This window comes from Platalea leucorodia, assembly GCF_965183815.1.
Source record: "Platalea leucorodia genome assembly, chromosome: 6".
Classification (NCBI taxonomy): Eukaryota; Metazoa; Chordata; class Aves; order Pelecaniformes; family Threskiornithidae; genus Platalea; species Platalea leucorodia.
Genome location: NC_138828.1, coordinates 6968392 through 7093144, shown reverse-complemented (window position 1 = coordinate 7093144; position 124753 = coordinate 6968392). Strand labels below are relative to the sequence as shown.

General features: G+C 40.5%; 4 protein-coding genes across 11 annotated transcripts; 3 read left to right on the top strand and 1 right to left on the bottom strand.

Annotated features, from left to right (window-relative positions):
- Positions 1 to 16324: 16324 nt before the first annotated feature.
- On the top strand, positions 16325 to 78709 carry TRPC3 (transient receptor potential cation channel subfamily C member 3; the record flags this gene model as incomplete). Of its 7 annotated transcripts, XM_082316119.1 has the most annotated exons (14): positions 33093 to 33172; positions 33918 to 34282; positions 43348 to 44119; positions 55219 to 55404; positions 62535 to 62699; positions 65518 to 65734; positions 67437 to 67670; positions 69051 to 69315; positions 71405 to 71600; positions 73392 to 73601; positions 75875 to 75958; positions 77009 to 77084; positions 78108 to 78143; positions 78567 to 78656. In XM_082316119.1, the coding sequence occupies exons 2-13, from the start codon at positions 34056 to 34058 to the stop codon at positions 78116 to 78118; spliced, it is 2643 nt and encodes an 880-aa protein (XP_082172245.1). In that variant the 5' UTR covers positions 33093 to 33172; positions 33918 to 34055. The 7 variants fall into 7 exon arrangements, with proteins under 7 accessions (XP_082172247.1, XP_082172249.1, XP_082172246.1 ...); XM_082316121.1 differs by lacking the exons at positions 33093 to 33172; positions 33918 to 34282; positions 78108 to 78143 and adding exons at positions 16325 to 16565; positions 16713 to 16906 and having other exon boundaries at positions 78567 to 78709; XM_082316118.1 differs by lacking the exon at positions 78108 to 78143 and having other exon boundaries at positions 78567 to 78709.
- Positions 78710 to 79760: 1051 nt separating this feature from the next.
- BBS7 (Bardet-Biedl syndrome 7) lies at positions 79761 to 100598 on the top strand. Its single transcript, XM_082316125.1, has 19 exons — positions 79761 to 79821; positions 80145 to 80210; positions 80886 to 80948; positions 81799 to 81974; positions 82599 to 82785; positions 83488 to 83560; positions 84499 to 84615; positions 85997 to 86127; positions 86892 to 86976; positions 88678 to 88780; positions 89345 to 89537; positions 91043 to 91117; positions 92161 to 92226; positions 94359 to 94498; positions 95571 to 95735; positions 96858 to 96967; positions 97075 to 97178; positions 98709 to 98832; positions 99860 to 100598. Exons 1-19 carry the CDS (start codon positions 79786 to 79788, stop codon positions 99994 to 99996), a joined length of 2151 nt encoding a protein of 716 aa, XP_082172251.1. The 5' UTR covers positions 79761 to 79785; the 3' UTR covers positions 99997 to 100598.
- A 733-nt stretch (positions 100599 to 101331) lies between these two features.
- On the top strand, positions 101332 to 107812 carry CCNA2 (cyclin A2; the record flags this gene model as incomplete). Its single annotated transcript, XM_082316583.1, has 7 exons — positions 101332 to 101866; positions 102915 to 103030; positions 103389 to 103612; positions 104191 to 104395; positions 105250 to 105363; positions 105883 to 106016; positions 106468 to 107812. The coding sequence occupies 7 exons, from the start codon at positions 101332 to 101334 to the stop codon at positions 106520 to 106522; spliced, it is 1383 nt and encodes a 460-aa protein (XP_082172709.1). The 3' UTR covers positions 106523 to 107812.
- A 2260-nt stretch (positions 107813 to 110072) lies between these two features.
- EXOSC9 (exosome component 9) lies at positions 110073 to 115520 on the bottom strand. 2 transcript variants are annotated; one of them, XM_082315522.1, is made up of 12 exons: positions 115436 to 115520; positions 115174 to 115268; positions 114459 to 114578; positions 114244 to 114346; positions 113656 to 113793; positions 113106 to 113188; positions 112644 to 112776; positions 112112 to 112200; positions 111766 to 111912; positions 111203 to 111393; positions 110798 to 110876; positions 110073 to 110259 (listed from the first exon to the last, which is right to left on the bottom strand). In XM_082315522.1, exons 1-12 carry the CDS (start codon positions 115499 to 115501, stop codon positions 110178 to 110180), a joined length of 1326 nt encoding a protein of 441 aa, XP_082171648.1. In that variant the 5' UTR covers positions 115502 to 115520; the 3' UTR covers positions 110073 to 110177. The 2 variants fall into 2 exon arrangements, with proteins under 2 accessions (XP_082171648.1, XP_082171649.1); XM_082315523.1 differs by lacking the exons at positions 115174 to 115268; positions 115436 to 115520 and adding an exon at positions 114656 to 114802.
- Between the last annotated feature and the right edge of the window lie 9233 nt (positions 115521 to 124753).

Here is a 124753-nt window from a genome sequence, read left to right as displayed (position 1 = left end):
ATGGTGCCTGAAGGCTTTAATGAGGACCATGCAGCTAGATCACATGAAGAAATTTTGTCTCAAAACTAGCACTAGAGCTTGGGGAAGGAGGACCTTTGCCTGGTGTAAGAGATGGAAAGAAAAGCTTTAATGCTGATACAGGCCTGGCTAGAAAATTGAAATATGGAGTTAATGCGAGGAAAAATATTTACCCCTCTATGACTTTGAACCTATTGGTTTCATAAAGGGTACTAATATTTACCTTCTCTGTAAAAGAAACCTGCAATTTCTTCTCAAGAAAATATTTTTATGTCTGAAAAGGCCAAACTAGATTTATTTTTAAACTGTATCACTTACAGGGCAGAATGTGTCCCAGAACAACCAAAATAAGGCAGAGGGAGAAATCATTTCTGTTCTTAGTGTAATACCACAATTTAAAGTTACCAGGATTTAAATAGATCTTATAGAAACCTTATCACAATTCCAGTGGTGGCAAGGAAATGCAGAGGCTTTGAGTCTACTTGTGCAACAGATAAAATTAACAAGTTATTCCATGCAGTATTTTTAAATAAAGGCTAGCTTAAGTCCAACATGCCACTGTGTGTATATCAAAAATTAGTACATGTGGGTATTTATAGCATGAAATCTAACAGCATCCTTCACTTTGCCTTATGATAGCCAGCAGCATTGCAGTTTTAAATGTCTTTGGTCCTTTCCTTGCTAATGCAGCAATAATAACTATTTTCAAAACTGATAACAAAGAGTAATTTTAGCAATTAGTGGCAACAGTTTTATATCATTTTTAGATTTGTATATGTTCAGTTTTCAGATACCTCTTTTTTTACACCTGAGAGTTATTTTGTCAGCATCATCTGGCTCCGTCTAAACAAATTTGGTCTTTGCAGGCTCTCACCAAAGTGTGGGACCTCACACATGGACAACTGCAGTGGGTTACTCTGTCGAAGCCTGGAGCTGTGGAAAGCCCTGGGTGCCGGGCTTTTCTTTTTTAGGTGGGCACTTGGTGTTATGCTGAAGTTTTTGACCCGGTGAGCGCAGTTCCTTGGAGGCAGGGGTGTCGCATGGGTGTGATGGGGAGCGGAGCTGGTGGTTGCCGTGGGTTAGCGCTGACATGAGGTTTGTGGATTCTCACAGCACTCCTGCCTGATTGCCTGCTGCTTTTTTGAAGATTGCATTTTTTGGGATGTTTGTCTGTGTTGCTGATTTCCATCACCAGTTTCATTCCTTCCATTGCCTCCCGTGACCTTCTGGGGGAGTGTCCACAAATTAACTCCTGATATTTTCCTCCAGCTTTCTTTTCCTTCTCTCTCTTCTTAAAGGAGTTTTCCCTTCATTTTCTTCCCAATAACTAATGATGCTGGATTGCTTCTTTCAGCTCTTCCTGCTGCATGCTGTTGCCAGACAATAAAATATATTTGACATTTGAAATTTATTTGTAGAAATTACTTTTAAAAGGTTACACAAATAATTAAAGCTTCAAAATATGTTATCAACATAAACAAAACCACTCAGGTAACAAGACAGAGGAGTTGATTAATTGCCTTTTCCTTCTGTAATCCAGTCGATGATTCAGATCTGAAGGACCAAGAAAGCGTCTCCTGACACATGAAGCCATTCTTGAGGTGGCTTGAGCTTAACAGATGAAATATAATGCACTGTAATATGATTCTATACCTTAAAGGTAGAGTAACATAATGACTGTCATATCTAGATTCACATTTCGGGGCCGGGGGAAGCTAAGTCAGGGAGTTCTTCCAGTCTTGTCCACTCTCTAACATATGGGAGGTTCGTTTGCTTTTTGGGGGAAGCCGGCAGCTTCTGATGGCGTTATGTACATGCACACAGCACGAACAGCCCCAGCTTGAATGTTGTCCCTGGGGTATAACTTCTCAAGCTTGCCCAGATTTTTCTCGTGGTCTAGAAAACAGAGAATCATTCGTGCTTAATTCTTTGCAGCGTATGATGTTGCATCTTTAGTTATCAACGTGGGAATTGAAAAGAGATTTTATAAGTGTTGTCTCATCATATAACTTTCAAGTTAAGGAAAATTATAACCCCATCCTTTATGCTTTAACTTATTTTACATCAGGTGGCATTCCCATTTGCTTCAGAATGTTTTTTTTATGCCTAAAACTCCAAGTCTTTCTTTGTAAGGGAAGAGGAGTCAAAGCATCATCTTTAAATTATTTATACCTCCTCTGTTTGCAGTGGAAGACGCTTCTCTGAACATTGCTCTAAAAGCCCCCAAGTCTTTTAACTCATACATCTTATCTTTGGTTGATGCCAACCAAGGGTCAAAGTCAAGTTATGTTGAGGCTGCCAGAATTTATTTATACAGAACCAGAAGATGCTGGGTACATGACACTATTTAACAAAAGCAAAAACATGACTGGGAACATTCATACTCATTTCTCAGACTTACACCATTTACCTTGGGGCAGCTGGGTACTTCTGGCATTTTCCAGGGGAGCGGAGCAGTCGCTGCTCCAGCTGACATTACCTGGATATTCACGGGCACAACTACTCTAAGAATCAGGCTTGGGCACACTGGTGCTCCTCCTTCAGTAATACTGCAGAAAGCCTCCCTTACCAACAGCTATTTTCTTCTTGCAATTAAGCCAGCAACTTCTTACTAAACTGCCATATGCGATCGCTTAAGTAGCAATGATCTTGTTTCTCTCTCAGCCCACTGATCCCGGCGACATCCTTTCGCAGTGATCCGGGACCCCCTCCCCAAGCAGTGTGAGAGCAGGCAGGGACCCAGCCCCAGATGTGATTGCAGAGCCTCGAGCCTTCCCTTCCTTCTGCTGCTCCTGTCCTTGCCCTGTCTCCCATCACCACGCTCCATCTGCGTCCCCCAAAGCAACCAGACTCCTGCAACAGCCCCCCCGCCAGCCCCAGTATTCACCAGTTAGAAGCTGATTCACTGGCATCGGTTACTTTATGAGACAATTCACTTAATCGGGAAACCGTAAAAAGCCCCTTCATAGTCTTTATCAGACTGAAAAGTCCTTGTCAGGCAATCCTCTTGCAGAGAGCTCTAACAATATCGTGGGGGAATTGTTTTCCTGGTGCTGTGTTCAGTATTGCAGGGGGCTGCAGAGTGCAGACACAGGCGTCTTGCACCTTAGGCTGGGCTCTGGCTCGTGTGGACCAAGAGCAGCGCAGTAACCAACCTGGAATTTAAAATATTTCCCTCGTTCTCCCAGCTCTGAGAAAACGATCACAAATAAATAGAAAAAAAGCATGTTACGACCACTCTGTATATTACGAAAATAAATTCTGTCTTCAGCTGTGCTTTAGTGAGTCCTTTTAAGTTTCTGGAGCTGTGAGTATGTAAATGGAAGTACTGGTTGGCTTACACTTTCTCTAAATAACATCAGTGTTTACTATAAGAGTTTATTCTAGATTACATTAAAAACAAACACTGAGCTTAGACATAAATAAATATAAATACTCTTTATGCAAAATAATTGTGACAGTGCAAAAACTCACTGTAACATAAGCCAACAGCCAGCAGCTAGTGGGTCAGAAAGACCCACATCCTTTAGCTTAGTGGCAAAATCTTAAATTCTTTGATTCTTTTCATCTGAGGATAAAATCACAGACACTCAGTTCAGAAAACAAACAAATATTAGTAATTTGTATTAAGTACATAATTTGCCAGAGCTGGAAGTTACTTGTTATCAATTACAGAATTAATTTATTCCATACTTGACCTTTTGGTACTCGCAGTGTCTTTTTTACTTCCAAAGCATATTTATCCAAGGAGCTTCATTGAAGGTTGTCTGTCTTTCAGTGGAAGTTGTCCATCTCATGGTGTACCCAAAAACTGATTCCCAAACAGGTTCCTCCTGAGCTGGAAGAAATCCTCCTTGCTCTGAGAGCAGTTTATTGGTGTCTGGATCTGTGCACCCAGATCTTATCCAAATCTAGGAAAAATGTAGAAGGATCAAGCTATTCTTTATTAAATCCCTAAATAAAATCTAAAGGAAAATATAATTTACCCTACATAAAGGGTATGCTGTCATATTGCTCTAAATTAAAAAATATAGTTTTCACTTCGATCAGCGGTCAGAATGGTATATGAGAATTACTAACAAAACATGTTAGTTTTTATTTTAGTTTCTTCAAACAAAAATTTTTATAAACCTTTTCCTTCTGATGTGATTAATGAGTGTGATTGTAAACCAACATCGATAATAAAATCTGCATTTCATAACAGGTGCTGTTTAGCCAAATTCACAGGAAAGATCTCATGCATCTCATTCAGACCTCTTGCATACAGATTATCCTGTGAGGAAACAGGCATCAAACCACATAAAATGAACGCTGATTTCAGCAAGCTCAGGGTTTAGCTTGTAGAAGCCAAAAGCTTTTACTGAAAACTTGTTAACATTCATCTATCAACACTGTTTTCAGACAGCACTAAAAATCCTATTTCCGTGAAAAATTGTTGCTTTTAATTTCAGGAAATGACAGGTGAAAACAAGCAAACAGGTATGGATCCCATGACATCCCATCACTGTATCTTGGCAATTACTAAAATATACTTGAGTGTCTTTATGTTGCACCTGCATTCGTTTTTTCACAAAATCCTTCACTTACTGTTTTAAAAACCCATCTTTCTCACCTGTCCCCCACATCACTCCCTAGACACGTGCACATGAAGCTTAATTGTGTTACCGCTTCCTTTTTCAGTATGGACTTTTTTTTGTATGGATTATAACTTCCTTACCATTAAGGAAATTGTTGCTATTAAGGAAGTTATTGCTGTTATTACGGTCCCAGAGATTTCCTTTAGCCTGCTGTGTTTTTCTACGATCTGTTCACTGAACCTGTTAAAAACCTGTGCCTGGCTTTGGGTGCGTATTTGGAAGCCCCTAAAGACCTCGGGCAGCCTCCCTGCTCTCTGAGGTGGCCTCAGTGCCACCACGTGCACCACAGGTAACAGCAACATCCAGCGCCATAGAGCTACATCTTGACCCTTTCTCTCCGTTTTCTTTCTGTCTAGTTGTGTTATTGATTTATATTGCATTTTATTGAGTGTCTATAGGCCTATAAATAATTGTCTGTTTGGTAACTACAAGCAGTTATGTCCATTCCTTCAGTGTTCACATCTTACAGCTCTACAGTGTCACTTTATTAACAACACATTGCATTTTGTGGTGTTCTGCTGGTAATAAATGTCATCAGATGGTAGGTTAGCTTTAGCTTTCGTTATTAAATTTCCCTTATTTTTAGTTATTCCTGCTCTCAAAAGAAGTGCATTGTACTGAAACGCACTATTAGAAGACTTTTTGTGCTGGATGTATAGGCAAATTGTATAAGCTTTTTGTCTGAGCAATCTAAAACCTATTTTGAACACACAATAGGAAGTATTTACCAAGTAAAGTTTCTTTTTTAAACTGGAGACCCCATTCCTGGCCCTACTAGTTATCTAGAAGAATGAACTGGCACACAGCAAGTGGGTGTAACATTCTGTTGCCAGAGAAAGAGGTGAAAGCACAGTCTTTTTGGTGCTTCATGACTATTTTTAACTTTAATTTCCTTCGTAATTATTTCCTTTCCAGGATTCATAGATCTGCAGTAGCCTGTTATATAAATCTCATCTATCCCATGTTTACAAATAATTCTGGCTTAGATTCTGTGTTCTTTGCACTTTGGAAATTCCCACAGACTTGAATTTTGGGTGTATAAAGACATATGCAGTATATCACCCCATGTTTAATACTAGCTCTGTACAATAAGCCTTTTGTAATGACAAATACCCACCTACATTTCTTTTAACCTCCTCTAGCGTTTTTGTCAGAGAAGCTACTTTTCACTTGCTTTCTCAATGACTGCTGTGTAGTAGGATAATACCAAGACTTTGTGGGGGTTTGTTCCTTTCATTACTTGTTCGTTTTTTGGTTTTAAAAAAAAAAAAAGGTGGGGGAATCCAACAGTGAATTCTTCATGCACAAATATAACATGGATTTTAAGGGGTGATATAATTGTGCAGCTGAGGGAATAATCACGTTTAAATGCAGTTTTTAGGAAAATGATTTAAAGGCGAGAGAAGAGATAAAGAGGGAAAAATCAAACATATACTGGAAGGAGAAAAAAGGTATCTATGTAAAGGCAATAATTGTGGCACAGAAAACTAGACCAAAGGCCCTCACAATTGTGCCTATGGAGAACCATTTAACACAGGAGACAGTGGATAGTCAGCTGTGCAACAAATCATTGTGCAATGCAACTTACCCATGTTCAGTGCTTGAAATGCTTGTGCTGTATGTGACCAAGGGTTTTGGAAGTTGCCTAGGAGATCCTCTGACACATTATACATCTATAATGATGTCATCTGTTTCCAATCTTTTGGATATAGTGGCTTGTGGACTATTACTACAAGACCACCGAGGTGACCACACTCATCTAGCACAGTGCCTGCTCCTATGAGTGGGTCAAGCAACTGCTATATAGGCATTTTCCAGGTCTTCTGAGAGTCTTCCAGGATAAATGGGAAAAATAAAGGTGAAGCATTGACAAAGCTGTAAGGACAGTGTCTTAATTCACTGTGGATACCTCCACATGTAAAGGTTATAAGGCTTGGTCCTGTTCTTGGTGAAATTCCTGAAAGCTTTGACCATGAGATCCATGGAGGCAGGGTGCATGCCCTTAATATTCCCTAGAGACCCAGATGAAATATTGCTGACACATTCGCAGTGTCATCATCACAGATCCCACTTAGCCTGGGTAGTGCACAAAGCAGTACAAATAAATATATTGTTATTGGTAATAAAATATTATGATTAAAATTGGACAGTGGTAACAGCAATAATTTGAGTGTCATTGCTACTAGGCAGATCACAACCTTGGAGACATACGATTTTCATGACTTTACCTAATAAATACTTCACAAATTGTATTTACAAGCAGTAAGAAATTTATAAAGAAGCAATTTATCACATTTGCATTTGTTAAACTACACAGCTTCCCTGCTTGTATTCCGACTATACTATTCTGCTGTTTGCCACTGTGTAAGACTGAGTTAGTTTTTGTCTTCGAACAATCAGCTCTCTTCATTTTTTCTTTCTCGTGTAGCTGGAAGATGATAGCTCAACATTTTCTGTTTGCACACTGTGTCCTCTCCATCTACCTGAAGGTCCTAAAGCATCCTTGAAAACAGTTTACACCAACAAGTATCATTGAACTAAGGGTGAAAGTTATTTAAACTGTTGGTGTTAAAAAGACAAAACTGGTAACCATTTCTGTGCTGTTTCAAAAGCTGTTATCTCAAATGCTGGATGCTGCTTATGTCAGTGGTGAAAATGGCTTTACCCCTGTTATGACAGCAGGTTTCAGCTCGGGGTGAAGGGGAACCTCTCTGACCACAAGCTCATTCCCTAGCGCTGGAAGGACATAAAACAACCTCCAACTGAAAACCCACTGAAATTATTTGAAAGAGCAAAAGACAGCACAGTTGATCTGCTTGAACTGGGATCTCTCCAGCAGTTCCAACATTTCCCACATTTCCCGGTGTCAGCCTGACGGGGCAGAGGCAGGGCGTGGGTGCCGGTTCGGGGGAGATAGGGAAGCGCTGCCTATCTTCTGGCAGAAGGAGCCGCACAATTTCCCGTTCAGCCTGCGGTTAGTCTGCTTCCCAGGCTCAACACATGCATAGGAAAGGACTTTTTTATAGACTTACTCCCTTCTCTCCTCCCTGTGATGGCCAGAAAGCTTTCTTTTAAGCAAGGAAAGAGTCAGTAACACTTTGGGAAGTGTTACTCTATCTCTAAATGCCTTTTCAGAAAATGTTTGTGCTTTTTTCCAAGCAGTGTGCAGAACATTTTCTGAACCCGGTACAGCAGCGAGCCAGATAGTTTGTAAAGGCCGGTGTGTGTGTCTGTGAGTTGTTTTCTTTCACCTGTGTTTAGGTGTTCCTCTTCAGAAATATTTGTGAGTTCTCATGAACGCATCTACCTGGCCATGGGTAAGAGTAAATCATATTATTCTTTCCAGAGAGATTTTCTTTGTGCTTTAGACAACACTGCATTGTGGCAAATGTGACAGCAACGTGACAAACATTAACACATTTTCCCAAAGGTGCCCAATAGTTATCTAAAGAAATGCAAACTTTTACTATTTTGCGAGTGAAGAAAACAAACCTAGGCTTTTCAGACATGTGCCAACAAATACTGGATTTGCCATGAGTCAAAAAATGGTAGAAAACTGTTCAAAAGTCTACAGATACATTTCCTAATTGCTGTATGTTTCTTTCGTGAGTTTCTAAAGCAAACTTCCCTTAGAGATGCTACCAGAAGACAAGATGTGACATGAGGTTTTAGGGGACACTGGAGGTTTTAGATTTTTGCTTTGAATCATGTTTACAGAGTTTACATTTTATTATTATTATTAAATTTACTTTTACGAGGGTCGGGGAAGGAGAGAAACTGAAAATCAAACTTATTATGGAAACTGTTTTCAGTATTAATTGTGCAATATAAACAACTCTGCTTTTACCAGATTTTACAAGCATGACTTGAAATTCTTGAGAAACTGGGCTTCTGCTAAATTGACAGTATTCCTTTGACTTTGACCATAACAGTCATTGCTTTTGCAGACTTAGCAAAAAGAACTGCTTACTTTAGCTCTAGCACTTCCACAAAAAAGCAAACCTGCTCTCTTTTGGCCTCCCGCATTGTAGATGCCACCTTGTATTTCAATCTAGAACGAACATCTTCATCAGTCCAGAGTCAGCTCTTGCTGGCAGGGAGCAGCCCTGTCGCAGCTCTAGATCAAATGGTGTCCCCTAGATGTACTTCTCTTTGTCACTGTCATCGGCAGATGCATCTTCTGAAAGCACATAGCCCCACAGCGATGTGGCTGACTGCTGAGCAGGGTGCATCATTCAAGCACCAAGATGGTTTTTGACTGGCCAGGCTCCTAGAGTTGCCACTGTTTTTAATCAGCTCTTTTAATACTTTATATTGATTCCAGATCTAATCCAAAGCCCACTGAAATGAATGAGGATAGGCTCTGACAGGGCTCTAACGACAATGACAGAAGTGATGGATTTGGTATAACTATCTGCAATCACATAATCCTCCTGAAGGCTGATGTATTTTTTAATATTTGTTCTCCATTTTCTTCATGATTCCTTCTTTGCCACCTGCTACTGCATCTCTCACCAACCCCTCCCCAGCTCCAGAGCCCTGGGCATCTGTGATCATACACAAGGTTCTCTATGGAGGAGGTTGATGCTGACGGACTGGAAAGAGGCAGGGAGAGCAGGGATGAGGAGAAAGCGCACACCGGCAGAGTAGTGAGCTTCTGACAGGGTGACCTGGCAGCTCCTGCTCCCCTTCCCGGGACTTCTAAGCGGATGCACCTCCTGCAGAACCGAAGGAGAAGATGAGAAGAGTGATGATGGGGGCAAGGAGCTTGGAAAGGGCTGGGAAGCTGCATCCTGGACGTTTGCCAGCTGCGTTGTTGATCTGTCTTCTGAACAAACAATCCCAGCCTGGGACCTTGACGCAGCCTTGCGGTGGTATGAACAGTCTTCCTGCTCTCAAGACACACTTGCCTCAATCTGGGCCTGTCTGGGACTTAGAGGTGACGTCTGCTCTGCCTGCAGGTGCACGTGGTGAAAGCTTCCAGCTCTGATCTACCACTCATAACCGAGGATCTCACCATGAGTGGTAGGCTCACCTCTGAGCAAAAACCCCATGTTCCTTCCCAGAAAGGCTGTGCCTGGTACACAGTTGGGATGAGGTGAGAGCACACACACACGCGTGCTGCAGCCCTTGATCTCACAGTTGAGACCTAATCACCAGGAGCAGATGAGCATCCAGCTTCTTACCTACTTCTGCGGTCATCTCTGATGGTCAACTCTGCCTCAGCCCAGCCCTGCCACTGTGGTATGGGGAGAGCAGGAGGCACCCACGCTTTCACACAGGGCAGAAAACCACATGGGGTGGAAGATTTCTTTAAAACATGGCTCCTGTGTTTTACAGCAATAATTAGTTCTTTGGGTGTTTCTTCCTAGATAGCCTAGGAAAGACAGTTATCTGGGAGTTGAAATTAAGAAGCATCATGTTTACTTTTGAGTATGAGGAGGTAATAAAAGCTGCTAACATGTAGGTAACAGCAAAACTCAGTACACTCAGAAGAGCTGCTGTTGGGCCTTTGGGGGGTGTTTGTTTGGGGGGGTGCTTTGTTTACATTTTAGACTCAGGCAACAGAGTCCATTCTTGTGTGCACTGTTCTCTTTTTCTCACCTGAGCTGCGGTGCTGTGTCTTTTAAATTCAGAAAGCGGAAAGCTCCAGCAAGTACTTCAGAAGATTATCCTATATTCTTTTACATGTATTCTGTGCTGGACCTGTTAAAAAGTATCTGCAATTCTCTGAGCTGTAAAAAGTTCTTCCTCAGCCCTCCTGGCTCAGCTCCAGTAACGAAGTGACTACCACGACCTTCGCTTCAGCTTACAACTTCCTGATGACCTTGTAACAACTTTGTCAATGCCTCACTCTTGCCCAGTTCCCGTAAAAGACATGCAATATTGAATTAAACGTGCTGCTTTTTCCTTTGCATGTGCAAAATATTTTGCATAATTTCATTGACTGTTTCAGTAAGAGCTTTCATAATGAATCCCAGTATTGGTAGACCTACATTGCCTCAAACGTCAGCTTTATGCTTTTCAAGCATTTAAGACACTGCTTCTGTAGAGTCTCTGGCTTTATCCAGGCTGATAAGGAGTCTTTATAGCAACCATTATTGATTCCCGTCTGCCGAAGGTAGCACCGGCAGCAGCATTAGGCGACCGTCAGACGATCTTTGCAGCAGCTCTCTCCTATTTGTCAGCAGCAGCTATCTGCAGGCAGTTGTAGCCCCACAATTCAGCCGGGGAACAGACTACACGAGCTCTCCTCACCCACTCTAGTGCAAAATCAGCCAAATTACTTCACACAGCCGTGGCAGCAGTTCGAATTAGATGGGCTGACTTCTGCGATGCTGTTGATGAGGAGCACTCCAGTGATTTGTTCCACTAGCTGAACTGCCGGTAATTTCTGGCAGAGCATTAACAAGCAGCTGTGGATAGCTATGTCTTAAGCTGCCACCACCTTTCCAGCAATGATTGTCAGATCACAGCTTTAGTATAGGAAACGGTTAAATTACTGTTGGGATTTAAACCCCGGTATCATCTACTTGGGAGTACATGATATCATCGTAGCGTACCAGCGTTTTCCAGAGCCTTCTCTACATACGTGTTCCTAATGGTGGGTATTTTAAAGGACAAAAGTTTTGCGCAAATACCCTCACTAGTAGAGGACTCAATTTCGCTAATATTATTAATAGGACTTATTGTAGACTCAGATGTAAATCATAATGTTTAAATTGAAGAATGACACTGCAATCCTTGTACACATAATCCCTATCACCATAAATTTCTTCTGCAAAATTGTGTGACTCTGTTTCTCAGTAGGTACAAGCAGAACTGGCCAAAGTTAATTTTTTGCATAATAACTGAAAATTTGTGATAAACTCACATTATATTTAGCAGCATCAGTAGGTAGGCAGATCAGCTGACACTTTTGTGCTTCCAAACAGCATGTGGCCCTTAGATACTATTATCTGGAAATGAGCTCTCCCGCCTGAGTACTTATACACCACAGTCTAGACTTGACAGGAACGCACCGCAGAAAGCATATGGTTTAACTAGCAGTATTTGGTTTCCGTTCCATTTTACTGGTCTGTAAATCCTTCTCATAGCTCCTGCCTTTCGCAGGATCATATGCACCAGCAGCCCACGAAGCACAGCGGCCAGCACAGGCGCAGACGTTTGCAGGGACTCGGAGCTCAGCTTGCGACGGTGGACAACAGCAGCGCGGGTGCTAGGGAGATGGGCTTTCTTCTAGCGTGAACTCACGGCTTTGGGGTGTATGGCTAGCTCCAGGAAAGCTTTTTATCGTCACTTCAGGAGTGGCATATCTTATTTATTATAGTTTTACCTACTACAGATCTTTAGTAGTTTTTCTTCTATCTGTAGCTGTACTTTTTTTCCTTCTAACCTGGCCTGCTCTTTCTGACTGTACCTTGTAGGTTTATCTTATTTCCTCTGCAGCCTACAAAAGAGAAAAGCACATGCAGAGGAGTCCCTCCTTTGCTGTACCTCAGAACTTGTGAATTTGCTGACCTTTTTAAAAATTGATCTGTTAGTTATTGCAAGTTCAGAACAAATAAAAACTAAAGTGACAAAAGAAGAAAAAAAATTTTCCACTTTTGTAAACTTCTGATAAGTTAATTACCAGTTTAAATTTAAAATCAGAAAGAAGGAGGGCAAATCATCTGTTGTTTTTATTGAACTACGTACAAAGACTGAATTTTATTATGATACAAAAGGAAAGAATTTGTCATCATTAACTGTAATGTTTTCGGGAAGGAGGTTAGATAGGAGACTTAGCATCATTAGAGGTTTTTATCTAAAGATTTCCTGCCTCAAGTAATTGTTCTGAAGAAGTAAACACAGAGAGATTATGTCATTAAGTCTCTTTAATGAAGTTCTGTGGTATGTGTTGTTTTGTAGGCTCATTTGAAGAATTTTAACAAAATCTCGAGTTTTTTAGTTATTTACTTATTTTGCAGATGCTTTGCAAAACTGTGACCAAACAATATGTTTGTGTTCACTGTATTGCTATTAGCTTAGTTCTTTGAAATCAAGTGAGGCGGCTGGTTATGTGACCCCTTTTCATATTTACCAGCAGCAGTCTCAGGAAACTAACACGGACACAGCAAACGTAGTTACAAATATGTTTTGTTTTTTTATTTTGTAACCTTCATTTCTAAGCATAAGCCTCTGGTCAACTGCTAGACATATCTGTACGCTGCTATACTGTGTAGTCTATATAAAGTACTTGTAACGGATCACCTACTCAAATACTATCAGTATCCATTGTTTAGTTATTCTAAATACTCTTCCCGGTCTCTGTTCTTTAACATTATTCCCGTTGGAAGCCACCCATCTTCCATTATGCAGGAAGCAGAATTCAAACAAAAGAAAGTGTGTTTATTTTAGGTAAATGTGCACACAGACACATTTGCGCACACACCTGCACAGGTGAGCGCTACTTTGAAGACTAACAGCAGCACCTATATTAAGCATATCCAACAGTTCTTATCAGAAAAGTCCATTTTCAACTGTTTATAATTCTATTAAATTTGAACTGCTAACATAGCCTGCATGTAAGGTTAATGGGGTTCTTCGCTGTGAGAATTTCATTTTGCTGTTTCTCAGAGTGGAACAGGGAAAATGTTGCTGTTTGGTATTAAAAAAAAATTTAAAATATCTTCTTTGGAAAGTCCTAGTTGTGTCCCCATCCTGTGGCCTAAGGGTTTAAATTTCTCTGGATTTAGTCTTTGTGTCATAGATGGGCCTTCTGCTTTCCATACAGAAACTGAGCTAAATTTCACTGAGTTTTAAGGTTCCACACGGGCTGTTGCTAAGGATACATTACAAGCTGGAAGGGTTACACACTGTCACCACAGAGAACCCGAACGTCCTCCATCTGCCTCCAAGGCTGCCCGTGGCAGATGTGCACACCTCTGCCAGCCCTGCTGCACCCCCTCGCTTCAAACCTTGCAGCAGCTAAGGCGGGGTCCCAGAAAGCACCCCAATTTACAACCCAGGCTCTTCCCTGCTTCGTGGGGTAAAAAACAGCGTAAGGCTGTCTGATGAAAAAATGGATCACGGTATATGCATACAGAGGGACTGAACTGAAGCTGGGCTGATACCTTTAGAGCTTCATTTGGCAGTTCCTAACTTAGCAGTCTGCACTTGTTCTTCTGAGTCCACATTGTGCACATAGCCATGCTTTGAGCAATTTATTCTTTCTGGCTCCCCATTGCTTGAAATGCTGAAGTAGAATAACAGAGAGTGGTTCCTTCAACATTTGGAATATGTGTATTTTCAACTTTTATGGGAGACTATAAAGAAATTTCAGTAGGTACTCTTCCTGTCAGCAAATCTAACAAACAGTACTTTTATCTGTCTTTTTACTTGGTAGTACAACACTCTAATTTTAGATGCAATTTTAAAGACTTTTCCCAAAGAGATTTCTCCTCAGGTCCCTTAGTAAGATGTTTCTTTAAAGGAATCTCGTAAGTACTTTTTATCTGTTCTTGTATGGCAGGCATGGTCTATTAGAAAATAATTTTAAACATATTTTTCAGAATGGAGCTGAATTCTAGCAGCTATTGGTAGTGCAAGTAATACTCTGTCACCAATGGATCATCTGATTATAGAATTTGGGATGTTCACAACTGGAGAAAATCATAAACACCAGAAGGCACGCATTGCTGATGTCCTTAAAACCTGTCTGCCCCAACAAACTGCACTCCGAAAAGCTCTCCGACTAAAAGACGAGACCATTTGACAAAGTTCTTTCTGTACACGCAGAGGCTCATTCTGCTGAGGAGGCAGTCCCTCGCAAGGCAGACTAAGTAACATGAGAATTTCGTGATCATTATCTGTATTTCCTGCTGTGTTCTTTGTTTTTGTGGGATTAATACTTTGCAGTATTATCTGACAATTTACCTTTCTCAGCTTCCGCTGCACACTGCGTGATCTGAGTACCTTGCAGGATCTTTCAGTCTGCATTTTCTGGTCTGGTTTTCACTACATGTTTGCTTTTGGCATGTTTAACCTCCAGTCAATAAATTAAATGTACTTTGTTTCCTACCTTTTGTGTAGGACCTGATCCTCTAACAAAGTTTTGACCCTTCTTAATTTGCGGAGCAGTGTAAGACTTGCCTTTACTGAATTTATTATGATATTACTTCTCACCCGTAACTCTCAGCAGGGTTTAGAAGCATGGAAAGTGAAGGGAAATAATCTACCATTTGCTTTCTCATTGCATTCTCACAATGGAATTGCTGGTAGGGAATCTGTAATGCCAATGATTTTTCAAATGCTTCCATCTTCTTCAAAATTTTCATTGAATGCTTTTTGTTTTCCAAGCTTACATATGCAGAAAACTGAGTAAAATTTGGTGAAGGACATAAAACTATGACAATTTTTGTAACTTGGGAAAATAGCTGTTTTCCAGTATGCTATTCGCATGAAAATAAAACCTTGCTAAACTTTTTTTAAAAAAAAGAATGCATCCTCTTTCTGTGAATCAGCACAAAGAACATTATTTTTCTCCTAGAAACTTATACATGCCTTAGGGGAATAACACAGAGAATGACTTTCTTAACCATTTTTCAGCAGATTCTGCAAGAAATATGAGGGGTCAGACACCACAATACAGAGAAACTGATGCCTTCGGAGGCTCCTGGTCTCACTGCTCCAGTAGCAGCAATGGTGTCGAAGCCCAGAGTGAAGCCTGAATCCACAGCACCCAAATGGGTGCTGGTGTGGCAGCGGGACGCAGCGACCGCTCCCTCTGCCATTTGCACTCCGGCTGCCAAGGACCTGTGTAGCGCCTGCACCGCTCCGTTAGCAAGGACATCACGGAAGAGACTGGAGTGAGGCTGGCAAAAGAAACTGTATAGCAAAGGCTTCATCGTTCCTCCCTTCTGAAGACTCTCTGTTCCGATTTGCCTGCTTCTTTGTTCCCAAAGGCACATTAGAGAAGAGGGAGCATTTGTCCTGTGTCTGTTTCTTTCTGAATAATGAGCAATCCTTCCTATTATCTGATTAGTGCTTGCTACTGTCCAAATTAATTAAAAAAAAAAAAAGAGGAAAATAATTATTTCAGTATTCTACGGTGTTGAATACCTCAGACAACACAGCTGCTTGACTTTATGGTTTGGGACAACTGCTCTTGACCATTGCATCTATGGGCATGTGGAAGACAGTAATGGTGGTTCTGAGCAAGTATATTCTCAAGATAAAACCCACTGCTTGTGCAGTTTCTTGGGATTAGGTTTGCAGGAGCCAAAGTACGACAGGTCCCTGTTCTCTGAGGTAAGACTCCTTTGGAAAAATACAATACGCTGTTTGAGGTGTTTTGTTAATAGCATCCAAGCATGCAGGTAGGACGTAGCTCTCCACCCACAAAGCAAAAATACATGAACGATTAATAAAAGGTCTCAAATTCAGGGGATTATTCTGCCTGTGACTTAAGCCTGAGGAGGATCATTATCACCAGCCAGCAGAGGATCTATAAATAACCCATGGAGCTGAGTTTAAAGCATTAGTTTAGCCTCTCAGTGGAAATTCAGTGCATTGTCTAAGTGTGGTTAGAGGCAAATATTATCTTAAAGCAACTTATTGTTTTACTTCACAGTGGCAAGGAAATAAGCATTTCTTATTATCAGGACAACTGACATTATTTCAGCCCATCACTAAGACTTGTGGCAGAACAGGAAGAATGAATGAGGCAAAGCTGCAATTCCCCAGCAAGCACTTTTTCTCAGAAATGGGGAGGACTATAACTTCAGAAGACTAACGTTAAGGTGCCATGGCTGCACTCAAACTAGGTCAGACTAGGTCAGAATGACTGAAGTGACTTCTTGGCTTGATCTTGGACCTGCCCCATCGCTACGGGCTTGCCTGGCAATCCGCTAGACTGTGGCTGACCTGGTGAGTGTTACCAGAGCTGCCCTGCCGTGCTGGGGGACTGCACCCAAGTCGGCGAGGTCACTGCCCCTGCTTGTTTTGTCATCACTCTGTAGTTTCTGGCTCACTTTCCCTTCCTGCTGCTCCCAATTACCTCTTAATATTCACTAGAGATAGGTCAGGAGAACAGGACTGGAAGAATTACAGACCAGCCAATGGTGCTTTGATAATGGAACAAATTATAGAGGACTCACTTTGTATTCATCCAGAGGACAATAAGGGGATAAAATCAACCAACATGGACTCGACGAATACAAGGCAAGTCCAGCTCTTCTATTTTATAGATGGAACACCCAGCCTAATAGGTAAGGGTTAACCCGTAAGTATGGTATAACTTCACTTTAATTAAGACTGTTGACCTAGGTTTACTATATCAAGATGTGAGTGGTATTCTCACATGAAAACTAAGAAACACTGGACAAAATGATGTTGTTATTAGGTAAGCATTGAAAGCTCGTATTCAAAATAGTTTCAAAGTTGGCTCTTGACTATGTCAGACCTGGATGTGGGCTTATTTAATGTTTTAATTAACAGCCTAAATGATAGGCATAGGGAATGCTTTTATGTAACACTCTTTCCAAACGGAAAACAGCAATTGTTCTAGGAGGTATCAACAGCAGTATAGCATGTAAAAGTGAGGTACTCTGTTGTACTTGGAACTTGATATGGCCTAAATTGGAACATAATGCTTCCTTATTTGAGTACCAATCTCAGCGTCGAAAAGGATTAGGATAAATTAGAGAGGTGAGCAAGTGGTGAGAGGGTTAGAAAATAAGGCCTTTGAAGAATAGTTGAGAAAATTGATTTTTTCTGCATGGGAAAGTGAAGATGTGGAGAAAGATAGGTGACCTCAAATGTGTAAAACATTGCCATAAAAGCATGGTGACCAACTGTTATTCTCCATGACATCAAGAACGGAAAAAGAATTTATCTACTTTCTTTATGGCAAAGGAAAAAACCATCTTAAATATTAGGAATAACTTTCTGACTACATTTGAGCACTAGAAGAGATTATTTACAGAATTTGTGGAATCTACATTGCTGGACATGCCTAAGAACAGGCTATACAAACATCTGTGAGAGTTACTGGACTTGATCCCAGAGAATGGAATTGATGGCTGTGATTTTACCTAGTCCTGCCTTTCTATGGTTTCCGAGACCCCTATTGTAGCTAAGCAGATCTTCATTTAAATGTGGTATCCTATAATCAACCCCTGCTACACTATATTATTACCTTAAATTGGTCATTGAGTAGTTTCCTAGGTAAGAAAGTTCAATGCATAATTTATAAGTTATTTTGTACACTAGTAATGGATGTATATTAATATGCATTTTCCACAATCTAAGAAACTCTCAACACATTTGGCCAACCTGTTGACCTCACTGTCTAAAAAGACAGGAGAGAAAATACATTTAAAAAGCAGCCAGCACTAAGTGGAGTGAACTGTACACATTCAGTATTTCATAATCTGAAACACCAGTTGTATTTACTGTTATTGCAATCACAATACAAAAATGTATTCCCAGAAGCGTTCCCTGGAATAGAGCAGTGGCTGTTAATACAGCAGCAAGATGGCCAATCCAAATTCATGGCAAAAGGAGCTGGGCAATGACCCAAATATATTTTCCCGAGCTGTGAATCAATGAGAAATGAACATTTTGGTTGCTTGAGATCAGCTCTCATACAGAACATTTTATTTTCCTTATCCCCAGCCTGTGCCGATTTTAAATGTATGTCAAAGTTATTTCTTATCCTTGAAAATGAATGAAAATAATTTAATTTCTCATGCAGAGATAAAGATGTATGCATATTTTATATCAACTAATATTTTTTGCTTTTTGCCAGTGCTTTACTTAAAAGCTCATAAAACTAATGATTTTGTTCTAATAAAAAGGAAAGCCCTTGAGACCTCATATTCCCTGTCTGCACAGAACTGCACAGATGAGGGCAAGCTTCTCATAAATCCCTGCAACCTGAAAGCTGTAGTAAACCTTAGGTTTAACTATGTTCTGGGAGACGGGAGGTGTTTGCAGGCATATGCAGCATCAAGGGATGTAACTCTGTTTACCTACATGCTCCAAAGAAACACATTCAGAGAGCAGAAGGCATCGGGCCAGGCAATTTGAGAAACAACCTCTTCGTGCAACTGTCTTGGCTTATTACCCACAATCTTCTTTGTTATCTCCACTTTCATCATCAGGGTTTGCAGAAATGACTTAAGTTTGTGCCAAAGATGTCATCAGTGTGAAAAGCTACTACTTTGCTCATCATTTTCCACCTCTCCCAAAATCTTGCATGTCCTGTGACAGGAAAGTTGTTATTTGTGACAGCTTATGCCTTCTCACTGTCTCCTCTGGCTGCTGTAAAGAGAAGAAGTGATCATATTCTCTTTACAGCTGCCAGATATGCCTGCTGTTGAAAGCAATTTCAAGCCTTTTTTGCCACGGAGCAGATGATCTGGCCCTAAACTTGTTATGAACTTAGATTTCGCTTAACGTTTTGAGTAGTGGGTACACTATAGCAATTATTTCTGTTCTTTAAGCTCTTTGAAAAAATAAAGCACTCTGTAAGCATTAAACATCTGTATGTTTGGCAACATGACCATTCCCAAGCGAATACCTGCACAGTGTTGAAAGGCCTAAAATGAAAACACTTTCAAGAAGCACAAAATTCAGATATAGTCAGGTCTCTTTTTTGTACTATGCTCAGGGGCCTGCAAGTGCTTGTCTTGCTAAGCAATGCCCACTCATCAGGTTCATGTCACTCCTTGCAAGTGAAGCTCTTTGGCCGAGCGTGGTATTACCAGGATGGAGGAAGCTAAACCCTGCGAGCTTTGAATAAAAAGGAGAAGCAGCTTTGTACTTGGGACGTGGTAAGAAGCTAGGTAAAAGGTGAAAAATGGAATCCAAAATGATCTTTTGTGCAAAAAAAAAGAAAAGCGGGAAAGGAAAAAAAAGTAAGGAATTCAGTTTCTGAAATGAAAGCATGAGAAAGTCACTGTTGATTTCAGTAATTCCATATTTAACAGAGCATTTTACTTTGAAGTCAGTCATCAGCAAATGCAGGTGTGATTCCTTTTCAGTATGCATGTCCTACAGTGGGCAAGTACATAGGGACTAGTTTTGTGCAGAAACAGATTTTTAATAGGCATTAAAACAGATTTCCTGCTCCAGATTTCTCCAGACAAGACTCAAACATAACTCTTGAGCACCTGAAGTGAGATTAAATCTTGTCCATCATAAATTATGGTCTCACAATTAAGCAAAGCTGTGTTTTGTTATCCCTATAAAATCTTGTTTATCTTAAGTAAACACGGAGGACAGAAGCACTTTCTTAATAAAAAATGGCATTTTGAAGCTAAAATCATTGTAGTGGCTCCATATGCTGTGATGTTCAGATGAAATCTGAATCAGGGCATTTTTTTTCTGCCCATCTAAATGCCATCCAGCTACATTATCTGTGCAGCTCTGAACAGCAACGGAATGGTCACTGGGAGTCTAGACTGAGGTTTTTAAATGCCCAGAAAAAAAAGGTGTTTGAAAATGTTTTTAGCTTGCAAATATATTGTATAATTTAATATTATAAAGAAGCCACATACTGGAACAAAAAAAACCTAACCACCCAACATGTGAGTGGTCTGATGGAAATAATTGCCACTTTACAACTGGTGTTTCAGATTTGAAGTACTGAATGTGTACAGTTCACTCCACTTAGTGCTGGCTGCTTTTTAAAGAGCATTCAAGTCTTTCGGAGAGCTTATAAAATAGTATGAAGCCTGTCCTGGTTTCAGCTGGGATAGAGTTAACTTTCGTCTTGGTAGCCGGTATGGGGGCTGTGTTTTGGGTTTAGGATGAGAACAATGTCGATGATACACTGATGCTTTGGTTCTTGCTAAGTAGTGCTAAGCTGTCTCTAAATAGGTGCTAAGTGGTGCTCACAGTGGTCAAGGACTTTTCAACTGCCCATGCTCTGCCGGGTGCACAAGAAGCTGGGAGGGGGCACAGCCAGGACAGCTGGCCCAGACTGGCCCAAGGGCTATTCCATACCATATGACATCATGCTCAGTATATATAAGCTGGGGGAAGAAGAAGGAAGGAGGGGGACATTGGGCATGATGGCGTTTGTCTTCCCAAGTAACCATTACGCGTGATGGAGCCCTGCTTTCCTGGCGATGGCTGAACACCTGCCTGCCGATGGGAAGTAGTGAATGAATTCCTTGTTCTGTTTTGTTTGCGTGCACGGTTTTTGCTTTGCCTATTTAACTGTTCTAATTTATTTTACTTCAATTATTAAACTGTTCTTATCTCAACCCACGAGTTTTCTCCCTTTTACCCTTCTGATTCTCTCCCCCATCCCACTGGTGGGGAGTGAGCGAGCGGCTGCGTGGTGCTGAGTTGCTGGCTGGGGTTAAACCACGACAAAGCCAGAAACTGGTCATTGGAAGCTTGCTTTTATTACCAGACTTAACTAGAAATGGCCAACACCTTTCTGGATCTTTCACTATTAAAAAAAAATAATTTGGTGCATTCCATCCTGGAACTTGCCATAATGCTGTTAAGCTTTCGTTTATCTGAAGCTGACAGATACCCTGCTCAGATGCAAACGTTGAACCAGATGCCATCAGCATTTTCCTGACTTTTCTGTCAGAATATGGTAATCTCATATACCACCTCTAGGATATATGTTTCTTTTTCATCTTCTTCCTCACGTCCTCTACCTATGTTTTTCTTGCTTCTTTCTCCCAAGGAAGTGTCCAAGTCTAATAGGAGCCAGAGCAAATCTTACAGTAACCCTTCTGACATCTAAAAATGCACTTCCAGCCATAGATTCCAGTACAGCTGATGTCTCAAAGTGCTTAATAGGCCTCTAATATGCCTGTGAAAATACAGAAAAAAACTGAGCTAAAGCTGGAAAAGCAAAACTTCTATTCTTCTGTTCTGCATGACTTACTAGTGGCTGAAGTTCAAGCACCATTAGCAGGAGCTGGTTTTTCTTCACCTCTGATAGCTTTTGACCTCCTTCTCTCCAGGTTTGTAAATTCTTCTCTTCTGTTTCAATTTTAAAAAAATTAACTGACTCTGACAAAAAAAAGAGTTACCAAGTTGAATTGGAGGAGCTACTCCTTTTCTCCATTGATATATAAAGAAGCTAGGAAGACAGACTCTTAATTTATTACTTAAATTAGATACCAGAAGTTAGGCAGTGTGGTACTCTCCTTCACTCCTATTACTGCTCACTGCAGGATGTTCACCCGAGCTCTGAAGTAATTTAATAATTATGATGTAAATGACTCGGAGGTAGATGGATTTTAAAGGCTCTTTGCATTTATTACTGCAATAGTTTTGTAGCTTGTGCCCTGAAAAAATGACATGCACAGATCAGCTGTATGGTGCTGTGTTACTGCTTGTAGTCACTAGACCACAAGGATGGTGTTCAGCCATCTGAACATCTGACTGGCCGTGGAAAATGAGTTATTTGGACAAAGAGGTAAGGTCCTGCAATAGCTTTCTAACAAAGGAGGAGAGAGGAGCAGGTAAAACACCTACTTTCAAGACAGGTCCCTGTAAATCACGGAGAGGATTTTGTAGTGCTAACTGGCAGCCAGGCAACCACACTAGATGCCCTGCCTTGCCCTTCTTCTAAGGGTGTGGACCTGCCACAAAGAAGACAGTGGAGAATGATGTAATTCTGAGATATTTATCCATTCCAGCCCTGCCTTTGCCTGTAAAAAGGTTTAAATGTTTTTTATTTCTTAATTTTGGGCTAATTCTGGTAAGAGGTTTTATGGCTGTGAGCTAAGTAGGTCTGTGGCATTATACTTGCTGAAAGATTATAAAGACAGTGATCACTGAATTGTATCTCTGGTTTCCCAAGACTATTCCCTTCATTTTAGCTAGAAGTACTTCTTGTGTCACAAGACCACCACATCTCTCAGCTGCACAAATCTTAACACCTTACTTGTTTGTTTACGTGGCAATTTAGAAAAACAGCCTCCTCTCACCTGATCTTGTTCTAGCAAAGCAAGCTAGAAATGTGACATATAAAATAATTCACCAACACCACTATTCCCTTTTAGATTTCAGAACAGCTCTTTTTCTTCTCATGCAGTCTCATAATAATTTATTGTTATTCTGAGGTCACCTGTAAATCAGAGTGCAGCACTAAAAAAATCAGGCTGCATAAAATTAATAAGTTTTAACAGAAATCGGGCAAGTTGTAATTTTTTAATGTAGAGAAGCTCAGAAGAACACATACATTTACTTTTAATACCAAATTTGTGTTGGGAACAATGCCCTCCGCCAGTCAGTTTTAATAGGAACATAGGATCTGCCATGCTCCATTAAGCCAATGATCCATCAAGTCCAATATTGTCCACTCTGCTTGGCAAATGCAAGATGCTTCAAAGGAAGTCAAGTTGCCTGTCATGCACTTGGCCAATTTTTCAGTTTGAATAGTCCATTGTGCAAAAGCCATTCCATTCTTCATGTCAAGTCTTTGTCCCATATGGTTACAAATGTTAAAGTAATCAAGTGGCATGAATTACTCAATGTACTGTTTTAATAATATTTAAGGCTATGTTTATGCTCTGATGGGTCTGTTTCTCTTGAACTGTCGATTGGTTTTGTGTACAATGCTCCTCACATTCATTCTCATTACATCTATTATTTCTACTCTACTCCAATTCAGCAGCTAAGCAAATCGTCAGTATTCACAAACCTCCACAATTTTGCGTCAGTATTAAAAAATCAGTGATGAATTTAAATAGACATTAGAGGATATTTCTATTAAACAGCTACTTGGTGTAACAAAACAGCATGCACCGATCAGAGCATTACAATAGTGCTCCACTGAATTTCCTTCATTTGAATCATATTCTGTTGCTGCACAGGAGTATCTTTTAACTTCTGAAGTGAGAAAAGTTTCTAATTCAGATCTCAATATTTTGCAGTTTTCACCCATGCCTAACAAATGCTAATGAATTGTTGGCTAAGGAACCTGGTGTGTTGTTAGATACTAGAAACCACAGAAAGATATTTTCATTATTTCTTTTTATATAATTTGCCTATTTATTTTTTTATCGCTTTCTGTGCATAACATTTTGGTTTTCTTGTTCTCTGCTGTTTTCCTGCAGGATTTCATTTACCGTTTGAGGGCCTGGCATATATTTTGCAATGTTTTCACGTTTCTTTTCCTTTTGCTGTCTTGCACCTTGGTTATAATTTAGGAATCAGGGTTTGTCAAACCATCTCAGACATGTTGGTTAGGTCCACCCTCCTATCTTGTATTCTGGGCAACACACAGGCATCAGAAGGCAGAGCAGTAGGAGAGGACTGGAAAGTAAGGTCAGAAGCAGCACTATAGTGTCTGATACATTTTATATATATATTTATAGTCTAGGATTGTATTGTATGTTCTGTACTGTTGTGCTCCAAGGCCCTGCAACAGGGGAAAGGGGACTCTGTGAGATAGTGACTGTATGTCTGTATAAGAAGCAGAAGGAAAAAACTTTCAAGATAAGTACGTGAAAAGAGACAATAAATGGATACTATAAAATGCAGATTTTTCTTATCTAGGCTAGTTTGGGTAGAACTTCTCTTTTTCTCTTTTTTTTTTTTTTTTAATGATATGCCTTGATACACAAAATTTCCCACTTATTTTTCTTTATGGATGAAGAGTCAGGTTTAACATCTCAGTTTGTCATATGGATCTTTCAGTTCCTGCAAAAGTCAAGGACATCTTAGTGCCTTTTATCTGGATTTTATTTGTGGCTTCCACAAAACTGGGTGCTGATTATTTAATTTGCTCAGCATAATTAGACAATGGGAAATCTAATAGGGCTACAGGGAGACACTGTTAAGGGAAGTGTCTAGCAGTCCTTTCATGATCTAATGAGCTGGGTTGTATTAATTGTGGGGGTGTCACGGGGAGAAAAGGATGAAAATGCCAACACATTCATGCTTTCTTCCTTCCATTCCATCTCGATATCTACCTCCTTTCTGTGGTGATGTCATCTCTGAAGATGACCAAAACAAGCTGTTGCCTCCTCCTCAAAATCTTTTTCATTTTCTCCTGTGTTTCTCACTGCTTTTTGGACAAGTCTGTGTATCGTTGTTGGCCTTTTTAGAACTTTGCTTGTGTTCACAATAATTTTCACCCTCCCCTTTTTATAATGCAAATTATCTAATTTTGGGTGTCTCTTATCTGATACAAGGATCTTCCTTACAAAGCGTCAAGAAGAAAGAACAGAGAAGTCAAGACACATTTCTGTCACTCATGTATGACTGAGACACCATGACTATCAGATAGTCATATACTCACGTGCAATCAATCCTTTCCATTTCTGAGCGTCAGACGGAATGGGTAACATAACAGATTCGCTCTTGCTAAAAGGTTTGCTGAAATTATACTGAATTATGTTAAGCACTATCTGAATCTGAAAATGGACTCTTCAAAAATGGACAAAGCTAATAGCCTGTTTTAAAGTGAAAGTGCCTCAACTGTTAAGGAGCTCAAGGGTTCCCCTTTGATGGCTTATGACGTAATTTCAAAAACAGAAAGTTTGTGTGAGAATCTCGGAATTTTTTTATCTAATACTGCAGGTTAGTTATTTTTTGACAATTACATATGTAAAAGAGATTTTATTAATTTCAGAATCCAATTTTGGCCACATTTTCATTTTTGCAATTTTTAAAAATACTCCTGTATGTCTTTTAACATACTGTTTTTACACCCAGGATGTATATTTACATGTGTATTTTTAACAAGCCCTTGAATAATCTTTGGATCTCTTCAAATGAATTCCATGCCCAGATCCAAGTCCACAATGTGCAGATTCCTAATTTTCCAAAATCTCTGATATGCCAGGCACATATTTCTGTCAACAGCTGTTTCATCTGATAAGAGAACCGTTTGTACCACTTTTCCCTTATAGACTAATTTTAATGCTCAGTATTCCCATTTTTCTGTGTTTACCTCTTGCTATTAAGATGAAATTTTATTTGAGCTTTCTAATGGTATCAAAGCCCTGTTGGTTGAATCTAGAAGCCTGGGGCGGGGGGGGGCGTATTCCTAGACAAAGACTTCATTTTTGCAGGCAGTTTCCACACAGCAGCTGTGGTAATGTAATGAAAAATATTGAGGGAGATGGAAATACCTCTTTTGTAGGCATATAAATGCTTTCTGCATGAAAGACATTTCCTTATGTCTGTCTGTCATCGTATGGCAAAATAGTTTGCCTTCTACTGCTCTTCTGCTGAATAAGCATCTCTGGTCTCATTTTCTGGGTTTTAATGTAGCAACTGTAGTTTCTGTTTACTCCTAAAAACCAGGACACGGGTGTTTTAAAAATTAATGCAACCTATGAGGGTCTCCTGAGATTTACTTTTTCTTCTTAATTTGTCTGAGGTACCAGTCCAGCTGGATTTGGCTGTGTTCTGAAACCCTGGGAAAATTTCTTCCAGCTTTTCATGAACATGGGTTACTGTTTTTATTAAAAGCCAAATATGAAATTCAAACTCCGCTGAAAGTGATTGCAACGTTTCCATTAACCTGAACTCACAAAAAAAGTGACAATATCCTTAAAGATTTTTGCTTTCCTGAAGTCGGAAAGTGAAGTCAGAAACCTGACCTCCATGCCTCTGTGTCAGCACCTGCTCACACGTGCCGGGGTACCACAGAGACTGCTGAAAGGCAGCAGCGCTGAAGTTCTTTAACCATCTTCATCTTTTACCTCTGCAACCATTTTCCTCCCCAAAACACATATTAATTGAATGGGACATCTACCTGTTACCAACAACAGTAGAGTTATTCTAATTTTCATGGAAAAAAATATTGCATCTTCACTATATTTTAAATTGGCTTCAGGGAATAATTTATAAGTACTGTCATGTCTCCCTTCTTCCACACTTTCCCATTTTCCCTGTCAGTCACTTAGAAGATTGTTACCAGTAACGTAGCGTCTTCTCACAGAAACATCCTGTTTGCCTTTTTCTTTCTTTCTGTTACTGAGCACCTCTCAACTGCTAGAAACTTTGGCATTTCCTCTCTTCCCTTTTCTGAAAAGTGGCTTTTATTACATACAAGGCAGGAAAACTAACAAACGTATATATAGGATTTTTTTTTCATTTAATAACACAGAACATGTATGTGGGATCCCCAGCCTTGTAGGACACCTGAACTTGGCACGAGTTAAATGCGTTCTGTGCTATGCAAAAGCAGGCTGTTGGCATCTTGTGGCTGTTTTAATCGGACACGTATATAGCTTCACCGTGTCTCTCATATCGATTCTGATTAATTCCTAATGAATGTCTCTGAGCGCATCTTGTTTCAGAGATAAGATGTGGCCTCTTCATAAGAAGTTTATTACCAAGCGTCTTAAGACTAATCCACCAGTTGCCAACATTATCTCCTGGTCACTAGGGAATGATGACATTCGAAGCGCTCAGTGCTTCACTGTGCACTGAACAGCAAAACGTTGCAGGGGTAAGAATTATTTGGTAGAGCTGGAAACATGATTTTTGCCATACCAGATACCGAACCATTTTTTCACTTGGCCACAAACGACGTGGGAGCTCTGCAGGATGTACTCCCACTCACAGCATAGCTACACTACTTAGCAAAATCTTCTTTTACTCTCCTCCCCTTGTAGTTGCCCGTTCCTCCAGTATAGCAAAGAAGCGGGTTTGGATGACCCACTGAGTTGCTGTCACTCAAATAGTTAGCACCTGCGGTTGAGTGTTATCGCCTGTTCCACAGCAGCCCATGGAAGGGAAGATTACATTTTCAATCAACACTGTGCACTGTGGTATTTCCTCCTCTTCCAACAAGAGGAATTTAATGCTTTAAGGTATGGCAAGTAGTTAGTACCAGATGGTATTTATCCAAGGGTTCTGATGCGATTTAAGAAACTTAGGCTCTGAACTATGACAGACTCAGGTAATCTTTCAGTCAAAATCGCCAGACATCCTGGACAGAGGAGCTTTGAATGGTGCAAACCAGGATGAAGGATTTTCTCCTCCTCAGGGAGCCATGCTTGTCACTCAGATTTGTCTTTTATAATGGTAAGCTGCTGTTTAAATTTCTTTCTGCTAGAAAGGGAGAATGTGTCCACAAGTTAAAATATATTACAATATCAATTCACAAAATACTGTGAAAAATCCACTTGTTTCTGGGTTTAAAAATCATTGTGAACTGTTTTAATCCATGACATGACCCGTTTGTCTCTCGCTATTATTTTTATTACGTCCTGCTTCCCCTATTCTGATCCCCACAGTGACTCAAATCCTGCTCCCCCAATTAGAGAAAGATTGAACTGTGTCCAAATATATTCAGACTTAATTACTTGCACAGGACCGAAATCATTGCTAATTTGCTAAAATAAGAGCTAGTCTGCACTCCATACATCCATTGCAACTCTCAATCTCATTAGTTGAAACGTTGAATACATCCATGCGATAAATTTTTCTATCAACCAGCAAGGGGACAGTAGGGTGCATTGCATTCATCCACCCATATTTGAAGCACTGTCAAAAAGAAAACTTAGTTGTTAAAGATGTTGTCTTGTGACAATAAATGTACTTATCACATGGTTGCCAGCACTCAGCAATAGGCTAAGATCCATGTTTGCATTTTCAAGGAGTATTGACTGACACAGGGACAGGAAAAATAATTTAAGGAAGAAAATCCAGCCCTATATATATAAATGATAAGCAAAGCAAATCTTATGAAAGTATACTTTTTAAAGTTTATAAGCTACATACAGTCCCCAGGGTAATGTGCAGATAAGGGAATCGATTCTGTAGTCCCTTTCCTAGTAGCACTTCCGTTAACTTCTAATTTCTACTAGTATGAGTGAAAGGAGAGGAATAAAACTTAATTGGCGTAGGCACAGGATCCTGTGGATTTGTTCAAAAATGTGCAAAGACATTGGATTTGCTTAAAGACATATCTGGCTTGCCTTAGAAAAAAGGAAATAACATGTGCAAATATATAAATGTACACACAGTTGCCACTTAATGCAAAAAAAAAAAAAAAGAGTATTTGTCCATTTTGTCTAGATAGACATTTTGCAGACCTTTGAAAATGTGGCTAGCATCTACGTAATGGTTTTATTGGCAGGAGACTTCAGTAGCCTCTTAATATCATAAAGTAGACCATATAATACAACTGCAACACAGCTCTGAGGGCCTGGTTTCCAGTAGGTGATTTGACAGTATTTTATACCCACTCACTTTGCATGGGCCTGAACGGCTGCACAGTGTGCGTGAAATTACAGGCTCGAGTCTCAGGAATTTATCTTTTCATCTCATTTAAAAGCCTTAAACCATAATATTAGTTCTGACGCTGAGATATGCTTACAGATCAGTGACATCACATCACTCCTTCTTTTTTCTTCATGCTGATTAACCTGTTTAGACTTTCATAGAAGTCCTTGATGTAGGAGCTAAATGTCCTTGAAAACACTGGGTTCTTGGCAAGTAGGCAAATTCCCAGTATGAGGCAAAGGCGGCCAATTTTGCTTTCATTACACTGTTGCTATTCCCACCAACTTCCCAATTTTCATGAAAGTAGCACACATTCACGTTAGAGAAGGGTTTGGTGTACTGCACGACCTGGATTCTATTTCTAGCATTACCATGAGTGTCTTTTTGCCTCTCTTCACCCGTCACTTCAAGCAAATAAAAAACAGTTTTGTCTCTTGAGAGAAGATACTCTTACTTTTTTATAAAGCAGAAAAATAATCATTTGGCATAATCATATGACATACAAGGTTGTTCTGCAAGGGAAATTGTTACTAGAAGTTTCTTGGATATTGCAGATTCTTAAATCTAAATCACTTAGTTTCAACAAGAAGGTCTTCATGTCAACAATCCAATTTTCAACAAGCAGGTTAGATTTATTTTCAAATTAACACTGTTGGAATGTACCTCTTGGAGAAATTCTGGTAAGAGAAAACTCCAGAGCATTATTTATTAGATGACCTTTTTTCCCATCACTTGTCACAGTCTTACTGATTTGCATATCCACTCAGTTAGGTGCCTCATAGATCTGGAAGGTATTACTGCTATGCTAGTTCAGTCTAAGAATCTGAAAGTATTTCCTGATATTTTTGTATACTGCCAGCTGTGCTGTTTTCATAGTTCAGATCTTTACTCCATTCATTTGCCTAACTTAAAGAAGCTGAAAAAAATGGGAAAGAGAAATATGGAACTCATGTTTTTGACAATATTTCAAGGAAATTGCTGTGGGTTCTTTAGACACCTTATTTCAATTTAGAAAAGCTATGTTTTGATCACTCCCTTCCAGCTGAAGAATACTGCCAATAGAAATTTTAAGATCTGAATCGTGTATTTCTCATAATTTTGAGAGGGACAGAAAAATTCCACCAGAGAGTAATCGATCCATATGAACAAACCCCTGTTCCAATCTAATTCCATCCTGTCCTGATCAAGCCGGTCTGGTGAAAAGAATGAGGAATTGTATTCTGGCTGCAATTCCAACTCGGACATGAAATACTTATGGCATTAAATCCATGTCCTAAAAAACAAGAGCATGAAGAATAATCTAGCACCTTCAGTAATATAATACTGTATCTGCTGTGTTTCACTATTTGCTGTAAATCTTTCAGGCTTTTCTGTTCAGTCTCTGTCCTCATAGTAGTATACCTTTCATTATTTTACTCCTGTCTAAGCAACTTCCAGGAAGCGGTTTCCTAAATTAAAATGACATCACTTCAAAACCCTGTAAATTCAAGTCAGCATTCACAAAATGTACTAGATTGGCAGCCTTTGACTGTAAAGTCTTTAACCAGCTGAAACAACAGACGGCACGAGGTTCCCTGTATTGCTCTGCCTGATATTTCAAATCTACTCATCCTTTCTCCCTTGCTTTCTGCAGTTTGGCTATGTTGACATCTATCTGATACTTGATAGCATTAAATATTTTTGAGAAGAAAAATGATTTTGGAACATTGGCATTATTGAAATTATTAACGTTTTCAAAAATGTGTAAATGACTCATAAACAGAAATCCCTTCCTGAGAACATTCGGCCATGCCTCGGATTTTGAAGGTGCCATTTCACTACTATTAGGTTTCTCGCTTGTTCTGGTGTTTCAAAAGTGTAGCTTCATGCATTTTATTTGTCTGAATATGGCACCTTGGAGCCTCAACCATACCACCAAGACACAGCAATGATTTTTAAATTCTTACTGCCAGGTAAGGCAGTGATGGCTGAAGTTTAATCAGACAAGGATTCTCATATCCCTCTTCTGATACTGTGTTCTGGTAGCAGCCTGATACTTCAAACTGTGGTAAATTTTCTAGACATAGTTTTATTGTGACTGAGATTATTTCCCTCCACATTTCAGCTTGAAATACAAAGTATTTCTAAGACTGTAACCATATAAAGTACATTTGAGATTTGTAATGGATTCTTTTGTCGCCATCCCGGCTGTTTTTCAGGTAGGATCTCCTTCAAATAAACAAAGGGGAAAATTTCCCCACTATTACTGTGCTGTAGAGTTCAAATGCAAGCAAGTGCTAGCCAAAATTGACCAGAAAGCAAGTAAAGCAGGAAGGGCAGGATGAAGAAAAGCACTTAATCTAAATGAACATTAGGAACCATGTATTTCAGCTTGGTGGCTTTGTAACAGTATGATGAGAAAGAAAAAAGGATTTGGTCAGTTTTTCTTATGTTATCATTTTCCTTCAGTATCAAGAAGGAATGCTCACTTCCCTGAAAAATGTGGCTGGCATTTCCTCTCTCACATAGGCAGTGAGGGGAATCAGATTTGTCAGAAGTCCATGTTGCAGGGGTATTGTGTAGTAGAAAAAGTGGCCTTCTACACAGCGCTTATAGTGCCATACCATGACTTTAATAAGGGTTTTTTTGGCACTGTCTCACATGGCATTCTCAGAAGCAAACTACAGAAACAGTTTCAGTGAAAGTTCTATGGCATGAAATATATCCTGTAATATACAGTATTGTAATTACTTGGAGAGTTATCATCATTTTACCCCTCGAAATGGAGGGATGTATCATGAAGGCTTCTGCAAGGATGACTTCCAAGTGAAGTATTACCAGTGACTTGGATACCTGAATAGATAGTAGTCATTACCTTTCATTGTAGAAACAGCAAACCAATCTCTACTCAGACAATACCCAAATCATGAAAAACACAGCCCATAGAACAGTAATTCAAATTCAAGCGCAACAAAAAAAGCAAGAATGTGACTTTGTTGAAACTAAGAACCAATATTAAAACCCTCTTTTATCTATTTCTGAAAAGAAAATAAACCTTGATATGTGGAAGCCTTCCTCTGAACATACATTTGGGAAGCAAGAGCATTTCTCATCTACTTTCAGCTGTACTTTTATGTTTTGTTCTCAAGGGAAATTCTAGAGGCAATTGAAAGTCCATTCCTGTAGCCCGCTGTAATAGCAGAGGATTTTTTTTTGAAAAAGGAATACAATATGAGCAGTGTAATTTTTTTAAGTCAGAGGGCCCCTGCAAGCATACAAGGTTTGATGCAAACAGGTTGTTGCATGGCTCTGCTCTAACATACATGACTGATATAGAGTATGTATAATTAGGTTAGACACCTAGACTGTCCTAAACGAGTAAGCCCAAGTACTTCAAAGTTACAATAGCTACACAATATGCTAGTTTCTTGGAGAGCAAAATTTGCTCTGGCATGTATGTAATTCCACTGAAGTTCAATGGGTTTTTGCATGTGACGAAAGACTTAAAAACCCACTTCCCTAAATAGTTAAAGACGCAAACTAATTAAACTGACGAAAACAAAACCCAATGCTTTCTTCAAAGCTGTAGCTGAGTGAATTATCTCTGTGAAACTCCTGGTTGGCTTTTCCTGTGCTTTGTGAGTATGAATTTTGTACACATGGAAAACAACAAAGGCAAAACCACGGCTGATAGTGAAAACAGTGTACAGTGTGAGGTAATGAGCGTTTCATACTAAGAGGCCACTTAATGATGCTCGGCGGTGAGAATTCTACCTCAGCAGTCATACCTGGGTTTAAAGTCCACTTTCTCTGAAGTAATTGGAAAACTTACATGAATTTCAATTTCGGTAGGACTTGTGTTTTTGAATAGTTTCATGCAAATTTATACTGATAGCCACATAATGCTTTAAAAAAGTTTAAAGCAAGAGAAAAATGGCATCTCAGCAGTGTGTAGACAAAGGAATAGCTTTATTGTATATATAAATTAACACATGTAGTCTCTGTGTACCTACTGTTCTGCATACTCGGTACAAAAACACACATACTCTGCCTCAATTTTAATGGGGCTGCAGTTTTGTCATAGAACAATTTTCCCTATGGCATAACGCACCAAAAATCTCATAATAATAAAAGAGGTAATACGTCTCCGTACAGCAAGAATCTTTGTGACTGAGATCTATAGAGTATAATTAGCTCTGATTACATGCAATGAGCGTCCTAACATCCTCCCACTGTTTTTTTAGTTTGACAGCATGCAGAATTAAACCAGTCAAGTCTCGGGCAGACACCTGGAACACTTTGGAAATCTTGACTGACTTTTATCATTGGTAAGCCAGTCAAAAGAGTCTCTTTTTACCCGAAAATTTTAACTTCAACTGTTTGCAGCGTAGGGCGGACTATTTCTCAAAAGAACGACCGGGCTGCATGCGGCTTTGAGCGGGCTGTGCACCGCGTTTGTGTTCGGGCCCTTTTGAGGAAACCCCCCTTGCTGGTGGCAGCCTCCCGCCGTGACTCCTTGAGCAAACCAGCCCCGGCTTCCCTCGGGGCTCGCACCACGGCGGGCACCGCTGGAAGGGCTCCCTGCCTCCTGGCAGGGACTCCCCACAGCAGCGGCGCTACCGGTACCCGCAGACCAGGCGTGCCGGCGGCGGGTTTCACCTCAGCAGGGGCGGCGGAGGGACACCGGTAACGGCCCTGTGGCCACGGCGCCTCCCCCTCACACCCCGCCCTCCCCGCCCCGGGCCGAGACGGTCGTTGGGCGGGCGGAGGTGGGGGGGAGAGGCGTCCCCTCCTCCCCGGAGCGCCCGCTGCGGTAGGCGGCTGCTGCTCTCCGCCGCGGCTCGCCCCCTCTGCCTCAGTAACGATGGTGTCCTAGCGAGGGATGATGACAGGGAGAGGAGAGGAGCAGAGCCGCCGCCGCCGGGAGCCCTGTCCCTTGCTCGCCTCCCCGCTCGCCGGCACTTCCCGGGTCCCGCTGCCGGGCCGCGCATCGCGCCGCCTTCCTGAGGGGCGGCAGGAGGAGAGGGCGGAGGGGCGGCGGTGGTTTTATGGTGAGGGTTTTGTGCTCTCCAGGTGCTCTGTCCCCCGCCGGGCAGGGCTTTCCTCCTCCTCCTCCTGCCTCCTTCCCCGCCGCACACGCTGCCGGACGAGGCCGGCCGAGAGCGGGAGCAGCAGCAGCAGCCGCCGCCGCCGCCTGAGGGGACCCTGACCATGTCCAGCAAGAGCAGGAAGGGCAAGGAGCAGGGGAGAGTGACCTTCCCCCCGCAGCAGGAGGAGGAGGAGGAGGAGGGGGCAGAGGAAGAGGAGCAGCAGCGCCGGCGCCGCGGCTGGAGAGGCGTCAATGGGGGGCCGGAGCCCCCGCCGCCACCTCCAAGAGCCGTTAAAACCCTCCGGGAGCCCTACGGCTACTACCCGCCCCCCCCGTTTGCCAGCACCATGTAAGTCGGGCCCGGGGGTGGGTTGAGGGGCCGCTGGCCGGTAACTTCCCCGCAGGAGCCGCGGGGGGCCGGCCGCCGTGCCCCCGGCAAGTTGTGGAGCGCGGAGCCGGGGGAAGCGCCGCCGGCGGGAAGGCAGCCCGCCCGGCCTGGCGGCAGGCGGGCGTCTCCGCTGCGGCGAGGGGCAGAGGGGCAATGCTGAGGGGGGAGAGGGGCTTGGCGATGGCTGAGGTGCGGAGACTTGGGAGAAAGCGCCTTGAGGGGATAGTCCGGTCGGTCCCTGCCCTGGGACCCCGCTCCCTCCTCCCCAAGCCCCCGGCTTTGCTCCTTCAGGGCGGGCAGCAAGTAGCAGAAGGCAGGCAGGGTGCCGGGGCATAAGGGATTTCATCTCTTCCTTCCTTTTTCTCTCTCTCTCTCTCTTTTTTTTTTCTTTTTTTTTTTTTTTTCCCCGGCTACTAGCATAGCTGCCGAGAAAACCTAATTATTGGCTCAGCTAACGTTTAGAGAACCCATTGCACCCTTTTGTACTAGCAGCGCTAATGCATCTCTTCTATATTTTATTAAAAATCTAGGCTGTGATAAAACCTGACTCCCCACAGAAATCTAGGACACTTCTGCAGAAAAGCCTCAGTTCTTGAGGTGCATCTTACCCTGTGATGTTGTCTTCCAAAATTTCAGTTTGCTGTTTTTTAAGATGCATATCATATATATATAAATATTGACCATGACTAAACTTACTGCAAAAGAAATAAATTCAATTTTACTAATAGGGATGTTAACTTTCTTTTCTTTGACTTAGAAAATGTAGGTTGTACGTGAATTATTAATGTATTTTTATAACACGGTGCAGTTTAGATAGACTTACCTCTGAGGATTACTTGAGTATTTTGTACTTTCAGGACAATATTTAGTTCTTAATTAAATATTTTAATTACCAGGTGACAAACACTTTATTTTGAGTTTTAAGCTAACATATTCAGCATTTATAGAAGAAGCCTTAATTAAAGTCACCCTAGAGACAGCTGTGAAGTACAGAAATAATTAGAGTAGTGCTTAGAAGGGGATAACCACAAATAAAAGCGTTTTTTACCATCCCAGTTGCAGAAATTCGTCACAAATACCCTCTACCCAGCAACCCAGACTTCAAGTGAAAGAGTCTTTCACATGTCTTTAGTTGTCTGAAAGTTAGTTGTGCCTAAGTTGTTCGCCTAGGCTCCCTCTATAGTTGATGGGACGAGAGAGGGAATAGCAGTGGGCAAGCGAGCGTAGTCATTTATCTTCTTTCTTGAGGTGCCTGTCTTTTCTCTATTCACCATAAAAAGAGCCTAGAGGATTAGTTTAGGCTCGAACACTTTATTTTTAGACAGTTGAAGCTAGCTCAGATGAATTGTAAGCTACGAGTCCTAAACTTCTGGATCCCTCTTAGGTTAGTGTTCTCCTAGAACTGTTGGCATATTCCTTTCTTTAAGAAATGGGTATTATGCCACCAGGGAATAAAACTGGAGTTCAGTTTGCACAGCTGTAGGCATTTGAGCCTGGAGCGAGCTCCATCTGTTGGAATTGCTTCCTAGTATATAATTCCTGTGATCCTGTCCTGGGAGTCTGTGACAGCAGTGATTGCGAGCCACTGCCCGGTGGACTGACAAAAGGGCTGACATTAATCAATGTAATAGAAGTGTCTTGAACTGACAGGGCATAGAGGCAAAAGACCCACAACTACCATTTTCCATGTTATGTGCCCATGGTCATCCTCGGCATAGCAGTGGGATTTTTCTTCTGGAGTAATATTTTGTGTCTGGTGCTAATGCCTAAAATCATAGCATATGTTAATGAAATAAATATGAATATCAGTTTGCTCATAATGCGCACAGATTGACAAACATAAGGCTTTCGTGTGCACAAAGTGAAGTATGAGAATCCTTGACTGGACGAATTTGTTGTCTGATTATTCGGTACTGACAAACAGTGCAAGGGGAAAGAGGCAGGAAGATGCGAAGTAGTTTGCACAAGAAGATGCACCTAGTTGGTATTTGAAATACTTCGCTCTGAAAGCTGTAACCTGTGCAAGGTACCTGTCGATGTACAGCTGGCTCCCTCCTGTGCCAAATATCGCTGGAAAAAGTAATTAACCTCAGATTCCCACTAAGAGTGCAGACTGGATGTAATACTTTTTTCACAAGGTACTATATGTCCCAGTGGGAAAAATGTGGACAAAACCTGTAAATTAAATGATGTAGGCATTGGATGCCTGATTTCCTGAGTCTCTGAAAAATCACTGCTTAGGGTTTTTTTTTTTTTCTTGGTAGAATGACAGAACACAAATAAAGGACTGAGTGTAAAAGGGGCTTGTTGCTGCAGGCCTATTAACTTGTTTTTTTCCTGGTGAGATGTTTGCCTTTTTCTGTGTGTGCGTAGATGCACTCCTGTCATCCAAATGCAGTCCTGTTTTTCCCCACAGGAATTCAGGTGGTTGGTATTTTCTGTTGAGGAGTTAGTGAAGAGTAATGGTAGGAAAAAGCTCTGCATAGTTTGTGGGGCGGGGAGGGGGGAAGGAACAAACTAAGCATGTGTACACCTCCTCCTGATATCTCATTGTGTTTTGTTCTATTTTTTGACTAATACTTTCCAGTTCGGAGTCAGAACTTCTGTGAGCTGACATGAGGGCATTTTGGATGATGGATTATGTCATTTCAGACCAGTGGGAGAGTATAGACCTGAGTCAAATCTTGCAGCTGGCCTGATTTATGTTCTGCTGTTCAGCTGAATTAGCCTCCCTCTTCTGGAAAGCCCAGGCAGTAGTTCATAGAAGGGCGGAGGAAGCTCTCATTTAATACATTTTAGATTTGGTGCAGGGATTCCCAAATTGTGTGGAACATGCACAAGCTTCCATGCAAACATACGTGAACGTGACACTATTTTTACTGGTGAAGAAACAAATTTACCAGCAGCCTCTTCTCGCACGTGACTGTAGCAGAGCTTGGAGGGACGGCAAAGCCTTCGTTTGGGAGAGGCAGTGAGGCTGGGGGGTTGCTCCTCTGACACTGCCTGTGGCCCTGCACAGAGCCGGGAGCTGCTACCTCACGTGGAACAGCACAGTCTTTTCCTGTGATGGTAACACAGCAAACATTTGAGACCGCTTAGTTTAAGAGATCTCAGGAGTCATGAGCCAAAATGCTGCTCATGTGTCTAAGCACTTACTTTTGGGAGTAAGGCAGTTATCATTCTTTAATTTTAAAACTGGGATCTCAGAAGTTACTTTTGGCAGAACGAGGCACAACCCGCGTCTCCTGTGCGGCTGACTCTGGTGGTGTTGCTTTTAAATGTGCGTGTACATCGGTGTTTCTGTGATGTACTTATCTGATCTGTCCATAATTACTGGACTCAATTTCCTTTTCGGGGCTAGAATAGGATCGAGATTACTAATGTTGTACTGCAGTTTAGCAGTGGCGTAAACTGCTTGTAAATCGTTGATGCCATCTTTTATTGCATTTAGTAGTTCAGGGAGAATAACAGCCTGTTCTTTGGTACAAATGTTAGAATATGGTGCTATGGATCTGGGAGGGCCCAGAATGAAACCTCTATTTCTCTAACTTTTTTTTTTTTTAAATAACTTATGCAGTTTGCAGTGTTAAAAAATAGAAACAAGATTATAAATCTTTTGAACTGCTGTTGATGAGATAATGAACAGCAGAACACAAGGAATACTCAGGTCAACTGTTTGTCCCCCATTTCTGTCCTTCTGCTACAATTCTGAAAGTTTGAACGTGAAAAGGGATGGGTAGGCTAACAGAGTAGAAATCTGTAATTGAAATAATCCATGGTAGAAGCAGAGGAATCATAACGCTTACTCTAGTCCTTTGCAGTTGTTGTACTGCTCAAATTTCTAGCCTTGTACGTAGCAGTAACTGTCCAGGCAACAATACGATGCAATGTAAGGTTGTAGTAAACGTGATGCATACAAGAGACAAGTGGCCATTGCTTGTTTAGTGGAAATTTTTTTTTAAATATTTATTGCCCATATGAAGGTCATACATTTTAACTGACAATATTTAAGGTAAACATAAATATGTTAGAACATGGGATAGGTTTTTGTGTCTTATGACATTACTTGGTATGTAATGAACCAGTTAGTTGTTCAGAGTGTACATAACATTGGTCTATCTGAAAGCTTGGGATAACTTATCATTAGGTAAAGGTCTTGAAAGGTGGTATACTCCTTTAGGAGCCGTGGCCTCACTAATGTGAGAGTTCTGCTGCAAAGCTGAAATGGAGGTGTCCTGCTTTCATATTATTCAATAAGAGGCTGAGTTAGGGTCCTGTCACATCTTGGTTAATTGTTAATTGTCTTGTAGTGAGTTATGTTCATTTACAGCTATCACTGAAGTTATTGAGAGTTTGCCTAAATAGGAAGCAATGAACTAGACTTAAGCTGGCAAATGGCTAATGGTAGCAGTATCGTTAAAGAAATAAACTTGCAATTAAGACCATCCTTGCTTTATACTGATGAATGAATGATTCTGAAGGCTGGTGTACCAACCTGGAAGTTTCTGAAGTTCTTTCTTGCCAGTGAAGCTCTTCAGTTCCTCGAAACAGCTGCCTAACTGGTGCATGCTTAGGGCCAAGGGAAATGTGTCTAGATGCAGTGGAACTGGTGTACTTGTTAACGTGATTGCTCCTCTCCAATTCCATCCTTCTTATTTGTGCTGAGCAGCAAACAGAGGCTTGAAGCTTTATAGACACCTTGGCCATTTTTATGCTGTGAAATGTGAAAAATAGTTGTGGAAAAAATGGAGGGGCTCAGCTGCTGCTTCAGATCAGCAAAAGGAGCCTGAATTCTGTCCTCTCACCTTCCTGCTGTGTACTACGTAGTGTAATTATGCAACCTGTGTACTAGGACTAGAACTTGCTTAACATCATGGTGTATCTCTGCTGAAGAATTACACTTTAAAAAATCAGGCGTTTTTCTTGCTTGGTGTTCTGGGGTTTTTTGCCATGCATTCTACAGATTTTTAATTTTTTGAGTTCTTTCAATTATTGGGAACAGTTGGGAAGAGGAGCATCATGATTTCCATCTCTCCTTCCCTCTTTTTATGTAAGTTGTCAGCTCCTTACAGAGACCGGGTTGAGAATATGAACTTTAAAGGCTTTAGGAAATAGAACACAAATAATTAATGCACACTGAGTTCTATTTTAATCATATTTTTAAGCCAGTCTAATAATATTTAGGGATGGGACTTGAGATTTTGTTGGTTTGATTACTTCAGTTGGCAAATATTGCATATAAAACATGCCGAAAATGGTTAAATAGTTAAAACTAAAATTTTAACCATTTTCTTCATGCTTTGGGATAGCTTAAAAAACTTAAGTGTAAGAACAGGAGAGCAGAAAATGGAATAGGAGACCTTGTACCTGATGCTTCTTGCGTGCAGTACTCTGACCAGAGCTGCACTGGCTTCAAGGTCTTTGAATTTGCTGAGGGAAGGAGGGAAGAAGAGAGGTGGGAGCTATGGATGAACCTAACGGTATTCTGGCAGTGTGGTGCTGTACAAGACTTCTTGCTTTTTATTTTTTTTCAGGAGGTCTTGGCAATATTTTAGTCATTAAAATACTAAGCAGCTTTTATTTTTATTTTGAGAAGATACTGCAGTCGCTTCAAATATATCATTTCTGTCACAAGATTTATAGCTAAGAAAATCTTCCTTATTGGGAAGATATTCTAATGCAACACCTTTGGAAGGATCTATCTCTTTTGTAAAAAGTCAGATGAGTCACCTCAGTCAGACAGTGGGTTTTGAAAGAAAGATAGATAAAACAGAAAATAAGTGTCATATTTCAAAATATGCTGAAAAAGTACACTGAATATATAGGGATAAATGTGTTGTTATGTATTTTGTAAAGGATAAATGAGATTCAGGATGGCAGTTTAGAGTCTTACATCAAGAAGTCAGCATGAGTCAATTTGTTCTCTGTCTTTTTTACTTTTTTTAACACACACTTTTTTCTTCATAACATTACGCTAAACAAATACATTTCTATAGCTGTGTGTTTTTAGATGTGGAGGAAGAATAGAAATGTAACAGCATTGCAGACAATAGGATCTTGTTTAAAAGGTAACTATGAAAAGACAATATTTCTGGTTTTACTTCCCATTTTGTTGGGGAGTAAGGTAGTAGCATACTGTGGCTGTTCACCACAGGCACTCTAGGCTCAAATCTTTATATCTGAGTACTCCCAAATGTGAAATATGCCTGAGCTTTAAGACATTAAATCAATTCTGCGTTTAACAGGGTCACAAATCCTCTCTGTCATGCAGCCTTTTTCATAGACTTAAAGAAAGTGGTACAGAAGTGAAAAAAGATGGATCGTGTCATGTTTGGCAGAGCAGTTTTGGCACGTATTTCAAAAAGTAAATACCAATTAGCATTGCTTATACTGCAGTGCCACCCAGGCCATTTCTGGTAGCCCAGAAACACCAACCACAGCTGAAGATGTAAAAAGATCAAATGCTTCATCCCAGGAGAGACTTGCCTTTGGTAATGAGTATTACAATCTCTTCACTTGGTCTGCAATGGAACTGCCCATTTGTGTTAACTGAAATGTTCAGAGCATGGACTAGCTTTTATGATATTTGTAGCTGTGATAAAGTGATTAAGATTTTATGTTTTACTGAATTTATTACAACTGATGCAGATAGCTGGAAGGCCAGACATATTCTTATAACCTGAATGGAATTAGTTATGCCCAGTGAAAACCATTAGGGCTGACATTGCTGCGTATGGGGAAATCCAGTGATGTCAACAGGCATATTTTGTGCAGCGGTAATATAGCTTAGCTCATTGTTGAAAGATCACACAAAAAATAAAAAAGAGACTGCATTTAGAAGAATGTTGCTCACGTTGTGGATTTGAACCTGCAGCAAATAGGATATGCAGCTTTGGAACCTGCATGGGCAGCTTCAACTATGTTCACTTAAATGCTTCGTCTCTGCGTGCGCCAAAGGCGCACGTGCTGTTTTCCCCTTGGTTCTGTCCTTTTGCAGACTGATGGGGTTTGCTTAAAAAGGACTGTTTAATATTTCGTTTTGCCCTCAGCATTCATTATGTGGACCCACATCTCTCTTAATGCGCATTGCCTGGCTTTTGCACTGAGGGTAGAAGGATTAATGTCCTCTTCAGTTTTTCTGCCTGGCCTTTTACTCCTGTATCTGAGTTTTTCACCGAAGTGAATAAATTAATTTTCACAGTGCTCCTGTAAAATGGGAGCCAACTGTCCCTTTTTAATAGATGAGGAACAGAGGCACATAGGACTTAAGGACCAAATTTGAAATTTCTAAGGCCTGTTTGTCTCTATGTAGCATATATATAGTGTTATATGTATTCAAAGCACACCCTCCGTTAACTCATATATTGTTTATCAGCTGCACTGGTGTCTCTGTGCCCATCAAATCAGCTCAAGTGATCTCTATCCCTTGAGCTAATGGATTAACTGGTAGCAGCTGGAGGCCGTCTTTTTCAGTATTGAGCTGGACTAAAAAGGAAAAGGAGGTTGCTGATGGGTTTTGCATTTATTCGCAGGTGGTAGTGAAAGAAGGTTATGGTATCCTGAGTACCTTTTCAGGCCTTTGGCCTCTGCTTTGGTAGGCATAAATGCTTATGTTCTTCCCCCAGCTGTGACCACTTTAGCCTGATCCATCTATTCTGTTGTTTCAGACCTCGCCAGGCAGTTGTTTCCTGTTGTTTTCTCCTGCTAGGTAGCATCCGCTCCTCAGCCTCTTGTCCTAGGTCTGTTTTCTTTGCAACTCCTCGTCTTGCTTCTCTGAACCACCTCTCCCCTCTCTAGTGTCCTTACCTAGCTAGATCCAGCTCAGCATCTGATCTGTCTGTTCTCTCAGCCCATTCCTGTTTGCTCCCCGCTGCTCTCAACCAGTATCTTCACTGGTTCATAATTCCAGTTTCTGTGTTTTCTGAATTAGCCTGTTCACTCTTTCTTTTCTCCTGTTCCCCTTCTTTTCTCCCTCTTTCTGCTTTTGCAACCAGTTTTTGAGAGGAGTTCACAGTGTCCCCGGTTCTCAGTTCCCTTTCCTAAACAATCTCAGTTTTCTACACCAAGGTTTCCTCTTTCTAGTGCAGCCTGCCATCCCAATTTTCATTCTCATTCAATAGCTCTTTGACTTTGCCATTTTTCTTGATCGTATTACAAGAATACATGAGGGCTTTTAAATACATATATATATATATATACACACACACTCATGTAATGACATTAGATAGCTTCTTCCCTTGAGCTCCTGGAATGGTAGATGTATAATGGAAACAGGCCCAACATAACCCACACCATTGTAGAAGTCCAGCTGGAGTGAGCTGATCCCGGTCTACACTGGATCATGCCCGGTGTCTGGAATCTGTGAGCAGTTTAGTTACTAGCATCCAGAAAGTTTGTTGAACTTGTATGAACTGTTGTTTTTCAAAGACTTATAATTTGACCAAATTGACTCGTGAGCAGAATCTTCCAGATTTGGTTAAAGTTTCTAGTAGTACCACTTGAAGGCATGAGGTCAGGCTTCATTGCTTGGCAAGACATCAGGAAGAAAACTTGTTTTCATCTCTCATTTGTGTAAACTACAATACGGTAAGCAGTAACATTGTCTTTCTTAAACCATCAGTTTGAATGCCTGTGGTGGACAGTATTAATTACTACTGAAAGTAGTGTAATAGATGTGTTTTCATTTTATATATATATATACACACACACACACACACACACACATACACACTGACGTGAGTTGGGAGGGATTTCTGAAGAGATGTCTTACATAAAGTTAAAAAAAAAAAAATTCTTGACCATGCTAACAAAACAGAAATGGCCTGTGGCCTTGAACCTGTAAGTGCCTTTAGATTGCAGACAAGCAAGCATGAAGGCAGAAAGATCACAATAAAGAATGCTTCTGGTCAATAGATGGGCAAATGACAAGGGACAAAATAAGTCATTATTTCTGTAGCCACAGGAGAAGTGGAAGCTACAAATAACCAACATAGTGAAATTCTGTTACCTTTTTGTTTTCTCATTAGGTACATTGAAGAAAGCCCATCTCTGAGACGTATGACTATGATGAGGGAAAAGGGAAGGCGGCAGGCCATTAGAGGCCCAGCATTCATGTTCAACAACAGGGGCACGAGTCTGACGGCTGAAGAAGAGCGCTTTCTAGATGCAGCAGAGTATGGGAACATACCTGTGGTGCGCAAAATGCTGGAGGAGTCAAAAACACTGAATGTCAACTGTGTTGACTACATGGGCCAAAACGCCTTGCAGCTTGCTGTAGGGAATGAACATTTGGAAGTGACAGAACTTCTGTTAAAAAAAGAGAACTTGGCACGGATTGGAGATGCCCTGCTGCTCGCAATCAGCAAGGGCTACATTAGGATAGTGGAAGCAATTTTGAATCATCCTGGGTTTTCAGTAAATAAGCGACTGACTCTGAGCCCTTGTGAGCAGGAGCTCCAGGATGATGATTTTTATTCCTATGACGAAGATGGTACCCGCTTTTCTCCAGATATCACTCCCATAATTTTAGCTGCCCACTGCCAAAAATACGAAGTCGTGCACATGCTACTGATGAAAGGAGCAAGGATAGAAAGACCTCATGATTATTTCTGCAAATGTAATGACTGTACAGAGAAGCAAAAGCATGATTCTTTCAGTCACTCTAGGTCAAGAATAAATGCATACAAAGGACTGGCTAGTCCGGCTTATCTGTCCCTCTCCAGTGAAGATCCAGTACTCACTGCTCTAGAACTCAGCAATGAACTTGCCAAATTGGCCAACATTGAAAAAGAATTCAAGGTAATGGTGTTTTGGTGTTTCTCTCTGTTATTGTTTTAAAGTTGCTGCTACTTCATGATGTCCTTAGATGCTTGAAATTATTTCCTGTGTCTTTACTTTCTCAATTGCAAATGCTTTCATGATATTTACTGTCTCTTTTGTTCTTGATTTTGAGTTTTCAATACATAAGCCTTTAAAAAAGAATTTTTAACGAAAAGAAATTGCTTTTGCACCTACTGTGTATGGAGAAAATTGGAAAAAGGGACAGTGTGTATTCTGATAACCTTGCAGCAGACGGAAAACAATTTTGGTTGCTGTAGCAGACGAAGATCGTTTTTAGTTACAAACACTGAGTAGTGTAAGTGCAGAAAGCAGAAACATTATGCTTTTCTTGAGCATACTGCAGCATTGACCTTATTCCATCTTTTTTATTTATACTAATTTTGAATGGTGTCTCTAAATTGTTAAGAATACAGAAAATGTTTTTTTTGATGCACCTTTTAGAAATGTCACTTGTTCAAAACCATCTGTTAGACTGATTACAGATGTAGGTTCTGTTATCTGTTTTTGAGCTCTGTCTGGTTTAGAAAAGTCAGTGCCCTGACTTTTCTATGTATTTCAGCTTCTCTGTCAGCAATTAATGACTTGTTAACTGTTGCCCAGAGCTTTTTTTTTTAATGATTTTGCAGTTCTGTTGAATACCTTGAAAAGTACAGTAACACCCACCTTCCCCCTTCCCCGCTGCCAAACCCCACAAAAAAAAGTCAAACCGCAGTAGACTGCACGTAATAAGAAAAGCTAAGCTTGGGGAATGACAGATTGTTCTCAGTGAGTAGTGATATTAACAGCATTGTATCTCGTTTTAGCAAAAAATTTAATGGGGTTCTGCAAGGTTGGTGTTGGGTGCCGCTTGTTTGTTTAGTATCTTCATAAATGATCTGAGAGAGGCAAAAGATGCATTAACCTTTTCAAACAACAGTAAGCATTGCTAACACTGTGGAGTACTCAGAAGAAATATTCAACAACCTGGAGAAATATAGGCAGAAATTAATGAAGTGAACTTTACCAAGAGGAAGAAACAATTTTAGACTCCTGAGAAAGAATGGCTCCAGATATAGCTGAGTGAGTAAAAATATAATTTAAAAATTAGGTTTCAGTGCTGAGAAGGATTCATGTATTATACCATGCACTAATAAAGTGTAAACGTCAGCTTAAACCTTTCCTCTTCTTCCTTTGCTGAAGGAACCGTCATACTATGCTGCGTATTGTGTAATTTGGCAAATGGATTGAGTACTTCCTTAATGTATTTATTCAGGAGTATAGGAAAAATGTCAGATTTTTCTTTTTTCTCTGCTGAAAAAGTACTGAACTGGGAAGGCTCTTTGTGAACATAAAATTGAAGAATTAGAGAATTTTATCATATGCACAGAGCCTGTTGGCTTGTGTGTTTCACACAATGAATTCCAGTTATGTGCCTCATTTAGAGACCATTATAGAAGGTTAAATCTCGGATATGTATAACTCAGTCCTATTTATCATTGATTCCTTTTCAACTAGGCCAACAACCTGAGAGCCACAGGGTCTCCAGAATCGTGTGCCCAAGACAGAGATTGTGGGTTCTCTGAATAACACTTTGGTGGTTGTGGATACAAACCTTCCCCCCCCCCCCCCTTTTTTTTTTATCCTACAGTTTCTTTAAGAGAACTTTTCTTCTGGGTGGGCACCTCAGAAACTCTACCTACCATCCCTTTCTTTGTGATACTGCATACAAATTTTGTTATTATACCTGTGTTCAGAAACACTGGTGGGCTTGGGGACTCAATTTAAGTGTTATGCAGCTCCCTAGGAACCCAAAATACAATCTCTGCCACTAAAAGCTAAATTAAGCAAGCTGTATCATGTTTTTGTAAGGGGAGGATGTAGATGATTAGAACTGAATAGAAAAAAGTCAGTAAAAATAAAAACTCATGGGAAGCTCCCATATCATAGGTACCATGAACACAAATTTCGTCAGAAAATAAATAGCTTGAAATTTTGGAGGAGAAAAAGCAATGTTTTTTGGCTAGACTTCTTATTTCAAACCAGAAATTTAAAAAATTGCTTCAGCTTTTAAAATATTAAATTGTCACAGAATAAAATATTCTGGTTTTCAATTTTTTTTTTCCTCTTTTTCTCAACTGTTTAGCTTCATTGGTATTTTGGGATGCCTAAGAACCCAAGAAATCCACTATTTTCAGACTTCACTGTTTTTGGATAGCACTTACATGGCTGCTAACCTTGCCAAGTGTATAAAGTAATGCAGTTTTGGCACCTACAATAGAAATTGTTCCTGGCTCCTTGCTAGCATGGAAGTTCCAGCTTCTCATCGAAAGTAAAACATTCCAGTGAAATAATTACTTTCTTCATTGACGTCACATCTATCTCTTTTCTTTCTGATTCTTATGCATCTCAGGACATTCTTCTTGTTTCTACCAAGCCTGGTAGGAGAGTCACTTGTTTTCCTCTGGCATCGATGGTTGGCTGCCCTTCCTGGGGAGAAGGGGCAGTGGAAAAGGGAGGGAGGGAAAGAAGGAAGGAGGAGGAAAAAGAAGAGGCAAGGAATTTTTTAGCATCGCCATTAAACCAAGTCCAGGTAGGGCTAAAATTGCATGGCTGATAAGAAGAGTGTGTGTTCCACTGGGGCTGTGGGCAGGTATGATGGGGCTGCTCGTGGCACAGATGTAATACAAGATGCTGCACTGAGAGCTGCAGAGGTAGATCGAGGAGAAAGCAAGCAGTGCTTCTGTCTTACAGAAGCCCATTGTGAGAGCTTGCCACGTTTCATGTAAGTCCCATTTGTCACTGTCTATTCAGTGCTTTCTTTTCTATAGGTATGTCATCTGAATGTGTTTTGCTAATAACTGTGGGCTTTGTCATGTCCCAGAGGAGAAGGTTTCTAGTCTGACATTGGCACTCCCTATGAGGCAGAATGACTGATAGACTTCTGGTGCACTCTCCTGTAGGATCTTCCCTGGAAATGCCTAAGTATTCCAATTGAATTCAATCTATAGCACAACACTGAGCAGAATTGTTTCAGGGTAAAGAAAAATGGATAAAATAATTCATCTCCCACAGAAAATGGACAAGTCAGTTTAAAGGCACTTTTGATGATATTAATGATTTATTCATAGTATCTATAGTACATAAAGGCCAGTAACATTTCCTGTGTACGCTTGCAGCAATGCACTTCCTGGATGTGGAGCACTCGTACAGAAAATACTTTTCTAGGTGGTTTTCTCACAGAGAAAGAATATAGGGTGAACCTGTTTAAAGATGCCTGAGGGCAAAGCTTTCTAGTAAATGCTTGCTAAATTGAACCTTACATGGATTTTGCATATGCAAAATCCAGTCTGCCTCTATCACTTCTGATTTACACTAATAAATTCTGATGTTCACGTGCAAACCAGAGTTTGCACAAGAAATGTGGGAAGGTGGCTTAGCACATTCATTCATGACAGTCAGTTCTCTGTGAATATTAAAAAAAACTTATTAGTTACACAGATTTAAATTTTTTTTATTTTCCCTTCAGAAGGAAGGAGAAAAGATTCAAAGAAACCAGTGAACCCTCATTTTTCCTGGAAGGTACAAGACATGTAGCCAAAATTAAGTACTGAAAATGGGTAAAAATAGATGGGGAAACTGGAGCCCTAAAGATCATTTCACTCTACTTCTTCTGTCCTCAATCTCCCTTACTTCTTATTCCTTTGTAAAATCCATCTTCCAAGCTCCCGGTGCTCCTTTTGCTGTTCTTCATCTATTTTATTGTAGTTTCTTCTTGACACTGTTACCCCTTTTTGTTTTTTGCATCCACTTGTCTTCTTCCCCTGTTTTCTTCTATTCAGTTCCCTCTTTGTATTTCCTTTTTTTCTTGTCTTGCTTCTAAATGCTTGCCTAATGTTTTTTTTACTCTTCATCTTCCTCCCTCTAGGTTCTTTATTGCATTTTCTAATCCTGGTAAAGCATGACTGGCTTGTCAGAACATGCTGGTGACTCCTCTTTAGGTCTTGAAACAAATTAAGGGAACAGCAGAGATTATCAGTGCCTGGCTGTCAGAGCAGCAAGATGTCATTTTAGTGGCCTATACATCATCCCTGGCCACATCATCCCTGTGGCCAGGGCAGGAACTACAGTATTTCTGTTACATTCCTTGGTGATCCTCGTCCCCATTCCAGGGGTTGACAGCAGGATTTCAGATGAAGTCAGAAATTTCAGTTTGTTTTATCTGAGTCAAGACTACTTCCAAATCGTAAAAAAAAAAACCCCTTCACTCTTTCATACCTACTGCTATCACACCAAATTTCAGTCTCTTAAAGCAGCTGATTAGATTGTCTCCTGTCACGTTTTTAGGGGTGTTTTATATGTAGTAGAGATAATTAGAAAGAAAGTCACATTGTTGGTGAAGTTCTGTGTCTAAGATGCAAAACCAGAATTCTGCTTTACTCTGGTCGTCTTCACCAATTTTGATGTTTGTAAGGGCTTTTATAACCAATGCGCCTGCTCAGAAAGTGTTTTCAAAGTGTATCAAATCTGCTGGTTCAATTCCTTTCTTTTGTTGAAAAGGACAAAACCTGTTAAATTAGAAGAAGTTATGGAGTGGCATTCTGCTGGCATCTGTCTTTATAAGTGGTTGGAGATCTCCGAGGTGTACTGCTTTGTACCTGATAGACCGGCTAGGGAAGCTCCGTCTGGAACTGTATCTTGTCTTAACGTAAAAAAAATGTTCATTTACCATAGTTGGAGAATCATATTTTCCAATCTCAGTAGCACCACAAAATACTTTGCAATACAAATATTCCCAATTTTTATGTTTCCTTGTTCTTCTGTTTTTAGCAGACCCTGGCCAATGCGGCTGCTTTGGGTTACTAAAGTTAATTGATATTTACCCTCCTCCCTGAGAACTTTTAAAACTGTTACTGCACAGTGATGGGAGAATTTCTAGCAGTCGGAACAGCTGATGGAACTTTCCTTTGGAGTCACCATAGAAAAAAACAGGACAAGGAGCTAAAAAGCCACATTATAGTAGTCTCTGTATACTAGCTAAATACTGTCCGGTGTAAGCAAGCTCAATTCTCCCAGTGGAAATTGTGCTAGCTGATATCGTGTCAGAATTTGGTCCTTCATAGCAAGGATCAAAGAGATTATAGTCCCGCCTTATATAGGATAAATCCGTGTTCCCAGTTTTGCTAAAAGCTCCTACTGAAACCAACGGAAGATGTGGACGTGCATCTAAAAGCGGAATCTGTCACTGTTCCAAGTACATTTACATAGTGTTATCTCAGCTGAACTAACAAAGAGTGTTCAAGCTTGATCTACATTTAGGTGCAACTTCTAAAAGGACAGGGCCCAGATCCATAGTCATTAGTGCAATTACGTGCTTGATTTGCATATACAGTTCCTGTAGTTATATATGCAAACTGACTATGTATGTGATCTCAAAACGGCCATTTAATACGTAGTGCTCAACGTAAATCTATGATTGCATATAATGCATGTGAACTGGCTATGCATAGTCACAATCGGTGGTGCTTACAGGATTGTGGCTCTCATAATAGATACATACATTTGTTTGACTGCACGTAACTGCTCAGTATAAATTTTCTTTGGAATAGTTAAAAACCTTATGGGTGAAATCAGCTGAAGATTTTTGTTCATATGCTTCATTCTTTGCACACAGATCGATATGTTCTTTGTAAAAATTCTAGGTGAACTCACAAGGTAGTCTTTAATGTTGTGAGTGAGAACAGAATACGCAGAGTTGGGCAGGCTGAGATCCAACCGTTCATGTGTGCCAGAGTCCTCCGAAACTGCTCATGTGACACAGCTCTGCAATTCCAGTCATCCTTCAGTTGTCCATTATGTACTGGAGTCAGCTCTGGTATCTGTGAAATGCAGAATACAGGCAATATTTTTGATGTTACAAAGATGTCTGTGTAACCATTAATATATATATATATATTTTTAAGAGAGGGATCATTTAAGATGATACAGCTAGTAAAACCAGCTGAGTTAGGTTGTGAATTAATTGAAGAAGCAGTTTGTTGATCAAGGAGTCCCTGTATTATGATGAAAAATAGGCCAAGAACCCCACTGTATAAGCAGGTCTATTGGTGCCTTACTCTGTTCAGTGTTCCCCTGAAGAGCAGCTTCACGTTAATGAATTGGCATCTTGCACAGTATGTAGCAGGGCTTTTCAAACATGGGTGCTTCTCACGGGGAGTTCTCGTAGCCTTGTTTAGGACAGAGGAGAGACGAGTTATCTGGTGGCTTCGTTGGTATCTTCTCAAGAGTAAGCAGAGGTGTATGTGGATGACTGAAACCACAGATTCTGGTTTTTGCTATTTATACCACACCCTAGAGGTAAAAGATTGAGAATTGGGTCCCATGGTTACAATGTGGGTAATGTTTGTCTGTTTAATTCTGTAAAGGAATTAAATAGACTGAGATAAATTTGATTTGCTAATACATAAGCAAGTAAAGAGCTGGAGAGGGAAATCTGACAAGCTTTCCTAGAGTCAAAGCCTGAGTCAGATATTAACAATGCACATACTGGTTTTCAGTTCTTGTAATAGCATTTTTAAGTAATGTGGCCTGTATTTCATCCTTAAATTTGACAGAATAAAACTTAATCCATCATATCTTCAATCTTATCTGGCAATAAGCATAACTTTTTTTATAAACAAGAACTTTTATTATCAAAGAAATATGTAGCACTGTTAATTTTTCAGCAGAAATGTGGGTAACTTGTATAGTAGGCAAATAGTCCAGTCTGTCCTTCAAGAACCGTCAGGGCTATTCACAGAGTGGACGGGTGTATTTTTCAGGATGCCAGTTAGTACAGTGTGAGCTATGGGGGCAGGAGCTTTGCACCCTCAGTCAGGAGCTCTGACAGGCTTGGGGGGATGAGTCTCCACTCACGAGAGAACAGCGAAATGAAACAATCTGTAGTCTACTGAAGTAGCAGTCTTCATGTGATACTACTGCACTCGCAATTTGTCCCCCTTTTGCCAAAGTAAGGTGATTTTATGCCGCTTTGCCATTTGTAGGCAACATTTCACAATTCTAACGGCCAGTGAAAATGTATTCTTGCTTAGTTTGTACTAATTGAGAAAACCAGGTTAATTGATCTTTTAAACTGTGCTCATGACTATAGCAGAAACTTTCTTGAATGTTTACATTTTATGAACCTGATGCTAAGCTGTACTTGGGTACTTGCATGTGTGTGAGACTTGGTTATAGCTTAAACACAAGGAAACAAAATTAGATTTTCCTGACTTTTATATTGGAAGCTGTTAGAGAAGTAACTTCTTAGTAATGTAACTTTTGATACTACATTTCTGTGTTATTTTAAGGAAAAAGAGAATAGTTAAATGGTGAAGAAAATGGAGTGAGCCTTTAGCAAGAGTAACTATTGTTATTTCCTAACTATTAGAAGTCCACTATTTCTCCTTCTCTTTCTTCACAGTTAGCAAAGGAATGAGAAAAGGCATTGTAAATGGAGCCACTCCCTGCAACTGGACAGCCCATGTTCATTCATGCAAGGACAAAATTTGGGTTGCGTTATGTCATAAAACACTTGAATACAAAACCATCTAAACTAAACTTTATTAAACCTTAATGAGATGTCACTTTTCAGCACAGGATAGATAGAAATAATACTGAAACAAAGACTTCCTTTTGCCTTGTGAAGTTACAAGTCCCTGCAAATTCAGGTGAGAAAGAATGTAGTTTCTCTTTTAGCTATATGGTACTATTACTGAAGTCAGTGAAGTTAGTGTATCCTCCCATGTGCTGCAAATAGCGCATTTACAGCTACTTTAGTGTTAAAAAAAAATTGTTTACCAGTCTTATTCCTGTTGAAATTATCTGATGATTATCATGGTTTTTGTTCAGCCATCTCAGTAAATGCCTTTCTTTAGCTGTAGTGAAATGTGTAAGGAACTCCTGCTTGAAATTGGAAATCTAAGGGAGAGTGTTCAAGTTCTTAGAGATACATAATCTGTTGTGAAAACAACTTAATACAAACAGTGTTAAGAACATAGGACTTGAGTAGACTGAAGGCAAGGTGTTGTTTTTGGCTTTACTAGGGTTGTCTTTAGTCTCTACTTTGTCTTCACTGAAGAAAATCCCCATCTTCTTTTTACATTATCTTACTTCTTTGTGCTTTGCTTAATATCCTTTACAAGCCTGACTTCTAGCAGTTTATACTTATAGTTCTTGGCCTCTATGATGAAACTTTCTCTCTTGACTAGACTGTCAAGAAAGACTGTTCCCCTTTGCCTTTAAGACTGCTGTTCTAGCCACCATTCTGAAGTCTTCCTCTGCAAGGTTTTTATCTTTGTAGGGTCTGATGTCTAATCACTTTCACATCTTTGACTTAAAAGCCTTCTCTACATTCAGACCTCCATGCTTATGTTTCACTCCCTTGACTAGCTTTCTTACCAGACTTTGCCTTTTTAAGGTCCTAAATCTTAGTTATACATATGCTTGCTTATCCTTTCACTGAATTTAATTACGCATCCTAGTATTATTTTTATAATTGGCTCTTCTGTATTCTTCTCCTTGGTTACCAAAAACAAATCTAAAATAGCCTTACGTCCTGTTAGTTCACTGACAACTGAATTAATTTGTCATCTATGACCAGAGGAAATAACTGGGTGCTGCTTAGGTCTGATTAGGACTGGTTGTTTCCAAGTCTGTGTCTGGGATGTTAGTCTTCCATAATAACACAATTCCTAGTTGTATTTGTTTGTCTCCAGTAATGTTTCATTTTGATTCATATCTGAATCTGCCCTATGGGATTGATAGCTGATTCCTGCAATTATCCTATGCAGCCTCTTTTCCCATCTTTTCCCAAAATAATTTGAAACTACTGAGAGCACGTTAGTTTCTCTATCCTATTTTATAGATGCTAAGTTAAGAATTTAACAAAACTAACAGTACAAGGAGGGAAAAGTTAGTTAGGCAACGGGGAAATAGGGAGGGTTTCAGGAAAAGAAAAAAAAGAGATTAAATGAGAAAATTATGAGGGCAGAAGCAGTAAGGAAGCATTTTTGAGAAGGCAGGAACCACAAAGGAAAAATCTGTACCCCCCAAAAGTGATTTTAAAAAAGGCAGTGTCTGAAAATGAACAGTAAGCACAGACAAATAGAGAGACAGAGGGCTCAGGCTAGCCTTTTGATGGCCTAGTGGGGGAAAAACATGAAGAAAAACTGTGGAGTAATTGAAAAAGGTGGCTATGCTGTTTTCAGTTGGGCACTGAAACACTTGATACAAGGGAAAATTGACAGGTTCAGTCAAGTTTCCTCCTCCAACTATAGCCTCATGTGAGGAAATCAGAGGCTGCATCTCAGATAAAGAAGTCCTAGAAGTCTAGCTGAGAGGACATGCACACAGAAATGAAGACCAAGGTTTCTACTGAAGTAGAGATCAGATACGAGCTCATAGGTAATGTCACAGAGCTGGTGGAAGACACATACAAGCATAAACAAAAGTGCAAGCAAAGATTCACATGCGCATGCTTTACAAAGTTATCTTAAAATTTTGAAATGTAGCCACAAATGTTTTGTCAGAAGAGAAAGGAGATCGGATAGATGGAAATCTTTGCGATGTTGACATATATGAAGCAGCTGAGAAGTTTAAAGGTAGCACCTCAAAGATAGACATAAGCTTGCTTATAGGGATGCAGCAAAGAGTAAGGATGAAGAGTGTGAAACTTGTGAGCAGCATGCCAGACATAAGGTATGAACGCAGCAAAATGCAGTATCACTGCACCCTAGATAAAGTAGGTTAATAGCTGCACAGAAAAGATGACAGCACGCGGGTGTAAGTCAGGACCCAGTCCCAAAGTGTTGAAGGAGGCTGAGGAAAGATGGAAAGAGTAAGGACCAGCAAAAAGCATTTTTTTTTGTTCTGCATGACATAGTAAGATTTCACAGCTATAGTCAACAAGCTACAAGTCTGGAAATGGCCAATGATACTGTGCAAAATGGAAGTAGTGAGGGGGAAAAGAAGAAATGCTTTACTAAAAGATTAGATTCTGAAAAGAATCTGAATAGGAGGAGGGGGGAGTTGTTTTTTTTTTTAATAACTGAGAAAACAAATGTTTGCTTTATATAGTTTCAGAAGGTAACACAGGCAGAACTGTTGACTCCAGCAGTAACGGAAGGGAAAGCTGATGGAGCGGGAGCAAACAAGAGGAAGATTAAAGTAATAGGTGATTTTGGGAAGAGGAATGGTTTGTGACAGATGCAGGCAGGGAAGTGAAGGAGAGAGGGAGAGGAAGGGAAAGGTGGACAGAGCTCCCAAAGAAAAGGGTTGCGGTTTACACAAATGTCTCTGTAGTTCAGCTGTGTTGTCAGCGGAAAGGCTGTCTCTTAGAGAATTACGCAGGAGCCTAATATCTTTGATCCGTCCTTTGAAGAAGCCAGTTTGTGTTGCCTGTACAGGAAATTTGGAGTGTTTTGCCCACAGCACTGGTGTCCAGGTTCACGCCACAGTTATTCTGTGCAGTTACTTTGTAACCCACTGTACACATTGGTGGGTGTGAAGTGGTTCCAAGGATGAGTGGGAAGCAGGGAGGGGGGAAAGGAGGGAAATGAATAGGGTATACATCAGAGTAAAGAGTAAGCAGCCATCTTAGCAGTGCAGAAAGAGCAAAAATATATTCGTAGCCTGGGAGACAACCCTGTAAGAACTATTTCATTAATTGTCTGCAAAGTTTTTGCAAGGGTGAGGTTAGTATTTCAAGAGTTCTGGTCCTGGTTTGTTTGTGCAATTCTTATTTATCTGTTCAACTTCCCCTTGCTGCCCATCTGGGTTATTTTCATCACACTGTTCTGTAATGTTCCCATGCTCTGTTAAACAGCTGTCATCATCTTCTGTTCAAGTGGCTACCTTGTGTCAGAGAAGAAATGATTCCGCTATACAAGAGCTCTGTAATGTCTGATACACTCTTAACTTGACATACTGTGTAAAAGTCACACACTATTAATTTTTAGCAACTTGTACAGGTTCTTTTTTCCTTGCCATTGACTCTTAAGCATGTTCATCATGGGCCATTTTCTCTAACCCTTCTGTTTCAGAACGACTATCGCAAGCTGTCTATGCAGTGCAAGGATTTTGTGGTTGGTGTTCTTGATCTCTGCCGAGACTCAGAAGAAGTGGAGGCCATTCTGAACGGGGATTTGAATTCTGAGCCAGTTGAAGCGCAGAGACACAGAGCATCGCTGAGCCGTGTGAAGCTGGCCATTAAGTATGAAGTCAAAAAGGTAACTCCTCATAGCCAGTGCTTTCAGACAGTGTGATAGGAACGCAGTGTTGCCTCATTATTCCGCAGGTGTTATGAACCTGTGGTCAGATGCGTTACTGAGACATAGTGTCTATAATCAAGATTCTCACAAGGCAGAAGCTGGCAGAAGGGGGTTACAGTGGAGGAGTTTAGTTTAATCTACTTTCCCCAGCTGAGAATTGGCAGGAGATTTTAATGACATAAATCAGCTGTGCTAGCAAGGTTGTACACAGTTGGTCAGATCTTTCTCCTGATTAAGCCAAAAGAGATTACAGTGGAGCCAGATTTTCACTCAGTGAAAGTAAGGATGTGTCTTCCTGCCAGTCTGTGTGATAATATCTAATCCAAAGAGAAGGCTGTATTTGTTGGTTTCAACCAATGGAAAGAACTGCTTTGTTCATTATTTCTCTTTATTACCTTTGCTTTCTACCTTAAGTAACTTAATCAGGCAAGTAAATTCTGGGAAGTAAGTCTTGCAGCTTTCTACTAGTGCTCCTATCAACATGTAGGTCTTTTTTTTGGGGGGGGGGGGGGGAAGTCTTCCTTTTACTGCTTTGAAAAAGGAAAAGAGAATATCTAAGTTGTCATTAAGTATATTGGGTTTTTAATTTATCTTAAAATATGACAGTAAATCAAACAGCTCACCTGCAACTGTGTGGGTTGTAGTGAGAAATTCTGCATGGTTTACTGTGTGTGTTCCTTTAAAAAATATTGTAAAATTAAGTCCTGAAAAATGTATGGAATGTATTTGTGGCTAGTTAATCAGTTCATTTCAGTTCTTTATCTTTGCACCTGTATTTATTGGTGTTTTGTGAAGTGCAATGTGTTTTCAGTTGATGCCTCTCTCAAAGTAATTTTTAATGAACAGTTATTTTGTGAATGAATGTTATGTGTTTGAAAAACAGCTGTTTCACACATTTGACGGAATGCATATCCATTTATCATAGCAGTTTTCAATATATAGCTATGTTGTTTGTTTCAAGATCCTACTACCCTAGCACAGAAAATAGTTAATACTGTGTCCTGCTGTGAGAGGACTCAAGAAATACAGCAATGCCTTTGTATTATTTACAGCTACCTATTTACATGGTTAGCATCATTTCCATTCTCAACAGCCATTATAATTTCATCATCTCTGCAAGAAGTCTTGTGTCTTTCAGAATAAATAACACTTTATTCTGTGGCCACCTGTTGAGCCAATCTGCCATATAAAATGAATTGTAAGCAATCTGCCAGAACAACTGGGAAATGTTGGTGTTTATTGTGTCCTCAAAAGATGGTTAACAAGAATTGTAAACACAGATCCCAAACAGCAAATTGTTGTTTCCTATATAGAATTGGTCTACAGCAGATAAATGCATATTAAGTTGCAAAATTTAAGGTAAATATATACAAGTATTAAATTAATTAAAAAGAATGGAACAAGGAAAGAATCAAAGTACGTAAGCATGTTATCATATCTAAATAATACATGAATTCTTCATGCTGTTGCATATTAATGTTACCAAACCTTTGCTGAGACTTGTGTCTCAGCTTTCTTGCTGAAGACTCTGGTTTTCTTCTAAGAGGTCATTGTCACTGATTAAATTCATTGCTGAGCAAAGGGCCGCACAGGTCTATTAAGAATAACAAAAACCTATGTAGTACAAAAAAAGATGGTTCGATGTAGCAAACTTGTTCTCTTCTCTTGCAAGAAATTAATTATTTGTAGATAAACTCAAGGTTTTTACTCCAATTCATGACAAATACAGTTCAGAACCTACAAGACTAATCACCTTGGTGGGAGGAAACAAATAGATGGTGCAGAGTTGTTACCGTATTCATACATGTGCTGTTCCCTGTAAATGGCCATTACAGAGGGCATGACAAGGATCGAGCCAGGAAATGTCTCTGCCACGGTGGTCCTTTGATGCTGGCCTTGGCTCCATTACAACTGTGGCAGATTAATGCGATATTCTGACTGTAGAACAAATTCAGATGTGAGAACTCCACACGGGATGCTTTCAACCCTATAACTGTAGGAAGAAGACAAGGATGTGGCTTATGGTTCTTAGCTTTCAGTATTTCTAGCTGCGCTTCTGGGTCAGCTACCTTAAGATCTGTTCACTGTTGCAAGACAGTCAGCACAGCCAAACAGAGCTGCAGGTCCATGAAATGGTTAATGAGCTGTATGCCCTTTTCAGAGGGAGAAGAGACAGGAAAAAGCATATGACAAGTGAGCAAACGTGCTCAGAAGTTCGCTGCAAGGGTAATGGAGTCTGTAATTCTATTAGTCGTGAGACTTGTGCTTAATACCCTAGGCACTGCATTGAAGTGTAGCCCATCTTGTAAACAGGGTATGATTTTGAAGCTAAGGTTCAGACTGAAAGTGTAGCCCCAATAGTGAGGGACTAAGGGAATTAAAACACCAAGAAAAACTAGTTAGAACAAGTGGTCTTGCTCTGTATGCTGAATTGCTGCTGCAGTAGTGCTTTTAGTATATTTTTGTATCTTAACTCTGTCTTTAGATTGCCAGCAAAATTTCAGAGAAGCTGCTGACAGTGGGCCAAGTTCTGCAGTTCTTGCTGAGATAAAAATCAGAGCTGAATTTCCAAGTGAAATCAGTAAGAGTTTGAGTAAAGTCACAGGATTTAATTTTCAAACACTGAAGTTTTGAATTGATGGATAAGAAAGAAGATTCAAAATTCTCTTTGTGTGTTGTGTGTTTGTGTATCAGAGTGTGCCAGGATCTGTTCCTGCTATGTCTAAACTCGGTCATTAGGATGTTAGGAATAAATAACATTATAATCACTCTTAGTCATACAGAAAAATATTTACATGGTGAAGGCTTAGTTCATGGTCATGAAACTGAATGCATCTGAACTGTTACGGTCAATTATGCCCAGAAAAGCAGCTATATTAAAATTGGGATTTTTTTTTTTTTTAGTGACCGGATACTGTCCTCATGCATCTCTGTTGTTCACTGGGGTTTGGACTGGATTCTAAAATATTAGATAAATGTGATAATAAGATCAACATGTAATGGAAAGTAAGAAACTGCATGGAAAGTAGGATGAGAGAAGAGAAATGCAGAAGGAACAGGGTTGTAAGGTGATGTCATTGACGCGTGAAATATGATGTGAATCTGCTGTCCTCGGAGGAGATGAAGCTAGGGGGGAGAGAGATATACAGGGTGGCGGGGGTAGAAGAGGTTGCAGTTGCTGAACAGAAAAAACAACAAAATCGTAAATTCAAATATTTCAGCAGAGCTGGAGAGAAGGATGAATTTCAGAGCTTTTATGGATGGGAGAAGTGACAGGAGTTGCTCTGAGGGCTTGGAATGGTGCATGTTGTGCAGTTGCCAACAGTTAAATAAGTTGCTAAGATCTTCTCGAGAGCCCTTAGACTTACTGCCAGAGAAGAACTTGCCATAACCATTGGCATCTTATTCACTAACTCCTCCCTTTTCTGGGGAAAATTATAGCACAGGCAGATCTCCTCTTAGCGTCGGATCAAAATGTTGATAGACCAGGAGGAATAAACCAGCACACAGCTCTGGGTGAGATGCAAGAGGGGCCCGTGGGCTGACTGGTAGCCCCAGGTGAGCTCCCTTAATGCTCCTTTGCTGTTTCTTCCCATTCCCTCTGGTAACAGGAGGAATGATGTGGGTGTTTCCTCTCTCTCCTCTTCCCTACAGTTTTAAGCCTGCTTTTTAAAAATGTCTTTGTAATTTGAAATAATTATGTACTTTCCTGTCTTTGGCCACAGTTAGTCTGCTGTGGGATTTGTCCCTTGGTGTCCTGAGTTGAGAATGAAATTTATCTTAGCAAAAGAAGAGACTGGGGGCATATGTCAGAATGCACAAACATACAAAAAAGTCTTTTTTTTTTTTTGTCTTTTTTTTTTTTTTTTTTCAAATGGGCCAGGCAGGCAGTTTTTATGGTGCATAAGCTTCAAAGATGACAGCCTAATAAAATGAATACAAACATAGTTCAAGTTGACATTAATTTCTTAAGACTTTTAAAATCTTTTTATTTATTTCTGTTGGCCATTCCACTACAGGTACAAACTGCATTAATATGTGATCTAACTGGTTAATGAATCACACACCAAAATACTTTGGGATCTTCATTTTAAAGCAAAGTAGATTCAAGTAAGAAGATTGCTTCCCATTTTAAAGTTCGTGCAATGGCTTCATATTCCTCCTCTTGAGAGTTTTAAGGTTCCCTGTTTTCACTGCCAATGATTTAATTTGATTTTTTTCAAGAAGCCTGCCCTATTGTACTACTGTATGCACTTTTTAATGAGATTTGGAATATAAATTGAGTTTAGTAGGGAAGACCTGGCAAACAACAGTGTATATAGTACATTATGATCTCAACAGAGTACAAAGGATAATAAAATGGATATCCAAGGTTTACAGTATCTTTTAAATTTTTTTTTTAAAGTATAAGCAACTCAGATCAAATCTCACTCTTAATGCCACATGGATTATCAGAGTTACTAGAATTATTTTCAAATCCTTTTTGTGAAACTGCCTAGCATTCTTTACTCCGATTTACTAGTTATTGTCAACCAATGTGACAAGTATATTACTAGATTTCTTTGAATTGCTGGGATAACTACGCTGTTTACCCTTGTGCTTAACTGATGTCCCACGTGTTCTTGTGATGTGGCAGTCTCACAGGACATGGTATAGTACTAATAGTGGTAATGATGAGTATGACAACACTTTAGAATTTGACTTAACCAGATATGTAAATATAATGGGCAAAGAACGTAGGGAGCTATAGAATTATTCTTCCCTCCCACCACTTATGTTTCTTCAGTAGCAGCACCCTACATGAGCTACACACTTCTGGTTACATGATGTGATCCTGATGCAGTGGCTGCACAGTCTCCTCTGTCCACATTGCCTCATCCTAAAGAAATGCAACAGTGCTTTAAAAGTAGAGCAATACATGCTCGCCCTTCAACAAACTTGACCAAAAGTGATTTGAGTAAAATAAAACTTAAAGCATATCTAAACAAATGCAGTTGTTGACAGCGGCTTGTTTCATCGTTCTGTAATTAATTTGGGAATCATTCCCTTTCCCTGTGAACATACTGAAATCTTACTGAAGCTAGGAAAATAACATTTGCATGTATTTGCTGCATAGGAGAAAGATGGAAGTTGACTGTAGGTTTTGTTTGTTTGTTTTTAGTGGTTACTAGATCCTTAATATGTGCCAGTTTGGTATCTTAACATTTCAGTCTCTGCTCCCTTTGAATTTTGAGACACTTAAGGAAGAATTTGTGGAAGCTAGGGATGAATGAAACTTATACAAAAGGCTCAGGAGAGCAAGTTTGTGTTGTAATAGGTGTCTGAGGAGAGGCTGAGCATTAGTCCTAAGCCTATTTTTCCACTTGTCTGATTGTCTCTTCATGACTAGATCCCGATAAATTCACTTGATACCCTATTTCTTTGTCCTGGCGTTTGTCTGGCTTCCCTCCCTCCCTATTTTAAAGCAGTTGGTTACAAATGTCCTTGATGATGCCTTGACTCTGCTTACTGAAGGTCAGTTGAAATTTTACCGTTGACTTCAGCGGGCATTAGAGTTAGGTCAAAAGAGAGTAAGTATGTTTGAAAATCATCTTTCACGTGTCCATGTCTGGGTACAGGAAAACTGAGTACCAAAATTTGGGTGTAGGGTTGAACATTCCAAAAATGGCCCCACATTCAATGAATTGAAATTCAGTGGTAGCTGTGTATGCTTAGACTACTGACAATCAGGACATTCTTGTTTAAATGCCTGAATGTGTCAACTTTTGGTCATTCTATCAGAGACTATATTTATTCAGATATTTGTATACATCTACTTTTGTGGTTTCCTCTATTACATTTGACACCTTTTAGTCCTTCTGCTATAGAAATAAATGAGCAGTACTTAATATTGATAAATAATAATGTAAACTAATCAGCAAAGATAGAAGGAATATCTCATAAAAGAATTCATTAAAAATAAAATTATCTTGGTCAGAAATCCCTGAAATATTTATATTTTTAGTTAAAGTGTACATTTCAGATCTGATTTGAGTCTTCTGCAGTGTGTTGTTAAGCTGCTAACAACTCATTAAAACACAAAGAATAGCATAAGACTATAGTGATAACAATCTGTACATTCAGGGTCCTTTAAAATCTTAAAATAGTGAAAAAGGAAGTTATTTTTGAAAACTGTAAAATTTGAGGATTCAATATTTTTCATCTGAGATAGTATCAAAGGCATGAACTTAGAGAAAATACAAAACTGTACAGCAAAATACAATCTATTACAGAGTCTTTACAGCATCATCAAAACCATAAGATCATCTTTTCACCTGGTTCACAAAATGGAGTTTGCTTGTATTACTGAATGCTAAATTTTATTTTCCACAAAACATAAAAATGCATTTGTAGTAAGTGGCTTCTGATTATTTTTCAAATCCCAGGTACATCTAAGTAGAGGTGATAGCTAGCACCATTGATGGTAATAAGAGAGAAGAAACCTTTTCAATATTCATCTCTCTGTTCTGGTGAGGTTTAAAATTATGTGCTGTACTTTTGCTTCACTTATTTCTTGCCTCAGTAAGTTTTAGACTGAAAATCTATAGATGGTTAAGGAGGTATTTGGAGCCTTTGTCAAAGAACCAAATCAAATGGCAATGATGATTGAGGAGGTCTGTGAAGAGCATGTGCAGGAAAGGGAGAGAGTAATGGTGGATTACAGCCAGACCAGAATTTTCAGTCTCCACAGGAATTCTGCATGTACCTTGAATCAGCTTGATTTGCTGATAAATTGTTGGAAGCTAGGACTGAGGTTCAACTCTGACAGGATCCAGTTGGGTATGTGAAGCTGTTGTAATAATGCATAAAAGGCTTCTATCAGCGATGGCTGTCCACATGTGCAACCTTGTCCCCGAAGTGCTGCTTTAAATCAGCTCAGCAGTTTCTTCTTTATTTATTAACCTTTATTTTAAAGGAGAAGAAACATGGTTCTTAAGGTCTAAGTTAACACCAGATATTTAAGGTGATCATGATCGTGTATGTAACAGTTATATAACTCTTCTTATAAATTATATTTATGTCTTGGTTTTCTTTCTTCTTCTTTACAGTTTGTGGCCCATCCAAACTGTCAGCAACAGCTACTGACTATCTGGTATGAAAATCTCTCAGGATTACGGGAGCAGACCATAGCTATCAAGTGTCTGGTTGTGCTGGTTGTGGCATTGGGCCTTCCATTTCTGGCCATTGGTTATTGGATTGCACCATGTAGCAGGGTACTGAATTTTATAAATTACGTCTCTTGTACTATTCCAGGAGCTGTTTTTCAATTTCTGGCATTCAAAATGCAATATTGTACCTGTAATTTTGCTGCTTCCAGATTTTAACTAATTAATGATATTTTTAGTAATCTCTGGTCTTGAGCCAAAAGATGCTATTGGTTTTATGTGCACTGTAAAGAGGGGACCACAGTGATGAAGCATGAAAATAAATTGTTGTTAAGTTTAAAGAAAGGAAAAAAAAAACCTTCTCTGAGAGCTTTTTTTTTCCTTCCTTAAATTTCCATAGATCATGCTCACCTCACAATCTCCGCTGTGTAATTATATTTGTATTAGTAACACGAATTTTTTGAAAGTCACCGCTCAGATTCTGTATTAGGTCTCCTCTGATGGCATCTTAAGATCTAATGCTGTTCCCATATAAACCATTAGCAGAACATCTGTTGACTTCACTGATGCAGAACTTAATCTTAAGTAAAATATTTGTTATTCCTGCCCTAGGAGGTCTGTTTATCAGGTGAACCATAGAGCAGAAATTAAATTAAATGCACTGTTCCAACCATGTGGTAAGGTGTATTTGTAAAAGAGCACAACTGTCAACTCTTAGCTCTTGAAAACTATATGAAAATATATGGGTGTTTCCAGCTTTCCTGATGATTTCACAAGGAAAATAACAGCACTTTCTTTGAAATCTTTATAGTCTGTAGCATGTGAATTGTCTGCAAATGAAGCATATTAATAGATCTTTGGTAAGTCAGAAGAAGGAAGACTTTTCTGTTACATTAACTTTCTAAAAAATTTAAGTAAATTTACTTCTGTGCTGAATGTGGTCTTTCAATTTTATTTCCTTGACAAGTATACATCAAAGAAATGCGAGTTTCACTCATTTATATTTTGCTCTTGTGGTTCACCTCAAAAAGGATAAGAATTTGCTCCTCTCCTGCATATTTCAAGGGAATCTGATGTTTTCTTTGGGTTAAATATTTATTTACTTTAAAGATAAACCTTTATGAATATAGTATAATTGTTACTCTCATTATTCTCTGAAATGTCACTTTCCATGAATATCTGTAGTAAAGATATTCCTCACTCACAGCTCCATATCATAGAAATGTATGAATATATTTTTAGCTGGTGTCTAATATGGAAAAGTGACATTTGTCCTTGGGCTTTAATTCCCAGTACCAGAAACACCTGACATTTTTCCTAGTGCTCATGTCAAATAAAAGTACTGTACATTCAGATCAGTTGTTTGATATTGTAATTTCAAAGGTGCTTTCTAAAGGTCAGGAGCAGGAAGGGAACCTGAGATTGTTTGCACAGGTAGTAAATGCTGTTTAGCATGTGCTAGTCTTCTTAGTTTGTAGTAGCTGACCCCAGTTTCAGGAAAACCATTCCTTTGAAATAAGAAAGCTACTTCCAGTTCCCCATCTGCTGAACTTGTTTTTCTCTTCTTATACGGTACTGCTGATAATGCAGCTCTTGACAGGGGATTTTGGAATATTGCTTAATATTGGTGAGGTATGTGATAGTTTATCACATTAGAACTGCGTATTAACATTAATAAAGGTCGGGCATTATGTGCGGAGCAGTATATTGGTCTATTGTACTGAAGGAGACAGGAGACATTTGGCCTTAAGAGGTGTGCAGCAGCTAAGATGAAGTCTGTCTAGCATCTACCTTGTCACACCATGTGCAGAGATGGGACAAGCACTGTCCTGCCCAGGCTACAGAAAGGAGGTGTATTCCAAAGGTACTACTCCTCCCAAAGGCAGGTAGGCTGGGAAGGACAAGTAAACCTACATGTGCATTCCCCCCAAGAGGTCTCCAAAGAGTGTCGTTAATGCTATCTCTGTGCTTGACCCAATGCGTAAATTGCTGTCTATGGTGCAGCCTCACCAGTAGCTGCATTTTTTGAGTACGGGGTGGGGAGTTGCAGCAGCACTGGCCACACGAGACCTTACTGCCTAAATAAATGATACTGGCAGGATTGCCCTCAGAGGAGTGGGCTTATAGCTTGACACTTCTGATGCTGGCTTGCAGGATAAGGTTAGTACTGATGGGATCACAGGCTCTTCCCCCCCCCACAGTAAGTAACAGCAACAGGCCCATTGCTATTTCCAGTGTGGTCTGGGCTGCCTCTGCTGTTGCTGTTTTGTCCTTCTACCAGGTGCAGGTGTGAATGAAATCAGCTGAATTTATTTGAAAATAGTAATATTTCTGATGATGTCCTTTTTAGACCATTGTGATGGAACAGTCATTATTTTTAGTAGACAGGTTATTTACTTGGCACTTCTAGCTCTGAATGTATATTCTGTGGATGGAATACAGTAGCCAGAGATGAGAAGACAAGTCTGTAATTTTTCCTAGAGATATGGTCATAGACAAGCTAATAGTACGCTTTTGTTGGTAGGGAAAGCATTTTGCGACTTGGAGATTTTATTTATTTATGTATTTTCCATGTGCTTGCTTCCGCCCCTCATTGGTATCTGTGGGCATTAGATCAAACTCCTGGTCACAGCCATTGTACAGTTGTAATTCCTTGGAGTGTTTCCCCTCAGACATTGCCATCTAGAGTTTATGGAATAACATGAACGCTCACTAACAGGACAGCATACTCCATGAGGCTGCCTTTGGGAGACTTTTGTCGGAAATGGTAAAGCATCACAGTTCTGACACTTGGAAGAATATCCTTTAAAAATGAGGTTTCAGACTGTCCTGAGCTCTGAGCGCCCATTTATGCTTCTGGAATGCCTGATGAAAGAGTTTGTTTCTTTGAGAAAGCTGAGTGATTGTTTTCGTTCTGCCTTTGCAGCTTGGAAGAATTCTTCGAAGCCCATTTATGAAATTTGTGGCACATGCAGCATCCTTCATTATTTTCCTAGGCCTGCTGGTGTTCAATGCTTCAGACAGATTTGAAGGTATAACAACACTACCGAATGTCACTGTTACGGATTACCCTAAGCAGATCTTTAGGGTGAAGACTACCCAGTTCACCTGGACAGAAATGCTGATCATGGTATGGGTACTTGGTAGGTATATTGCCCCTTCATCTTTATCTCAACTGTTTTCCTGCAGATATAAATTCTAAAAGAAAGGACAGAAGCTCAGGTCCCAAACCTTTGCTCCAGCTGATGGGCAGCTAGAATAAGCCCTTAGGGCAGGTAACTGCGTTAGAGCTGGTGAGAGCATCAGAGCATCTCTGTGCTGCCCCCTCTTGCAGCATGGGGTAAAATTTTGTTTGCTGATTTGCCGTGCTGTTTAGTAATTCTGGCATTTCTAACAGGAGCACAGGTTTGCTGAAGAGAACATCACAGAAATTATACTTTACTGAAGCGGTTTTCTTAAATAGTATCAGGAAGCCTACGTTGCTGTACGTGCCAGAAGGGCAGGAGTTCCTACTGCTCGGTGTTAATGTGCTAGCACACATGTGCTTATGTGGCTTTACTGCCTAGATAGCACTTGGGGAAATGACAGTTTCTACCAGTGTCAAGGGGTTAATGAGTCAGGTCTCATTACTCAGTTTTTTTCACAAAACCTTGTCAGCTGTCAATCTGTTTGAAACTCTGTATGGCAGAAAATGCTATCTTCTAGCATTTCACCAAAGTCGGGTGCTTTACATAGCAGTGTCAGTTAGCCACATGGTAATTAGCATTCTCAGCTTTTACAGGCTGTGGAAGAGAAAGGAAGTGTTACTGTGGCTGCTACGTGAAGGTACCTTGCTCTGCCTTTTGAATCACCTCTATCTCCTGGTTTAAGCAGTGCTTTGTCCTAAACTGTGTTTGGGTAGGGAGATGCATATCCCTTGTATGCTGTGGGGAGCAGCCTCTTTATTTGATAGAAGGCAAGGACTGAGATTTTGGTGGTCTTTAGGACTCGGTCACTGTGAGAAATTTCTTGGGCACTCAAGATGCAGCCATCCTCAAGCCAATCCAGTGTGTGGCTCCTGTGCATATGGTTGGGATGGCAGCAGTGAATTACCCAGCCAGGGAAACAAGAAAAGAAGTTGGGGAGTTGTGGTTTTGTTGTTTGTGTGGTTTTTTGTTTTTTGTTTTTTTTTTTTTTTTTTTTTTTCCCTGAGAAACTTTTTTGAAGTAAGAAAAAGTCCTGACTCCCAACAACTACATCTCTAGGTTATGATGAGGCTGTGATCTGCATTAAATCCATGTAAATGGATTTCTGAGAAGAAATTTGAGTAACATAACTGAATTACACATAGCCAAATTCCACTTCCTATGCTGAAAAGCATCTTATTCTGTAAAGTGGAGAACCAGTAGTATAATTGTGCCCTTTGTATTTGGTCATCTGTGTAGTTGGGTTAGCTGTGCTCCTCTGTAAAAATCCTTCTGATTCAGAAGTGGTTTATGAATGTAAATGGTAAGGAAATGAGAGGAGTTTTTTTTCCACATTTAACATTTTTCCTTCTTTAGAAGTACAGCATACTGTTATGTTGTTAGGCCATAATACTTTCACCACAAAGTCATGGCTCTATGCTACCCTATGGGGAGATGTCTGAGCTTTATCCCTGCGTATCAATTAATACCTTGCCATTTGATCAACCCTGTTAAAACCAAGAGAGCCTTACTCAAGGTGTATGATGACACTGTGACACTGCAAATAAGTGAATTTTTGCTCCACTGGTACCACCTGGCTTCATGAAATGTGAGAATGCAGAGAGTTTAAATGAAAAGAGTTTGGCCAACATTGCTATGTTTTTTTCATTTCTTGTTGCAGGTATGATGTGGTCAGAATGCAAAGAGCTGTGGCTGGAAGGACCCAGGGAATATATTTTGCAGTTATGGAATGTTTTGGATTTCGGGATGCTGTCCATTTTCATTGCTGCTTTCACAGCAAGGCTTCTGGCATTCCTGCAGGCCACAAAAGCACAACAATATGTGGACAACTACATTGAGGAGAATGACCTCTCTGAGGTCACGCTTCCTCCAGAAATAGAATATTTTACTTACGGTGAGTTTAACTTTTCTGCAACACAGATCTGAACATAGGAACTGGTAGGATGCACTAGCATTTCAAAGCCTTGAGGTGAATATTTGTATGTGTTTGTATTCATAGCGTTGTCTAACCATTTCTGCCTCAATATTTATGTTTCTATTCTATTTAAACAATAGCTGTTATGACACTAATTTGACAAATAAGTTTGCTAATACATTAAAACAAAACAATAGGCATAAGGACAAAATCAGTTCAAATGTAGCTATCCATAATTTTGTTGTAACTGTTTATCCTAGAGCTAAATTTGACCCTCTTGATTTTAAACATTTGCAAACTATATTTTATTCTTGGCTTAGTGCACAACAGATAAAATTTTGATGGGAATTTTTTTTTTTTTGGTTGGTTCAGTTGTTTGATCCAGTTATTCGTATTCATAAAGATCTATCAGCATTTCCTGCTGAAGGAAGGATGCTGGCCCAGTAAAGATCTGCTCAAATAGAATAAAAGTACTAAATACAATTTCTGCACTGCAATAACTAATTAAAGGTGTGATGAATCTCTATTTGCAACACCAGCAAAGGCTGTATTTGCTGCTGATGGTGTATTTTAGCATATGCTTTATGAACTTCAATATATTATAATAGCTTGGCTTCAATATATTATAAAGACTTGGCTTTGTTATTTATGTTAATCGCTAGATAATCAACCTGAATTTGTACATATGTAAATACACATTTAGAAACACGTGGTACTTTGATATGAACCACATTTTGATTCAGTGTTATTTTGCTAAGATGGTGCATTAATTCACGTAATGAACAATTAATGAATTTATATATAACTCAATTGTTTCTGTACATATTGTGTGTAAAAAGCATGATCCTACTTCCATTGAGGTAAATGGCAAAAATCTTCATGATTTCAATGGGAACTAGGTTACATCCTGAACTTGTAACAATGAGAAAAGCTTGGTGCGATTAATAAAGGAAATTGTTCATCAACCAACACTGCTAACTTCCCATCAATAAAACACAAAGTGTGAATAAATATCTGGCTTTAGCACAGTGCTTCTTAAGATGGGTAATAATACGGTTGTGTTAAGAAAAGCAATAAGGAGTTATTTATTGTTATGTAGTTCAGGTTAAAATGCAAACTGTAGAAGAAAATGTCATGTTTCTTCAAGTATAGTTTTTCTTCTCGCAAAAGGTAACGTAACTTGTATTCATCATTTGTGCCTTAAAGGAAATAGGAATAGAGTAGCAACTACTAGACTCTTCAAATATGTTTCATCTAAATTCAGACGTGTTCATGGAAAAATCCTATTGAGATTTATTTTTCAACATTGTGATAAATGAGTAACTCCTTATATTTACCCCTGTATTTCATATCTTTCAGCTAGAGATAAATGGCTCCCATCTGATCCTCAGATAATATCTGAAGGCCTTTATGCAATTGCTGTCGTTCTTAGCTTTTCTCGGATTGCCTATATCCTGCCTGCAAATGAGAGTTTTGGGCCCTTGCAGATTTCACTTGGAAGGACTGTTAAGGACATCTTTAAGTTTATGGTCCTTTTTATCATGGTATTTCTTGCATTTATGATTGGAATGTTCATACTGTATTCCTACTACCTTGGAGCTAAACTAAACCCAGCCTTTACAACGTAAGTATGAAGTTATGTTTTCAGTAAAAAGCCGATATTAAACTTTCAAGTTTTTCACTAAGGTAACAAAGTCTGTGAGATATTGTATGCTCTCTCCTAGCATTAAAATAAAACTGAAGACAGTTGAAGTCAGCGAGAAATCAGGTATCTCAGGACCTTAGAAAGCAGAATACAGAAGACCAATTCTTTTCTACTTATATAGTGGAAGCTTTCATTGCAGTCTAAAATAATTTTACCTGTATATTATGTTAATCACACAGACTTGTGGACAACCAATTGCAAGAAAATATTACTGATGTCTTCCGAATGACATTTTCCCAAAGCAACCACTAGAATTGTCATCTTTAACTGGGCTCTGTCAGACCTAATTGATACACAGAGAGATTTAGCCTAGATGTCAATAATAGGCCTCCAAATAATTTTAATTTGTCAAGAAACGGAGATAGTGATTCTGTGGATTACATGTTTCTCCCTTTGGCCGGTACTGAAACAAATCTGTAAACTGCATTGGACTCTTTTGGATCCAGGTCTGCAATCTACATGACAACTGCGTATAATCGTTAGTCACATGAGTACAGAAGAATGCTAGTTACAAGTTTCCTTTCATGCAATGAGATTGCTTGCTGTGATCTCCAAAATTTTTTTTTTTGTTTCCTTGGTTTTTTTTTTTTTTTTTTTACTCCCTGAAACAAGGTGATGCTGGAAGTGATAAATATTTAGGACGTTCCAAACCAGAAGTAATTCCACCGAATGGTGAAATTCAGAACTTTTCTTTCTCCTATCTTTCTACAGGCAACATGACTTCTGTAAAAACTGCCATATTTTCATGTAGTTGATTCCATGACTTCTCCTTAATTTGAGCCTGATTTTTGCACATATTCTTACACATTGTCTTTTCTCTAGATAAATAATGAAACATAATGATACTTTAGTTACAGGATTTGATATCAGGTGTCTAGTATGCATACTATTTGAATGCTTATTAATATTCATTTCTTAAACAGCGGTGTTATTTTACTAGACTATACATCCATTTGTGTATTATTTGCATTTAAAAATCACTTATCAGTGTTAAAACAGGTAATTCAAGATATGTGTACTGACATATTTTAGTTATTAAAATAGAGCTGTCTGTTGGTTCACTTTTTGGTAACACAGAGGATGAAGTCATTTCCAGTAAGTTCTGCAGGGTGCAATGGAAGGCACATCAAAATCTATTGAATATCAAGATCTCTCAGCTTGCATTCATTAGCCCACCTCTCGGCGAGGCAGGATAGAGCTTTGCAGTGAGCTGCGTCCTGACTGCATGACAAGTCAACCTGTAGCAATCTTTCCTGAGTGGAAAGAGGAATGGTGGCATGAGGGGGAGAGCTTGAAGAGGATCCACTTTCAAAGGCCCTGAAGGTTTGAAGAGCTGTCTGGCAGCTGTCGGAGAGCCCTTGGCAGCTCAGTTCCTCAGGAGTCGTCCTGACCATGGGATGGAGACAAGCATAGAGGCAGTCGGTCCTGGACCTGGAGCCTTAAGGGTATCTAGGTGCCTGCCTCCTGTTGAAGTGCCTGGCTCCTACTGATTTCAACAAGTCTTGAACAAATCCCATGAAATCCCTTTGGTTTGTCAGTTTTGTTGCTGAACCTGCTGCTACCTGCTTCTGAGTGCACCCTTCCTAATGGAAGGTTTAATCGGAAGCCCTTGAAAGGACTGCGGCAGTTTCCTTCCCATCAGCCCCATTTTTAGCTTTATTAGGACAGCAAAGGTCTGCCCCCTGCAGAGTTAAACTGGAAAACAAAGGGAGGCTTCATCTCAAAACCTGGAAATATTATACCTTTCTAATTCCTGGTCTGTTGTTTTGCATGTATTATTACAACTATATTATCTGTGATGGACAGGTGGGGCACAATAGAGAAACTGAACATACTGTGAAAAATATTTTCTTGCATGTTTGTTGTTTTGATCAGTGCTCTACAAACCTGGTTCACAGGCAAATTACTTGGGATTGTTTATCACTTACTGTAAACACAACTTAATATATTTATTTGTGTGGTTGGTAATAATGCTGCTTTTTTTTTTTTTTTTTTTTCCCCCCTACAGAGTGGAAGAAAGTTTCAAGACCTTATTTTGGTCAATATTTGGCTTGTCTGAAGTAACATCTGTTGTCCTCAAATATGATCATAAGTTTATAGAGAACATTGGTTATGTTCTTTATGGCATATACAATGTAACGATGGTAGTAGTTCTGCTCAACATGCTGATTGCAATGATCAACAGTTCATATCAAGAAATTGAGGTGGGCTCTGTTCCCAAGTTATTCTCTTTTGTTATCTTGAAAAAGGGCAGAATTATTAGGAGTTATTTCAATGAGTGCATCTTGATATGCAAAAGTACAGTGAAGAAATTACCTCAGTAAAGGAGGTCACAAAAAATAACATGTTCCTAGGACTGACTTTAACAACGCAGTCAAGCTGCAGAACCTTACAGGATCTGAACAAGTAGTTCATATTGTGCCCTGTATATGCATCTAAGGAGATGTCACCCATCCAGAAATCTTAAAATCTGAAGTAATATTCAAATGAAGACTCCTGTCAAGTAGAAAAATGTTACTGGGTGTAACATTTTAGACATGGGTGGTTCATTCCCAGTTTCCTTAGGGTGCTTATTGCATGTTTCCTTAATGTAGTGCACTTCAATCTTTGATGGATCAAAATGGATCAAAATGGATTAAATGTATTTTGATGTGTTCTTTAAAGGAAATCTTGTTTTTAATTCCAGTCCTCAAACTTTTTAGCTAAATGTGCAGGGGTTAGACACTTATGCACAGCAGTGATACACGGACATGGTTTATTACATTTATATGCCTCTGTCCGTGGAGTATGATACAGGTGCTTATCTTCAAGATTGTTGTGACTGAGTCGCACTTTGCAATGCTTACATGCTTTGTTTGTAGTATGTGCTTTTTTCCACTGTAGGTACAATATTAAAACTCGATTCTAGGTTTGCTGAGCTTTGCCCTATGCCCTGAAAACACACTGGCATTATTTCTCCAAATCTGCCAAATGGCTGAGTTGAATGAATACTTACATTTCACACAAAGTTATTGGCTGCATTGCTTATTAAAAGAGAGATATTTTATTTTAATTTCATTATGATGACAAAGTATCTTCGTTTTTCAAGATCTTTAGCATCTGACTCCAATAAAAAATTCAGAAAATTTAAAGTAGAGAAGATACTTGGGTTTTAAAAATAAACCCCAAGTTGCTGAAATGAAAGTAAAAGTATATTTATAGCACAAGTTTTCCAGACCATGAGTTCTGATATTATTCAAATAGTACTACATTCACATAGATGTGGGCACACACCCACGCTAGCAGGAGAAAAAAGACTATCTAAGACATAGCGTGCAAATGGATACGTCATTGCCAGTGATTTCTGGGAAATGTCAGGGAATTCAGCAGGAAAAAAATAGTTATAATAAACAAACTTTTTACCTTTGGAGTAAACCAAGCCCAGCCTTGGAATACTTCAGTAAGAATGTATTAGGACAAAATCAGTTTGTCGGTTTTTAACATGATTTCTTCATGACAACAAAGTTTGTATTTTCTGTACTCCATTATAAATCAGAGTTACTTTTCATGGTTATATAAAAAGCTGTGAGTACTACCAATTTAAACCATGTCTGCCCTGAAGCTAATACTGCGTGACTTGTGTGAGTACCAAATTCACATGACCACTTTAATGAGAAAAACAAGACTTTAAAAAACCAAAAAAGTTCCACTTTAAATGGCAAGGAGTTTATATGTTGGCTTTCACTCAGTGCAAAAACAACACTTGTTTAAATGGTTCACATGCTTTAACTAAGTATTGTCAATGAGATGTTGCCATAAAGAGACAACTGAAATTTAGTTAAAATAGACTTGATAAAGTGGCTGCATTTTTGCAGAACTACTGGGAGTCTTACTAGCAAGAAAATAACATGTTATGTAAAACCAGAGAGGGTAGATATTTAAAAGAAGTTTCGTTTGGAAGAAGTTTTGCATTTCATAAAAACAAAGCACATACTTGTTTTTATATCTTAACACAGGATGACAGTGATGTAGAGTGGAAGTTTGCTCGTTCTAAACTTTGGTTATCGTATTTTGATGATGGAAAAACATTACCTCCACCGTTCAGTCTGGTACCAAGCCCCAAATCTTTTTTCTATTTCATCATGAGGATCATTAACTTTTCTAAGTGCAGGAGGAGACGGCTACAGAAGGACATTGAAATGGGAATGGGCAATTCCAAATCTAGGGTAAGTACTGAAATCTTTTCATTGCAGTGAAGAATTGTGTATCCACTCCAGCATTCTGCTTTTCTTTAAGTTTTAGGGTATAATCTGTGCTTCTGATGATAGTACGGTAATAAGTCAAGCATTTATATTCATAGATAGGTATTTCACACTGCCTAAATGTACTGCATAAAACCAAAAAATAGCTATAAATTCTCTTTGGACCACAAGGAAAGTCTAATGACTGGAGAAACACAATTAAAACAAAAAGAACTGAGTATTCAAAGACACAAATAATTCCCACAAGGAATGACCTAAATATTGAATAAAGACGCTTTCAGCCTCTATTAGAAAGATTTTTAGTTCAGGGCAAAAAAAAGGGCGGAGGGTAAGAAGATAAAACTTTTCCTTTCACTAGGACAGGAAAAGGATGAAGTGTGGTCAGTATGATATTCACTGCCTACTGTCAAAAGCTATGTTCTCAACAGAAGACAACAGGAAAGGGGGGGATTGGCAATAATAATCTTCACTTCCATGACATTCTAAATTTGGATATCTAAGTGTTCTTTACAAATGTTGGTGGAACGCAGTGTCACGATGCACTTGTGAGAATTAGATAACAATTCCCCTTGTTTTACTGATGGCAAACTGGGGTACAGACAGGTTAAGGAGGATACATGTGGCTTTTTTTATAAGTTAGGCTCAAAGCTCCATGTGTTACAAAGACTGAAAGCAATACCTTGAAAATAACTTTTATTTGTTTTACTGTAAATATCAGAAATGTCAAGCCTAGTCATTTTTTCTGAAAGATCTCTCTGGAGCCTAGGACTTCTGAGCTGTGGGTGGTACTGAATCTTCAGTAAAGAAAATACTTTCTCCAGTTTTCTGTAGGCAGTGAAAGTACATACATGTTTATAAAAATGTCAATTTAAATCAGTTTAGCTAGAAGCACTTTTTTGGTACTAACTGCTCATCTTTTGCTCTCTAGTGCTCTGAGTGCCTGAACTCCATTAGTTCTCTCCAGTCACTGTACAGGAGATGTGTTTAAAAAAACAAAACAAACCAAAGAAACCTCAACACCCTAAGATACACTTTTATAACACAACATTCAGTAGTGCTCGCATATCATACAGCAGTACTTAGATTCTAAGTATGATAGTGAGTCACTAAAGAACTAAAATCCTGTCAGAGTCACTGCTGAGACAGGTCAGGTGGAGCTAGTTTTCTTGAACTACAAACCAAATTATTTTTCTTTGGGAAAGGCAGCCCACAGCCTCCACTGTGTCAGGCTGGGCTGGCACACTATGTATTACACTGTACAAAGATAAATCCTGCCTCACTCCCTAATAGAAATGGTGGCTGAGCTGATGTCTCATTGCCCACAAGAAGGTGGGCAACCTGGAGCAGGTAAAAATAGCCCACTTGTGGCCCAGCTGAAGTGACAGGCTGTAGGCAGTATAGGCACAAAACCCACGACAGTTACGGAAAGCATCTAACTTTACTACATAGATGTAGGCTGACTTCAGTTTGCTCCCTAACCCCACCAGAGAGGTCAGCTATCATTGATTCAGTGACTTTTAATTGGCCACACAGAAAATTAATGACAAATGCAGATTAGGGCATTGAATCTTCTTCTATGGATAGATGTTTTTTACTTCACTCTCACCAGTGTATCTGAGAGGAGAGTTAGGTCCCTGATTTGGTAGTAACAAACCTTCTGTATTAGTCACAAAGCCATCTTGTCCAAGGTGGCTTTTTTTCCCTTCTGCTTCTAGCCCACCGCTACAAAAATGTTAAATTTTTGGGGATCTGATGGCTTTGTGATCCTCAAATAATTGAACAATGACCATTTTTCTAAATGTATTACTATTTCTGAAAATGGTGCTTTGGAAAAACACTTCGAACTAAGCAGAAATCGTTTTGAGCATGTATTTGTAGATAAAAGTATGCTTAAGAGTGCAGATCCGCAACAGCTCTTTGTTAAAGCCAGTTTAGAGAGTCTCTCCTTGCTCTGGCCACTCAACCCTGCTTCCAAGTCATAATTCATTATTTCCTTAGCTGTGCAAGCATGTTTGCTTTGAAGCTGTGCTGTGAGCAGGATGGCGAAAATGATCAGTGTTTAAGAAAAACCAAAATGAACAAATAAGTGAAGGCAACCTTGGGGGTTTTTTTTAAATAATATTCTGATATAGTGACCATGGAGACCTCCCCAAGATGTTTCCAAGAAAAAAAAAATGGAGCTAAATTCTAACTGTGCATTCTATAATATATTTTAATTTTGTCTTATTTCTTCCTAGTTAAACCTTTTCACTCAGTCAAACTCCAGAGTTTTTGAATCGCACAGTTTTAACAGCATTCTCAATCAGCCGACACGCTATCAGGTAAGTACATACAGCAGTCACTGTTTTGAGTAATAGAACTGTGTGTAAGTAGAAGTTACTGTAAGTAAGCAGAATTTTGTGTTTTAAGTACATTTTGCCTTCACCAAAGAAAGAAAACCTCCTGTAGAAATCAAACTCCAGGATTCTACTGGAAAACGGACAGTTATTGTGCAAGCGGTATTATTTGAAGCGTTTAAAAACTAGCCTCTACCAAACTTAGATTTTCCTTTGATGTCCCAGTTTGGAAAGTGTGAGAAGCAAACATCTGAAACTGATTTCTGGGGAAGGGATGTGAAAGCATGGAGCTGACTAGGTTAGCATTACTTTCCCTTCCTTTCTTCTCATGATCTGAGACGTGACATTAAACATTCCTGCAGATGGGAATGCTCCTTTCTGTTAAGAGGAGTCTGTCAGAGGTTCCCTTCCCGTCTTCTTTCCAGCTCAGAAATAGAAGAGTAAATAGGACCTCTTGTTCCCCTAGTGAAAATGTTGAAGGTATGTAATCCACCTGTGCAAATTCTGTTAGACGAGCTACAGTAGATTAGGTATGGAAACACAGTACAAGAATATTAGTACGTACAAGGAAACCTGGCAGTTACAGTGTAAAAATACAGATATTACCTTAACAAATCCTGTGCAGCTGACATTGCACTGTCATACTGTAAAATCTCAACTTTCTTTTGAAAAGGTAAATATTTATCTCTTACTATTACACATCCTTTCACAGGTGAACTGAGTTTAACAAAGAGTAAGACCTATTCTGAAGCTACTTAAAACCTAAATTACGTGTGTTTAGACATATTTTCCTGTTGTCCTGTTCCCTACAAAAAGTTGTGGTGCTCTGTAAGGAGGTAATTGGATGAGAAGAGTGCTTTATTGTAATGATGAATCTCAGCATGCCACCAAAAAAGCCCAGATGAGGCAACGGCTTGATCGGGGGTTGTTCATTCTTTCACTTATACAGATGTGAGGGAGATCGTTAAGAAAGAAAAATGAATAGTGTTTAATTATATATGCTCACCTGATTATATAACTGTTTTAATCTGGCAGCAAATAATGAAAAGACTGATAAAACGTTATGTTCTGAAAGCACAAGTGGACAAAGAAAATGATGAAGTAAATGAAGGTAAGAAAGAGACTGCATTTGCAATATTCAGAGACAATTTTTGTCACGTTGTATTAGGAATCGGTATTACAGTGGTTCATGGAGGTTTCAAGTAAAAAGAGGGTTTATTTCTACTTCAAATGCTACTAGATAGTAGTTGGAAGTATGCCTGTGACAACAAAAATGGACAAGTAGGACCAAAGAAGTAGAACAGAAATATTATGGGCCCCGTTTTACAGGTAGAAAAAGGAGCACAGATGCGATGCACAGTTACAGAGGAAATTTGTGAGGAAGCCACTAACTGCATTCACACTTCCAGAGTCATAGTTAGAGCTGCAGGACATCTTTCTCTCCGTTTCATTCAACTGAACATGCAATTTACTGCTTTACACCATGAACTACTTGTATTACCTCCCTTCATAAAGCTGTGCAGGCCAAAAAAGAAACTCTTGAGCTCTGGGCAGGTCCCCAAACAAAATAATAGGGGGGTGTGCGACATGGGGCTAGCTAAAACATTATCAGGCAATAGAATTATGTCCCTTCCAGGGCTGGCTCTGCTCCTGGAAATGTAACACCCCAGCAATGGTTTTGTTCCCCACAGTCTGGAGGTTATAACCATCATGGTTCAGCCAGTAAGACAGCTGTGTGACCACCATCAGAAAAACATACCTGCTTAGCAGAAGTAGTTCTGGTCTGGGCTAATTTAGTTGGTTTCGGTGCACCGGGAACAAGTCTAGGGATTTCTCCCTGTTTTGCATCTCTAGAGAATTTAGGTATTCTTTCATAGTCTTTTATTTCACGTGTGACAAATCATTTCCTGCAGTGGATACTGTGTAAGAATTCACATACCTCACGCTTGCTGGAAGAATAGTATTTGAATATTTTAAAAAGCTTCTGCTCTTGAACTGAATATCCTATGATGGAAAACATGCTGTTGCTTGTTACGAGCCTGGCCTTGACAAATATTTTCTTTTAAATGTGTTTTTTGTACTTCTGCCAAATTGTAACACAGTTTTAAATTGGTTGACTTTTTCTAATTCAAAGGATATTGGTAAGGAAGAGGAGAGAGACTCATAAGCTGTGAGTTTTATTGCCAGCTCTGCCATACTTTTCTTGTGTGATCTTGGCACATCAGAAAAAATCTCTTCACCTTTTCTCTCTAAAAGGGGGATACTAATATTTACCAGCTCTTCAGCAGTGTTGCCGTGATTAATTCATTAACCTATGTAAAGCGCTTTTTGAATCTTTTGATGATGTGTATCCATGTGGAGCACAACACTAGAGTTCAACGGACTATTAAAATACCTTGGGTACTGTTTAGGGGTGGAGACACACTCGCATCTCATTGAGAATGAAGAAGAGGTAAAGCCTCCTGCCCCACCCCTGTACCTGCTTTCACGAACCTTTTGAGATAATCGTCTGAAATACGCACTGATGTGACTTAACGGTATTGAATGAATGTTAAACTTTGCTAACAAGTATTTCTTTCAATGATTAATACAGGTGAATTAAAGGAAATCAAACAGGATATCTCCAGTCTTCGCTACGAACTTTTGGAGGATAAGTCCCAAGCAACGGAAGAGTTAGCAATTCTAATACATAAACTCAGTGAGAAACTAAATCCTAATATGTTGAGATGTGAATGATTCAACAACGGAACCGTGGCTTTGACTACAGCACAACTATTTATTGGCAATAATATTTCAGTATCTTATACTTGAAAAATGTATTGTAGATTTTTAGCACTAAATAACTTTATGTACAGCTTCTCTGGAATTTAGTCTTAGGAAATTTTATTAACTCACCACAAGAAGATCGCTCTCTTCATTTTAATGGTCTAAAAGCAAGAACTATCATCGTTTTGGGTTTGTTTGGGTTTTTTTTTTTTTGCATTTCTGCATTAAAAAGGTATAATGGTATGATTTGCTGATATTTTAACAGGTTTATGAATACATATTGACAATTCTTTGCACTAAATCTGCAAGAAAAAATTAAAATAACAGATACAGCGTAGTACTCTGTTCCTTGCAGCAACTGGGTACGAATAGGATTTTTCGTAATACCATAAATCAACTAGAGATCAGTGGAGGATTACTTGAAATCTTTGTTCTTTATTAGTGATGCTAGTACTGTGTCTAAGCTGAGAACTCATGGTATGATTACAAGAAAGTAACGAAAATCAGGTAAGTGTGAATGTAATTGTAGTAGCGCTGTTTAACATGTATGTATATACACATACCCAGAACTACCGTTTCTTAATTCAACATATATACTTTCAAGAGGAAGGACTAGATTTTTTTTTTTTTTTTTTAAACAACAACAACTTTGCAAGGTAACGTGAACTCAGCCCACAGCTCCTCTTTATGTGGTAGAAATGATTTTTTAAAAACTCAGACTCCGTGCAGGGCTGGTATTTTATTACACTGTTCTAAATAACGCCTCCGATGCTTCGTTGTTAAATAAAATATTCCTACTGTACGGAGAGTCCCTGTCGTCCCGCCACTCTGGCACCCGGGTCCCGCTTCCCCAGGCCCGCCCCCTCTCACACGCCGTCCAATAGCGGCGCGCCCCTTGCTGCGGCCCCGCCCCCTTGCCGTCGGCCCTAGCCAATGGGAAGCCGGCTCGGGGCGACGAGGGCCGCCGGCGGAGGTTGCCGCGGTAACGGGCGCTGTGGGAGCGCCGGGGCCGCGGCCGGGGGCGGGATCCGCGCCCCGCCGGTGCCATGGAGCTCAGCCTGGCCCGCGTGGACTACCTGCAGGTGCGACCGGGCTGCGGCGGGGCCAGCGGGCCCGGCCGGCGGCGAGCGGCCTGGGCGAGCGGGGGCCGCGGGGCGAGGCGGCCGGCCGGCGGCGGGGGGAAGCCGGCCGGCGGCCCCTCGAGGGGGGGCCCGGAGGAGGGTGCCGGTGCTCCCGGCGGCGGGGCCGGCAGCCGGGGCCGGGCAGGCCTCCCCCTTCGACCGGCGGGTGCGCGGCTGCGGAGCCGCCTCAGCGGGGCCGGGCCGGCCCTTCCCCGGGCCTGCTCCGGCCCGCGGCGCCCCGGCCGCCGTGCGCGGGGCTGGGCTGAAGAGCCTGTCTTCCGCAGGTCGGGGTGACGGCCCAGAAGGCGATGAGGCTCCTTCCCGCCTCGGGGCGAAAGGCGACGCAGAAGGTAGCGGCTGCGGAGCGTGCCGTCATAATGCCGTCCACCGGCCTTTGGGTTTCTTTAGTCAGTACGTCACAGGGGAAAAACTTGGGAACCAAATTCTCGGGGCTTTTGGGGGAAACGGAGAGAAAAGTTGGAATTTGTTTCTGGAAAGCTTTCAGAACCAGTAAGGAGTTTTCAAAACTCAAGGCGTTGCTGAAACCGCAGGGAAGTCCTTGCATGTTCCTCTATTTCTGTTTTGTTGACGCTTCATGTAGATGAAATGCTTCTTTTTTAATTTTCCTTAATACAAGTTCAAGTTGAGGAAACTTAGGAAAACTCAATTGAAATAACAGTGCTTTTTTTTTGTTAATAAATTATAATAAATAATAACCTCTCAACGTGAAAATACAGCTATTCCCAAATACACCTTTTTGGAGCGTTCCACCTGATGGTTGCTGGCGTTTACAACTAGAAGCAGAAAAAGGATTGTAAATGCTATCACTTAAATTACTGTTCTTAGGCTTTAGTGTTCTATTTATAGCGGTTTATCTAGCTTTTTTTACATACAGCTGTGTAAATTAAGTACTATAGAATTTAAAGTACTTAAATACAGGAAAATATGATTAACATAGGGAAAGCATTGTTTAAAAAAATATTTTTGCATGTAATAAAAAATAATGATGTATTCTACTTTTGAAGGTGGTTGTTGGAGATCAGGATGGGGTCATTACATGTTTTGGGATAAAAAAAGGGGAAGCTGTGGTAAGTGGAAATGTTCCATTTTTAATTTTATTTTTAAAATACTCTTCCTAATGAACTTTGGAAGTCTGTTTTTATTGACATGGGAAATAAGATACCTGTGGAAGGTGTCTAGGTAGAGCTGTGGACTGTTACCTAGCCGTGATGAGGGCACGCTGATTTCACGCCTGGAGAAGCACATGGTCCTCCGCAGTTGTAGAGTCAGACACCAGTGTGTATCATCCCAAATAAAGTCAGTTTAACACCTTTTACTTTGCAGTTCAGTTGGGCCTAAGCCTGTACACATACTCGGTTACTGTGACTGGACAAAAACCTGCAGTGATTCACTAAGCCAGTCACCTTAGGGGATTTTGACAAACTGATTGCTTTTTATGAGCCTAGACTTATGCCCAGCTTAATAAAAAATTATCTCCCCCCCCCTTGAGGAAGTTCATAGCCAGCTCATGAGGACTCTATAGCAATACAAAGAAATCTATGTAGTCTTCTGGAATAAGAATGCAACATGAAAGAGGGAGGGAGGGAGTGTGTGTATGTTGTTCTTTTTAAAAAAAACACAAACAAACAAAAAACTTACTACTACTAGCAGTGCTGAAATTTTCTTATGGATGAATAACACTGAGGTAATAAAGTCTTAACTTATTATATTTTACAGCTTTTTATATTCACTGATGTAAAAAAAATACTTGACTGCTTTGTGATTCTGAAGAGAAATGTACAGATTATTTTTGTCTGCATATAATCCATAGCATTCTTAGTTTTGCCAGAAATTGTAAAGCAAATTTATTATCCTTTATGTTAAAAGATTACCATAAATACAACATTGCGATGATGAAAATTGCTTTTCTGTTTACAGCCAGTGTTCAAGACACTGCCAGGCCAAAAAATTGCAAGGTTGGAGTTGGGAGGAGCTCTTAATACACCACAGGAGAAAATTTTTGTGGCCACAGGATCAGAAGTTAGAGGTTTCACTAAAAGAGGGAAGCAGTTTCTTTCATTTGAAACTAACCTCACTGAAAACATCAAAGCTATGTACGTGTGATATTTTGCATTTTTTTCATAGCCGTAGCAGATTGTTAGTTTATGATTTTATGAAGTAATTTTTTACTGTACTGTGTGCTTGTAGATGACACTGAGTGTCAGTCCAGCGTTAGCTTGTGCCATGACGTGTCGGAAGGAACTGAGAAAATTGTGGTGAAGTTTAGAAAGTGTAGGGGGGCTTGGGAGGGATCTGGAGGCACTCACATCAGTGCAAGTGCAGGTGAGAGGAGCTGGGGTTATTGCCATAGCGTATGATGCCCATATACCCTTCCCGTAGCAGAAAAGGAACAAATTTTTTATTTTTCTATTTGGATCGTGTTGTAAGATGCTGCCATATATAAACCAGCTTGAGAAGAATATATCATCAAAATATATTAATGAAATTTCTATAAAGGTATTCTTAGGATTTTACGTGAAGACAATAGGAAATTTGAGAGCTATAGGAATCATGTGGTTTTAACATTTGTAAGAAACTTTTTTAATAGCTGGCACAACTTGCGGGGCCCACTGACGCCTTGAATCTGCAAGCGGTAGTGCATGTGTATAGTAAGGCTAAAAGACTGTCATTGCAGCTATACTGGGAAAATGCTACAGGAAGTGTTTTCTTTTTCTCAGGCATATTTCAGGAGCAGATCTCTTCCTTTGTGCGAGCTATATCTATAACCATTACTGCGACTGCAAAGACCAGCACTACTACCTGTCAGGAGATAAAATCAATGATGTTCTCTGCCTTCCTGTAGATAAAGTGAATTGCATTACACCGGTACTTGCCTGTCAGGATAGAGTCCTCAGAGTTTTACAGGTTAAAATGCTTGCTTGTTTGTGTTTGATGTATTGGTGCTGTAGAATTGGACTAATTCTTGAAGGAATCAGCATGGCTTAAACATCATAAGGATAGGCGTATTGTATCTTACTTAGCAGTGTTACTGTCTGTAATGCTGGTACTTTTTTTTTTTTAAAGGAATATCATGATTATAAACTTGCAAAATGAGGATTAATAAAACCACTATAAATAGGCTTTGGAATTCATAGGTGGAAGGAGATAACAAATTGGTCACTTCTAACTAGAAGTGCTCACATAAGGGAATTAAATGTGTAAGTCGTTATCAGTTTGAAAATTCTTGCTCTCACAAATTACTGTTGCGACAAGTCTCAGTGATATTAAGTGGTTGAACAAATTTATTTGCCAGACAAATTCGCAGATTATTTTTAATAATAACACATTTCAAGAGTCCAATGTTTTGTTTATATAAACTTCACACTGTTTTGGCTTAGAAATGGTCGTCCCATAGGTATTGGGAGTTTGTATAAGTGAAGCATATCTGTTACTGTTTTCCATAATAATTTTGTCCTTATGCTTGTGGGCATTTGGTTTGGTTTAGTTTGTGGTTGGTGTTTTGGGGTTTTTTGGGGGGTTTTGGTTGGTGTGGTTTTGTTTGCAGGTTGTTTGGTTTTTTTTTTTGGTTTTACAAAATTAATTCAAGATCATTCTCTTTGTCTGTAGGGATCTGATCTACTGTATGAAGCAGAAGTTCCTGGACCACCCACTGTTCTTGCTCTAAGCAATGGAAATGGGGGTAACAAGATTTTGAATATATACATAACTAAATAATGTTATTTTACTATATTTTAAAGATTTTATTGCTTGTATTTGTTAATTACATTTTGCCTTGATTTTTAAGCTGATGTTAAAAATGCAGCAGAAAACTGACTATGTGAAGTCATTTCAGAGATACAAATAAATATATACGCACATATGACTGGTTTAGTTCTAAGTTATATTCACATTTAATTGAAAGTCTCTTACAAGAGCAGTGAGATACAAGGCACTCTCATTGCGTAAATGTGAACTGGACTTCCGAGAGCCTTGTCAAAATTCTGGGTTTGGGTTTCTCTTATGCATGGATTTCCATAACTAGAATTGCTAGTTGCATTTGTCCACGGATGAATGAGAATATTGAGCAGAGTTCACATAAACTAAGACTGTGAAAGGATCAAGCTTAAAATAGCCTGATCGTCTTTCTTGCTGATCTGTTCTAACCTAATAGAAATCGCTTTAGTGTGTTAATCTGGTGCTTAATTTAATTTCAGTTAGATTGTGTGACAATGACATTCAGGGCTGGTTTGGAAAAGTAGTTCTTACTTGCTTACGTCTTGGCACAACATTCACTATTGGATGTGTGTTCTGAATGAATCTCTTTGTTTTTCTTCTGTAAAGGCAATGTAATAGCCTATCTTTGCTGAAATTCAAAGTATTGGATTATGAATGGTTTTTAGGCAGAACTCCAGTGCAGGGGGGGATTCATACACAGAAGAGTGATAGCCATGAAGAAATTACCAGAACAGGTGCAGTTTTCACGGTTTTGTTTTTAAAGCCCGACAGTTCTGTTAAGCAACAGTAATGTTACTATTTTCTTTTTCCCTTGGGCTGTAGAGTGTAACTACACAATACTTTCAGATTTTTTAAATTGGTGTACTTGATTTTATCGATTCTGAATTCAGTTTATGTGCTTAGGTGATTCTGGAGAAGAAATTGTGTATGGAACTTCTGATGGTAAACTGGGTCTTATCCAGATTACTGGTTCGAAGCCTATACCTAAGTGGGAAATCAGAAACGAAAAAAAGAGAGGAGGTATGTGTCTCAATCTCTCACTCTTTAGCTTTCCAGCATATCTGAGGCTTTATTACAATTATAGTAATCAGGAAATCTTACTCAGAGATACTTTGGAGGCATGTTGTAATTGTGTCAGTATGTGATATTAATATGACGAAGCTCTCTTTCATTCTTCTGATTTTCTTATAAATCATTCTAATCAGTTTGTCTTGCTTTGGGTTTTCTGTTCATATTATTCCCAGTACTTTAGTATGTTTTTGTTTTTACGGTATTTTTAAAGTGGTGTTTGTAAAACGGTGTTGATTCGTATGTGATTAGTTGAGGTTTTTATCATTTGGTGACTATTTCTAAGTGCAAATATGCCTGCCAGATTTTTCAGATGTTCAGTGGTCTTAAAGTCTCTTCAGAGGAAAGGTTAGCATCCTCCTTGCAAGACTTTTTTTTTCTTCTTTTTAAAAAAAAAAAGCCATTATAAGGTTTTTTGTCTGAAGATGGAATAAGGCTTTCATTAAAGCTCCACAATGAGACTTAACTGGTCAGAGCATAGTATGACACTTTCCCTGTTTTAGCCTTGGTATGCTGCTTCTGCAGCATCTATTAGCCCATACTCCTTTGTAACGGAGGCGACCAGGAATAGAATATATATATTTTAATTTAATTATCTCATAAAAGCTATCGCTAAATTATTTTCTTAAAATGCTTCCTAGTATGTTCTTACTCTTCATATGAAATATGAAGGAGTCATAAAAGTTAAATTCCATCTCGTTTTTCATATTAATCCTTGTACAAACTCTCTCACTGCTTTTTCCTTCTTCCAGACCCTAATTCTCTGTCCTGTCCAAACGTGGTTAGTTGTCATAGGCTGGTTCCACATGTGCTGGTAGTGGGTTTGTCCACTAACGTGTCAAGTAGCAGTACCTAGTCCGCGTCTGGCCCAAGTCAGAACCCTCTTTCTGTCGCTTCAGCCGGAATTCATAGTAGTCCATTTACCGATGACTTTAAGTCAATTCTAGGAAACAAAGAATACTTGCTTCTTCAACTGGCAAAGTTACAGCAGTGTGGACAGACGAAGAGTTCATCTGGGGAAATGTTTGATGAGGGAAGGTTAAACCCCTCAAAAGTAAGTTATTTGAACATCGGAAGGGGTCTGTGTTCAGTGCTTTTCACCACGGGGTCTGTAGTGGTTTTGGCTTGGAATTGGTCGCTGTAAAACCCGCAGTACGGTCTTGAGCCCCAGGCCCAGGTGAGAGACTTCAGCCCTCTAGTGGACTCATCCAGAAATAGCATTAATAAAACCTTAAAAGCCGACCAAGAATCTCTTTCTGTGTAACTGCATGTGGCCTATTATTGTGTCATCAACGAATAAAGATGAAGTAAACAGTTTTTTCTTTTTCATTAGGTATCTTATGTATTGATAGTTTTGACATTCTGGGAGATGGAGTTAAAGAATTACTCGTTGGACGAGATGATGGAGTGCTAGAAATTTATCACTTTGAGAGTGCAGATGATCCTGTCCTTCGATATGATTATGTGAGCCTGCATTCATCATACTCTTCTTTGCTGGAAAAAATTAATTAAAAAAAAAATAATCTGTATTTCAAAACTTTAAAGTATTTACAAGATCATTACTACTAAAATGTGTTTTGTTTTTAATTTGATGAGCTCTGTAATGTTAACAATATGAACTTCAAAGCAGTATCCTAATATTCAAGCAACAGAAAGTGACATAGTCCTGATTTGAGCAAAAATCAAAATAGTGTAGAGGGTATGTTAAAGTTCTGGCTCTACTGACTACTGAAGTCTCTCCTGGGTGAAACCTAATACAGTGCTTCTCTCTCTAGGTGAAAAAAACAACCCTGTGTTGTGTATAGTCTGTGTTTTACATGTAAAATAATAAATGTAAGCTGTCAGGACTTTACTGAGCATAATTATTTTGGTTATGAATTGTTTAAAATAGTAGATTTGATCCATAGTGATTATTTCAGCCTTCAGTCAGATTGTGAATTCCTGCTGGAAAATTATTGTCCATCAGTGTTTTGCTTTAAACTACTTTTTAATGTCTTTGTTATGCAGAGTAGAATTGGAATGCATTTGTTAGAACACCCCCATTTAGCTGTGATAGTCATCAGCTAGCTTACTCTTTTGTAGGTCTAGATATTGTGCGTCTATGTAGGTATTTTGTGATGCAGGTAATAGGAGGAACGCCATTCTTAAAACCCCCAGAAAAAAAAAAAAAGAAAATTCTAAAATGAGTATAGTGATATTTCCCTCTGTTTGACTGTATTTATTTGAAGGCTTTATCAGAGAGCATTGCATCAATCCAGGGTGGCTGCGTAGGAAAAGATGGGTATGATGAAATTTTAGCATCCACATACTCAGGTAAGCTTCATATCATTTACTCAATAAAAGTCACATATGGTGTTGTGATAAAAATGAAGCAGGCTATAGTGTTAGTGCAGCTCACATCTCTTAAAATTTCTGTTCCTGATTGGAACCAGGATAATGTTTTGTTGAAAAGATCTCTTCCAATTTAATATTTACACTTCAAAAAAATGTTCCCTATACTTAAACTATGGTTTTGTATTTTAAGATATTCATAATGTATTCCGCTGTGTAACACAGCAGCTGGTTATTCTCTGGTGTAGACTGCTGCCTAACTGTGATGAAATAATGAATATATTATGTCTGAAGGAATAATTTATGATTTTTTTAATTAAAAATATTGATAGACATTAATATCTTTTTTTTGTTGTCCCATCTTTTATGTAATTTCCTTCTTTTCAGCTTCATAGGGCTTTAAATAGAGTCAATTTTGCTTTTAGTAGAAAATAAATCTTCCCCATGTGAGGTGTTTCAGCAGCCCCTCTGTAGGATTCGAGCTATTGGCCTGACTGTCACAGAGGCCGTGATAAACATGCTGCATACATTAACTGCTGGGAGCTAAAATATTGCTAATTCTCTATCTTCGGTTATCTTCAGTGCTAAAAAATTAGCCTACTGAAACCTCTCATATTCCAAATCATGTATTTTGGCAAGATACAACTCTCAGTCAGTTATTGAGAAGTAATGGTGTTCAGGTGCCTCTTTTCAATAGTCTTTGGATGATTAAAAGACTCTTACATGACTTGTTTTGGTATGATAGGCTGCAACAATACTGTGGCCAAAGACCTTTGTGGCTTCTTTTAGTGGGAACGTTACAACGAGCCGTGAATCATAAAGAAAAAAGCGAAAGCCCATGTTCACCTGTGGGTTTTCAAAGGCAAACTCTGGGAGGATGTGGATGTGCAGCAGACTGAGGTCGGCAGATTTTGGCAGATCAGGAAAAGCAGTGCTTAGAGCAGTAAAAGTAATATTTGAAGCCTGGCAGCATAGGACTTCTGTGGATTTTTTAAAGTTCATGTTCCATTATTGGGCTTTCTTGGTACTTGAAGTAGATAGCTAAGGAATGTGAAAGATTGTGGACATGTCAGCTTTTATGGTGCCTTTTATAATAATGCTATCTTACTGTTTGATTGCATTAGATGAGGTATCTAGAGCTATAAACACCCATTCAAGTTTGCATGTCATACCTGAGGTGTCAGGATATAATCAATTGGTATTTGCAGTATTTGCCTTTAAAGTAAATGTAATTAAGTAAACAAAAAGATGGGTGGTTTTTTCACTTCAACCAGCAGCATTCAATCTCAAAGCACGCTGTGCAACATATAGTTTGCTATAAACACATTGCACAGCTTTTTTTTATTTTGTTTTCAACTATAGTACTGCAAATTATTCAAGGTTTTGTCAGAGAAACAGAGGTGGGAAAAAAATTAAGCGCTTAGTTAAAAACTGCTGCAGAGGGATATATTGCTCAAAGTACTTAATGAAAAAGAATAAGTAATGTTTTCCAATCTGTAAGTTAAGAATGAAACCCATAAAAAAATCACGCTCGGTGTCTAGCTTAATCCTCCAAAGAAAGGATTAAAGTCTCGATTCTGTCTGCCCAGTATCTGGAACAAACATCGCTCCAGACATACAAAAGCTGAGTGTAGACTTTTCTTTATAGCTTATCAGGAATATAAACTTCATATATTGGTTTAGGCTGGCTGACAGGACTGACTACAGAACCTGTCCATAGAGAAGATGGATCAGGTGAAGAACTAAAATTAAGTCAAGAAATGCAGAGCAAGATTTCATCCTTGAGGTAATTGCACTAGAAAAAAATTCAGATGGAAGAATTGAAATGTTAAAAGCTGAAATGTCATCTTCCCTTCCTATCTAACTGGATTTTCTGTATCGTTAATGCATCTAGAAGTAGAATCAAGCCTTTTCAAAGTAGAAATGAATAGCAGCCTCCTTTCACAGTCTCTTTCTATCATGCCTTCACATGGTGATGTCTTAATGCCTTCTTCCTCAGTATCAGCAACGTAAGATTCCCTTCTTCCGTGCTGCTTATAGCTCCTAAGTGATGGGAGGAAAGTAGTCGCTAGCATATAATTCAAAATTACTCTCGAAGGAAAAACTTGTCTTTTCCTGTGACTCATTGAAATCTCTTTTGGCAAAGTACAGTAGAATCTACATTTTCGTGTGATACAGTTTATATTTTATCTTTGTTATGTACATGGAAGGGGAGTCACCGGTCACTTCTGGTTGGAAAATTGTGGACAGAAGATAAACATGATTCCCTTGCAAGCTTAATCTACTTAATTTCTAGGGTAGCTTTTATAGTTGTTTTTTAAAGACATGATATGTGGTTTCCCTTTTCTAGGAATGAATTGGAACACTTGCAGATGAAAGTACTTCAGGAACGTGAAAAATACCAGCAGTCTTCACAATCCAGTACTGCTGTTTCATCAGTACCTGCATTTAGTGTGAATGATAAGTTTACATTAAATAAGGATGATGCTAGCTACAGCCTCATCTTGGAGGTGCAGACAGCTATAGATAATGTCCTGGTACAGGTGAGTGTGGTTTTGTTCCTGTTGGCTTTCTTGATACGTAAATAAAACATTCAGAGACATTCTAGTTTAAAAAGCTGAGTTACAATATCTTAAGTATATGGGGTTTTAAATGTCTGAATTGTTATAAGAGGGAATTGAAGGGTGTGGTCTTGCAATGTCGAGGTAACTGTTGTAAGTACTTGTTAGGGAACAAATAAAACTTAAACCTTTATTGAACAGAGTGACATTACACTACCAAAATAGACCAAAATGCCTGCTGTACTAGAAGGTTTCTACATAACTTTCGTGTTTGCTTTTGTGTGTCCATCCTTATTTAAGCAGCAATTAACTCAGTAAATCTTAAATGAGGTGCAGATTCTCACTTGCCAGTTAAATACCCTCTGTGGTGAAAATAAATTAATTTTAGAATGGTATGGGCCACCTGTGCACTTTCAGTGTGGAACAGCATCTGATTTGTGTGCAATTGGTGATGAATACTCCTGCCAAGTAGAGCAACGTTAATTAGTTCTTCCTCCTACTGCATCAGCTGAAATTAATGTTAGTGGTACTGAATTACCTTCTTTTCGGATATGCATGGGGAGAAAAATTTGACAAGGAGGAATTGGTGAGGTGAATTTGCTGTAACAAATAGGAGAAGAACTACCGTAGGACTTTATTTTTCATTTTTATTAAGGATGTTATTAGAGCAATGCTAAGCTGCAGCTAATAATGCAGCTCTATAGTATCTGCTGTTTCCATAGCTAAGTGAGGAATAATTAAATTGTTTAATCTAGCCCTGAGCTTAATGTAGCATTTAGAACTTAAGGCTTTTTCTCTAAAGAATCATAAAGCAGTATCTGGTATTCCTCTGCTGTGAGAAGACAATAAAACTGTTTTTAAAATATTTTTTTAGGAAGTATGTTGCATATTTATCAATGTTTCCTGACACTTCTGTGAAGTTATAAAGCAGTACCAAATCAAATAATTAATCATTCTAATACCCTTTAATCTCATTTTTAAAGCGGTGTTAGATTTAATTTTAATTCCAGTGAAAACACATCTAGATAAGAAGTGGTCTGTGTCAGAAGCGTTATTGTAAGTAAAAGGATCATCAATAATTAAGTAATGTGATCCTTGGTTTCCTGAATGAATATTGTAATCCCCCTATTGAAATAGGGAAGCGCTTCAATTGTGAATATACTTCATGCATATGAATGAAGTATGCTTTCATGTCTGAAAGATGTGAATATATTTTCATGTCTGAAAGACAGCTACACATCTTACACTGAAGTTATTGTAAGCCAGCCACACAAGAGTTCAGGACTCCGTAACAGAATGAGAGAATGATCATCATGTTACTCCGGGATTAAGTAGTAAGCTGCGTCTCTGTTAGGCTTTTACCTCTTGGATGAAGCAATCATTGCCTCTCCCTTATTAAAACAGTTGATGACAGTTAGAGGATAAATGCATTAGAAGCTACTCAGGAACTTAAGCTCTTTATTTTTCCTTCCTCTCATGTTCTGCAGAGTGATGTCCCAATAGACTTGCTGGATGTGGATAAAAATTCTGCTGTTGTTAGTTTTAGCAGCTGTGATTCTGAGGTAAGTGAAACAAAAGAGATGATACTTGTGGAGATCGCATGATGTGAAAGCTCTTAATACTGTATATTAGTAACAGAATTTGGATTTATATATTTGTAATTTTAAATATATTGAGTTAAACAACTCGTTTGGTAATTTTGGAGGGCTCAGCTTCATTAGAGGTACTGCAGAATTAGGAGTTAGTGGCAGGTCCTGACATAAGGCAAAGCTAAGTATGCGCAAAAGGATCCAGGAGCAACTGCTCTCATGTATTTTTTTCCTGCCTGATCAGGAATGTGAAAGACACATTCAATATTGCTCTCTTCTCTGGATTTGCCAGTATCGCATATATTTACTTCAAAGTAATTTAGGTGAAGAACATTGTATTTCTTACTTAGTTCATCTCTTAAAAATCACTTTAGAAGGTGAAAATTCCGCTGTGTGGGGAGTCATATGGTTAAGTGCATTTTTTGTATAATAATTATAAACTTAAATACTTACAGAATTACTAATGATGTTTAGGGCCAGGGGGGAAATCCAGAAACTACCTTAGCATTATGAAAATCTTCTGTAAAGTCTTTCTCCTTGTAATGGTCCTCTAAGTATTTTAGTTTTAAGAACTAAATTTGCACATCATTGATCTACTCTGGAGCTTTCAGAAATCAACTTTTCAAGTTTCCTGTCATTTATGATGAGTAATTTAGCCTTTTTTTTTGTGTGTGTGTTTTCTTATTGATCTTACTGTCATTTTTGGATGTTGGACTAATATTGCAGATGAGTGGAGCAGGCTGACACGTATTCTTCAGATGAAAAGTAGATATCTTCATAATTTTATGGTGGTATTAAAGAGTATAACAGGCTTCAGTTGATTTCTCCTTATATAGAGAAATTTGTAAAATTCTACCATAATTAAAATTAATTGGAATATTCAAGGGAACCAAAGATTAGGTTTTGTACTTAACTTTTGTAAAATAGCTGTACATAAGTAGCAAAAACTTTACTGTACTTTTGTGAATCCACAGATCTGTTTTGTATTATTTTTCTGGTTTTTTTGCTGCTTACAGCCAAATAGTAACTTTCTTCTTGCGACTTACCGATGCCAAGCAAATACTACGAGACTTGAACTTAAGGTAAAATGCTTCAAAATATTTTCCATAATAAATTAATGGTTATGTAGATGTCTGCCTAGGAATAGAGAGATCTCTACCTCGACTGACCGCTTAGCCTGAGCAAATGATCAGCCCAATTCCTACTGCTGGTTGTTTCCTGAGAACCACCTAATCTGGGGCTTGCGTTCCTTTGGATTTGTCTTTAGGGTTTCTAAAGGCTTCTAAAAATGTGTTACTGCAGAGGAGAGAGAGCCTGGGGTCCTTCTTGAGTGTCCCTAAGATGAAAGCAGTGGGGAAATCACAGATTGTGAAAATACTTGCTTCTGGAGGCAGTGTGTGGAACTTAGAGAGAAGTGTGGGAAAGGAAGCTCTGGCACTGTTTGTCCTCGGAAGTGTTTGAAAGAAGTTACGCTGGGAAGTAACCAGGGAATATAGACTGGGTTTGTATGTTGGAGAGGAAGCAAATGCGGTCATTCCATGCTTATTATACTAAAGGCATGTGGGTGTTTTGGGGTTTATTTTTAACAATTCACCAAATTCACATGTTTTGTGGCTGCAGCCAGGGGAAATAATGAAGAAAATGATGATTAGGAAAACCCTCAACATGCACACCCGCTCTAGGCTTTCTCTTTATGTAGTTGCCTAACACTGCAGCCTCCTAATCTGATATGTGTTTGTTTATGTAAAACTCTTAGTCAAAAGATTATCTTAGAAAATAAGCCTGCATAAGATGCATCAAATGTGGGGAAGTTGGGGGTGGTTGTCTGTTTTTTGGCGACGTCGCAATAATGGACCTAGCATGCAGAATTAAGACCCTTCTTTCCCAGGTCCCCTTCTTCAGCAATGCTATTAGTGTGCTTACTGGTGCTGAGCAGGTCACTTTATCTCCCTGTGTCTCAGTTCTCTTATTTTAATTTAGGGGTATGACCCTGGCCACCTTTAGCATTGAAAATACTAGGTAAAGAGTAAATAACACAAGAAAAATGAATCACACGCATTCATGATACACAAAAAGAGGGTTTTTTTTACTCTCCCAGTTTATAAGCTTACTGTTGTGTGTCATCATAGCGCAGCGTGTCATGAAAACACTGTACTATCACTCTTGTATTTGGATCCTGCTGTGATGGATTCGATCTGCACAGCTTCTGCTGCCACCTCGCTGCAACACATTGAGGATCTCCAGTGATCTACACCTGCCACGTGGAGTTCATTCACTTTTTGTCTTTTGCCTATGCACAAGCAGACAATACGACTTTTAAGTCTTGGTGATTTTATTTCCAAAGAGAACTCCTTACTAACTTATTAAAAACATTGAAGTGGATGTCTTCCTGCAAAACACTGCTTTTTGAGTTCTGAGACCCTATAAAATAGGGGACATAATCAAGGTTATAAAGCAAAGTTGTACTTGAACGCCAGTCTGCTCTTTTGTTTGTATAAAGCCGTTTCAGTAGCTCTTCTGCCTGCTTTCACGGCTGTATTGGTGCTATAGGTGGGACACGCCTGTTTCTTGTCAATTCTGTGTGGGTGGCAGACTTCTGAGTGCTGTCTGTGTAACTGGCTTCAGCAGAGAAGTGATCGACGCGTTGCTGCGTTCTCAGAGGTGTGGAGAGCGTGTAATGTGTCTTGAATGTGTTTGTACATGCTGCTTGTTGGGTATTCTGAGGCTTGAACTTAAATCCGGCCTGTTGCTTTTCCAAAAATAGCTCAGGAAGAACTTTGATTGGATGAACACATATTTTGAAATTGTTTACTCTTTTAAATTCTTTGATCTATTCTTTGCTGCCAACTGCTAGAGAATATATTTTTTACTTAATTAAAAAAAAAAAAGTAATGGGGCCACTGAAGAATTAGAAGCAAGTTACAGACTTTTTGTGTCAGCTGATCAGAAAGTAAGCTAGCAGGTTTTATTTTCTTAATATTTCATTCATCTAATATAGCAGCACTTCTTTGGACACTACTTCATCTAGTTTTAAAATGTTCTTGATCTGCTCTATTTATATTTGCACTATCAAGTATATATAGTACTCGAAATATTCTTTAAGTACTACGGTCTTTCTTTAACATATTTTGAATACCCACCAACTTTCCAAATTGTAGTAAATTAATCTTTTCCCTTTTGTTCTTTTTTGTGGGTTCTGCTTTTATTTCTGCAGGTTCGATCGATTGAAGGACAGTACGGGACACTTCAAGCATATGTAACTCCAAGAATTCAACCAAAAACCTGCCAAGTTCATCAATATCAAATTAAACCACTTTCGCTTCATCAGAGAACTCATTCTATTGACCATGACAGGTATTTGCAAAGAAAACTCAATGCCTTTTTCTCTTAAAAAAACTGACACAATCCCATTGAAATGATGTTTACTCTATAAACTTAAGTATATCATTTCTAACCCCTAATCTACGATTTTGAGCCTGTAGTTCCATTTTGTGGGTTTTCTGACAGAAAATGCGGATTTAATGGGTTCCTGCTTTCCTTGCCGTTCATTATCCTTGTTTTCAGGTTATTTTTCATTTTACTGACCTGGGTTATAGTGCAGCTCCATGTGTTAGTAGAGCCGAGGGTGTGGTAGAAAGGAAACTCTCCTGTGTTCGTAACCGCAGTCTTTTCAGTTTCAGCCTCATTCCCCCCTCCACCCTTTTAAATGTAATTCTTTCCCATGGCTAATTTGGCTCCAAAACTGAGCCAAGACTTTTTTTCCCCTTATCTCTCTGTTAGGAACCTAGTATTTTATGCAATTTCTACTTGATTTTTCCCCACCCTCAGTTAACATCTTGCATTGCCACCCAGGTGTTGCTTCAAAACAAAACTGAGAGATTGAAGGAATGATACCACGTGCTTTTATGTGCAAATGTGTCAATATGCAAATGAGCTCCGTTATGCCTCATTCTTGATATAAATGCTATGTCTGTGGTTTACAGCATGGGAGACTGCTGAGGCTCTTAGTCACATTTGCTGTGTTGTCAATTATTTACCTTTGTCACAAGTTTCAGGTTTAACAGCTTGAAAAAGGGTACGTCAAAAACTTCCAACTAGTTTCTTATCCAGTTTTGCCGTGCCTACTAAGAGATAAAACTTGAATGTACACATTCATGTATGTATGTACACATATGAATGTACACATTCATGTATGTATGTACACATTCGTGAATGTACACAGCTTTTTGACTGGAAGTACAGAAAAGTAGCTGTAATCTGCAGTATGTAACTACTTAGCAAGATACCTGACGTTTTACAGGGTGTTGGTTAAAAGGAAACCACCACATGGAACTAAACTTTTTTCATATGGGTAACCAGTGCACTGGCAGTGCCCCTCCTTCATAGCTATTAACTGTTTTTTTTTTTAAATTTCATAATGTCATAGACCCATGAATACACTGACGCTCAGAGGCCAGTTCAGTTTTGCTGAAATTCACTCGTGGGTTGTGTTTTGCTTGCCTGAGGTGCCTGAAAAGACTCCCGCTGGAGACAGTATCACCTTTTATTTTCAGAACACCTTCCTGGGTACACAGCTTGAAAGTACTTACAGGTAAAATACAGTTACTAAGCGCAATGTGACTACGCTGGGGCTTTTGTCTTTTTCATTCTTGACCAGTCTGCAAGTACAATACAATTTCATGCACATACTACTGTTCCCCTCTCCACCCTCAGCCTCATCAAAACTCCCATTAAAAAGAACAGGAATCTTTCTTAAAAAGGATTGTCAAACATTACCAGGGCTGAGCACTATCCAGTAATGATGCAATCTGTAACTTGAATAGGGTTTTTCTTGAAGTTGGTCCAAAAAACAACATTGGCAGGGAGGAAAGGCTTGGTACATTTTTAAGATGATGGCTTGCTTTTAGAATTTAAAGAAGATAGCTAACTAATATAGTGAAATTATTGTGTAATGCCTGTTGTTTTCTAACTAACTTCCTTTTTTTTGTATTGAGGAGCAGAAATAAAAGGCATTTAACACTCATGCAAACAAAAATGTGATAAGCGTTAAGCTGAAAACCTTCCTTTTCTGCAGCTTATATTAGGCAGATATTATTTCTGTGTTTAAGATTAATACTCTGTTCTCAAGTTAATTAGTTATATCTTCCTTCAGCAAAGTATATACATCCACCTGAAAAAGGAACTGTAAAGTGGGGAAAAATTAATTTTTGTAATTTTACAGATCCCAGCCGGCTCCCAGCCTACCATACGTCTTGTCTACTCATAATGTAGGAAATTGTTGGGTGGTGGTTTTTTGGGGGGAAGGGGAGGGTGTTTTTTCTCCCTTCTGGTATCGAAGCTTGCTGTTTGGCTTCAAGGTATTGCAATGATAAAACTCAGGAGGAATGAATACAGTCAGAAATCTTACGTGTATAACCTTAGTGCCATACAATACAGATAGATAACTGCTTTGTGTATACCTGCGATTCCTGTGTCCTGCTTTGTCTTTTTTACTGGAACAAACTGTTCTCTGTCAAGATTACACTGGGAAGGAGGGAATAGCATAGGTGTGTATACAGCCACCTGATCTACGGAGAATTGTTACAGCCTTCATAGAGGTTGCTATTTTTGAGTTGGGCATTAATTTGCAGGCCTTCTGTTTTAGTGTAGGGACAAATCTAATGCATGCATGTGTGTTTAAATTTGTTCATTTAAAGTTTTTCTTCCTTTGTAGAAAAGGTGAGGGAAGTTTTAAGTCTGACAACATTTCGACAATATCCATCCTAAAAGATGTGCTTTCCAAAGAGGCTACTAAAAGGAAGATTAATCTCAACATATCATATGGTAAAACTTTCTTCTCTGTTTTGTTGTCCTTGACTTCATTTTGTATTCTTATAAATGGAATATATATTATTCATTTGCTTCTTGGTTTTTTTTCGGCTCTCTACTAGACATAAATGAAGAATCTGTGAGGCACACATTAAAGCTTATCCACCCTAAATTAGAGTATCAGCAGCTGCTGGCCAAGAAGGTTCACTTAATAGATGCTCTGAGAGTAAGTATCTGAACTCCCGTGGAAGGATTTTTATGGGGGATTATGTTGTCAGGTACCAAGCTGTAGGGCTCAAGTCAGATGTGTGTCATACTGGTATCTGTTCCGTTTCTGTTCCCAGGACATGTATTTTAATTATCTAGGAGACAGACTTCTTCAAGTAGAATTCCCATTTGTACTATATAACTAGTGAATAACACATAGGATTACTGACTGAAGTTGAGGATGCTTAAATCGGACAGCAGAAGGCAGCCAGCTTTATCATCTAACATTCTCTGTTTGCCTGCTGTGATTTTCCAGTTCCTTCTCTGTCTCCTTCCACTAACCTTTAAAAGTTTTTTAGATCTGGGGATGATCATCCAGGCCAGATGCGACTTTCTTGCCTTGGAACTTCATCCTAGTGTGTCATAATTTCTGAATTATCTGCTTATTAATCTTTTGCTTAATACCTTCCACAGTGATTAGTCTTTGGGAGGTACGAGTTAGGCAGTGTGTCTCAGTACTTGGACTTTTTCCAACAACCAGGATTTTACCCTCAAAAACCTGCCATCATCTCTTTTGGTATTTTTTTTTTTTTTGAGGAGGAGAGAAGATGAATATGGACAACCAATTCTCTCTTGTCCTTTGGGGGAATCAAATATTAGTTGTCGGAACTCTTTAGTTAGTAGAAAAACTGACTACCAATGAGAATAGTGCACATCTTTATTATCACTAAAAGTATTTTATTTGGGCTTGATTTGGCAAACCAGGGAGGCAGAGAATAATAAGAGGATTTATTCTTAATGCCTGTTATGTTTGTGCAATAATAATGATGTTGCACATCTTGCTTGTTTTAGGCTTTTTTTAGGCAGCGAATCTTCTTTGACAAATCTTTTTTGGCAACTTTTTTTGTCACTCTCTTTTTTTGATAATAACTTCTTCATAGGCAGTAAAATAATCTGATGATTGATGAAAGCTGTTATCCCAGCAGACTCACGATCCAAGGCATAATTACCTTTCGTCTAGAAAAGAACAGTCTTTCTGTGGGGGATAAAAAGATCTATACTATCGACCGTCTTAAATTGGTCTGATGGTAGACTGGGGTATTTTAGAAGAGGTCTTTAAAACTTTTTGCTGTCACGAACTGAGTGATGCTTTCAGAGTTTACTTTTACCTTCAGACTTTAGCATGTGCCACACTTTGTAGGAATTTGCTTATTCTAAAAATGAAGACGTGAAGGCTTTGAGCCTTCATGAGGCTTGGTTCTGTAGGGGCTGGGCTGTGGCGTGATCCTGTTCTGGCAGTACTCAGAGCTGGAAGCTGTAATACACAGGATTGTGAGAATCTAGTCTACGACGTGACAAGTAACATCTGGCATTTCATTAGAAGACCAGAAAATGAGGCACTTTGAAAATAACTCCTGCTAGTTTAGACGGGGATTGTCTTGTCTCCGATGTACTTCCTCCTGTCAGACCCGAGCTTAATTTCTTCTTGCTTTTATGCTCTTATGATGCTTAACTGCTGTTAATTCTTACTATTTAAAATGTCTTCGAGGAATTACAAGTTCATGAAGGAAATGTGGACTTCCTGCTACCAAAATACCGCAGCATTTTGGAAGAGGCGGATCAGCTGCTTGAGGAGTACAAGAGACAACCTGCACATCTCGAGAGACTCTATGGTTGGTTGATCAATTCAGCTTTTTATTTAAATGCAACTTAATGTCCAGAGAGCATGCTGGACATGACTGAAATAGTTATGAAGTCAGTATTAGCAGAATCGAAATAATTTGGTAAGCGGGTACACTTGGGTAGCTTCAGGACAACAATAGGTATGTAAATATATATGTCTGTCTGGTCATGCAGCCATGGCTGCATAATTACACAACGTTTTTGATCATAAAAGTCTAAAGTTAAAGGTGAGGCAGTAAAAGCTAGCACATACTGAAAATAGCTTGTATGGGACTACAAACTTTGAGTAACTCTTTAAAGGTCCTCAAGAATTGTTCTCCTGAGAACTTCTGAAATTGATTTGGCGTCACAAGCATATCACTGAGAATGAAAATCCCAGGATTATTTGCAAGTGATGTTTCTACTTTTTGTTGAATAGGCAGCTTCTTGTATTCAGATGATCCTTGTCTTTATGGACATGATTAAGAACCGTATTCAAATTCAGGATGGCATTTAAGAATGTACACAAGCTAAATGAGAATGATTAAGTTCCTAGCGGTTAAGTTTTGCAACACATCAGAAAAAGAGAAGAATGCACATGGGGTGGGAAGGGAGGCTCGTAGGAGATGATCTAACTAGTGAAGGAAATTCTGTAACCTTCTCTGGTGTTCCTCGTACAGCTTCCAGCTCAGAGAATCTCTGCCAGACACCAGCTTTAATAAGCCTATGTACATACAGCGTAAGCAGAGTCCTCCTTGCCCGTCCTGTGATAGTTCCTCTCTTTAGTGTTTCAGATGTGGGTAATTCTAAGGCAGAAATACACAGTTTGGAATGAAGCTGGAATCTGGGCTCTTCTAACAGGCTTTTGGGTTTGTTTAAAAGTAAATGATTGTTTAAAATACGCAGTTTTTTTTAAAAAGAGTCTTGTCTCTAAACAGAATCAACTAGAATAGTTGGTACATAATAACGAGTTAAAAGTAGAGAGACCTCATAATGAAAACAAGGCAAATAATAACTCCTGGGATTTTACCTTTGCAGGTATGATCACAGATCTCTTCATAGATAAATTTAAATTTAAAGGCACCAATGTGAAAACTAAAGTTCCTCTTCTTCTGGAAATGCTGGACGGCTGTGATCAAGATGGACTAATTGCTTTTTTTGAGGCTGCAGCCTGACAAGGAAAAATCAGAGTAATTTCTCTTTTTTTTTTTTTTTTTTTAAATCAAGGCAGTTCAATGTCAAGTCTGAAACACTTTTTAAGAAAAACACTTTTACTCTTTTGTTGTACTGTCAGCTCTTAGGTTTTATTCATATTTATTATCATAGTGAATACAGTAGTCAACTTTAGTTCATATAAACTGTTGTGTATGTTAAATGCGCGCAGAGTTTCTAAGTACGCAATGTTCTTCATAGCTAAAGAAAACTTAGCATCAGATGTAAATACCAAATACCGTTTTTTGCAAAAATGTTTTGAGTACTGTTAAAGACTACAGGCAGTAGTCTGTTCTCCAGTTGTAAGAATGTATGAAGAAACTGGGTTTCAGCAACTTAAGCAGATTTAGAAGAAATTTGTGTGTTAAACCACGCATAACTATGTTATTTGCCTGCTGCACTGAGAAAGCGGTACGAGAATCTCGCCAGATTGATGTGGCTGGTGTGTGCATAGAAGGGGGAGAACCCTCTTTGAATTCTAGACTAAAGACGCCTGCTTTGAAAGCCACGCGTTGGCTCTTGTTTGAAGAGTGGATGGCATTAAACTTCCTCCGTCCTTCTCCTCTGTCTGCGTTCTTTATTTCAAAAGTCCCTGTATTTAGAATCATAGAATCGTTTAGGTTGGAAAAGGCCTTTAAAAGATCGTTAAGTCCAAACTATGTCCCTCAGCACCACGTCGACATGGCTACCTCCAGGGATGGGGACTCGGCCACCTCCCTGGGCAGCCTGTGCCGGGGCCCGACAGCCCTGTCGGTGAAGAAATCTTTCCTAATACCCAGCCTCAACCTCCCCTGGCGCAGCTTGAGGCCGTTCCCTCCCGTCCCATCGCTTGTTACTGGGGAGAAGCGGCCGAACCCCCCCGGCTCCAGCCTCCTGTCAGGCAGCGGCAGAGAGCGATGAGGGGGCTCCCCCCCCCCCGCCCCGCCCCTCACGGGCCTGGCGCAGGGGCGCCCCCCCGGCGGGAAGGGGCGAGGCGTTTCCCGCCCTCCCTTGCGGCGCGCGGCGCGCTCCCTCCGTGGCCCCGCCCCCTCGCCCCAGGCCCCGCCCGCCCTTCGCCCCGTCCGGTTTGTCCCCCGCCGCCGCCCGTAGGCCGCGTGACGCGCGGCGGCGCCGCGCCCCCTGATTGGGCGATTCAAGAGTCGCGGGCTACTTGAACGGCGAGAGCGGCGCCGCGGCGGGAGACTCGGCGGCCGCCGGCAGCAGTCGCGCCCATCCCCCGCCCGGCGGCGGCCCCCCTGCCCCCCCGCGGCCCTCCCCGTCCTCCGGCGGCGCCGCCGCCGCCACCCGCAGCCGCGACGATGTTGGCGGGGCAGGAGAACCAGGAGAACGTTCCCCCGGGCGGCAAAGCGGCGCCGCCCGCCCCCGCCGGTACCCGCGTGGTGCTGGGGCTGCTGCGGGGCGCCCAGCAGCGGCCCGGGCTCCCGCCGCAGGTGAGGAGAGGGCGGGCGGGCGGGCGGCGGGCCCGGGGCGGCGCGGGAGGGAGGAGGTGTGTGGTGAGGGGGGGGCGCCATCTTGGGGCGGCGGGAGCTGTCAGCGGCGGCTGTCAGCGGCGGGGCCGGGCTCTCGGCGGCGCTGACGGGCCGCTCTCCCCACAGGCGGCGCGGAGCGGCGGTGAGGGCCATGGCGCGGCGGCGGTGGGGCGGCCGGTCGGCGGGCAGCAGGCCTTCACCATCCATGTGGACGAGCCGGACGGGGAGCAGCAGCGGCGGCGGGGCGGCGGCGGCCCGGCGAGCCAGAAGGAGGAGGCGGCGCTGGGGCTGCGCGCGGCCGTCTGCGCCCTGGGGGAGCGGCGGCCCCTGGCCCCCCTGGGCAACGCCATGGAGCTGAGCTTCGGTACGTGACCCCCACCGCCCGGGGCTCGGCTGGTGTCCCGCGGTGCGCCCTGAGGGCCCCAGCCCGCCTGCTCCCCGGGCGGCGGCCCGGGGCGGCGCAGGGCCCTTCCCCCTGGCAGCGGGGAGGTGAGCAGGGTTGTGCCGAGGTGTTCCCTAGGGAATGGTTTCCCGAGCGAACTGGAGGAGGACTGTAGGTCCTGAAGGTGTTTGGGATGTAGACTGGTTTGGTTCGACTCAGAAGATACCCTTTCAGTTGCTGAAACAGATTTGGTTCCTTCGAGCCTGCCATTATGATACCACAGCCTTTCAATGCAGCTGACCTATCAATTGCTTGAGCCTCTGCGCTTCTACCCCCTGCTCTTTGTAGGCAGTTTTATGCTTTTAACCTTAACTATTGGTACCTCATGAGAAAAACCAGGTTACAGACAAGAGCAGCCCTTAGAGCCTCACCCTTTGCTACTGCTATAGAGTTAGAAGGGGACTGCTTAGGCAGATCCTGAGACTTTAAATAGACTTTTCTCCCAGGTAATACCCAGTACTGGTGCAAGTGTTTAGAGCTCTTCCCAGTACAAAAGAAATGGGAGCAGTTGGATCCATTTTCTGTAACGTGTGCATGAATATCTGAGGGCTGATTTCATTACGGTCCACTTCTGCAGTCTACAAAAGGCTCTGGTACTCCAGCCCTCTTTCAAGCCCCAATAGCTAAGCTTACAGGATTCACATCTATGTAACAAGGTAGCACAGGATGCACTGAGCACTACATAATTGCAAAAGAGTTTTCCATCCCTTTATTCCAAGGCGGGGGGGGGGGGGAAGAGAAAGGGGAACGGAAAGCTTCCCTTTTGCAGTAACATTTTGGCTTCCCTAGATCCTCCTCAGCTCCTGGTCTAGTTGAGCAATAGCCTGCCCTCTCTGCCCGCCTAGGAGGCAAGAGACCCAGCAGCCCTGGAAAGCCACCATCGATGCGCTACAGAACAGAGCAGTTCCCTGTGCTGCCAGGGAGTGGTCTGACGGTGCCTGCTTTAACATGGCTATTATCTTCTACTTAGATTCTCCAAGTATTATGGATATTTCAATAACCTCAGAACCAGAAGAGAAAAAACCAAATGTTAATAACGTGCCAGACTATATCAGCGATATCCATACGTACCTTAGGGAAATGGAGGTGAGCTGCTGTCTCTTTTCTTGTTTGCGTACAGCTTATGGGGGAGAAATTTGGGTTGAGAAACGCATCTAAACATTGGTTACTACTACAGTGACTAAAGTAAGGCTTGCTAGAAATAGAGAAATAAGCTGCTGTGTCCACTGCTGTGAACACAAGACCATTTTCTTGTGATAAAATTGATTGTGCCATGCACCGAACAGAAGCTGGAAAGTAAGATTACGGAAATATAATTTACTGATCCTAGACTTACCATTGTTTACTTCTGATCTGTTTAAACTGTGGTAAATGGAGCTTAAACAGTTGTTTCCCTACTGGCACTTAGTCTAAGCTCAATCTTATCTGTCATCTAAACCCACAGGTGAAATGCAAGCCTAAAATGGGTTACATGAAGAAGCAACCTGATATCACAAACAACATGCGGGCTATTCTTGTGGACTGGCTGGTGGAAGTTGGAGAAGAATACAAATTACAGAATGAAACCCTGCACTTAGCTGTAAATTACATTGATAGGTTTCTTTCTTCAATGTCTGTTTTGAGAGGAAAACTTCAGCTTGTGGGGACTGCAGCTATGCTGCTTGCATCGTAAGTGAAATTGCTTAATTTAAAATTCCACCTGCTGGTCTCAAACAGATGGAAATCTTGTGGCTATCACATTTCTGTTGCCTATAGCCAGACTGACTTGGGAGGGCTTCACACTAGAAGAAAAATCAGGAGTTATCCACCTAAAAGCTTGGCAGTTTGTATGAAACTCTGCAAGCAAGGTTCTAGGCTATCTTTGTAGGTTGCCCTAATGTGAGGATTCATTATTTCTAGCTGCAGCAGCGGCAGGCTTCTAAACAGTATTTGAGGGAATATGCACAAGGCATGTGAAAAGGAAGTTTTGCTTGCACCAATTATTAATTTAGTGCGTTCTCCTGGAATTTCAGTAACTCTGAATCCCAGATTGCTTAGTGCTAAAATATCAGGCTGTTTGACCTCTGTAATTTCAAATTCTGCTGCTTCAAGAGCTACTGAACCAAGTGCAGCAAACTTGTTCAGCAACAGTGCCCAGCTACTTCACAAGTCAGAATTTAAATTAGCATGCTGGCTTTCGTTAAATGTTGCTGGTTATCTGGTTTTCTAGTACTCAATTATTTGCTCATAACTCTTTCTCCTGCCAGGAAGTTTGAAGAAATCTACCCTCCTGAAGTAGCAGAGTTTGTCTACATCACAGATGACACCTATACCAAGAAGCAGGTTCTAAGGATGGAACACTTAATTTTGAAGGTTTTGTCGTTTGACTTGGCAGCTCCAACAATCAACCAGTTCCTCACTCAGTATTTCCTACATGAGCAGACAAACGCTAAAGTGGAGAGCCTATCAATGGTAAGTAAGAATTAATAGCTTGGCCTGTGTAACTAGAGAGTTCTATTACTATTAGTGCACTTCACAAGCTCTGTTTCCTAGTCCCAGTAGAAAAGAAAAGAAATGCTAAAGGATTCTTCAGTCCAGGCTTCTTTGCCTCCTCCTATTTTTAAATGCGTAGTCTCTCTGGGAGAGTTCTAGAGAGCGCGTACATTATGCCACGTGCTCCTCCAGGAGTGGTGCCACGCCGCTGGAAACTTCACGCTCCTGTTGCCACTTACTGTTTGAGATACTCCATTCCTATCGCAGCTGGCACTTGGCCTGGCTCAAGCATGTGCATGCTTACTCGGAGCAGGCAGAGACTGATGAACTTTAATTCGGGGTTTGTTTCACTGCTACGTGTTTCCCTCTTTCTTACTTAAAACTGCCACACCTACCCACCCATTTTGGCTGAAAGGGACTTGCGGTTTTCCCCTCAACAAGCAGTGAGCTCAATCCAGAGGCTAATTTCTAAAGCAGAGCACAGATAACATTTCAGCTAAAGTTATATCAAATCCAAACTGTGTGGCAGGTACTGGAGCGCCTATATAGAAGGCTTTGTCTCACTGTGCAAAGGTCAGACCCAGCTACACTCTTCCCTCTAGATCTTACCTACCTCTAAATAGAAAACGCGGTGTTGCAAAAGCATGCATTGGGAACACTGGCAGTAGCTAACAGTAGATGCTAAAAGAGAAAGCAAGTGGAAAGTAGTAAAAGCTGTTCCTCCAACTGATGGCGGGATTGGAAGCTTAAATTAGGGTTCTAGGGCAACTGTTAAATGCTCTTGTGCTTCCTTTTGGAAGCCCATGATTCCCTTTCTCTTGTTTCCTTTGCAGTACCTTGGGGAGCTGAGTCTAATTGATGCTGATCCTTACCTGAAATACTTGCCGTCAGTTATTGCTGCTGCCGCATTTCATCTAGCAGGCTATACGATCACTGGACAAACTTGGGTATGTAGCACTAAACCTTGAGCCTTCACGTGCCTTTATGCATATTTAGCGTATTCGTACGCGGTTTTGAATGCTGGGGCCTGGGCTGCAGGAATCGCAGCCCCTCTGCACTCCCAGGCTGTTAATTAGGGATTTCTCCCTATGGTATTTGAAAAATGGGGGACACACACCTTTTCTTGGAAGGAAGAGGGAGCTACTGATGCCCTGTGTTCTGGTGATCCTCCTCAAAGCTGTAAGCAGCTTCTTTGTGATGAAGAAGTGGGCGGTAGGAAAGCCTAAGCACTGGGGGCAAGGAGTACTTGTTTAGAATATGATTGTTTTCAGGATTACCGTAAATCTACATGAAATGCTAAAATCTGAGCAGCGAGTATTAAACTACTTTGTGCTTGAGAAAAGGACACTCTGCCAACCTACTAGAACAAGAGAGTTTTGACAGAGAGCTAAAAACTCCACCAGTGGTCGTCAGCATAAGCGAACAGAAAGGTTCAAACGTCCCTCTTCCTTTCCTTTTTCCCTCAGCCTGAATCCCTGTGCAAAGTAACAGGCTACACCCTTGAAGACATCAAGCCTTGCCTCATGGACCTACACGAGACCTACCTCAAAGCAGCACAGCACACGCAACAGTCCATAAGGGAAAAGTACAAGAGTACAAAGTGAGTATCTGTAGAGATGTACGATAGCTGGTGTGTTACGCCCGAGTTGTCCCAGAGCGTAACTGCTTAACGGGGTGGGGGGTGAGGCGTATCTTGAGTCTTCGGTCAGACTCAACTAACCAAATCTACCACGCAAGTGAAACGGCGACAAGACTCCCCAGGTTTTTGCACAATGTTGTGTTCAGCAATGCTTCATGTTCCCCACCAGGCCTGCTATATCACTACCTGAACCGTCAGGTAGAAACTGGAGGAATTTTCTTGATGTTCCTGCAGTTGGTAGGCAGGAGATGGTACCTAATGCTCCTAAAAAAAAAAATCTGTGTCGGCATGGCAGCTGACAAGCCCCAAAATGTTTTCTGCCTTGTGAGGAATGTGCTTCGCTGCAGTATGTACGCTGTTCTTCACGGCAGAGAGCACGATGACATCCTGCGTCTTTTTTTCCCCTCTCTAGGTACCATGGAGTATCGCTTATTGACCCACCAGAGACACTAAACTTATTGCAATAATCAAGAGACTGATCTTTTAAAAAGATGTATATTACAAGAAAATGATGTACAGTTTTAAACATGGTTCAAAATTCTAGATGTGATCACTCAGAATATTAATACAGGTTTTGATGAGCTTAATTATGAAGTTAGTTCTATGTGGTTTTAATGTAAATCTTTTGTACATGCAATCTTGTTAAAATATTTAGCTGGGTTTTTATAAAAATGTTCTCCTCAAGCACAGAATTAACCATGCAGACCAAGGGAAGTCTGAGACTGCTTATCTAATTATAGACTAAACATTAATATTAGCAGTGCATTATTATAGTAGGGCTTTTTCTCCTTCCAAGTAAGAATGACTTGGACTCCACAGCAGTATTTGTAGCATTTTTATACTGTCTAGTTTAAACTGAGGGTTAGTGTAGATCCAAAAGGTAGCTTTATGGCTATAATACTGGAAGAAACTATAGCTATGAGGAGAACACCTTGCTGGAATTGACTCTTGTGAGGCTCTTTAGGATGTGCCACTTAATGGAAGCCTTGATTGCTACGTAATGTCTTGCCAGATCGCCATCAGGTTAAAGGTTGAACACTCTGCTGCAGGGACTGCGCGGCTAAAACTAGTATACCAGTTCATACTTCTCTTCCAATACGTAAAAAGTGGTCTTGCTATAGGTATTTTCTAGTCAAAGTGTAAAACTGATACTAATTTAAACCTGTGGAGTTCCCGCTGATGTGTTAGCTGTCCTGAAAGCCCATCGATACCTACTAAAAAAATTAGAGTCATCAGTCTGCTTACCTAGTACCTCTTTAGGGGCGGTGGAGGGATTAAACTGCAGGAGGGTGAACTACTGCTCTGTGCCCTCACGAGGAGGGAACGTCTTCTGGTGCGGATGGGCCATGTGCAGAACGGTATGAATTCTGTACATCCCTCTTGCTTGGAAAGGGTTCCTCTGCAGCAGGCAGCAAGAATGTAGACCAACTGGTCTTAGTTTTCCTTAGAAGTGTTACACAAGCAAACTAGCACATAGTTGGCATCAGATCAAGTGGACATTTACCTTCAACCTGTGTAAATGGAGTGATGCTGCCCTGTACCGGCTGTTCTTTGCATGTAAAGCAGTGAGTGCATGGAAGTGGCTTTAATTAAGCCACGTCCAGGTTGGCTAATAAACAATTTTTACATCTGATGTTAGTGGTCTTGCCGATACCTTAAAACCACTGAGTGGCAGTACTGCCATCTTAAACTGGCATTCATTTCTAAAGCTTTTGGGCAAGGGCTGCCCTGTGAAACCTGTGCCACTTCAACTTGAAGCAGATTCAACGCTGCCTGTCTGGTTATCTGGACACCCAGCAGTATAAATTCTTCACAGATGTCGAACAGCTGTTATGGCGTGGGCTATTTAAAATACATCTTAAAAAAATCATCAGCCCTCTGTCAAGCTGACAAGCGTGTGTTACAGTGAGATAACTCGCATGTCTCGACTTGGTAACTAAAAACTTGCTGTTCTGCCCCCACGCCTGCTCTGCAACCTGAGCCCTCCATGAACCAACTCAGTAACAAAACCGATCAGAGGCTGCCTTTTTTGGCCAATCTGAGCTTTTTAGGATGCACTTTGACTTTTATATGTGTTCTGATGTTTAATGAAGAGCCATATTTCATTGGTCTACCATGTTCTCCAATAGCCTTAATTAAGCTTAATCTCAGTAGGTTGCCACTGAAAAGCTGAAACTAGTTGGGGAAAAAACTGCGCAGTCTATCATGTCTGGTGCCAAGTACTGGAAATGCTCCAGCCTTGCGGGAGAGGGAGTTTGTGTATGGAGGAACGCATTTGCCACAATTGCAACATCAGTTTGTGACCTTGGAAGGGCAACTCAAAGCGCTGAGTGGCAATTATTCTTTGAAGACGCTAGAGCACAGCGCTCTTCCTGAGAAACTGGGTTCTGCCTTCCCCTTCTTTTTTTTGTGGTGTGTGCTGGGAACTTTCCAAGGCCACTGAGAAATACGAACATTGGAAGAGGAGTAATTTAAAGGAAGCTTATGAATTATTTTCCCCAGAAAAGAGCAAGTAGCAGTACTTAAGCGAAAGGACTGCAGTGGCTTATAGTATTAATTTCCTGCTTAATGAAATGCCTCCTTGCTCTGTTTTCAAGAGAAGTTGTTCTGTTACTGTTCCCATAGCACAGAGAAAAATTCTCCCTTGCTGCCTGAGCTTTACTTTCAACATACTGATGAGACTTCCTCTACAGCCTAAAAAAAAAAAGCTTCAGTCACGGGCTGGCATCTCTGCCCAGTGTGACTACGCTCCTCCTTCCTCACTGGCAGCTCTGGCTGCTGCAATAAATACCATCTTTTTCCATCTTCTCATTTTCTGAAGTTAATATGGGACAATTCCAGCTCTTGCTACTAATCTTTGAACAAAATATCCTGGGTTGTACTGTACTACTGTTTTGCCTCTCTAGTTTATCTTCTCCTAGTCCTTTCAACATAAAGCCTGTAAGGAATGCAGGGTGCGAGATGTTACGTGTGAAGAAGAGAGAAACAGCAGTGCAAAGAACACCATTCTTTTTCCTGAAGAAGTTTTAAGGTTGCGTGGTACTGCGGAACTAAGAAGAAACTGCATCTTCACTCATTCTTGTACTCCCGACAGTGACTTTGGGTTGGAAGACCTGACACTAAGAAAACGTGCTGGTTTAGCTCCTGGAGGAATGCGGCTTTCAGTATTTGTCCCTTTCTGAAAGCACAACTTGATTAAAGCTTTGCTTGGCTGGGAGCAATTTTATTTTTTTTTTTTAAACATTAAATTCAAAACCTGATTTGGGGAATGTAATATCTGCAACAGTAACTTCTCTCCTGTTCATATTTCATGAAATACTAAGGTCGCATGTAAAATAGTCCTACGTTACTCTTGTAAATATGTGCATGTTTCCAATTTGACTTGGTTTTTGAAGAAAGCGGCTAGGTCAGATGTTTTGGAAACTTCCTTGTCTCTTCGCTTTGCCCCATTCTAAATTCAGAGCATAATTCTTTGAATATAGTTCAAGAAGCATTCCTGTCTGTTGCATGTAATATTTAATTAAACTTTTTAAGAAACTCCATTGCTGAAGTACGAGTTGCTTCTCTATGAAAGTTTTGCAGAAGTTCTGTGCTATTTTGTCAAGTACGTGCATTTCTCTTTGTTTTTATACAAGGCTGAGTCAGTGAAAGGTAAAATGCAGAGTGACGTGGGCAAGGTCTTATTCACAGCACACCCTCTCCCCATGAAGAACATTCCAAGGCGTGCTAATAGCTACCTTAATTAAAAGAAGCTTTTGCTGGCATTAAACTTGAGCCATAATTTCTTTTACCACCTGAACTCTTGACTATACCCAGCTCGCTTCGGTAATGGCAGAAGCTGTTTCATTAAGGAAACTACATATCTTGCCTCTCCAATTGAAGTTGTGTAACTTGAGTCAGTTCAAGTTGAACTTAGTGAGTTTGCTGCTGCAGCTGGATGCTAACCATGGAATGTCACTTACATGCAAAATTTTTTTATTTAAAGCAATAGTTTTATAAAATATACATAAAAGCAGGACCAGATACGGGGTAGGAGGAAGCAAAATTATCTACAAAAATAAGTTCAGTAATGATAGACCAAATTATGTATTATACAGCATTTCTGAAGGAGGGATGATGGCTTTAATGAGCAGCTCTCTTCTTTTTTCTCCTTTTGTTAAATGCTTTCTTACTTGTAGTTTCTTGTTTCGGGTTGGTCTGTGTTCTGTGAGAAAACATTTGTATCAAAGAAGTGTACCGAATAGTTTTATTTCAAAAGAACACAGGCTGATCATCCGTAACAGGGCAACCATCCACCATGCTCGGTGCAAAGTTCAAACTTAGTTTCTAGAAAGTGTGCTACACACGACAACGAGGTTTTCCATGGCTAGTGCAGGGATGCAGCAATAAATCCCACTTCTTGGGGATAAAACTTAAGATTAGCTGTAGGGTAGCATGTAGAATCTCTGCAGCATCTCCAAGGAGCAGCTGATTCAAATCCACTTTTATGCTTTCACTCCCTTGGGAATCATTAAGATCACTCAAATAATACCTATAACCATTTCAGACAGCTGCAGGTCAGCCAGGATGACCGGCCTCCTAGGACAGGAGCACGCTGGCCTAGATGTAAACTTCCTCGCTCTCGGCTATCTATGTAGTCCCCTTCATCAATTGAGACCTTTCCCAACCTTGCCAAAAATCCTGAGCTTCCCAAAATACTCCTCGCAAACTCCCTTCCCCTCCTAATTTCACATGATGGTTACCTTGTTTTCCTTGGTAGCTCCTGTGGTTCCAGAATGACAACTTCTTCCTCTTCACTGTCAGACAGTACAATAGGTTCATCTAAAAAACCAAACAAACCACAAACCCACAAACTGGCGATCAGCTACGTACAAACAACTGCTGTAACTAATAACCACTGCATTTTTAAAGAAACAGAGTGGCTAGTGCTTAACTTGGAGCCCTCTTACACTACAGAAATCAGGTTTTCTTTTGAAGAAAACAGAAGTGAGCAGGTGAAGTGAAAGTAGCAAATGGGTGTAACTCAAACGGAAGGCGGCTACGACGGTTCTTCTTTCTTGCTAAGGACCTCTTTCAGGTTTTAATTCTAGACTGTTAATAACGTGACATAATAAGCATATCTTATATCAAAATAAATAAATACTTACCCTTCTTAATTTCCCTCATTGTACTTGTATCCTCAGTTTCCATTTTCTGACATTCAAAAGCAGTAGCCTCACTTTCACCTTCCTCTTCCGCTGCCTCTTCCCTCTCAGATTCTTCAAGGTCTCCCCAGGAGTTCTCTATTCCTTCCCCGATTTGGGCTGTCCCGGGAGTATGCAGTATTGGTTTGGCAAAACTGAAGTAGTTAAGAAAAACGTCGGTGTTTGCTGGGAAACTCTTTGTATTCTGAGAGAAAACCGGTTGTTTTTTAAGCTGTATCTTTTCTCCCCTGGGGAGAACATCCGTAAAGGGGAGCTGAGAGAGAGTACTACTTCTCCAGTTCCTGTAACAATCCGTCACTTCAGACCTCAGTTTTACACTTTATGCTAGGAATTAAGTTACCTAAAAGCAGTTAGAACCAAGCCCAAGGTGATGTTGACGTTTCATCCAAAGGCTATAAGGCTACCTAAGCTGCGAGGAATCGAGGACGTGTGTTTAGCTTCTACAAGTGCTAAGGCAGGGGATGGGAAGCCTGGTTTTCCCCTGAATAACACAACAGAAAAGATACACTTCTGAAGGAGGGTCAGCTTTAGTGATGATTTCTTCTGCTTGTTCTTCCACGTTCTTAGTATCAACAGCAGCACTTTCCATTTTGAAGGCAGTGATCTTTTGATTTGGTATAGATTCTGCAAAGCCGAACTTCCCACCTTCTTTCCTAGTTATTCAGTGACAGCCATTATTTCAGGATGTTTCACACTTAAAAATGCTTTCTCTTTTCAAGTTCAAATATACAAATACTTGCTATTTAAAACAAACACAAGTGAAAACAATTCCCTGTTCAAGCTACAGGCTGACATTACTTTTTAGTATGTTTCTTAAAAATACCCATTTCCCTTCCTTCCCAAACCACTCACCTAACTTTCTGGTCATTCTCCAAGGCTTTCTGAATTAGTTCTGTTATTTCTGCAACCTTAACAGCTGTTATTTTACTGCATCTCAGAACCTGTTTGTTATACATACAACAACAGTTTACAATCGTGAAAGCAAAACGTTTTTAACTAAAACTGTAGAACACCACCAGAGTCACAAACTCTTAAAATGAAATACAGCATCTTAGTAGGAGGGTCTAGACACACTGCAGGTTGATGCAAAAGGTTAATGCAACAGCCTGAATTTATTTACAGACTCCCTCAGCCAAATCACAGAGAAAAAAAAAAAAAAAAAGATGGGTATCTGACCAAACAATATGCCTTTTCTACGTCTCTTCAGCATGATACACAGTACTACGCTCTTGTGCTAGCACTAAAAATAAGTAATATTTTCCAATTGAATCAGGCAGGTAATTGATTTCTTAGCTTCCAAATGTCAAGGATATTTCAAGATCAAGATTACAGCACAGGAACTAGTTTATACACAGGAGAAAGACTGGTCAAGGCAAAGACTCACCTGATCTTTGACTAGCATAATCCCCCCACTGGACTGGATGGTACAAATTTCACGATGTTTATTCATGGCAATTACGAGGAGGCCATCCATTACGCATTCCTCGCGCTCACTTGGATCCACCAATAAATAGGTCCTAGAATCAAGTTTTTAAATATAAGCCAACGGTAAAGGTTTGAGGTGAGTTACTACCCTTAAAACAATTAAACAAAGGTATTGGTTTACGTGTTAGTAATTATGGGTATACTCCCCCCCAGAAAGTTTTTCTACGTCATCTGTGGGAAGCTGCTCATTAGTCACACTGTGCAGAACACATAAATATCTCCCCATGGCATCTCACTTCAGATAAATTTTTTTAAGAAACAGGCCTGTCAATATAAATATTTTTAGGACTCTTCTATCTTTAAAATCAATTCTGCAGAACTAACAATAAGCTGTTTCTGTCAAAACACTTAAAAACCTTACCCTTGCTGGAAGAAGGCAAAACTGACACAAATAGGCATGTGGTGGATACTCAAGGGGACAGGATCACGTTCCTCAGGAGTGTACTTTGAAAAGAATTGGCCCAGAAGACAATTATTTATGAAGCACATTTAATTTTAAAATTATGTACAGTACAAAGGTATTTAAGGAACTAAAAAACAAAGAAAAAAAGTCTAACAAATGCTTAGTCATCTAAATGTTAGAAAAATTCTCTTTACTACTCTTGTGCAATTCTTACTGTTTACTACCCACAGAGGTAAATACAGCACATTCATCAGCCTTACGCTTGATTTGGTCGAAATACCGTTGAATACTTTTACAATTAATATTCCCATAAACTGAGGTTGATAAAATTTTGTATTCAGCAGGCTTCCTTACTAACCTTTCACATTTTGAATAGCAACACATCTATCCTAAAACTCAAGCATCTTGGAGTTTATCTGCTTACGCAAACATGTAATTCTGCCTTTTAGACAGAAAGAAACAGCCACCTGTGATGCCACAACGCTTACTATGATCTGGCAGAACTTACCACAGTTACTTCCTCTCCTTGCACAGACACGTCTGGTCTGCGAAAATGACAGAGCGCTACAATTCCTGCTATGCTAGCAGCATCGATAATGTTACCATCATGATTTAACAGGTGCAGGTCCAGACGAATTTGCCAAACCTGAGAAAAAGCATACAAAACTGCTTGGTAATTTGTGGCGTGATTCTACAGAATTTATTGTTTTTCAAAACAATTTCTTTTTTTGAACCATAAAAAGAACCAGCATATATTCTTCAGGTCTTTGCTTCAGACGATGAAAGATCTCAATATATTCCAAGATAGCCAGTGTCCTAGATTTAAGCCCTGGTTAATTATGACAAAACACATAACTATTAAGTACAATTTAAACTTTATTCTGCAAAGAAATATTCGAGTGTGCAGCGTCCCAACTACTTCAGAAAGCCTATGTAGATATGTACATTAAAAATACCTGTAAAGTCAGATGTGTGGATCCTTATATTAACCTAAAATCAGAACTTCTAATTTCCAAAACAAGCCAGAGATGACCTTAGAAACAGACTATATGTACCCTTTAGTTTAAAACCACTTGAAATCACTAGTTTTTCGTACCTTTTCCCCAGCAACAACACAGAGAGATTCAGTATCTATACATTTGGAATTTCTCAGGCATCGTTCTATTAGTCTGTTCAGTTTCACCAGTAACTCAGATTGCCTGTTAAAACAAAATTAACCGAAACTGAATGTGATTATGCTATATACTTACAGGTATCAAACCAACAGCTTTTATGTCATCCTTGTTTCGTCTTTTTAAGAAAGCTACATACCTGCCAGGCTCAAAACCAGGTGCAGCCATGGGTGAGAGCTCAAGATTAAAGAAAAGTATACCTTCTGTAGGCCGATTTGGCTTGGGGGGAACGAGTTCACACGAGACTTGTGCAAGAACCCTGCAAAGGTAAAGAAACCACTAAGTCATGGAATTTAGTAGGAAAAAAGCTCCTACCACTAGAAACAAAATACGTACTTTGAAAAAGCATGCGTTTAGGCTTTTAGTTTGCGTTTCTCACTCCTGACAGTTTCTCATTCAATGCCTGTCATACATATTTAAACCGTGGTCAACAATTGAGAGAATGAGATGTAGAAGTTATAACATTCTCCTGTCTTTTAGAATTAAAAATAAGGCTCAAACAGATGAGAATCTAGAACTAGATGTTTAGGTAAGAGCATATATTCCACTTTTCCACATACAAAAAAGGGCCGTTTGATTTGTGGAAGAATGCAACACGTAATCAGTGAAGAAAGGGATGAAAATTTATAATCGTTTTGCGTTTCATGAATCACTTGTAATCCACAACCAACACGGAAGCCCCATCCCTTCCCCTCCCGCTCCCCCCCGAGGGTCCGACCCTTGAATCGCTACCACTTTTAGGCTTCAGTCCTTAAAATCCGCTTACTGCCAGCTGGGCGGGCTTGCAGGCGAGCGGGCCCGCGCCGCCCGAGAGCCTCTCCGCCGGCCGCCACCGCCGCTCCGCCCGCACCCACCTGGTCTTCCCCAGCTCCACGATGCAGCAGCCGTAGTCGGCGCCGAAGGAGACGCGGACGTTGCGGTAGTCATAGCACTGCCGCCCGTCCAGGCGCTGCGGGGCCAGAGACACGCACGGCGGGTTAACGCGCCATCGCCGGGCGGGCGGGGGGGGACGGCTCTGGCCTACAGAGCCGCGCTATCCCCCCGCTTCCCGGGGCGGGGAAGGGGACGGGGAAGGGGACGGGGAAGGGGATGGCGACGGGGAGGCCGGGGCCGCACCTTCCTCTCCTCGATGGCGCGCAGGAGGAAGCGCCGCTCGCAGTTGGAAAGCGGCGTCGCCTTCATGGCGGAGGCTGCGGGACGGCGCGCGCGCGGGGGCTGGTGGGCGCCAGCGCGCAGGCGCCGCCTTCCCGCCGCCGGCCCCGCCTCGCGGGCCGTTCCTCTCAGGGCGGGCACCGCCGCCCGCCCGGCCGTGAGGGGCGGGTGCCTCCCGGGGCAGCCCGCCGCCGCCCTCCGGTACAGCCCGATAAATGATGGGCACACGGGCCTGCTTTACCGCCGGTGCGGCTTCAGCCGCGGCGCGGAGGTCCTGGGACGGGGCTGTTGCAGCAGCCGGCCCGCGGCGGGTCGCCGCGCCTCTTCAGCGGCTGAGGGGACGGAGGCCATGTGGGTTTGTGCTACAGTGCCGGTCGTCGGGGAAACCGCCTGGAATTAAAAAAAAAAAAAGGTGTCCCAGGCATTGCGAGTGGTTAACGCTGCTGTAGTGTCCGGTCTTCAAGAGGTGCATGCTCCTGCAGGCCCTAGAAAACAGCCAGGCTAGCAGCGCGAGCGGGGCGGTTAGTGCTGCAGGCAAAAATGCAGCAAAAGCTTCAAATTTGTCAGAAGAACATCCTTTCCTGTTGTTCTGAAGCGTTGCCTGTAAGTAAAAACTCGAGGCCTTTAAGTGGCTTTTATGCTTAGTTTGAGTTGAAACGAGAAAATGGGTTACTATATCTTCCCACCAATGTTAAACCCCAGACACTCTGACTTTTCTCACACAAAATTGTGGAAATATCTCATTTATACTGTCTTTTTAAACCTTGTCAACCCACTGAAGTTCTAGTGCAAACTAAGAAGTGAGTCACGTTTCAGAAACTTCAGGTTTGTGCGAGTGAGGACAAGTGCGGTCTGATTTTTCCGTGCTGGGTTTTGTATTTTCAGATCAGGAATTTTTAAATTAATATAATCACAGATACTCAGTGTGAAAGAATATTGATGAGATTACAAAAAGAACTTCTTTCTGTAGGGACAAAAATAAGCAAATAGTTTTCCCAAATGGCACTACATCTGGAGCAAAAATAAGGAACAAATGATGTAACATTTGCAACTTTTTCTCTAGCCACGAATATGATAATGTTTGGCATAAGGTTCTCTCTCATTGCAGCTATATGGTTCGTTGGGTATTTTCCTTGGAGTTTAACTGGCAGTCTTTAGGTAGAAATTCTGTCTGTTTTTGCTTTTTTATGTTTAAATTCAGTGATGATATTCATTAGTGAAAGCTTGGGGTTAAATTCTGGCTGCTTTGCAATTACTGAGAAAAAATGCTTCCATTAGGACCAAGTTTGCTCTGTATTAGTAGCCCTAAGTCCTGCTGTGCTTTGCTTGCTGAGGCTTTTTTACATGAAAAGTAAAGGTTAGGTACTAATGACTTGCAATTACTTAAGATTTGATAAGAAGGAAATTATTTTCTAAGCGCTATTTTTAATCGCAGAGCTAATTTCTGAGTTATGTGCAGTTGGGTAAACTGTTAAACAGTGTTTTTAAATCACAGAAAACAAGTATATTTTGAGTTGTTTCATTTATTATTGGCAGACAGATATAACATGTAAAATAAAGCTTGGGAAACACTTGTGGAACTATTTTGGCAAACACGTAAGTTGAATAACAAAAAAGGCAGACTTCTGAAAGAAGTGGGATGTATCCGTAAGCTTTGCATTTTGAATGTCTAATTTAAACTTTTTGCCCAGTATGTTACCGTAAATCCTTTCCTGTCACACCGATACATTTCATTGGTTGTACTGAGGTCTTTATGTTGCTTTCACAGAAACTCACTACAAATTTCAGACAATTCCGTTGCACTGAAGAAGTATTTTTGTTTGCATATTCAAGTAAACCCAAGCTATAGCCATAAACTACCACTTGGAATACTTTGTCTTACATCTTTTTTTGTGCTCTCATTTTTTATATTTGTCCGTGTACTTATTAGGAGCCCATGTTCGTCCATGTTGTAAGTCATAGTATTTGTAGAAAGCAGGATTGTGAAATATTTCCATCATTTTATAATATAAAAAGAGATCTGAAATCTTTTTACGTCTCAATGAACAGAATTTGCTTGGTAAATATGGTCCTGCTATGCTGCCTTTTCAGCAGATATTGGAATGGTTCAAGTCTCCCATGAGGAATTTAAGCTGTTAGCTCAATGCTGCAAAGTTGTTGTGCTTTATTTAAATGAGGTATCTCGTTCCTCAAAATCTGAGTCCTGTGTGTATTCAAAGGTACTGATGTTAGTGGCAGGAGCAGTATTAAGTATTTTATCTGGCATGCACAGCTCAAGTGGCTGAATAGAAATGAACTAGATGATTTCCTTGCTGCTGTTTGTTTCTAAATTCAGATTAAAGGGTCATCACTAAACCCACAAAATCATTGAGGTTGCCTAGATTTCACTAGACACCTGATCTGGCAGGCAGCCAGATTATTAGTGGTGATGATATGCAGCATGGAGCAATCCCCGTTTGAATTGCAGAATCTTGATTCGGTTTGGAAAGCTCACAGCTTACAGGCAGGAGAAAATGTCTTTGTTGGAACATTTCGTATGAAAGGTGGTGGGATGTAGTGCCTTACTGTGCTGTTTTGTCGGCTTACAGTGAGACGTGGGGTTAAACCACGACACTTGGTAATGATAAATTAATCCATTTTACTTGGTTCTCATTCACTAGCATGGTTTTGTTATGTTTTCATTTGCAGACTTTGCAAGAGAATGGTAATACTTAAGATCACTTTTGATACTCTTCAAAAAAGGTTTCTATTGCCTGCCCCTTGAGAAAGAGAATTGAAATCTGGAAATAGATGTATTACTCAACAAATCATTTGTATAGGTTAAAAAACGCTAAAATACGCAAGCTATATAGACAGTGGAATTTTTACTCTAAGTGGTTGCTCAATAGAGCAGTCAAAATGAAAGCTAGTTTTGTGAAACATGGCAGTCATTTTCATTTGAAAGTAAAACAATTTTTGATGAAACTCTTCAGTTACTGTCAACAACCTTGGAAGGATTTGTATTGTCTGTAGGAGCCTTCTAATGTTACTCTCCGTCAATTACAAAAATGTCAACTTGGGCATATGCTGAGATTTGTGCTTGGGGCTAGAGTGGGAAAAATTCCTGTCCCGGCTCTCTCGGTGAACTGTCATGTGCCTCGATCTGTCAGGCTGGGGGCAACGCGCCCTTTGGTGTCACTCCTCTCGACAGAAGTGAGCGACTGAGTGTTTGGGCTGGTGAGGAGTTGCAGTATTGTTGCTTAGCAAATCGCAGCAATTGCAGAAGTTTTATAACCGCTTCGATGAAATAATATTTGCAAAGAACATTCAACAGCGTTGTCAGTCATTTGCGTTAGGTTTTCTTGCACTAATCTATGTTCTGTCAGAAACATTTCCGGAAGTGCTGCTTATACCTTTACTTGCTGGGGAGGCGGGTACGGTGGATTTTTGCTTCTGATGCTGGTCCTGTTGAGGATTAGTACACAGAGAAGTTGATGGTGAACTTCAGGAGGAGCTGGATGTGATTCCAGGGGAACCAAGTCGGGGGGGGGGGGACTGGAAATCAGCTGTCTCCTTTGATTCATGTCATCTTCTGTGCACAAAGTCTACCTTGCAAATTCTGTGCGTGCGCACGTGGAGGAAGGGTCAAGAATTTCATGCACAAATTAAGGAGGCATAATATCACAGCACTGGAAATCTGAAGCAGGCTACATGGAAAGCAAGATCAATATAATAGGTTAATGAAATAGAAGTTGTGGAATTTTTACATTTCTGTATGATGAAAGGCAGAGTTACAATTGCATTCCAGTAATAGAAATACTCTGGGTGTTTGAAACCAGAAAGAAAAGGAATGAGTGTTTTACACGGCAGAGTGAATAAATCAGTGAATAAATCACAGGCACTTAGGCTAAAGCAGGAACTGTCAGAAAGAAGAGCCTAATGATCTATTGTGCCCACATAGAAGCACTTCTTCGTTTGAGATGAATGACCTGTAGGCTGAAATGCTTGAATTGGATTACCTTACCAAACTGAGCCATGAGGGAAAATCACATTTGAGGACTGAAGAAAAAACAAACTACATCAGAATCTCAGCATCTTGACAGCAAGCTTCCAGCAACCACGTTTTATGGCCTAATAAAAATAAATAAAAAGTGAATCTTCTCTTTTCACGGTAGCCTCAACTGTAATGTGCCTTTGCTGATTAGCTGCAAGTCCTGCTCTCCAGTATACACACTTACACATGTATGCACAACATGATGTATACAGTATTTCAGCTTATAAGATTATTTGGGAAGAAAGGCTCCGCATAGATGCAATAATATCATTTATCATTTGTTTTTTATGAGAGCCTCTGAGGCTTTGAAACAGATAGAGTTCCACGTGGGTGGGAGGATAGGTAATCACTGCAAGCAATGCAGCCGGCAGAAATAAAGCATGAACAGTACGGCTTGCCTACCAGCTCGATGCAGTGAGGTGCGGTGTATTCTGGCTCTGATCCAGAGAAGCACTTAAACAAGCTCTTTACCTGAAGTACAGCCGTAAGCGCATTTGTCCCTTACTTATTAGAAGGAAGGTGTCACAGCTTGCACCACTAAAATTTAGGAAAGTAGTTTCCTGATATATATGCTGAAGTAATTTTATTCCAAAAAAGGGACATGGAACTGTCAGCAAATCATCCAAGTAACAGCTGAAAGCAAATTGGTAATAACTTCTGCTTCATCTACTCGCTGGATGTTTGTCTGATCATCTCTCATAGGCTAGATTTCTGAGTAAGCCCCAAAATTTTCTCGCTGTTTCCACCCATACTTAGCCTTCACATAATCTCCTGGGTTTTATTATCCTTGTGAAAGAAGTTTTTGCACCAAAGAGTCCCCCCAAAACTTCTGATTCTGCAGGCAGTGCTGCATTCAGCACTTCCCAGCTCTCAGCAGTCCTTTTGGGAAAGTGGGAAGTATTTGCAAGGCTGGATTCTAGACAACCAACAAAGTTGGGGAAAAGAAATTACACCCCTTCTTTTTTTGCTGCTGCCTGTTTCGCTCTGTAGTCTTCCAAAGAGCTACAGAAATGGCCAAAGTGCTGCCCTGTCCCTGTGTGAGTGCAATTAATTAATCTGCAGCTTTGAGTCTCAGCACAATAGCTAAATACTGAGGTCTGCTGTCTCCACATCCTGCAATTTCTCTGTCTCCAGACAAACTGCGTGCATGATTATTATTGATTCAAGTGAAAACAGTTGCTGAGTTAAGTGTCACATTAAGCCAAAATTGTTACAGGTAAAGTTGATGGCTCTGAACATACAAAACCAATGTCTGGATTAAGATTTTAGTGGTGTTTAAGATTTTCAAACCTTTTAGAAGCATCTTCTAATTCTCTTAAAAAGTAACAAATGTTCATGTTAAAGTAGAAACTACAGTTTGCTTTCATGCAGAGTAGACAAAAATAAATCACAACTTTTTTTTTTTTTTTTTAAAAAAAGGCGCTTTCTCATATCCTGATCTTAAATATTAATTGGCAGACAGGTTAAACACTGGCTTGATACAAGAACTCAGGAGCGTGAAACTGAAGTGAATATCAATTTGGAAACTTTTTTTTTTTCTGTTGGAAAACAGAAAATATTTACTGATACCACATACGTGAGATCTCATGCCACATATTGATACTCCTACAATGCAGAGGAAATCCAGAGTACTGAAAAGCTTATAGGTCACATCTGATCCGTAAGAGATGATAGCACGTTTAGTAAAATAGAGGGTTAACTTTCTCTTTTGAAACCTGGATTGTTTTGAATAATTCAGTTCAGTGTTGTGCCACCCTTCTCGCAGTCCACAGTTTTGTTAGTCTTGAATGCCAGATCACGCAGATGATGATGCGCTGGTGGAAGAAGTTATCTACAGAGCGCTTGGATAATGTGATCTGGATTTCTGCTGCCTGTGAATTGAATCTGCCCAGCTTTGCAGCTCTAGCAAACTGGTATCATCCCCATTCCCAGATTCCCCAAAGCGCCATCGTGACTCAGAGGGATGACTGACTGAATACGTAGGTTTGGTTAGAAACGTGCGAGGAAAATCTGACTGTGCGTGTGCAGCATCGCCAGCTGTAAGCATGTTAGAACAGCGTGTCTTGATGCAATTACAGGAAAGGTGGTATCAGCCCCAGGATAAGCGGGATAAATAATAAATGATCGAGTTAAACCATTAAATCAGAACTGCTCTTTTCAATTACTTCTCCTGCTTATTCAGCTTCCAAGTATCTGTTACAAACCAGAAATTAATCTTGACCGCCTGATTACTTGAAATGCTGAAAGTCACAATCTTTTCCAAGCAAGTCTTTTTGTTGTTCTGTATGGATGACCTCTTTTGAGACTAATACAGCTTGATACTAAAATGTTTCTTTTAGATCAGGAGATATATTTTAGCAAATTTATACATATGCCTCTTCTGAATAATTCCGTTGCCATTGTTCTGTAGAGCCTTACTGCGTCTTTATATGAGGAGTAAGGATTGGGGAGGAATTATAGGATTCTTGCTTATTTAGGTTGCATGTTATACTTTAATTTACAGACTATAAGAAACAGCCTGAATTATTTGGTTATAGGATTATAAAACATTTCAATAGTAAAAGAAGATGAACTATTCTCCTTCGTACAGCTTTAAGAGATTTCAGAATTCTGTTTTGGTCATAAAACCCTCAAACAACCCCCCAAACAATGTATATATTTGTTGATTCAGCCCATTTTAAATACAATTTCATATTTACAATTGCATCTTAAAACGCAGTCATTGTTAAGGGTTAAAAGCATTGTTTAGCAGTACCTGCTGTGGTGTGTGTGCCACAGCCGCTCACAAGGCATTGGGTCACCAGCGTCTCTTGCACAAGAGCAGACTGTCTGTCGTGGAGCTTCCGATCGATATTCTGTGCGTGTCAAGTGCAAGCGTTAATCTTGCCATATTTCCCAAAGATCCTAATTCGTAATTCCTTGCAAAGAAACGCTGATAAGAAAACTGTGTTTTGAATAGTTCAATTCCTCACTAATAACACAAGCGAAATGGGAAAGTGCTCATTATTGTGCCTGAGAGAATACGGAGGCGGGATGTGTGAGCGCTGGAGAATGATGGATGGTGGCCTTTCCTTCTTCCACCAGATAATGTTTTCTACAGTATTGATGAAAATGTCAGAATGAACTTTTGCTACTTCAAGAAAAGGTGAATGATCATTTTCCCAAATTGCTTCAAATTGTTTCTTAAGCATTATTATGAAGTATTATGCTAGAGGTCCAATAAGAACAGAAGATTTGGTGTAAAATGGTAACCCAATGTGTAGTTATCTCCTTAGCTCAAACTTGCTGTGAGTCTGTACTTGCATTAAGAATTTGGGAGGCTTTATGAAGTAGAATTTATGCATTTTAGGGATGTATTTCTTCAGGAAGTAACTTTCTGTGGCCCTGACAAAATTTGCAATATATGCAGCAGTGGTTATGTTCACTCTGTGAAATTTCAGTTCCGATGCTTATAAATCCGTGGAGGCATTGAGGTGTCACTTGAGCCGAGATGAATCGTGGGCAAGCAGGCAGATGGTGCCCAAAAAGTGCAAGTAGGGTTTTCCCTGAGGACAGCAGCAAGCTGACATCCCTCCACCCCCTCCGCCTCATCTGCGCTCCTGCAGCCTCGGCGCACTACTGGCCTTTGGGGAGAAGCAGAGGGAGATTAGATGCCAAAAATCTGAGTAACTTTTCTATTCCCACGGCAATATCTGACAAGTGTTTTTGCTCCTGGCCACGGGGATGGTTCTCAAGTGTCTTCAAGGAGAGAGACGTTTTTGGATACTGATGAAGTTCAGAGCCGGTTGGCCTGTGCTGGTGGATGCGTGTGAAATGTGGGGTGGGGAGGCAGGGGGGACGGATGCTGCCTGCGGGTACGGCTATGTGGGCATTTCAGTTTGAGCGGGAGGCTCAGTTTCAAAGCGAGTCACCCCAGCGAGCTGCTCTTGTTGGCGACGGGTGGTCTCGGAGCGTTGTGGCAGTACCAGGGGACCTGTGCCCAAGAAGCATGGCCAATGTGCCCCAACTCAGGCCACGGGCCCAGAAGTCGCGCGGTGGCCCCGGTGCCCTGCTGCTGCCCGGTGCTGCCCGGGCAGGGAGGTGCCGCAGAGGCGGGGGCTGAAGGCAGGACCGGCTCCGCGGGCTCCCGGCCGCAGCCCCTCTGCCCGGTGCCCCTCTCCGCCCGCCGCAGGGGAGGAGGCTCCGGGCGGCGAGAGAAGCGGCGGCTCGGCCGCCACCGCCGCCGGCATCAGCACCGGGGCGGCCCGCGGGGAGCCGAGCCCAGCCGCGGGCGGCATGGAGTGGGAGCTCAACCTGCTCCTCTACCTGGCGCTCTTCCTCCTGCTGCTGCTGTTGCTGCTGCTGCTGCTCTGCCTGCTCCTCCGGCAGCTGCGGGGCTCGGCGGGCAGCGCCCCCGCCGCCCCTCCGCGCCGCCGCCCGCCGCCGCGGCAGCCCTGGGGTGGGTGCCGGGAGCTGTGAGCCGCCCGCCGCCGCCGCCTCGGGCCGCCCCGCAGGTGAGTCCGCCGCGTCTCCGGGCGGCGAGAGGCAGGGAGGGACGGGGGGCTGCCGCCGGGGGCCGCCCCCGGTTCACCGCGCCCCCGGGGACGGCACCGGCCGGGCGCGCTCGGCGGCTCCTGCTCTGCCCGCGTCCCCCGCTGAAGCGCTCCCCCCCCGGCTGCCCTCCGGTCCCCGGCTCTCTCCGGAATGGCTACGTTTGCAACGCAAAATTCAGGGGAAATTTGAAGGTGAGCTCGCCCTGCAGCTTTGACTCTCTTACAAAGTATTATAGAACTCCCCTCGGGCCCTCTTTGCGGAAGAGATGGTGTTGGCTTTACTTTGGTGTACGGAGATCTGAATTTCACCCGATTAGAGCATTTTTAAATTTAGCGTTTTCCAACACAGAAGACAACACTCACCCTTTTAAATGACCTTTTTTTTTTTTTTTTTTTTTTTTTTTTTTTTTACTTTAACCACATCTAACCCAGTTTTCCTCCTTTTATTCCACAGGAGTTGTTCCCTCATATGACTAAAATGCTAAGTAGGCTTCACTCCCTGTAGGTGGGGACAGACCTAGCAACATCCCACAGCTGGCCTCTCCCCATCCTTGATGTCCCCAGGGTCCGCTTTGCCCCCAGCACAGCAGCTGCTGTTCCCCAGGCGCTGCCTGGGGCTGGTGTCCATGTGCTGTGGCCAGGGAGCCCTGGGGCATGGTGCACCCTCCCGCAGGCTGCCCCTACCCTGTGCTGGGCATTGGAGTGCACGGAGGAAGC

Coding starts and splice junctions, on each gene's coding strand:
- BBS7 (XM_082316125.1), top strand. CDS start 79,786: ATGGAGCTCAGCCTGGCCCGCGTGGACTACCTGCAG. Junction 89,538..91,042: donor TAGATAATGTCCTGGTACAG/GTGAGTGTGGTT, acceptor CATGTTCTGCAG/AGTGATGTCCCAATAGACTT. Junction 92,227..94,358: donor CTACGAGACTTGAACTTAAG/GTAAAATGCTTC, acceptor TTATTTCTGCAG/GTTCGATCGATTGAAGGACA.
- EXOSC9 (XM_082315522.1), bottom strand. CDS start 115,501: ATGAAGGCGACGCCGCTTTCCAACTGCGAGCGGCGCTTCCTCCTGCGC. Junction 112,777..113,105: donor TTTGCCTTCTTCCAGCAAGG/GTAAGGTTTTTA, acceptor ACTTGATTCTAG/GACCTATTTATTGGTGGATC. Junction 110,877..111,202: donor AATGAGGGAAATTAAGAAGG/GTAAGTATTTAT, acceptor TTGGTTTTTTAG/ATGAACCTATTGTACTGTCT.